General features: G+C 45.2%; 5 protein-coding genes across 7 annotated transcripts; 4 read left to right on the forward strand and 1 right to left on the reverse strand.

Moving 5' to 3' along the window:
- The first annotated feature begins 6,771 nt into the window (after positions 1–6,771).
- On the forward strand, positions 6,772–11,722 carry LOC125943580 (glutamate receptor-like). Its single transcript, XM_049663015.1, has 4 exons — positions 6,772–6,837; positions 7,403–7,503; positions 10,655–10,745; positions 11,366–11,722. The coding sequence occupies exons 1-4, from the start codon at positions 6,772–6,774 to the stop codon at positions 11,720–11,722; spliced, it is 615 nt and encodes a 204-aa protein (XP_049518972.1).
- Positions 11,723–12,569: 847 nt separating this feature from the next.
- LOC125943682 (uncharacterized) lies at positions 12,570–22,686 on the forward strand. Its single transcript, XM_049663139.1, has 4 exons — positions 12,570–12,899; positions 17,004–17,118; positions 18,750–18,927; positions 22,336–22,686. The coding sequence occupies exons 1-4, from the start codon at positions 12,705–12,707 to the stop codon at positions 22,673–22,675; spliced, it is 828 nt and encodes a 275-aa protein (XP_049519096.1). The 5' UTR covers positions 12,570–12,704; the 3' UTR covers positions 22,676–22,686.
- Positions 22,687–33,740: 11,054 nt separating this feature from the next.
- Positions 33,741–76,773, forward strand: LOC119442570 (cytochrome P450 1A1-like). Of its 3 annotated transcripts, none has more exons than XM_049662238.1 (10): positions 33,741–34,060; positions 36,631–36,845; positions 38,256–38,432; positions 39,363–39,456; positions 40,053–40,208; positions 48,073–48,281; positions 49,800–49,925; positions 50,560–50,664; positions 51,091–51,222; positions 75,839–76,773. In XM_049662238.1, exons 2-10 carry the CDS (start codon positions 36,680–36,682, stop codon positions 76,189–76,191), a joined length of 1,518 nt encoding a protein of 505 aa, XP_049518195.1. In that variant the 5' UTR covers positions 33,741–34,060; positions 36,631–36,679; the 3' UTR covers positions 76,192–76,773. The 3 variants fall into 3 exon arrangements, with proteins under 3 accessions (XP_049518195.1, XP_037563420.1, XP_037563419.1); XM_037707492.2 differs by lacking the exon at positions 75,839–76,773 and adding an exon at positions 52,342–52,716 and having other exon boundaries at positions 33,772–34,060; XM_037707491.2 differs by lacking the exons at positions 33,741–34,060; positions 36,631–36,845; positions 38,256–38,432; ... (4 more) ...; positions 50,560–50,664; positions 51,091–51,222 and adding exons at positions 58,795–58,982; positions 61,755–61,968; positions 63,359–63,535; ... (4 more) ...; positions 73,812–73,916; positions 74,337–74,468 and having other exon boundaries at positions 75,839–76,205.
- A 3,699-nt stretch (positions 76,774–80,472) lies between these two features.
- On the forward strand, positions 80,473–99,139 carry LOC119442568 (cytochrome P450 1A1-like). The gene is given in 11 exon segments (XM_037707490.2): positions 80,473–80,857; positions 84,907–85,120; positions 87,419–87,595; positions 90,489–90,582; positions 91,020–91,175; positions 92,882–93,090; positions 93,900–94,025; positions 95,614–95,718; positions 96,133–96,264; positions 98,763–98,910; positions 98,912–99,139. Coding segments are annotated over 10 exon segments (1,518 nt in total). The 5' UTR covers positions 80,473–80,857; positions 84,907–84,954; the 3' UTR covers positions 99,117–99,139.
- An 8,827-nt stretch (positions 99,140–107,966) lies between these two features.
- LOC119441216 (gonadotropin-releasing hormone receptor) lies at positions 107,967–118,305 on the reverse strand. Its single transcript, XM_037705865.2, has 2 exons — positions 117,353–118,305; positions 107,967–108,736 (listed from the first exon to the last, which is right to left on the reverse strand). Exons 1-2 carry the CDS (start codon positions 118,145–118,147, stop codon positions 108,356–108,358), a joined length of 1,176 nt encoding a protein of 391 aa, XP_037561793.1. The 5' UTR covers positions 118,148–118,305; the 3' UTR covers positions 107,967–108,355.
- Positions 118,306–144,179: the final 25,874 nt, after the last annotated feature.

Genomic DNA, 144,179 nt, shown 5'->3' on the forward strand with positions numbered 1-144,179 from the left:
TTTCTAGTCCCACTTTTAGTACAAGCACCATATACGCTGCTCGCGCCGTTTGGACAAGGCGTAATGAGCTCTGAAAGCACTTGCATGTCCTCTAAAGCTGTGGTCAAAGCTTCGTGTCGTGCACAAAGCCACCGTCTACGATATTCGTCGAAACGGAGGTTTGCTGCGCCGCACCGGCGCCACGCGCTTGCATTGTAAACGCGGAGGCAACGGAGGCAGCTGAGGCAAGCAATGGATGCGTCACCACATGATAAAACACGGCAGCGCCCACGGGAGCGCCACGAAAAGGGCAAATAGCGCAAAATTTTGCTCAAATGTTGCTTTAAGCCAGTAAGGTAGGCTAGGATCATTGTGGTACTGTTCTTAGGTGCCATCTTTTCCTTAGGTGGCACAGTCTCCTGATTATAAAGTTTATAATCAGGAAACTGCGTCACGGAAACTCCAAGGTTCTGATTCATGTATTTTTTAATTGCAATACACTGCATCTACAGCGCAGCTTCTATGTGTTTTTGTATTATTCTTCAGACTCGGCAGCAACATCACCGGTAGGTTGGAATGAGATCTCATGATCATGTCTCCCGTTACCACGTAGCCACCGTTTCCCCAGATTGCTTGAATTTGGGCGCCGAATGAATTATCACCTACACTGCACTCACACTTGGCAACGTTTCCATCTCCGTTACTCGCATTCCGGCGGCAAGTAATGAAAACGAGGGTCCTCTTCAGAGTTGCTTCGGGAATACCAGTTCAAACCTTTCGCGAGCAGCTCGCCTCCGCCCACGAGGCGCCACAGAGATGTGATTGATTAAGGCTTCCCCGTGGAACTTCTGTATAGTCGGTCATGGAAAAAGGCCCCGTACCTGCTTTGCGAGCCCTCATGGTGATGAAGTTGGTCTCTCATAATGCCGAGTGTTTTCAATCATCCTCCCCGTCCGCGTACTGCTTGATTCGAGTAAAGAAGCCCATGAACAATACTGTTGCCCTGTAGTTCTCGCCATGTCCATTAGTACTGACAGGTTCTCTAAGAAAACAGCACGTCTTTTGGCGCTGATGACTAGAGCGCTAAACAGAAAAGAGCAAAATATAACCCGAGAAAAGAAACCAAGGGAAGATCTGCGCATCTCTCAGCAACTACACATAATAAACGGCGGACAGCCAGTCATGATCGACTTACCTCTTTCAGCTTTTATTTATTAGTGATGTTGATAAGCACTTGTTTCCTGCACTGTGGCGCCTCGCGGCGAAGGGCTCGGGCCGCGTTACACTTTTTTACTTTCATTAGAGAAGGCAAATGGTTTCGAGCGGTGGTCAAAAAGTTAGAAGGATCGGCGCCTATAGAAGAGAGCTTTTCCCAGTAACAATGAGAGCGTATGTAACGTGGGAAAGTTCCAATAATCATAGAATTCTCTGTCCCACATCGCTGCACCTAAACATATTGCTACACGCGTGTGGTATTTGATTGTTTGAACGATGGCGCGCGGGTGCCATCACTCGAGAAAAGAGGAGGAAGAACGAGCTGGGCACGCGCTGTGAATCTAACCGGTCAGCGCTGCAACCGCTGTCGTAAATACAACCTGTAAATAGTTGCTCGTCTTACTGACTCGTCCTTCGCGTAAAATTGTGGTGGAGGTGCTGGGTACCTTCAACCAATCGACATTCCCGCGGAGCCATTCTTTCGGGTTGGTTTAGATTTACTTGGTCCTTTTCCTCTTTCTACCTCTGGGAACAGGTGGATCGCTGTGGCCACAGATTACGCCACGCGCTACGCCATCACCCGAGCGCTGCCTACAAGCTGCGCCACAGATGTTGCCGATTTTTTTCTACGCGACGTGATTTTATTATATGGAGCTCCGCGACAACTTCCATCACTCGAGAAAAGAGTAAGAACGAGCTGGGCTCGCGCTGTGAATCTAACCGGTCAGCGCTGCAGCTGCTGTTGTAAATACAACCTGTAAATAGTTGCTCATCTTACTGACTTGTTCTTCGCGTAACAATATTGAACTCACTTGCAGATATTTCCAAAGCTCTTTTTGTGCACAAGCATCATCTACATTTGTCGCAGTGCTAAATTTGCTTCGTCACTTTGCGGCGTAATTCTGCTTAACCTTACGCATTCCATGTGGGATATTTTAAACGCCATTACCCTGAAATGTGTAGCCTAAACATTATTTTGTATTCGTAACTGTGGCACAAAATATGTACCGCCGAGAAAGACGACGCGTTCAAAGCGTCGCATTGCTATACCAAGACCGTTGCTAGAAGATAAAACAAAGCGCGCAACAGACGCCTGCAAATTTACAGTGGCCCATTGCCGTGTGCAGCTTGCGCTGCCAACACATGCAACGGTGTAAGAACCAGGGTAAAAAACACCGGAAACGAAATTAGCGCCCAGAGCGCCATCTGGCGCTGAAGCACGTAACATTATCGTTTGTACGCACACGGGTCGGCGCAAAGTTGCACTGTGGAACGAGCCATGGCTTCTTATACCATAGCGGTAATTCGTCCTTACCCGCTGCGCTTGCGGGCGTACGTGGGCACGCGCCAAATGCGGACGTAAGCACCGTCCATTTAGGCGGGTGCTTAGGGACGTGGATATACACATGCCTAACAAATGCGTCCACTCTAGACACAGCAGCAAATGGACGTCGCCGCGCGAGTGACAGGAACGCGTTGCCCAAGCCGTTCAGGAAAGCTTTCATCAAGGGCCGTCTCAGTCACAGTATGCCTTTTTTTCAGTGGCTTATGCAATTCTCACTTGGCGCCACTCTCGCCCTTTCCATCGTATGACCGGACAAATTTTACGCACATGACTGCGCACAGGCGCTGATCATGGCTGTATTGCTCCAAGCTAGCCGAGGTGCGGATGCATGCATTAGTCTGAGTTTGTTCGCTTGTTTAAGCGCGTGCGTGTGAGTGTGTGTGTGGTTGTGTGTGCGTGCGTACATGCATGCGTTTGTGCAGCATATTTATTTGTCCACTGACAACTAATGAGAACTGAAGATGTTGGCCCCGGCATTCCATCTGTTTAGTGACAAGTTATTTCTTGCAGATGTTTTCTGTTCGGGTTCATTTGGTCATTTATCGCCTATGTTTCCGACTGCTCTGTGCAAAAAAAAAAAAAAAAAAATGTGCTGGGAATTGCTCTTAGCGTATCGTCGTGCATTACGACCAACTAATGGTCCTCTTTTAACTCTTGCGCCTATTGAAAAGCTGCCAAGATCTCTTTGTCTTCATGCCACTGAGACAGGAGAGAGGAGGAAAACGAAGTGGGTAACATTCACTTTTCTTGCTGGTAGGGGGAATCAATATTTCCCTAAGAAATAGAAACTTGACATTATATAACAATTTTTTTGCGAAAGGGAGAACGGTTGATTATATATGCACGGAGTGTTTCTTTTATTATGTCATAATTTTTAAAGATCAACTGTACCATGTAGCACCATTCTGCTTCTTGAGTTGGATTACTCTCAGACGGCTGACAATATTTCCACGAGAAATTAAAATGCAAATTTGACTAATTACCTACAAACTAATTTTGGGCCCGTATTGCAATTTGTGATTCGTATCTGGTGACTTCAAAAGTCATATCCACCGAGAGCGAATTCTAAGGATGAATCTAGATTCGAGATCATCATACGAGATCTATACGTCAAAGTGAAAGTAATGCCATCCTTTTAAAAAGATCCAGATTGATAAGCAGATTTGTGCTATATGCCACAGGTGACTTCAAAAAATTATGTTCTTTTATAAAACAATAAAGAATGCAGTTTCGGGGTGTGGAGAGAGGGAGCATACTTGCGAAGCTGTGATTCGTCGGCTCATGCAGTACTTTATGCGCAGTAAGTATCGTACATATTGCTGCATATTGTCAATCTAAGGTTTTACCACTCGGCCAATTCGCTGATGCTACATCGGAGAAAAATACTGTGCCTGAAAAGCGCGGTGGCGTGGCCAGCGGCTATGACTGGCTGGCGCGTTATGAATGGTTGACGCCACTCACTGCTGCATACGCATCAATGCGGTTGTTTTACTCGGACTCCGAGGACACACAGGGCACACAAAGAAAAACTACTCTTACAGCGTAAGCTGTTATGGGCTCATTTCAATAGTCGTTTCGGTTCGCGATGGTACTTGGACGCGAACTAAGAGACGAAAGGACGACATATGAACACGACACAATTAGAACAGTTAGCACTTGCGCAATTTAAAGAAAACGACATAAATGATATGCAGTGCCATGAACCAAACATTACGTTGTGTTATGAATTTATTGCGTATGAATTTATTATGTTGTGGTGCAATATTGAATTGCACTGCACAGTCCTGAGATGTATTCCCATTATTTCGAACCCCCCCAAAAAATATCAAGGGGTTTGCTTACTGTCTAGTGCATTAGATAATGCACTAACTTATAAGTACAAACTTAAGGTCGGGAACCGTTTTTCGATATGATCATAAATATAACCCTCCTTGATATAGTATCACAGGAGGGACTTGGCAAGGTAAAAGCCCCATAGCGCAGCGTCATTCACCTTCCCAAGGGGCAGTGGAGTCAATAAATTGAGCGTTTAAATGAGTACAAAGTTCATACACGTGGCATCAAAGACAGTTCAGAAAGATAAGAAAGCAGTAAAGTTTCGAAACGGGAATTGACACTCTGACCTCAAAACAGCGTAGTTGTCGACTATTTCAAAATTCGTTTCGAAAAGCATCTGCCAAGTCTAATGGTTCAATCTCGCAGATACCGCTACGGATGCGCTGACCCGGAGATCGATTTCAGTAAACTGAAGTAGTGATACTTATGGTCGCATTAAAACGAATAGTGCGTGAAGTCAGCGTGTATCTGCTGTGCTTGCTAAAGTTACCTTGATTTATTGCCCTTCACGTCTAATTTTGCACCACGATCCCTCATTCGAACTCTGGCTGAAGTGAGCGTGTCCAACCTTTCTCCTTTACGAAAATTATTGCCTTATAAACCTGAGGAAATAATCTCACCAGTCTTGCCCTCCGTCCTGAACTATCGTATTTAGTTGCTTCAGGAGTCGCGGTTGTTCCCATCTTTGTCCACCTTCTGTACCTGCACAGAAACAAATAATTAAGATTTGAGTGTGTGCTCAATTGCTGGTCTTGAAGAGGGAGATTACGTTTGGGATTAACACACTGACTGGCGCGCAAAATTCGGAGATATGCCCATTACGAAAAAGGGCAGCCTTTCGGAAATCTGTCAGGTTTCAAGAAATGGAGTTCATTGCTACTCGCACGTAACTTAATGTGCAGAATTTCTATTTAGACTTGCACCTTTTCTTTTAAAAGAAAGCTGGCGAAAACACGAAATCGCAAGCCCCAGGAAAGGATGTAGAAAAACACCAAGAAAGCTTTTTTTGTATACCAAATAGTTATTCCCCTGTTAATGTTTCTGGCTGGAAAACTTAAAGCAGATCGATATCCAATACTATCGCTAAGTGCAATGAATCCCTGTAGCAATTGACACTGAGCCTTCATTTTCATAAAAACAGAATAAGAAAGAAAAAAAAAACAAAAATCGAGAAAAAAGTTACGTTATAATAGTGGGCAATAGGACACCCATGCGACATTCCTCTATTATGCATGCATTTCTCACCTTTCTATAACGGAAATGAAGAAAACAAGAACAAAATAACATATAAACATTTGACGCAGTTCTTGTGATACCATGCAAGAAAAATCAAAGGCGTCATTACCGATGAACAAACGCACTCAAGCACACCCATGTACGCTTGTATTGACACAAAGAAGAAGACTCCGCGATTTGCAATAACCATGAACGCCGGAATATAAAGAAATACTTCAGGAAGAAAAATAAACAGCTAAAAGCTCCAGCTCCTGAGACACAGCAGCGGGTTAACGCACTTAAAGCGGAGCATTACTTTTTTTCCCACTAACAGCATCAATCTAATTTAGAGTTGTAGTGAATGATAATTCTTCATCCTTGAACCGAACTGAACAGTGATGCAAGAAAGATGGCCCACTTAACAGACGTCGCACCAATCACTGGCGCAGCCCATGCGCTGCTTCACATGCTGTCGTGTTCGTCAGCAATCCAAATTTACATCCTAATAGTTCTGTTTTCCAGCAAAACGTTTTCATGCAGTCGCTATAATAATGACTTCGTAGAACGTTCAGAGCTTGGTTTTCGCGCTCAGAGACCAGTAGCCACAAACACTACATCGTAAGTGTTTGCGTTCTGGCGTTCTTCTCCTTCGATACTATTGTTCCCCGACCATGAACTGAAGCACAGAATATTTATTTCACTATCAAATAGGGCTATCCTGCTGGTATTATTTCTTCATTATTATATGCTATTTAGAACCGCGAGCAGATTTTCGATGTTATCGCGAGTAGCACTTTCGGTGCGCCCAACTCTCGTAAAAATGGAGCGAGGGCAGCCAGTTTACGGCGCATGAAGACAATTTGTCTGTTGTTTTCGACGCACCATGGTCTGTAACAAATTTCAGTATGGACATATCTTTCTGTCGGCTTCACAGTTACGAAAGAAAACGAGAAAGTCCTTTTCAGTTTAGCTTACGGATAGCTGCTATAACTCACGGCGTATTGAACACCTTTGCGCAAATCTGGGCACACATGTCCATAAAGCTTTCTGTCTGCTATTATTCATTTAGTGCGGAGGATGGCTGGAAGCAAACAGAAAAACTACAGCCTAGACACTGATATAAAAACGTCGCCGTTGCCTTTCAGGAGAAAAACGCGTGAGCCAGGCTCGAATGTTAAGGCATGGCCGTGGCTGAGAACACCCGAGAGATGGTCATGACACGAGATGTGCGTGTTGCATATGTCAAGGTAAGTAAGTGCACGGCATTCTTTGCCTGGCCCATATTTTTCGACATCTTTTGGGTAACCTGTCGAACACAGCACTTTACAAAAATTTAGCCTGCTAGTGAACATAAAGCCACTTAGTTTGCAAAGTCAAGTTTCACGGTGAACAGAAATAATGCTTAAAACCCGATATTATTAGCAAGTGGTAAGATCCAGACTTCGTATGTTACTTATAACATTAAGTTTATTATTATTATTATTATTATTATTATTATTATTATTATTATTATTATTATTATTATTATTATTATTATTATTATTATTATTATTATTATTATTATTATTATTATTATTATTATTATTATTATTATTATTATTATTATTCATCCTATTCATTGAGCTGTCGGAATGTTTTCACCCAGATTCAGCTTTGTCTATGAGACCTCGCGCAAGTGCATAATTGATTCCCATTGCCTGTTTCATGCACTTCGATTGAACAGGTGTATTTTTTTTTACTTCATCACTCGCTGAACTGCCCATGTCAAACATTGGCACTACTATGACCTGTGTTTTGCCGCTTACTTCGCAGTTCTTGCCATATTTGGACGTCGAAAAGCATGAAGGCGAAACGGTTCTCACTGGCATTATTGGCGGTTTGACAATGCTTATCATCGAAGCACTCAATCTCAAGTATGACAGCCGTTTTATCTTCGCACTGACGATCCTACACATGCATTTAGCAGAGAGCTGGACGCGTAGCCCGCCTGCCTCATTACCACTTTCGAAGCAGATTTCCTGCTTCTAAATATGAGAAACACTGCCAGAACACATGGAAACGATAACCAATTTGGGAGGAGAAAAGCATCTCGGTGGAAATGAGAACAAGTCTGACCAGCTTCACATCATTTGGGTGATTTTGGAAACGTAAAACTTTACATTTGTACGACTTAAGACCACGTCATATTATAGCATGCACTGTGTTTTTGGCAGTACCTCTCGAGGTTTATTCTGAAACTAGTTTTACCAGACTGGAGATCGAAGTCACCCCTTGTACACGCTTGAATCACTCTGGAATCTGTTAGAATGCAAGTCCGGGCTGTCAGAAAACACGGGTGCAAATTACGCACATTTTTTTCTTGCCATCTGTGACATCACTTTTACTATCTGTGACACCTTTCTATCGCACCTGGTTCACAACTTTGCCGTATACAAGTGCGGCCTATGTGTGGTTTTGTTGTTTATCTTCTTTACTTCATATGAGTATATTCATGCCCCATCAGGCTGCCATTACAAATGGGAATAGCTGCTCAACCTCATAATTCCAAAGTCAGGTCCTCTGTTGTGCTATCTAGTTTTTAAATTTTTATTTCTTTTACCAATGTTCTTGTTGATGCTTTTCTGAAAATGAGCTTTTGCGTTTTGCTGCCAACAATTTCTTTTACTTTTATAGGTAACTTGACATAAGAGTTTCCTATTTGCGCCTTTATTGATCGTCGTCTTTTTTGAAATAGAGAAACACAACACCAGGTGTACACTGCACAAGATGCAAGAAGCGCCTGATAGAATGCGACTAGAAGCTTATGAAGCAGCATTGAAAAAAAAAAAAAAAAGCAGCGGAAGACGTTCAGTCTCTTCGGACGCCATAAAGAAGTAAAACACGTTTTGCAAAGACATTTGTTGGAGTCATAGACCCCGTCTGAACCAAATTTAGCTGCCAGAGACTTGAAACTATTTGAGGAGACGACAACGCATGGTTCATTTAATAACTTTCGATAGAGGGATACTTTAGGCTGCAGACACCTAACCCACCTGACCGACCTGACCGACCTGCAACCAGTGACCTGGTTACCTCGCTCCACCCGTACGTAGCCTTCGCAAGTTGCGATGGCTCCTTATAGACCCTGTACGACTTGTCGACTACTTCAACGAAGCTGACGTGAGCAAACGCGCTCGTCAAAATAGCCTTCCACCTTAACAAATGCACGATGTTGTGTTATGGTTGATGAAGTCGAGAGTGTGATGAATTCTCGTCTGGTCAGGAAGAGGTGGAATAAACTTCAAAAACAACAACAGCTGGAGTGGTCTTTTTCTATCTTCCATCAATCGTGAAGAAAACAAAACAGATACCAATGATGCGAATAAATACATTGCTAAAAAAATTCATATAGAAGTTCACCGGGAGCGATCTATCGTGTGGAGGCAGCAACGTTAAGTTTTTAATACTTTCTTCAACTTGGTCGGATTTTGTCTTGTTTTCTTATTTCGCTATGGCTACTTCGAGTTAGACAGTGTACTGGCAGCATTTAAATCAGCTCGCTTAAACAGATGCTCTCGATTACCTTCTAACATCAACGAAAGGCTTATTTCATGCTTGATAGTTTCTCAGTTCGACTACACTTTGATCTATTAACAACAGCAGAGCATATATTTCGAAACACGCAGTGAAGCGTCAACAAAGTGTAAGTTATGTATTACATAGTTTCGGCATACGATAACCACGACTATTTCACGATGGACCATGGAGGAAGGAAACCCCAGGAGAGGCCCTGGCCAGCACAAACGTATTGGAGAAGGTGTGGCGGAAGTCACGTGCTGCTTCTCGCAAAGGAGCACTGGGACGGGTAGCCCAAATGTCAACATTGCCATGGAAACCACGCTCCTGAAGCTTTCGCTGCTGCTCGCGGTCTCTGAAAAGTGAGATACGATTTTTCCGCCGGTGTCTTTCCCGCGGGACCTTTTGTTCACGAGAAAAGCTGACTTTGGAGTGTGGTGTGTAAGCTTGAAAGTTGTGTTTTGGGTCTGTGAGTGTGAGTGTCGGCCAGCAACAGATACACTCAAGCAATCACGGCGCGAATCTTCGTTGTCTTCTTCAATGTGCCACGGAAAAACACAGGAGCGCGTCATCATCATCATCATCATCAGCCTATATTTTTTTTTATGTCCACTGCAGGACGAAGGCCTCTCCCTGCGATCTCCAATTACCCCTGTCTTGCGCTAGCGTATTCCAACTTGCGCCTGCAAATTTCCTAACTTCATCATCCCATCTGGTTTTCTGCCGACCTCGACTGCGCTTCCCTTCTCTTGGTATCCATTCTGTAACCCTAATGGTCCACCAGTTATCTATCCTACGCATTACATGGCCTGCCCAGCTCCATTTCTTCTGCTTAATGTCAACTAGAATATCGGCTATCCCTGTTTGTTCTCTGATCCACACAGCTCTCTTCCTGTCTCTTAACGTTAGTTCTAAGATTTTTCGTTCCATCGCTCTTTGTGCGGTCCTTAACTTGTTCTCGAGCTTCTTTGTTAACCTCCAAGTTTCTGCCCCATATGTTAGCACCGGTAGAATGCAATGATTGTACACTTTTCTTTTCAACGACAGTGGTAAGCTCCCAGTCAGGATTTGGTAATCAGGAGCGCGTATTCTTCACTAAACCTGCTACAGAAGTTCTGTAGGCTTTGTTTTGACGCGCGTCAGGAGCACACACTTCCGGCGGCTCGTAACAATACAAGTTCAAAGTTCGCGCCCATCTGCTCCGGCGAGCTGCAGAACCCCTGATTGGAGGCGCAAAGAGAGATGGCACACCAACATGGCTGCACTTCCGGCTTCAAAAAAGTGACGCCAGGGCCTCTCCTGTTTTGTTTCCTTCCTCCATGCGATGAACCAATGAAATCCAACTCTGCTGCCACTTTAGTAAGATTGACCCGCTTGGAATCTGATAACATCCTTACCACCACACTGAACAATATGAAAAACCAAGGAACACCGCGGCAATGATAAGTCGCGAATATACATTCCGACTGGTTTTACCATTACTCTTCCCATCTTGTTTCCTCCGCTAAGTGCAACTTTTGTAGAGCCAGTGGACGGCGTGTTCGGGGTTGAGCTGCCCAACGGAAGCTGGTCCGGAAAAATGGGAATGCTCGTTAGGAACGTGAGTATGCTTCCTTTCTACGCTGCAAAATCATTTCATTATCTTTTATTTCTAAGTTTATAAAGAAGGAATTGTCAATGTTTGCCTTCTCCCGCATAACAAGAAGTCAATTTAGTGAATGAGTAACCTTAGGCGCTACGTTAATATAGGCTCAAAATATTGTACCACAGTATGCTTTAACGAAAAACTGGTTTGTTCACGTTCTTCAAAAATTAACTTGTCAGATTATTAGATTAGGAAAATAAAAAATAAACATTAGCATGCATGAAGGAACGAATCATGGCCAGCAACCAATTAATTTGGGGAAAATTTTCTGCTGCTCTAGTAGACGCTCATAGCAATCTGGTGAAAGGCGGTGCACTCTGTGTCTCCGAGTACACTTATAACTATCCGCATATATTAGTCAAAGCAGCTTATTAATACCCTAACGGAGCAAAGCTCCGCGCTTTTGCGTTTTGCAGGTACCATGTGTGTTTCTGAAATCGAGATCACCACCAGAATATAAAAAAATACTTCAGGAAGATAAAGAAACACCTAAACACAGCAGTGTTTGTGTGTGTGTGTGTTCCAACACCCTGCATTGCTCGTGTCATCTTAATGTTCAAGTACAATTGATGTAGGAGGCCGACTTCACGGGAGGGCCACTCATGCTCACCACGTCCCGTACGGAAGCTGCCCAACCGTCCTTCCCGATATCCTACATCGATGTGGTCATCTTCGCCGGTCGTCCCTTCTACTTCACCGAGGAAGTCTTCGCTTTTCTCCGTGCCTTTACCGGTACCGTCTGGCTCGGCACGGCGCTCGCCTTCTTGGCCATCTGGGCCGTGTACGTAGGCATATCCACGGTTTCGGCTGCACCGCGATGTGCGCAACCAGGAGGCAACGGCCTTTTGCACATCATGAAACATGGCAGCATTCTGGAATCATTTGATATGCTTGCAAGCACCCTTCTGTCACAAGGTAAGCCGGCAAATTAAGACCGCAAGTAGGAGTCTGTGCTAGGAAGACAGAAGTACGTATTATTTGGGGCTTGCGTAGATTTTCACATTCATTCAAGCAAAAAAGGCACAAATCTTTAGCAGTTGGTTTTTGTTGTGTGAGTCCCAACCGACAGAAATCTTATGACCAAATAAAAAAAGTAATTCTGGGGTTTTACGTGCCGAAAACACGATCTGATTATGAGGCACGTCGTAGTGCGGAAGACTCCGGATTAATTTTGAACACCTGGGGCTCTTCAACGTGCACCCAATGCATGTACACTGGTGTTTTTGCCTTCTGCCCCCATCGAAATGCGGCCGCCATGGCCGGGATTTGATCTCGTGACCTCGTGCTTAGGAGGACGACGCCAAAGTTTTATGGCCAATCATGAACCATAAATTAAAGTGCTGGAACCCGCCAGTAAATTTTCTATTTCATGTCTGCATTCTCAATTTCTTATCAGGAATAAGGCACGCCAAGACTGGGTAAGTAAGCGCTTTATAGCAATGCTATATATCTGCTGCCGTCTGCTTGCACGTAGTGGCTGTCCTATCTGAGTCCACGGGAATGCAAGTGTTTGACATGAAAACATGTGCTGAAGATATTTTCTGCCCATGTTTCAAGTCTCCCTTATAAGTCCAACACAGGTAATTTCTACGCTGTTTCACGTTGTTTGAACTCGCATTGGTGTTCAGGACTGCTGTTTTTCTGGGCTGTATTGTACCGGAATGCGACATTTTATTATTGTCCAAACACGTGACACCCTAAAACTTGTTTACGTTGTTCTCGTGTGCTGTTTTACTCTTTAGCTATCATGTCACAAAAGTCAGTTATGCTGAACTGCGGCGAACTTTCTGTTCTTTATGCCGCATATCATCTATACAACACCTTCGGGTACCAGGATTCACGAAACAATAAAATTACATAGGTAGAGTAATATTGCCTCAATACTTCGCAGCCTCATCTCATGTGCCCACTAGGATGTCGCAGAGAACCTTGGTGGCTGTGTGGCTTCTCTGCCTCATCGTGCTACGCACGAGTTTCATCGGCCAGACGAAGGCCTCGCTGGTTGTGCGCGCCGACGTTCGGACCATCGAGGGCATGGAGGACCTCGCCAGGGATCCTAAAATCACGCCTATAGTTGTGCCGGGCTCTGGATTCCTGTGGCTGCTTGAGGTAAGTATGGCGACCTAGAGCGCTATGACGTAGAGCTATTCCAAACTTTTATATTCCATTTCTGCAATCAGCCTTCCACGATTGGTCAAAAATGTTTCGGGCCACCCCCACTTCGCTTGTCTGTTACACGACGTCAGGGAAAATGCGAAACCTCTTCATCTGATATTGCGTATACACACTGGTTATGCTTGATTAAACCGAACAAAAGAAAAATAATTATTTCCGATTCTAGGCCTTTTTCACCATCAGCCCTCCGCTGTTGTTCAAATGAAGTTTTCGGGCTGCGCCTACTTCGCCTGTCTGTCAACCGACGTCACAAAACCGCGTAAACTCAGCACGTCAAAATGGCGTGTACACATAAAAATTGTCGTTAATGTGCCGAACAAAACTGATTTTTTTTCGGAGTATCCGGAGGCTGCCCCCGTTCCGAAATGAATAGATGATGGCTTCCCGCCGATCGCTGTGGCACTGGCTATTCGGAGCTGCCGGGGAGAACGGATTTATTTCCGTATAGCAAACTTTTTTCGTGGCAGATAACGTTGTCGAGTCCTTTTGGCACGTACACGACATAATTCTACCGACTTTTCTTCTCTGAGGATCTCTTTTAGTGCCATTTTTACCCCTGCGTTGCAAGCAGCTGCGATTTTTTACCAGACATCGTAAGCTAAGCAAGGGGAAGCGAGCCAATCGCCAATGCCAACACTGCCCTCCTTAACCGGTTATATACTTTCTCAGCGATAGCTCGACCCCACCAAAACCCTCTCCCATTCTCCGTGCTCCTCGCTTCCGTTCAGCGGATGAAATAGGAAATACAAGTCAAGGTAGGCAATGCTATTCGCTTTGAAAGCAAACAAAAGTGACCTCCTATAACCGTGGGGAGCGTTTGATTGGGTTATTCTAACAATGCTGTGGGTTACCACCAGATGCTTGCGGCAGCAGCTACGTAAAGGTGACGTCAGTAGATTGATATAAACACAGATTGGAATAGTTTTATGTTATAGGGCTCCTGGGTACTTTGAAGAGACGAATAGTTTACGTTAGTAACTTCTGCATGCTAATAATCACATGGCCCAGCAGTTCGCAGCTGTCACCTCGAGTTGACAAGCAAGTGATGTCAAGGGCATAACCATAAGCTTCTCATCATCATCAGCATCAGCAGCAGCAGCAGCAGTAGCAGGCTATTTTCTGTCCACTGCAGGACGAAGGCCTCTCCCTGAGATCTCCAATTGCCGCTGTCTTACGCTAGCTGATTCCAATTCCCACCTGCAAATTTCCTAATTTCATCACCCCACCTAGTTTGCTGCCATCAGCGACTGCGCATAAATTCTCCTGGCACCCAACTCCGTAACTGTGATGGTCCACCGGTTATCTACCCTACGCATTACATGGCCTGCCCAGCTCCATTTTTTAAAATGTCAACTAGACCATCCGCTATGCATGTTAACGTTACACCTAACATTTTTCCTTCCATCGCTCTTTATGTGGTTCTTAACTTGTTCTCGAACTTTTTTGTTAAACTCGCAGTTTCTGCCCCGTATGTTAGCACCGGTAGAATGTAATGATTGTACACTTTTCTTTTCCACGACAGTGGTAAGCTCCCAGTCAGGATTTGGCAATGCCTGCAGTATGCACTCCAACCCAATCTTATTCTTCTGTAAATTTCATTCGCATCATCAGGGTCCCCTGTGAGTAATTGACCTAGATGAACGTACTGATGTACAGACTGTAGAGGACTAGAGGCTGACTGGCGATCCCTGAATTCTTGTTCTTTTGCCGGCTGTTGAACACTACCTTTGTCTTCTGCATATTAATCTTCAACCCCCCCTCTTACACTTTCTCGATTAAGGTCCGCAATCATTTGTTGTAATGCGTCCTACATTGTTGCAGAACAGGACAATGTCATCTGCAAACTTAAGGCTACTGAGATATTCGCCGTTGATCGTCCCTTCTAAGCCTTCGCAGTCTAATGGCTTGAATGCAGTGAATAGCATTGGAGAGATTGTCTCCTTGCCTGACTGTTTTCTTGATAGATAACTTTCTACTTTGCTTGTGGAGAATCAAGGTAGCTGTAGAATCTTTGTAGATATTTGCCAAGGTATTCACATATGCTTCCTGTACTCCTTGATTACGCAATGTCTGTATGACTGCTGGTATGTCTACTGAATCAAATACTTTTTTTCATAATCTATGAAAGCCATGTAGAGAGGTTGATTGTACTCCGCAGATTTCTCGATTACCTGATTGATGACATCCAGCCTGTTCTCTTGGTTGACTGAAGCGTTGCCTTGATTCTATTTTAAATTATCTTGGTGAATATTTTATACAATACTGAAAGCAAGCTAGTGAGTCTATAATTCTTCAATTCTTTAAGGTCTCCCTTCTTATGGATTAGTATAATGCTTGCATTCGTCCAGTTCTCTGGTACATTTGAAGTCATGAAGCATTGCGTATAAAGTGCGGCAAGCTTTTCAAGCATGACGTCTCCTCTATCTTTGATTAAATCGACTGTTATTCCATCTTCTACTGCCACTTTTCCGTGGGTCTTGTCTTGCAAGGCCCTTCTAACTTCATCGCTAGTTATAGGATGAGCCTCTGTATCCTGTTCATCACTACTTCGAATGAAGGTCGCATGACTGACCTGGGTACTGTACAGGTCAATATAGAATTGTTTCGCTGCTTTTACTATATCATCGAAATTGCTGATGATAATACCTTGCTTATCTTTCAGTGCCTTGCTTGCTTGCTTGCTTATCTTGCCTTGTCCTATGCCAAGTTTTCTTCTCACTGATTTCATGCTGCGCCCATTTTTTAAATGCTTCCTCAATCTTTCTCGGATTATAATTTCGTATATCCCTAACTTTCTTCTCTTTGGGTGGATCTTTTGATCCACCACAAGAGAAACTTGTACGTCGTTTCTTATTAGGTCATGTCATTAGGTAATTGGAAACATGTTTGTCGTTTCTTCATTAGGTCTTTTGTTACTTTGGATAAGCTTGAAGAGAAGCATAAGCTTCTACTTCAATGTATTTCCTACTTCAATGTCTGTGCTCTTGAACCTTAAATTTTCGAGAGCCGCGCGTTAAAAAATAAAATAAGAGACAATGAGCATTCTTGTAATTAGAATAGTAATCTGGTTCTGATGTGTGATAACTTTAGAATGATCCTGACTCAAGTAACCCAAGTTGAGCATTTGGGCGTTACATTTTTCTCGTTGGTGTCAATGTCTCTAAATAAATGCAATATGTGCTAGAAATTCGACGATGAGAGAGAGAAATAGTGAGAGAACTTATTTAGAAAAAGTAGAGAGGTCGGCCGTATATAGGTAAGTTTTCTTGCTTTATGCTGTGCCCAGAGGGAAATTGAAGAGGAGAAAAATGGTTATAAGCAGTGAGGACGAAAGTATATCGTAGGTCTTGACTGTATACACGTTCGTGTCCGAAGGGCACATTGTCCTTCCAAAGCTCCTGCTTCCAGTTTGTTCTCGCAAAAATATCATTTGTATTTAACCTATTTGGGCGATGGCAGAATAACCACTGTGACTCTTCTTGGTGCTGGTGAAGATACTTCAATTTATGTGGATGGTCAAGTTCAACTTATTATCACCAAGTTAAACTAGCCATCGCCAAGTTCAACTAACCATTCAGTCTGTCGCCAGTGGCGAGAGACTGTATGGTTAGTTGAGACATCGGACGTTTATTGAGCTGTTTTACAGATCCTCTGCGACTGGATTTTCTGCGAACTAGTGAAAATGTGTGCTATGCGTATTTCGCATTGAAAAAGAAAGGAGCATGCCCAAATTTGGCGCAGCTACAAATGCTTCATCGCCTGCATACAGCCGTCCATTTTTTTATGTTAATATCCTGTTGCTGGCAACTAAGAACAACCAGCAGCACGAAACTTAATTAAGTACTATTTTTACTTGCGTACCCCCGAAATTCGACCGACCCCTTTGCCTTTCTTCGGATAAACTTTATATCTGCTTTAGTCGCTCAAGTATAATTTTTTTCAGAACACGAACACCTTTTCAAAACACCACTCCACACAGAAACCTAGGAATACACTTTGTTTCATTCATGTTTTTATTTACTGTTTCCTTTGTTGCAGACATCGGAAACGGATGTCTTCAAGAAAGTCCTCGAGAAGATCAGAAGCCGGAAAGCTGTTTTCAAACGGCATGATTTGTTCAGTGTACCAATTCTCAAGCGAATTTTAAAGGCGAGTCTTTAATCCTTTCTCTTGCTATTTATTTAGTGAACATGTAAGAAGATGTATATGCATGTATCCTCCGTCCGACCGAATACCAAATCCTACGTTGGTCTCGTCGCAATCACAAAAGTTGCACGAGGCGCTTTCCATCATGACGGGAGTGTACTAAATTTCTTCAATTAGTTAGCATAATAATCTATATTGAGATTTCATGTGTATGTGCCGTTAACAAATAGCCCCCATTTACGGCTTCATGCCAATCTGATCCACTGACCACTCCACTTGGAGTCCTAATTCATGAGAGCACAATTGTAGCCTAAATTCATCCGAAGAAACACCTATAGCAAAGGGAACAAGGTCACACAAGATTTCTTTCCTTTAAGAAAGTAAGTTTTAAGCATTGCCTGAGCTTGGTTGAACAAGAACGTTGATATATCAGACGCGTAACCTTTGAGATGACTCCAAGCAGCCATAGTTTATTAATACGGCACCAGAACATGCTCGTCTAATGTTAGGTGTGACACCGCATAAATCTCCTCATGCAGTCTCCTTGGGCAATTTGACAACTCAGACAACATTTTATACCGGAGGACTCATCGAGAGTCATAAGTTAGCTACTTATGCTGCCGTCAAAATGACCCCCTCGATTCACCCTTCCAAGGGCACTTGAGGATGTGTCTGGCGAGGGCTATGTTCATGGCGAGGACACATCATCATGATAAACATTTTTGTACATTTATTTTCTCGCTCTTCGCATCTCTCCTAAGGTCCACGGGGGCTACATTGAAAGAGACTGCTAAGCGAACATTCACCCTTACTATTTGTGCTTTCAGTCTGCCAATTAACTGAGCTGACTTATTAGCTATGCCGTACTTTAATCTTTGGTGGGAAACATCGAGCGCCGAGCAATCGTTAAAAAACAAAAAGACGTTTTGGCCCCGCTACGGGAGCCTTGTTCACAATGAAGGGAACTTGAAGTGAAGGTTGTTTATATACGCTTCGTGATGTGACGTAAGCATCGGGTGTATATCGGGGGCAGATTGCCCGAGTTGCGATTAAGCGTGTGTGTTGTCGTTTGGATATAAAGGATACTAAAAGGATATGATACTATAATAGTTATTCCGCCTTCCACTTTTTTTTCTGCCCCATTCCTTGCCCCCGACCGCGCGGTTCAAGTGTCCACCCTCGAACGAGACAGTGGCCGCTGTTCCTCCTCCTCCTCATTTCCTTCTCATTTTTGCTAGCGCATCCTCACAGGCTGCGCGCTTGTCATGCTCACTTGGTTCATTTTCTTCTCCTGTTTTTTCCTTTAGCTCTCTTTTTCCGTCGCTTGGCGTGCCGCAGCTTCTATTGCTCGAAAACTGACATTGTTTATACACGGTGCTTGAAAGAATCTGCCAAACAGCCGCCACTTTCTTGACACATCTACATGTCACGTCAAGCAATGTTAAAGGGCCAAGAAAAAGGACAAGCGAAAGCTTGAGGTAAACTGAACATCTGCAGGTTTTGATGATAACACAGTCCAGTGTCTGTGCGGCTTGGTTTGTCAGTTTTATAGACAGATAGCATCTACAAAACTGTGTACACAGATGTCTGTACGCGGTTAGACTTGTGCAATGCTCCCGACCTCATTCCGGCAGGGAGAGGCAGCCATGATCTTCACTCAACAACCCATCGCGGGAGAGATGAAAGAACGCTGCAGCAAACTGGGGGACATGGACGGCGAGTTCTACTACGCGCCGAAGTTGGTGGCGCAGCTGCCGATGACCTTGTTCATGAGGAAGGAACTGGACAAACAACTTCGCGCCAGCATCGGAGAAATGTATGTTACGCACACACGCACATACATGCCCAAGTACACATCCGTAATTCACAAATTTGACGATTTATGATGTGAAGCTATGTTGAGACAGCGGCCTATACTGTGAGGTTTATGAGGCGAGTTTCTAGGGGGACATGACGAGTGAGTACATGCGGCCAATAAGAAAGGCGGTGAGCGAGAGATTAAAGGACATGAAAACGCATTTTTTAACCCTTTTAGCGACCCAGGGGATGAATTTTTCATTATGATGCCTAACCAGTGTTTCCAAATTACGAAGACAGGCGTCACATGAAGTATGGACAGCTGTAGCCAGAAACGTTCGCCCAAACGTGTTCACATTGTGGCACAGTGATGTGCTAAATGCCAGTTGAATTGTTACCGTTTCAAAAACGGAGCGATAGCTTAACACTCCTTATTTCTCAGCCAGAATGGAGTTCAAGCATGTTTCGTGGCGTTAAGATGTGCACGTGAGAAATAGAGAAATCATAGCGGCGAAAGCATTTCATGCTTGTGGCGGTCGCTGTCTTCAAGACTAAACAACCGACAGACTGCGTGTCGCCGCAGAAGCAACCCTCAGACTGGGGGCTGCCTGTGCCCGATCTTCAGCCAAAGGCAGGCCTGAAGCTATATGCTTGCGTCGAAGTTATGCCACATCGTACAACTCTGCATAAGTTAATGCTCATTGCGAAATAACAAAAAGAAAGAAAAGGTGAGCTGCGTTCATGAAGCAAAAAGATAAAAATAGGTAAAAAAGAGAGAGAAATGTTTAACATAGGAAAGGGGCACCGCAACATTCATTTTCAAGTTATAAATCGAAGTCATGCCGAAACTACTTGACAGCAGGCTACTAAAGTGTCTTGGAATCTAACCACTGCAAGTTCGTTTGATATAACTTGTGCTCCAACGCTATTTAAATTGAGTAACCGACTGTGCGGGACTTTACGTGGACTGGATCAAAAATGTTTAATATAATCCCAATGGCCTTAAAGATATCATCGTCGGGTTGACAGCGTGAACCTTAACGATAATTTATTGCTAAAGCGCACTGAATTGTATCGTCTGCTTTGCAAACTGAAGCTTGAAGGTATAATAACTTGACGCATTTGTTCCATGCCGGATGAAACCACAGCCTGTTCCACCAACGATCAATTTTCTTACTGAGAAAAGCTGATAGTATCTATTATTCCATAAGAGACATGAAGATCACACAGCCTCTTAGAAACATCAGCAAGATGTGAACTGTAGGCGAGTTCACTGCTTAAAATAACACCATTAGGGACCTAATGAGGCCCGCCTACAGAAGGTAAGTACTATGAAAACAGTCGAGTGTGTGCAGAAGTGATGGACAGGCTAAGCCCCTCAAATCGCTATAAAAGCTCATGTGTTTCGGGTATGTTGAAATAAACGAAATTTCTACAAAGCGTGTCATATCTACTGTCCTGAGCATAGGAATTATGTCGTCTTCTTTCTTTGATGAGTCGAGATGACTGGAGAAGACATGCATGACAGCTTGCGCTCCGTCCATCACGGTACGAAACTGCATCTTACGTTAGCCAAATGATGGCCTGATCGCAGCGTCACATTAATTTGTGGCGTGGTAGTGGCGTTCCAGATATTTTATTGCAGCTTGCAGCCTATGACTATGGTAAATACACAAAAGACGCATGTCCACACTTCTCTGTCGTTTTGACGGCAGCAATGTATGTTGCTAATTTTTTGTACTTGTCCAGAGCTGAGTGCCAGCTGAAATTGCATGTACAAACTAAGTATTGGCCAGAATTTTCAGTGCTTGTTGGCGGCAGCCACCCTTTGCTGGGGACTGCAGGAATCGGCGGAACGAATGGCTGTGATAGCGCTCAGCTTGTTCTTATCGCATACTTGCTGCCAGTGTTCGGTCGCCACCAACTGTCACGTCATCAAACCCGCAGTCACTGTGTGGGCCGCGCCAACGGATGTTGACTGGGGTCCAAAGAGAGAAAGGATGCATAGAAAGGATGGGAAGTTAACGAGAGATATTTCCGGTTGGCTACCCTACACGGGGAGAAAGGAGTAGTGGGATAAAACGAGAAAGAGAGTGCAGCTGCAGAGAGAGGGAGAGACAGCTTGACGAGCACGAAGTACTCGCGTACACTACAGAGCGGTATCGGGGGTGATTGGTGTCGAGTTTGAATGAACGATAAAGAGAAACCTAATTTGAAATGTACTAGTGAATTAACATTTTAAAATGCAAGAAAGCCACTATTACCGGTTAACCTCTCTGCCTTTCACCTTTTGTTCCCCCTCCGCCCCTACTCGTACCATGAGAAGAGATTTGGTAAGGCTGAAAAGACGCAAAAACAAAATACTGGTAGCGACTCTACACCTCTTGAAGTTCCCAACCAGTTTGTCTTGACGTCATACATTTTGACGGCGTTTCCTCGAGCCTGGTTAATTTTATTGCGATAGCAATTATATGGACACTCCAAGCGGATTTCTGCCATCGGCGTCGCTGTCGCCGTCACCGTGAGGTTCAGTATGAAGTTCAACGGCGTTGAAATCGTCGCCGCGCGCCGTATGCTGCATGTGCGAGTGAAAGCGCGCGAGGGACACGCGCTTTCACGGGGAGCGAACGCACGGCACGACTTAGAGCAAACGCGACTCCTTCCACCGCGCGAAAGGCCGTAGGAGGACGGGAGGGAGGGAGGGGAGGCGACGTTTAGCTCCGGCACCAAATGAGTATTTATATAAAAACGCTGCGAGGCGAGAAGGTGGTAAAGACTTCCAACACTGCTCGACGAGTGTCCCGTTCTGATCTCGCCGAAAACCTCCGAGCCGCACCCAGAGGCACCGGAAGCAGTCACCAATGCCGCGCGCGTTCGGAGCGAAAGCGGTCAAAACGCCGACGGCGTCGACAACATTTCTGGGCGTTGCTGGTGATGCTGCATGTCCAAGTTTATACAGCTGACAAAACTACTTACTTACTCCGTATAGATAGCTCTCTACTAATTTGATATCGCAATTGATGCTTCGCCATTCGGGTGAAGCTGCGAAATTTTTGATCGCTAAATATGAACTATATTGTATTCTAATAGAATATAAAATAGAATGAACTTGCCAAGCGTTAAAAAAAACGTTTATTGAGCCACAATGAACCGAATACGAAAAACAAAATACCTTGAAACCAGTGACGTTTCACTGACGTACCGGCACTGGGGTTCCAAAAATAACACGTTGAAATTCATATTCTCTTTTACCGCGAAATTAACGCAAATCTTGTTTTGAAAGAAGGCTTTATTAGTCCAAACAGATGTAGTGTTTCTTTTTATTATCCCTTTAAGTGCACTTTCTCTAAAAACGGGTGCGAGATTAAAAAAAAAATGGTCTGCAGGACAGAACTCCCTGCTGACAGTTACGCTCTCCTGACTGCAGGATTGAGCTGTTCATCGAGCGGGGGTTGGTTCACAAGCTGTTTCGCGACAGCGGCCACGAGGAGACGCCGTGCCTCCGCGAGTCGGCGCTCAGCCAGCAGGTCAACACTGACCGAAGCCAGATGGACGGTCTGCGTGGAATATTCTTCACCTGGCTCACGGGACTCGCTCTGGCTGCGCTAGTCCTGGTCGCCGAGCAATCGCACCACCGCTGTCACAAGGCCACTTCCTCCTCACGGCCCAAAGTACTCCGTGACAGACCAGCGCGTCTGCGTCGGCGTGGATTTCGCCCAATCGTGCTGCCGTCTAATGCGTCACTCGTCCCAGTATTTCCTAAGTGACAAGTAACGTGCGAAGTGGATAAAAATTGTTTTCCGTGAAGGTATGAAATAAAAATTCCCTCTGGAGACGTAGCAGTAATAGTGTGTAGGCGCGATCGCACGTGGCGTGACTGAGTTTGTTGGTTTGGTTTACATTCTCTTGTTACGTGTTAACGGTATGAGTTTCTATATCGAATAAACAGAAATAGTCACCTTCACCACGCAAACGTTAAGGCTGCAAAGCACATCGCAGGCGACGTGGGTGTACCTATTAACACATTTTGCTGTCTTCGTGTAGTAGTAGTCACATCAGTAGTAACATCAGGTGTACCGCAGGATAGTGTATTAGGCCCTCTTCTTTTCTTAACATTTATTAATGATTTACCCAGCAACATTTCTTCCTGCATAAGACTTTTGACGGATGACTGCGTAATTTACAGAACCATTGATTGTCATGGTGACCATTTAACTTTACAAAATGACCTTCACTTAGTTAATCAGTGGTGCGACCGTTGTCAAATGTCACTTAACACATCTAAATGCTGCGTACTTTCCTTCACTCGCGCGAAATCAGCTCTTAAGTTCCCGTACAAAATCTGTTCGGCTGAAGTTCCTCGTGGCTCTACTTACAAATATCTTGGTGTTCATTTCTGTACTAATCTTTCCTGGTGTACTCACATCGAGAAGATATGCGCTAAAGCTAACAGAACTTTAGGGTTTTTACGTCGTCATCTGCACCTTTCCCCATCTACCATTCGACAACAGGCCTACCAAACATTGGTACGCCCTCAACTAGAATATGCTTCATCAATCTGGTCTCCTCATCAACAGTGCCTAATAGACAAATTTGAATCCATCCAAAATCGTGCTGCCCGCTTTATAACTTCTAATTACAGTCGCCAATCTAGCATTACCCAAATTAAACGTGATATTTCCCTTCCCGACTTGGATTCCCGCCGCTCTGTTGCCCTTCTATGCCTCTTTCATAAATACTTCTATAACTCGTGGTCCAGCCGTTTGTCACTTGAAATTCCTTCTCGCACATCTAGTCGACTTCATAATCATCTCAGCTTCAGGCGCATTTTTGGCCGCACACAGTCATTCAATAATTCTGCATTGCCACGCGCCATCGCACTATGGAATAACCTTCCAAATGATATTGTTTCAGTAAAAGATTCTGCCAAATTTCGTGAACAATTGCAACTTCATATGTTCTCTTGACTCTGTATTAATATATTTTTTTTATGATTACCAGTGTTGCTATTTCCCTTCCAATGTACAAATTTACTTGTTTTTTCCTACTATGTAGTTATTTTTATGCCGTATTTATTGCCTTTTTTCTGTAACCCCCCCTACGCAATGCTCCACTGGAGCCTGTGGGGTAATATGAATAAATATGAATAAATTTCTAGGGGCGGAATCTCCCCACAGCTTCTTTATAAATATTTCTTGAGACATTAATAAAGCTCGTTACCAGCGTTTCCTTTTAGCCTGCATTTTCAGATTAAAGAAATTGAAGGCCACAAGAGTATAATTTTCTCGTGCACAAACTAGACGATGACGTAACGTAGTTTCTGGGGAAGTTTACGACGAGGCCGACGCCATGACTACATCTAGGAGAGAGCGAAAAAACTACTAAAGAGAGTAAAGGTATAAGATGCCAACGAAGCGAGAGTCCGGTATGCTACCCTACATTGGGAGTTAGGGGAATGAACGATTACAAAAAGTGGGAGAAAGTGAGCCCTGCACGTACACAGTAGGACGCACTGAAGGACTACTATCGGTCATTATGGCCGGCATTACTCAGAAAATTCACAGTCCTGCGTGGCACATGGAGCACAGTCGCAGCGTAAGCTGGAAGAGCGGATCCATAGGAGCTCCAATTTCGGCAACCCACACTAGAGGGTCTTCGTGGCGAAGTCTCTTTGCGTCGTTTTCACGAGAACGAAATGAACTGTCCGGTTTGCGTCGACGGCGAACTGCGGCTTGTACTGCTCTCTGCACAGTGGTCTGCTGAGCCTGACGTTGCCTGGTTGCAGCCGCGCATCTAGCTCTACGATTTGCTTTTTCAGCAGCGGTTCGTACGTTGCGAGGAGGTGTCATGATGTGTACCGACGAGTAAACACAGGCATCGAGACTACGCGGCGCAAATGTCGTCGTCGGTGTTGTTGTTGTTGCCTCAAACATGGCTCGTATTCACGAGGGGCGTTGGCCGCAATAGACTGATTGAAAAGTACACCCAACAAAATAATATAAGGGGTAAAGGCAAGCATTCAAAACGAAGCATAAGGCAACTAAATCCCTTGACATGTAGATGATACGATGCTGTTGATAATGATGGTGATGATGATTTATTGGCATCCCCTTTGAAAGTTGGCGGTGACAAATGCTCACCCAGCCTGCTTGACTTAATCAGGTCCAGCTACATGCAAGTTGTAACTGCTACATGCAGCTGCTACATGTCGGGACACCTGGTGGAATACAACGCAACTGCAATCCAAAGTTTTCACGTATCGACGCTACGCGGCGCACATGTCACATCGCGTGACTAGAGAGACAAAAAGTATACCATACTTGATTAAACGAAGCAGGCTAGGTAACTATTTGTCACCGCCCCATTTCAAAGGAGATACCAAAAATGTCGCAGTTTCGCCCAAAAGGCGAAGCATCAATTGCGATAGCAAATTGGTAGAGAGCTATTCGGAGTAGGGATAGTAGAGTAGTTTTATCGGCCGCATAAACTTGGACACATTCGCTTTCTAACTGAATTGACAAGCGTGGTGTCATCGCGCACAAGCAAACATGAATAGATCACACTGAATGACCGCAGACAACGACTGTCAAAACGCTGGCGCGGCCGCTGCAGCGGGCGAAGAATCGTGCGGTCTATCGCTTCAACCGAAACTGAGCGGCGAATGGACAGCGCATAAAGGTCAGAGCCGTGTGGAGACACGGCCGGGCTCGACTGGCGCGCGCGCTCGCTCGCTTCTTAAGAAGCGAGTGCGCGCGCCAGTCGAGCCCGGCCGTGGTGGAGATAAAGAGACGGTGCGGGCGACGGCACCACAACCAGTGCAAGCGTATTTGTTGGCAGAGTAGAAGATGCACCCCCCGTCCCTCCAGCGCTGCCTCCCCGCTTTTCTTTTTTTTTTTTTTTTTTTGCTTTCGCGTGGGAGATTGCGTTGCCAGTTCTCCTTGCGCCGGGTTGCAAGATAAGCATTTGGTGCCGTAGCACAGCGTCGCCCCGCCTCCCTCCCCCCCTACCCCCACGGCCTTTTGGGCGACAATCGCGTTTGCTTTCCGCCGTGCGTTGGCTCTCCGTGATAGCGCGCGTCCCCCGCGCGCTTTTACTCGTACGGCGCGCGGCGACGATTTTATCGCCCTTGGAATCTATACGGAACCTGACGGCGACGGCGACGACGACGCCGACGGCAAAAATCCCGTTGAAGTGTCCATATAATTGCTATCGCAATAATAAATCATGATAATCAGGACATGTTTTTCATTCTAGCATTTTTCGTGTACATGTCTTCAACTTTCTTTTTCTTTCTCAAGACTTCCCTATCTACCTTGTACCGCTACCTATGCAACATGGCGTGTCACCTGGTGTAATAATATGTAACTGCAATACAAAGTGTGCATGTATCGATGCTAAGCGGCGCGTATCTCACATCGCGTGCCTCCTCGCGCACTATAGGGCGAGTGTATAGGGCATGATCCCGCTGCAAACTAGCAAGCGCTGGTGTCGCTCAGTGGTAGAGTAGCCGACTCCAGCGCAGCGGGTTGGGTTCCATGTCCGGAGGGAAGTGGCTACTTTTTCCATCAATCCTGGTCATAACTGCAACGGACGCCGACGGCAGCGGCGGTGGCGGTGGCGGACGACATCGCCAACCGTAACGGCTGTTGGAATGAGCCCATAACAGCTTATGCTGTAAAACTGTAGTAGCGCAGGAATAACTTCTTGCGCCATCAGCGGCTGTTGCCAGGGTCCACGAGTTTTTGAAGCATAAGCTGTTATGGGCTCGTTCCAGTAGCTGTATAAGTTCGCGATGTTGTCCGCCACCGCCGGTGTCCGTCGCAGCTATCACCAGGAATGATAAAAATTAGTCGGCGCTTCTACTCCGTGAAGATGGTTAACCAGCGAAGCTGAAACCTGCGGCCCCGGTGTTTATCACTGGATTAATCCTGAGAGTTCATTAAAGTATTTCTCAATTATAAGGTTACCCACACGTTCGGCTGCGATGGAGAGAACGACGTCACTGACGGTATGCCCGCAGTCCACCGTTGTCGCTTGCATTCGCTGTCTCGAGTTTGCCCGGTGGCGTGGTCAGAAGCATTCGCCCGCCAATGGCGCTTGCGATTCTTTGAATTCAAGTTGCTTCAAAATTAAATCTGTCCGTTACGTAAGACAATGAATGGCTCATAACCCTTTAAGCAATGGCTCATAACCCCGTAAACGCGGCCTCCCCATTACGACGCCAGAAGAGAAATGTGTTTCTTCGGTGTTCTTCCGAACGAATTGCACTGACTAGTACCACGTCGTGCTCGAACCACAACCGTTCACACGCACTGCAGCTGGCTCCGAAGTTCCGGTTGAGAAACTCGTGTTCAAGCCTGACCATCGTACCAAGGAAGTTGGCGCTAGCGTTGCCGAGGCGTGCACAACCGTTGTCGGGTTCCTGGAGGGCTAGATGACGCTAACGTTTGGCCTTAACATCGCGCTCCCTCAATTCGGGGCCCGCGGCTCTTCGCTGACGTTTTGCCTGGGCTTCGGAAGCCCTCACGCTAGAATCGGCACATTGACGACGAGCCCTTTCTCGAGCGCGTTCATTCTGGATGGATTTTCACGAAATTTCTTCAAAATTAAATCTGTACGTTACGTAAGACAATGACTGGCTGATACACCCTTAAGTAATCGCTCATACACCCGTAAACGCGGCCTCCCCATTACGACGACAGAAGAGAAGTGAAATTATACGCTGGAATGATTAGCGACAACACAGCCAGCTGTGAATGCAGATGACGACGACGAACACGGGAGCAGTGGCACGAGCGCGTGCCGACCACCTGTGCAGCTCCGAGAGCAGCTGTTTTTTTTTTCTTGTTTTTTTTTTAGCTTTACATCGCCGGCGCAGGCTAGCCTACACAAGCTTCGTTTGAAAAATACCCTGTTTCCACCGGGATGGAACCAGGGGCCGCTGCGCGGGAGTCAGCTACTCTACCACTGAGCCACGCCAGCTTTGCTAGCTTGCAAGCGCTGGCAGTGAACTGCCAGTTAACTGCGGTTCCGCCTCGAGCAACCGGCTCAGCTAGTTACCAGGTTAATTCAGCAGTATGCTCATTTTTTCTCAGTCTCATTTTTGCCCTTGTATTCGAGGTCAGGGACAGAGCTGTTTGCCTTCGTCCTGCAGCACGTGGACATAAATATAGGCTGATGATGATGACGATTCGCGGTCGACAAAATAACACTCCAGACGCAAGGCAAAGTGTTCTTATTTGCTGTGCGCGATCATCCGCAGAGCGTTATGAATATATTTAGTTTTATTGTTAATAGGACCAAAGAGGAGAGGGGATGCTTGCTCCCGCTTACAAAGGGGGAGCAAACACCAATTCAGGAAGGTGGTCTGAAACCTCATAAAATTGTTTCAGCGCTAAGAAAGAGGTCACAACATGGGGCACTGGACACTGCACGAGGCGCTTGGTGTGTACTGTGCCCCCTTTGTGTGCGAGTCTGTCGGTGCTATAACAAAAAAGGCGAAAGCTTGCACTCGGCCGCGGAAGGCTTAAGACACAGCGAAGCTGGCCGATTTGATGGCGTTTTCTTGGCTGTAGCAAGTGCAAGCGTTTGCCTTTCTCCCTGGCCGCGTATTTTTTTCCCCGGCTGCGTATTCTGGATCTGCTCGTCGCTGCCGTTGCCGCTCTCGCACAGCGGCAAGCCTCGTTTCTCGAATCTCGACTTCTTCGGGAGTACGTTCTATCTTTGTACGTCCCATGGCCAAGGCATATGCCATGGCTGCATCTGATCGAGCGCCGCCGCGCATCGGCTTTCATAGCCGTTGCTCGTTGTCGGCGCATGCGCAGTACACAGGCGGTAGGTTGCGCCAGGTGTTCTAGCATCTGCGGCGTCGTTGGTTGCCATGGCTCTGGCGCGGCTGGCTTTCTGTGAAACACCATACTTTTTATCGGTAGCTTAAACAGATTCGCTGTTAAAATTGCAAACGTAACCATCCAACGTCATGACATCTGGGAAGCTCCTCGCGGAAAAAAAAATGCAATAAAAATCGAATGTTAAGAAAAAAAAGAAACGTAAGTTATGGTTTCGAATCACGCTGAGAACAAGCAGTAGACCAGCTTATGCTGACAGTGCACTAGTTATTTCCGTTATGCATAGTAAAGTTAATTCACTCTCCGCTAAGTGAGAACTACTGCATAACACCGCGCGCCGTTGCTACGTGCACCTTATGCAAACTCTACCCCCAGCGCTAGTGGGGTTTCCTCTGTCGGGAAGGAACTATTTCGCACCTATAGAAAGTGGAAATTTTTCTCTTTGTCACTCGGTACCGAAAGAAATGCTGGAGCTGGAGTGATCGCAAGTCTCTGCAATACCTTGACTTTCTCAAGCTGTTTCCCCGCGAACACTCGAAAGGTAACTGTCACCGCTTTTTTCATCACATGTCTTCACTTGAGAACTTTATACAAAAGCTATAAAGGACGTATATTTTTAAATCATCTAGTGTTTACAGTAGGGCACAACATCTGCTTTAGTGCGCGATTTCCTTCTAAAAATAAATTCTGGCTGTCAAGCACGGCAAGTTAACCTATCTTCTTCGCGCAGACAACTGAAAGGGCATCAGGTCCAAACTAAGTGGCATACCTGATTTCTCATCCCACTCAAAATATTTAGCTTTGCGAAAATTCCCGCCAGAACAACGGGCATTGACGCTGCCTGCCTTCTCGCGGAGGAAATGGGAATCACAGCTGTCGGAGTGCCTTTTCTCCCTGTTAGATGGCGCAACAATTGTGAGCTTGGCCCACCTGATCCGAACATCGTTGCTATGTTGCGTTTTTTGTTAGTTAGTTTGGACGAAAACATGCTAACTATAGTGCACTAGAATACTGCTAACGCTTCCATTTGCAGGCCAAGCACGCCTATCACTTGTTGAAAATGAGGCCGCACATCCGGGTTTTTTTTTGTTGTTGTTGTTGTTGTTTTGTTTGTTTGTTTACTGCAAGACCGATTTCCGTGCTGAAAATGTTCCCTTCATTATCAATATCAGCCTGAGCCATGCACTTGATCGCACAGCCTTCGTGATTGACTGGCATTACAAATCAAATTAAAGCTCTTGCGAGTGCACATGTGGTGTACTGCATGTGACAGGATCGGCCCACCAAGTCACCCCCTTTGATTGCGTAGTCTCCAGGATCACGGCCGCTGGATAAAAAAAAAGTGCGGCCTGCCGCGTCGGGCGCGTTGCAATGGGAGCGAATGTGACAACCGTAGTTGCATTGTCGACCGCTTGGCTGGGCCGACGGCGCTATCATCGGCGATGGAACCGCCGTCGGCTGGCAGAGACGGCTCCAAGTGCGTTCCTGACCCAGTTTTGCCGACCAGACAACAGCCTGTTCGGGGCACAGGAGACGCGAAACAATTATATGGACTCAAAAGAGATTTCTGCCGTCGGCGTCGCCGTCGCGGTCGCCGTGATTCCGTAGGTAAATGAAGATGAAATCAATGCTAGCACGAGGGGCGCGCGCTTTACGCACGGCGGAGAACAAACGCGCGTTTGCGCCGTGCTCGCTTAAGGGCTGCAGAAGTAGGCGTCTCTTTCCTCCTTTAAGCAAACGCGCCTTCTGCGCGAGAGGCCGTCAGGGGGAGGGAAGGGAGGTGACAGCTGCGGCACCAAGTGCCTAATATCAGAGGCTCCGGCAACAGACCAACGCCGCACGCATGCCGCGGGCAAAACGCCGACGGCGTCACAACAGTTCTGCGTGTTGCCGTGCTGCTGCATGTCCAAGTTTATACACCATCATCTCCGAGATCGACCCAGTTTTACTGTTCGGGGCACAGGAGACGCGAAACCTCGAGGATGTAGGCAATGCTAGCTTTACTTTAAAAGCATTCTGTCCAATTAAGAAGACTGCCATCATTAACAATATTACTCTTTAACTGCTAACCGCGCTTAGTCAGAGGAAAAAATACTTGGACAGTTGTCACAACGAACATTAGTGGTAAAGGCAGCCAGAGCGCTAGCTCGCTTCCTGCGGTTTATGGGCCTGTTGGATAGACTGTTACATATATCGACGTGTGCCGCTTCAGTTTTTTGCGCCAATACCAGTTTACATACTCATCTCTCTCCCTTCTTATCTCTCTAAAGGCTGAAGCACCAGGCCCCATTGCAAATTGCCGTTATAGAAGGGAATTTCGAAAAGGTTGTCTAGGGATCGTTTTACCAAAATAATATTTGAAATCGGTTTATTATTAGAGAAGACGCTAGGAGCCGAACACGACTGCCAATAAAGTTCCTGGATCTTACAAAAGTGGCGCAAACTAGCGGCAGAGCCTCGCGGTTGGCGCCAAGAGAAACCGATTTAAATTGTGCGTGCTTTATGCATAGCGTTATTATAGGCTGCCGGGTGACATTATGTGGTACACCCGCTAGTTCGTCGTTTCTTTCAAAGCCGTTCACTCGTAGCTTTCCCATTTCCCTTTCGTTTTGCGAGAACAAGTGGAGAAGAGCCCGGCAACTATAGAAGAGTTGGTCGCCATACGCCGTTCTATGTATCTTTGCGTTTGTGGCAGGCCCTTAGCCAGGAATTTCTGTCGGGGGGAGGGGGGGCACTTGCTGAAGGCATTGACTATTGGAGGAAAGCACCTATTTTCACTATGTATTTTCGGTAAATATCGCAGTATGTAAATTATGTGACTTTTTAAATACTATTTTACAAATATTTTTGTATTTTTAGTTTTGCGATGAATCTGCCTAATCGTATAATATTTTTATACGGACGATTCGCCTCAATCGATTTCATTAATAACCATAAGACAGCGTTACTCAGGGCCGCAACTACAAAGACGCAGAGTGCACATTGCGGGGGGGGGGGGGGGGGTGAGTCTGGCTACGGGCCTGGTTTGTGGCAGCTAGGTAAAGACGTTTGCTGATTGGTCGCGAACGGAGAACAATTACGTGCGCGGCGCTCGTTGCCTGCTATGTGCTCCAGGCGCACACGAAGGAGCGCGCTGAAGTTATCGTCCAATCGCGCAGCTAGCCAGCGGGATGAAAGCCTTTCACTACTTTTCGAAGATGGAGGGGATTTACCTGCTTTAGCAACACAGACACGCTCTCTCTCTCTCTCTCTCTGCCTCGAGTAGCATCAGCAAGCGACGTTCCTTCTCCGCCTTTTTGCATACCGGAACCGAAGGGCCTCGTCAAGTTCGTGGGACGAGCCCCGTCTGCTTTTTTTTTAATGCGAAAGCATTATATGTCCCATGAGGCAGAAAAGCCGGCGTTGTGCACAACGAGTGGTAGCAAAAATCAATGTGACGTCATCAGCGTTTTGTATGACGTCAGCAGTAATACAGAAGATAGTAATTCGTACAACAAAGTTAATTAGCAGTAATTATGGGTAATTATTGTGAACTGAAGTGAATTAAGGTGAATAAGAATTAAGTAAAGTGAATTAAAGTTCGAACAAGTTAGAGTAAGGCGATTAAGGTGGAGTAAAGTGAATTAAGGTGCAATAAAGGGAATGGAGGCGAAATAAAGGGCAATGGGTGGATTAAAGTGGATTAAGGTGAAATGAATGTGGATGAAGGTGGATTAAGGTTAGTATAAAGTATAAACACATTATAGGATTAAGGTGGATTAAAGTGAATTAAGGTGGATTAACCCTTTAACTGATGTTCTTTTTTTTCCCTTTTTTATGCGAGCTCTTATTTCTTAACTCCGTAAAGGTACATCTCAAGAATACACGTTGACCTTGCCATAGCAAGTGCCAGAGACCAGTTTTGGACCAGACATTTACCTTTCACCACCAGGTGAACAATAATTTTGAGCTGCTGTATCTCGCTTAGTTTTTCGAGAAATCGTTTATTATTTCAATTGGTGTGTATTTGAGCAAAGTAAAGAAGAACTAAAGCAATAAACCATTCTAGGTCAATTATTTCTTATCTGGCCAGTTAAGGGGTTAAGGTTGGTACAAACTAGAGCAAGGTGTGTTAAGATGGAATAAGCTAGGGTTGTAAAGGGCACGTGACAATGTGTGACGTCACTTATCATAGATCGCCACCAATTAACTAGAGAAGCCATAATGCTTTCTCGCCTTCAAATCACCTAAGGACACTAAAGTGACTGTCATTTTTTTCTTCCTCGTTTGGTGCGCGACGCATTCACAGCAGTGGCGTTGCGCGTTCCGCATTGGATGACTTACCGATGTCACGCGTCAGGGTGAGTGACGTTGCTAGTACTGCGTTTTAAGTCAAAGCGTTTTTGAGTGTCGTCCTGATTCTAGCTGGTAGCCAGCTTTCTCGACAAGGAAGGCGCGCGGCATTTGGTTTTAATTTCGGCTGTTTTCGCGGTTGCGCGCACAGTGCTTTAATACTTTGCAGACACGATCGTTAGCACGTGAAGTATGCGCTGCGCTTGTGTTTAAAATGGCCAAACCGGGGAAGGGGCACTTTAGACCTCATTTTCCTTTCCCCAGAGCAGGGTAGTAAACCAGGCGTTTTCTCGTTACACATCCCTGCCTTACTTGCTTCTCCATCTCTATCTAGATACTCTAACCAAGCTCTAGAAAAAGCATTGGTCTTGGTATGGAAGTTAGTGCATCCAAATGTTTTAGAACAATGCTGCTTTGAGAAGATTTGATAACGATTATTTGCTCTCATTGTTTTTTGAGCCCTTCGCACTCGCGCTATCTCGTCGCGACAGTTGCTTATCTTGGCCATACGTGGACCGCTGTCCGCTTCGGTAACAAGCGCACAATTGGGGCAGCGTTTGTGGCCCTTAGCACTGAAGAGCTCTTTGATATCGACAATTGCGAAAACACACGTGCCGTTTCTCTCGCCTGTACGGTCAGCACCGTCAGTGGCGGCGAGAACGGGCCGTGAGTCAAGAGTGAAAGAGTACGGCACTGAACGAGAAGGTTGAGGAGAGGAACGGAGTTGAGAAAAAGGATGAGTCGCGTTGTCAGCGCGGGGCTCAAGGACGTGCGCGCATGCGACGCAACTGTCGAGTGAGTGGCAGCGTGCTGCGTGTTCTCACTTACGACGACGTCCGTTTCAGGTCTGTCGCCACCTGATGCGCAACTGATACTTAAGACTTGCCGTAAGACCATCCCTCTACACTATACGTCGGACTATACGTCGGACCCTAACCGTGACTTCTTTTTCATTGGAGTAACCTTACTGTGGTGAGTACCAGATAGGCTGGTCACGTCAGCGTAGCAGAAGCGACGCTGAGCATAATTCCCCCCCCCCCCCCTTTTTTTTTTTCGGAGTTCTTTTGAAGTGTGTGAATTCACGCATCGCTGATGTTCTCGCCTTGCAGCAATTCGGTATTATCCGTTGCGAAGCGCGATTTCAATTTGAAGCTGTATTGATGCAATAGCTGCTGTTTGCTTATTGAGTCGCTTAATGGTGTGGCATAAAGAAATGAATATCTCGCCTCGGAATGACAGAATGAGTGCTTTGAAAACGTCCGAATGGTGGGCTGTGTACTTCCTATGGAATTATGCCCATAAAAGCACTAGGACGGCATGCAAGGTACGCGTACACTCTTAGTCTTTTGTGTGTCTGCCTTGCTTGTCATCTTTGCTGATGTACTGTGCGAAACGCCATTCCCTCAACTAAAAGTGAACGAAAACTAAATTAAATTATGGGGTGTTACGTGCCAAAACCAGATCTGATAATGAGGCACGCCGTAGTGGGGGACTCCGGAAAATTTGGACCACCTGGGGTTCTTTAACGTGCACCTAAATCTATGTACACGGGTGTTTTCGCATTTCGCCCCCATCGAAATGCGGCCGCCGTGGCCGAGATTCGATCCCGCGACCTCAGGCTTACAGAGAGTGAAAGAAGTGTTATAATGTTTCCTTACTTTTGACGAACTATAGATTGTTAGCTGTTTTGAATGAACTGAGCCATTTCCTAAAGAGCGTTCCATATGCATTAAAGGGCAACTCCCGCGATTTTTAGATGTCCATTGATCTCAATAAAATTTTTAACATATGTTCTCTTTGGCACTCTAGTTATCTGTGCCAAACGATACGGCTTCGAGTCACTTAGCTTGCATCTTATGAATTCGCGATCAGTGTTACTATTAAATCATTGTTCCTTGGTTTGGATCTTCACCACACTCTCCTTGCGGCAACTTAAATAGAGGTTAACAAAGTGCCCTACATTTCTACAGGCAGTACTATTAATGTATAACTTAATAGTTGAACATTTGCAGTTAAGTATACTTGGCCGCGATTTTGTAGCGGTGCCTTCCGCTCGATTATATGCCACTCTTATCATCCACCGTTCACGGCCGGTTGATCGCTTTGATAACGCGGGTGGGACGTCGCTCTGACCACTGACAAAGCGTGAGAAGTGCGAAAAGGATTATCATCGGAGAAGGAATCGCTACAAAATCGCGGCCCTGCTGGCATTTCAGAACAGAAGCAGCCTTTAGAACAAAGTGACCTTCGTCATGATGCAGCCTTCGCTATGCAAACATAGGCTCACGGTGTCGACTACCGTTATAGCAGTGGGTATACATTCTGATACTGGCATAGTGAAGAAGGGCTCCTGCGTAGTGACGTTCAGGTTGTCGTAATTATCTTGAATATTTCGTTAGTGTTCTTCTGCCTGAGAACTTCAGAGGTGACGTAGTGTCATGGCGTGGCGCTGCTAAGACCGAGTGCGCGAGATTAGGTCCCGGCCGCGATGGCCGCATTTCGATAGGGGCGAAATGCAAGGACGCCCTTGTACCGCATGGGTGCACGTTAGAAGAACCCCAGGTGGTTGAAATTAATCCGAAGTACGCCGCTACGGCGCGCTCTGAATAATCATATTGTGGTGTTGCCATATAAAATCCGAGAATTATTTTTTTACCAGCGCCATTTTTCTTAGACGTCAGTGATCAAGAAATGAAAGCGCGCGTCCTGTCAGGCGCTACCAGTATCACTGTGTATAGTACTAACTCGCAATCTTCTGTAGCCATCATTACTCGTCCTGTATCTGCGCTATATGTTATGCGCAGATGTTGTCACTATCTAAAGAACGAAGTTGAAGTGCAACAACTTCTGAGTGGGATCACGCATCATGCCTGCCTATACTAAACCGAGCACTGCGACACAGCGCCATGTCGTAAGCCCGCCTTGCAACAGACGCGCCCGACGGACTCGCGAAGGCCACGCCAAATAGCGGCGGATGCTGGCGTCCTCGAAGCAATAAATAAGCGAAATGAAACCAGAAACAGTAGCACGTGTATGCGTATGTGGCAACCAGTGATCGCTCACTTTCTACATGCGCATGGATAGGGTGCGGGGTGGCGTGAGGGGATCCGGTGAGGCGACCGAAAGAGCATGCGAACGGGGAGCCTACATACGCGCGCGAAGAGACGGAGTCGCGCGCCGTAGCAAGGCTGCCTACCCGCGCATTCAGATGCTGCTAGCATAGCTACTCCTGGCGCTTGCTCGCGAAAATGCAAACGGTCCGATGCCCTGTGGAGAAGCGCCACCACTCTAGAGGACGGAAACATATTACAACGCCCCCCAATTCGTCCCTTGAAGGAATAACGATCCGTCGCACGCACTTCTTAAAACACCTTAAAAGCGAAACTTACTTTTCTGGCCAAGTCATGCTAGAGAATTTGCCACCGTAGGCAGTCACGACATTGGAGGACGGAGTCGCGCCACTTGTGCGTATTAAGCGCGTAGTAGCAGTGCCCGAAATGCCATGACGTCTTTCGCAAGGGCTTCTCTCTCTTATTGCTCAGCTGCAGATTCGCCCACGACTCGACTCGATAGAGGTGGAGATAGCCAGCCATGAGCGCTCTTCTCGAGGGATTCGCCCTTTCATCCCTCTGGGACTGGCGGTGGATCACCACTGCGCTGGTCTTTACAGTATCCTACTTTGTCGGACGTTTCTACCATCGGGTGTCCAAGTATCCCAGGGGACCGTTTCCTTTGCCGCTGGTCGGAAACCTTCTCAGTAAGTGATACACAATGCTGTTTTATAAAAGTTGTGGGAGTTAGGATCAGAACAAGCTCTGCCAGTTCTTACATCTGCCACCATACCACACTTTCTTCGGTCGCACGGTTCCTGCATTACCAATGCTCCATGACCAACTTGACCTATGTTTCAGTCTTTCTGAACATATGCTTCGTAATATATGCTCACAGTTTTTCAAAGCATTTACTGTTGTTCTTTTCTTAGTTTTATTATGAAAGGATATCATTGCTACATGTGCTCATGCCTTATATTAGTGCCTACCATTAGTTTAACTTCCAATGTTTTCAGAGGGAATATTTTTACTCTACTTTGTAATAGTTCAGGTATATTGTTTCAGTCTAACGTAATGGCAGTAAGTTGCTACATTTCTATAAGTGTGGCAGTATAATGTAGTAGATTTTACTCGTTCATTGTATGCGGGAAAAACGACTGTGAACTTGTTAGTCTTGGTATTCTATCGTTAACTCCGCCTTAAGGTGCCTCTTCTTTCTTCACACTCACGCTCTCGAGTGTTAGGTGAGGGTTCACTGTTACTCTATTATATTTAAAATGCAACAGTAACTCCAGTCTCCATATTCTACGACGTTAAGCCAATATCTGGATTATGTTGTCCTTCGGTAGTAAAATGGGAGAGTCAGTAGAATGACAGAGCTAAATGAGTCTGAACATATTCTGTTGTATATTCGCGAGCGCCTTCAATTCTTTTTTTAGCATGCGCTTCGCCAGCGATTAGATGCTGATTCTAACTTGAGCCTAATGATAGTCACGTATGCTATAACCTTGGTTGCTATCAACCTGTCCATTAATTTATGTCAGTGTCCTGTGATAGAGTAACTCCTCTGCCTCTGCAGGCTAAAGTTCAGGTATCAGCCACTATAGCTAGGCAGCTATTGTGCAGCCGGCAGTAATTTGCTTCCTTGCTATTGCACGCATTGGCTTAAAAACAAGCCTACCATATACAGAAATGCAAATTCCATGCTAAGGTGATTAGTTATTGTGGCCGTTAAACATTTGTAATCTTTGATTTCAATAAGTGGCGACCAAGAAATTCCTACTGCTAACACCATCAAGTTTCATTTTTCTGATTATTTTCATACACACAATTTTATCATCGGTAGTAGTCAGCAGTTTGTCTAACATCTTCCTCGTAGTTCTTCTAAAGTAGTTTCTGACGTCACTAAATACGCAATTTCACTTTTCCGTTTGCAGGCCTGTGGGATTGTTTCGTATTCTTGGTCACATTTTTTTAGTCATGGACGAACCGAAGATGCGCATCATTCACTCTTGCGTTCTCATGACACTGTAAAACATCAGCCAGAGTTAATTTTACAGACGTGCTGTTAACTCACACGATCAGGAAGGTGCACATTGTATCCATAATCTTTGCAGGTCTTCGCAATGTCAACTTGCCGATCAAGACGATCGAATGGTCCAAGGTGTACGGAGACGTCTTCACACTGTGGATGTCCCACAGGCCCATGGTTTTTCTTAACAGCTATGATACCATACGCGAGGCATCAGTCGACCGCCGGCATGAGTTTGCTGGGCGCTTTTCAACTAAGATGGGTGAGCTTTCAGGCGAATGAGATCGCTTGCAGCGTTTTGTTTTGCGTCTAGTCCTACAGCAATACATGCTTCTCTGGTCGTCATTATCTCTTCGCTGGTGGCCTTCATCTTTATCTTAGTTTATTTGTACATGCTTATATTTTAATCGTAGACGCGGTACGCCATGATATTTAAGATTCGCACTTCTGCTCGCGATATTTATTGTTCACCTAATAATATTAATCGGCGATACACTAAGAACACCACCGTCAGCAGCGCCGGTGATTATGTTTAAGGACAACTCTTTGATAATCTGACCCTGAATCTATAAGCAACCGCAAATTTCAAGGTTACTTACCATAGCATGTTGCACTGGAAGTGAATATTTTCTTTGATATGTCAGAAAGAAGCCCGTAAAAACATTCGAAAGGTGCTGCGCGACAAGTTGCTCGGCACTTTTTACTCTTTTGCGGGCTTCCTTTAACGCTTGGGAGAACCTTTTATATAGCACGTATTGTGAAGCAGAAAGATGCATCGGGAGTTTTTATTGCGATAGCCACTCAAGTGTGTCTTATACTACTACCAACTTTGTCGCAAATAAATGCGATTCTTCTGCGTTTGTCCGCGATCAGCATTGAAGAGGTTATAACCAGAAACTTGTAACTGTGCATTTGCATTCATAGAAGTCAGTTTCCTAAAAAGGGAGACGAATATTTTTATTTCGATTTTCCTCCTGTGCCTGGCGCAAACGACTTACGACTGAGAAACGACTGACAATCGGAATATATGAAGCACTATTATACGAGAAAGACGAATGTTCTAGTATGTGTTATCGCGACATCCAAATAATTATGTCCCGCATAATAGGCGAACTGGCACTACGTGCCTTGGAGAATGCTTAGTCTCGACATGTAAAAGCAATGTTTTTTAATGTCTTGTTTTCGATTCCAGGTGCCCTACAAACCCAGGGAAATCACGATATCATCTTCGAGGATTACAACCCACGTTGGAAAGCACTTCGAAAGGTGGCCCTCCTTGCTGTAAGGTTGGTAGTCATCATCCACCACGGGCGCTTCTGTGACAGCTACACCACATGTGTGATATTCATACTATTACAAAAGGGACAACAATGTCGATGTTTTCATATTGTCATGGTGTTCTCTCGCCTTACATATTAAACTTCATCAACGTGCGATCAACTCTCGAATACAATAAATTCCCGTAAAACTTTGTGGCGATGGAACTGCTTATGTGCTGCAATTGCGTGCTTCGCGTTCAGATTTTATACGCGCTGTCCGAAAGCGTTGAAGCATAAGTAAAACATGCGTTGCTAAATTCGATGTGCTGCGCATACAAGCAACGTGTCACCAGGCGTTTGGTATGAGCGCTCTTTTCTTTGAACCGGACACTCTCGTAGAAAGTTAACCGAATATTGCGGAGCCGGCACAAGCCTCCAGCCCTCCTGAATTCTTTTCTTACCTTTTCTTATTCCTGTCAGAGCAGCGCGCTCTTACTCTGCGAGCGTCGATAATGTGTGGCTCTAGTAAAGTATTACATTCCCCGTGATGGTCGCAAAGTTGAAATTGTGCTTTCCCACGAGCACAACTGTTTTCCGTTTACTTGTTGTTTATTCAATTCCAGGAAGTACGCCGTCAGTGAGTCCCTCGAGAAGCTGTGCACGGAGGTCGTCGACGACTACGTGGACTCCCTGAAAGAGGGCCCGCAGCTTGTCGAATCAAGGGAGCCGTTTCTACATATCCTGTTCACCCTCATCGGAGTTTCTGTCTACGGCACAACGTACGGAGGATTCTTTGCTATTGCGTTTTCTTTATCACTTGAAACGTCCTCGCTTCTTTTCGGGCTCCCGGAACAGTTCTGCGCCAGCCGCAAGCACCAGGCAACAAATCAATATTTAATCAATGAACTTTTAAATTATGTGGACTTCAAAGAACGTTAGGATTAGCGTTCCAACAGAAGCGACTAGTCACAAACACGCTTGCTGCGCTGGCCCGCCACAATCTCCTCGCTTATCGCTGCCGTCGCTACAATATGAATGAGTCGCCGCGTATGCGTCATGGTTACTCGCACTCTTGAATGCGGGATCGATCATGCTCGCATGCCACACTCATACTGTCGAAGCCGTCGGCACTTACCGTTCATCGCATGCTGGAGTGCCATCGTCGATCCCGACAAACTATTTAGCAAGCTGCGATTTCGCAACGTCGCGATTGTCCGCTACTAGATTTAAATTTGACGCCCAAATGAGCAGAGACTGAATTTTGATATCATTGGTGGTTTACTAATTACAACACCGCCATTTCCCTTCTGGAGAGCGAGACGTAAAACGTGGAGTTTGCAGTGAGGCTGAGTACCCTCACGGAATCATGTGGTTGCATCATTCCGGGGGTACAAGAAGTAATGTAGCCCTCTGCAACTTATTATGTTTTGTGACCTTCAATAAAAGACCAAGCTTCATGCTCTCTCAGCTGAAGAGGGAGAGACAGAAACAGAGGAACTACTGGGACTTTAGCAAGAAAAAGAAACGGTTAGCTACCGTGCATGGGGAGAAAGGAAAAAATAATTTAAGGACATAGGAATGGAGAAAGATGAGTAGCTGGACGGAAATCGGTGCACGATATTCTGCGGCGGCACACGTCACTATCACAGCCTATGTAGCAGGTCCGTACAAAGCAGGAAGCATGTCTATAGCGTTCGGGTTGCCTTCATCGTATGCGCCCATTGTGGCCACTGTCCTAATATTTGTTGTTGTTGTTGTTACATTCACTAGCTGTCAAGTATATTTTATGTGATACAAAGTGCCCTCCTCATGGTATATATATATATATATATATATATATATATATATTTATATACATGTGGCCAGACGCCCAGACAATGTGCGATTGTTCATCACAGCAGCAAGTGTCACAGGGACGGCCTACATACGTATACAGTAAACTAGTTCGAGTTAGTAAACCGGACAAGCCACATCCAGCACAACAGTTTATTTGGAACTTGCTAGCCCAGGGGATAGAAAGATCTTTAAGTCATCAGGAGCCAGCGAATGCAGGTGGCTGCTCATGAAGCTCATTGAGTCTTACGAATCCAATATATTCGTATAATCACGTGCCATAGAGAGGTGTAGCTGCTGCGTCTGTTCCTGCGAGCGGATATTTGCCGTTATTTTGCACCGAATGGCTGCATTGGTGTGCGTGACTATTGCCACATACACTAAATTGTGCCGGCAGCAACTGATAAAGTATATCCCATTCAAGAGACACAGTCCGATAAGGGGAGGCAGCAAAGGCCATAGCAATACGGGCACTCGAAGCACATTCGCGCCTTCGGAGGCGTCGTTGTTGCCGCCGCCGTTGGGATATCATGGTATCGATAGCACATGCGAATCCCACGCGTGAAGGTTTACACGGTCTCCTGAGAAGCGCAGTGGGCTTGGTCGCAAATTGACGAAGCCATGTCAGTTCCGCTTTATCAGTTCTGCATCGAAGCCAGTGCAGCATTCTGCCTTCCGCTGTTGACATAAGAATTGCGCGCGCATGCATACCATTCCCGCTGAGCAGCTGTGTTCAGAACAGACAACGGTGCATGCATCGTATTAGCAGAACGGACAGTAAATGTGAAGCTAAATCTATCTGTTCCTTTCACTGGGCACTGATAAACGCCGACGGCTTTCCAACGTTATCATCTCGCGCTACATTAAGGTGCGACGTGCTCTGACGCCATTGCGGGCGTTCCTAATTGCTCTAGCTGTTCTGAGATGCCTGGTATTCGCCAAAGGAACTGTTTCTGCTACTCAGCAGCCGCTACTCGCCTGCTGCATGGCGCCAATATGAAGCCTCCGCGTATTGTTATATGTTATATATAGAGCACCATACAGGGAGCTCAAGCGCATTGCTATACCTTGCTATCGCTTTCAATATTTAACTTGGTGAAACGGCTAATTTTCTTGCGCATTGCAATCGTTGTCCGCTTCTCGTAAGTGGTCAGCGAAATTCATCCGAGACTCACCAAATTGTCTGACAAAATTGCCAATATGCTATATCGCTTTCTTGTTATGCAGATATAATATTTGCCTTAGTTGACGCTTTACGAGTAGGAGTCGTAATATTTATTTGTAGCTCGGATGGCGTAGGCCAATCAAGCGGGATGATATTTACTTATTGAGTTGGTTTTCATGCGTACATGTGGAGGATGCGGGGAAAAAAGCCGGCGAATGGCTTGTCGAAAGTCAAGGAAAGAAGCAAGTGACAAAATTCTAAGTTGGTTACAAACGAAAATATAGATAAAATTTTGCTAAGGATATACTAAAGCTTCAAATTCACTTTTACTTTTAATCTTTTCTATTGCTAATTTTTAAATGGACCATCCACTGGTAAAGCACTGAGACGTGTGTTGCGAATAACTGGCTTCCTACGAAACACAGAAGCAGTTATTTGATGTCTCAAAGGATAATGTCTTGAACGGATAATTCAAAAGTCTAGTAGTTGTTTTGATCCCGACATTTTGTATCCGTGTATACAGTTATATATACATGTATACATGTATCCATGTATCCATGTATACATGTATCCGTGTATACATGTATCCGTGTATACATGTATCCGTGTATACATGTATCCGTGTATACATGTATCTGTGTATACATGTATCCGTGTATACATGTATCCGTGTATACATGTATCCGTGTATACAGTTGTATACAGTTATTAAGCTTTGTAAGGCTTAGGGAAACTACATAAATTGTGCAGACGTCAACTGTGTACATTTCTGCTGAGAAACTGGGCATAGCGGTGGCAGCTGATTAGGGATCAATGCAAAAAAAAAAAAAAGAAATGCCTGTTTGTAAGAGACCAACTAGCTATATTACCGCGAAGTGCTCCCTGGTTTTAAGCCCTATACAAAGCCCTGTGAGTCCAGAGAGGCTACAGTACATTGGCTTACACTGATTATAACGATGAGGTGCTGTCATCCCGCTAGCGCCAAGGGACAATAAGGGTGTCCAGTAGTCTATACAGCGAAAATGAAAAAAAAATGAGAGCATCAAGACAGTTGCAAGACATATATGCAATTACAAATTTAGTGAACCACAGTTCTCTATTAATAAAAAAATAAGCAGTCGTGATTGCACTCCCAGATGAAGCATCTAGCAGGCTACAAGTTTTCAGCTTATTTAAAACAAAGCAGCAGTGCAATTTTCAGATCAGCTGCCGATTGCATTTGACATTGCATGAAACAAGCAAGCATCCCAGTAATCTTTTTTTTTTTCTTTTTTATTTTTGCTATAAAGTGGGAACACTACAAGCTGTATAGCCACAAAACGCGCACGCGAAGCTGTAATCCATGCAAGAACAAAAGGACACAAAACAGGGCGAGTTCAGTGTGGTTCACGCTTACGACCAGCGCGTCCTCTTTGAATGCAGTCCCTTCGGTTGTTTCCTGCTAAGTTAACCATAAAGACTACAAACAAGCAGAACCCTCGCATAGAAATAAAGATGACGGAAACCAGCAGGGCAGAAGAGCCCAACCATCAATAATTGTCGCGGTTAAGACCTAAAAAAAGTTCGAACATTGTTGAAAAACTAAGCGCAAAGTATTTCACTTACCGAAAAATTGCTATCCGAACGTGCGGCGCATGAAGGCGCACCAAGAACGAAGGCGGCGAACGTAGATCCCGCCATTGTGGTAGTGAGCCGTCGGCGAAAGGACCCAATACAGCCGATGTCACAATTAAAGCACTATTGCAAATAAAGTTCATTGCCTGCCTGCCTGCAAAACACATGAGAAACAGCGTCAGCACAGCTAAATGACTCCGTTTGGTATCCAATAAATCTACAGAACTACTTAGAACGGCACAGAACCAGCATGACTGCGATGAACGTTAAGTCAGGGGGGTGAATCTTCCTATAACTCCCATTGGTTCTCCTATAGCAGACGCTCAGTCGACGCTAGCGCCAAGGCGCACTTCAGTTAGGCCCTAGTGGATGGATGACGGTACTACGGTGGCGAAAAAAAAAGAAGAAAAAAAGAAAAGCGGCGCGATTTTTTTACCCTCCCTCTTTCGTATAGCACTTTTTTCTTCCTTTTTTATGATAACGTTGTTCCGCTCTTTTCTCCTTTCTCTCGTGACTTTCCTTTCCCTCTCGCATGCCTCGCCTCCCCTCCCCACATGCCTCGCGCAATGCCCTTATTTTAGATGCAGAGCATCTTATGGCGGCGGCCTGTCCCGCGGCGTCGTTGGCGTCGGCGTCCGTCCGCACCTCTCCTCATTCTCTCCACGCCAGCTGTGCGATAACGCCTCTCTCCTCCTCTCCCCTCTCCACGCAATCTGTTCGATAACGCGCTTATCCCTCCTTGTCTTCATCCGCCACCTGTGCGATAGCGCGCGCATGCGCGCCTCTCTACTCCTCCTCTCCGCGCCAGCTGCTTATATAAACCCGGTGCATGCGCCGCTGCCTCAGTAGCTGCTCCGGTTTAGTCACGCTGTGCCGTCCGATGCGCTGAATGGACGCCAACGAATCTGTCATCGAACTGCCTGGCACATCTTCAAACAGCAGCAGCCAGTTCATTAACAGAACCGCGAGCACCTCTGAAGACAAGGCTGCGCAGAGAAGAGCTCGCGACGCAGAACGTAAACGTCGGCGACGCGCAGCGGATGCAGATTCAGTTCGCCAACGCGAAGCCGCTTCGAAACGTCAGCGTCGAGCAGCGGATCCTGAGCTTCGAGAACGGGAAGCCGCGTTGGTTCGTGAACGTCGAGCAGCAGAACCTGAGGTTCGGGACCGTACGTGAAGTTCAACGTAAACGTAGGAAGCGAGCGGCGGAACCCGACCTTCGAGAACGGGAAGCCGCGTTGGTTCGTGAACGTCGAGCAGCGGATCCTGAGCTTCGGCAACGTGAAGCAGCGTCAGTTCGAGTACGTCGAGCAGCAGAACCTGAGGTTCGGGACCGTGAAGTTCAACGTAAACGTACGAAGCAAGCGGCGGAACCCGAAGTTTGAGAACGGGAAGCCGCGTGTAAACGTCAACAACGAGAGGCTGCTCCCGATGCTGCACGCGACCGCGAGCGTACCATCACATCGCGTGAACGCCGTTATAACGACCGCGATGCTCCGCATCAGCCCATGGTTCCCCTCGGGTAGATGGTGTAATTTTTTTTGTCTTTAGCTGTCCGCGGCGCGCTCAGTTTATTGTATTTTTTTTTTTTTTTGTCGCAGCCGTTATCAGACACACCGCCGGACCGAAGCGCGCGCTCCTCTCCTGTCCAGGCGTGCCATTCGTGCATTCGTGCTGCGTGTCTGTGCGCAGTGGATTCTTTTTGCGTTTTCATGCAGGCAGTCCCGTTCGTTATTAAATATCAAGCAAGCATGTGCCCAAATTGTATTAAAAAATAATTCCACTTACAACACAACAGTCCTTTGGACTCACTTTATTGTGTTCGTTTGCGAAAACCAGAATTAGAGCAGACAGTGCAACACACTATAGAATGCAACAAAACGCGGATGGTGTTTCATGTACGCACATGTAAAAAAAAAGTTATTGTAATTGCTCTAATGCCCAATGCTCAGAATAGCTTCTCACGGCCTGCTTCTCGCTCGGTCCATAATATCCACCTCCGTGAAGTGCGCCAAGCATACCGTGTCGCTGGGCAAACCCATTAGGTCCATCCTTCCAGCGTAGTTTAAAAGCCCTTCCATCCTGAAGATCATAAATTATAATATAGCAGTTGGAACATTCAAAACTGAGCTCGTTTCGCATCGCGGCATAGTACGAGTTGTGATATGTCAACCTTAATTCTCAGAAACGCATTTTTAAACGATGGCGACCAATTAGCTAGAAATAAGTGCAAAGCGCACACCTACACACGTGTTCCTTGCGATACGCACATGTGGTGCTATATTTATAAGGAGCTTTATGTTCGCTGCTTGTTGTCGTAACGATTTACTGCATCGTTGTGGTGCTTTCAAATCAGCTGGCTGCTGCCTCACCACCGGACAGCCATCTACGACTGCGCACAATTACTATCACAAATAAACACCGGGAAGTAAACTGCAAAGTGCTCACCTGTTGTCTTTAGGAATGCGGTAGAATTTCACGTCGCGTGGCTCACTTCGTCTTGATGTGTTCGCACACCATTGAACCACACACGAACAGCGACAGCTGCGAGACATTGCGGGGAAAAGCTGACAAACGTGCAACGGTAGGGTACCACACGAACCATGCACACTGCTAGCGCGGAAGGTGAAAACCGCAAAACTGCTAATAAGGCGAGAAAAAGAAATTGCTGCCGTTTTGGCCGTTATCAGCACGGCCGACAACGAGCGCGGGCCGCGCCAGCCACGCCGCCGATAGTTGAAGGCGAGAGAGAAACGAGAAAGTTGAGAGAGGGGTGACAAGAAAAAGAAAAAAGGAAAAACGATTTTGGTTTCGCATCCATCTCATGGATGGCGCTGCAATTCGCGTGGACAAAAAACCAGCGGAGTTTCTGAGGCCTGGTTAAGTGACAAAAGGGGCGTCCGGCTTAAGAAAAAAAATTTCACCGAAAAAGCGGCAGCCACGTGCGAATGCGATACGGGACCGGAGGCAGCATTTGACGCTGCGCAGGCATTCTTTCTTTTCTTTTCGGACCAATGAAGAAACACTATGGAGGGGGAGAAGGTAACAGTGTGATGAACGACGGAGATAAAAACCATGATCGCAATCACCGACAGCCTGTTCAATCGACCTCTGGGCCGGTATTTTGTAGCGATGCGTTATGCTTTATTCTATGCTAGTCTTGTCATCCACTGCTCACGACCGGCTGATCCCGCTGATAACGTGAGCGGACCGTTGCTCTGACCACTGACCAAGCGCGAAAAGCACGATGCCTTAGCATCGGAAAGGCATCGCTACAAAATACCGGCCCTGTGCGCGAAGCAGCCTTGGCTAATTCGTTCAACTTATATTTGAGGGCACTAAAAGCGCGACGCGTTAGCCGGCAGGCACGTGGTATTTTTTTTTTTTTTTTTTGATTTTGCAACTTGATTCGTGAATTACTGTTAATTATTCAATACTGCATTTCAATTTCTTGTGGATGTAATGTCCGCCTCTTCGAGTAGACCAGCTAATGAACTAGAATTGTGCTATCTGCCACAGGCAACCTTTAAGAATTTTTGAAAGTGTTCGCTGAAACACCCTGTATATATGATTTAAATGTGGTTTAAATCATTCATGCCGGACTTCAACGACAATGGTACGACGTAACGATAATTGCATTTCTCTCGCATTTACTGATCAATCGCCAGTGAAATTGTTTACAGATTGTCTCCTTTTCTCTTTAGCATTCAGTTTTCTCGATTAGTTCGGTGATAGCCACACTGCCTAAAGACCTACATAGTACTCTGAATAATTATTGTGCTTGGCGCAGTGTAAGACTGAACTGGACTAAACGTCTCTGCATGCTTTTGTATGTTAGTTAAAAGGGTAGTCAAGTTGGGTATCATGTAATTTAGGCGCTTTGGTGCTCTGCAATTGGTTAGTCTGAAAACTGTGACCCTTGGCTGTTGCGTGGCTTCATCAAATAGTAGGCTACATTTAATCCGCAGTTCATAACAATCATCAAGTGTCGCGTAATAGTAACGCATGACGGAGCTGGCTTCTCTGCGCAGGGTGGAGGAAGCAAAAAAGGATATCAAGCTTATGGAAGAGCTCAACCGCAAGTTCTATGAGATCGCCCCTAACGGTCTGCCAAGCGACATCGCACCCTGGCTGGGAATATTGTACCGGCGCAGAGAAAAGGCGATAGAAGATCTCTTTCGGGATTTCACTGAAACCTTTGAGAAGTTGTTCAGCGCGGCTGAAGCCACTTACGCACCGGGTACGTAGAAGCATGCGCGTTAACTTCCGAGACACTTTTATGCTATCTTTAGACACGACTTTACGGGTTTATTAACGTTATTTGACTTCACACTTGCGTTGACGACAACGTCTCCTTCGGTTTGTCAGGATGATGCTGGTGCCCCCTCCCCGTTGGTCGATAAGACTGTGCATGTCGCATAACAAACAAATCAAACGTAGCAATTTTCTTGTGCCTATACGGAGTGCTCTCTTTGTGACGCTATAGGCTTGCCCTTCTTTATAGACTGGCGGAGTAAAAATTTTTAGAGTTTTCACTTGACGTGTGGCACTTAAGGCTCGCGCACCTGAGGGCTTAGAGAGCATACAAAATTCTTTTAAAGGGCACAAATTCAACAAATACGAATAACTCGGAACGATGCAGGAAATTTTCAAGGCTTAAGCCTCATAGTCGAGTCGATCCAGTATCAACAGTGCTCAGTTTCCCAGCTCTTGTATTTGTTAAAGCTCACGGCTGCTCGAGCCCTGCTGGCTGCCATGCGAGCACCAACACTGACTACTAAAGCAGTTACACTGCTAACGTTCCCACCTAGGCCAGCATAAAGCCAATGCTTTCTCAAAGCATTAACATGGCCGAACACCCATGACTGTTCATTCTTGTCTTCCAGTGCTGTGTAGCAGCTCTGTCGGAATAGCCCCTTGATGAGCGGAATTGTGTCGTTGAAGACAATAGCCATGATGTCATATTTTCTTCTTTCAGTAGCCCGAAGCAATAACAAAGAAAACTGGTATGGGTTCCTCACGAAGAAAAGATGACAGTTGACGAAAGCTCTGTCCTAGCCCAAGGATCGAATGCACATCACCGCAGAAGTTAGAAGGCCGAAACGAGATTGTGCTTGACTGGTGAAGTACCTCAAGCGTTCCGCGTGGTGCACCACATCCTACTCAACGTGTTTAAAAGGATAAGCGAGTACATAACCCAAACAGATCTGCTCTGCTGACGAGGGGTGATGCGAAGCCCATATAGTATAGCGTTTGAATGGTGTGATCTATCAGGAGGTATCAAGATGCAGCAAATTGCACAAGGCAGATTGCCGCGCGTAACTAAACGAAGAATAATCCATGCAAGAAGGAAAGAAGTTTAGCAACGGCTGCAAAACAACTTTAGCAGTGACTCCATAAATATGTATTATTAACGGGCCTGTATCGAAGTAATATCTTGAACAGGCATTACATTTCAAAAAAACAATACTATTTGTTTCATCTGTGTTATACTTAGCGTATTCAGTATAAAATTACTTTACTTTATCAATTTCTATATTATTCTTTCGATTCATTGATGGACGCAGAATGCTTGTTTGAAAAGTACTGTTTTTTCCGGCTTTTCTTTCATAAATAAAGTTTATTACTATATTTACTGCAAACTTTCCCTTTATAAAAAAATGCAGAAGTACATCTCTAGGTGTTTGTTGGTTATGTTATTTTTTGTGTCAAAACTGCCCATCATTACAGCGTGATCTAAGGTCCCGTTTTCTTTCAGGGAAGACGGAGAACTTCACTCATGCCATGTTGTCTGCTCGCGAAGATGCTATACGTGAAGAAAAGGGTGACGCCGAATATCTGACCAAAGGCAACATGGTCCAGGTCGTTTTCGACATATTTGGAGGTTCGTACGTCGCGTAATGTCCATCTCCTTGCCTCCTCCCTTAGAACACTTCACACAATAACGGGGTCAGCGTGGACGTTCTTTGTATTACAAGCAATGTCCGAGTAATGTTATCCTCTTCACAAGGGCAATGATAAATGTCCTACTTCTTGTTCAACTGACTGATTCTCTTATTTCGTGGCTTCTGGCCGGTTACTACACTGTAGAAGTCTTATCGAATGTAGCACGACAAAAAATAGCAAAGTTATCTTTATTTTTTCGAAAGGTCCGCCAGAAACACCTGGAAGGTTTCTGACGCAACATTGTTTTCAAGTGCTGCAAGAATGTTTTCGAAAATTTGGAAATTGCGCAGTATATAGACCCACATTTCGTGTTATTATCCATTTAAAAAATAAAAAAAGAACGCGTGTTCTTTTTATTTTCCACAATAAGCTATGCTAAAGGTTAAGAGACAGTTACTCGTATATTGCCGATATATTTTTGAAGAAGCTTAATCGCAGTTTTGTCGTGCTCTTGACGACTCCCTACAAACCCAAAAGCTCCTCAGTGGCCTGCGTGTAGTGCTCTACGTTCGAGACAAATTGTGCTGACCATATTGTGAATATTGTACTCGACAAACAACTTTTTGTTGCAGCCGCTAGCGACACTTCGGCCGGGGAACTTCAATGGCTGTTTTTGATGATGGCGAAAGAGCCGCAGATTCAAGCAAAGATACAAAAGGAAATTGAGGACGCAATTGGTGAGGACCTTTACTAAACACGACGTTTCTGGTACTTTGGCACTGTACAGCACTGTTAGTTGCAATGTCCTTCACATATTTTCAACGCTTTTGCCATGCTACTGCTGTGTTACACCGGGAGATCGTTTACACTGAAAGATGATTGGAACAATTTCAATGGACATTGTATTTCCAGTTTCTATTCAAGAGATTGTCATTAGTTAAATAACAGAGGGAAGGCAGACTACTACGAATGGTTTATTATTGTTATATTTTTTTTAAGTGTAAGGATTTTTTTCGCCACCCTAGCTGAAATTTTCACTTTTATCACGCAACCCTCTTCGAATACTTGCGCCTAATAAATTATTTTCAGTCGTGCTGCATAACGAATATCAAGAAGGGATGTCCTACGCTTACGTGGTCGTGTCACTTTGCCAACTTTCCCAGGAAGCACGCCGCCTGTCTACAAGGACAGGGAAAAGATGCCCTTCACCGTTGCCTGCTTGATGGAGACTCTTCGATGCTTTCCTGTAGCTCCCCTCGGCCTACCGCACAACACCACTACGGACACTAAAGTCGGTGAGGGCATGGTTCGCCATGGTCATGGTAATGCACCGGGTAAAATACTAAATTTAAGTGTTATTGTCACAATCACAAAAAAAAATGTCGCAGTTTCGCCCGAAAGGCGAAGCATCGATTGCGATAGCAAATCAGCAGACAACTATACGAACTAAGGATAGTAGTTTTATCGGCCGCATAAACTTGTAAACATTCGCTAACTAAATAAATTAACAAGCTCGGGGTCACGCATGCACAGGTACACAAGAACACATCTCGCTCGATGACCGCGGAAACTCGCTGTCAAAACGCTGGAGTGAGGAGGCGTGGCAGCAACAGCGAGCGAATTGACATTTGTGCCGTCTCTCGCTTCAACGCGAACTAAACGTCGGAAGCACAACGCATACGAAACTACCGGCACTTGTTACACTTTGTCCACATCGCATATCGCTTTGAAAAGGAGACCCCTGCGAGCGCGCACTCTTTGATACGGCGATACGGCCGCAAGCAGCCGCCGCCGGTGTAGAAAAAAAAAAAAAGCCCCATGTGGTCACACGTAATCCGGAGGACTCCACTACGGCGTCCCCTCATAGACAACTATGCAGCTTCGGAACGTTAAACCCAACACCTTAATTTACCACGAGGATATCTCTATAGCGAATTATAAGATTCCCAAGTCGCCGGTCAGTGATACACAACTCAAGAAACAGAAAAAAAAAAGACTTCTTGAGTGTTGCGCTCGAAGTGAATAGCACGAAGGCATTACAACGCTTCATCGATTGATCATCATGATGCTTATCAAGAATCATAAGCAGCAGACAACACGCTGACGCCGCCACCGCTACTAAATTTTGGTGTGATCAGCCACCCACAAAGTCAAAAATAGTTTAGGCATTATGAAACTACCACGTTCGTGCCTCATCACCTACTAAAAGCTGGTGTCATTCACGCATATTACATGGATAATTACAGTCATGGTTAGGGTTTCGAAGACCGCTTCAGGTTGTTTCATCTTTCGGATTGTCTTAATATGCAGCACGCTCGTTAGACGGCTCTGCAGGCATAATAAACACCTCCTGAAACCAGAAGAAACCGTATCCAGGTTGGAACCTGATTGCAATACGCATTCGATTTATGCAGGAAAGCTCGATGTGCCTAAGGACACGGGCATAGTATACAACGTGTATGCTGTCAACCACGATCCTAAGCTGTGGGACGAGCCGGAAAAGTTCCGTCCGGAGCGCTTCCTGGATCCCGTCACTGGCAAGCTTCGCCGAGATCCCTTGCCACTGGTTACTTTCGGCATGGGACCACGGACGTGTCCTGGGGAGAAGCTGGCGCATGTGGACATGTTCTACATCCTTGTGCGGCTCTTGCAACGGCTAAGCGTTAGTGCAGGCGAAAAGGATCCCAACGTGGACATTAGTGTTCTCGACTCGAACCTCTCTCTGCTTCCTGCCAAACACAATATCGTGTTCACCAGAAGGAATTAAATGCGCCGTTCAACTTGTTTCAGAGACGAAGCTATTGTTTTATACATCTGGATATTTTTGTTGACCATTCCTCGTTGCCATAGCTCCAAATTATTTCGGAGATGGCGCGTTGCACAAGGTGTACCGTCTGCAATGGTGGACTGCTTGTGCGCAATCATGGCTGCAGTCGATTTTCATTCTGTCTCTTGCATCCATTGGCGCCATTTCTTGCATTTTTTGTAAACGTGTGTACAGGAGGTCTCTAATGGTCTCGAAAAGTCTCGAGTTGGGAGCCTGTACACAATCTAGATGTTATGAAGCTGTTTACCAGCGACACTTCGAAAATAATAATATACGCTACCACTTTTTAAATTAGGGGGAGTCGTTTAAGAACTCTACAAAAGGCTAAACATGTCATTTTCACAGTTGGGCACCACGACATCTGCGTTAGTGTACCACTTCATTCCACACCAAACTTTTGGCTGTAAATTTAGGGGAGCTAGCTTGCGTTCTTGGGGCCGACAAATGAAACGACAGCAGGTCCGAAATAAGCGCGATAATGTCAACCGTCATACGTTTTTACCTCACCACTATCATTATTTTTCGGTTTTCGCAAATTGCCGCCAGAATAACGGGCGCCAGCGCTGCCTATCGTCTCATGGAAGAAACAAGGGCTCCTCGTAGTCCTATTTCTTCTTCCTAGAGGGCGCAATATGCAGTATTTAAATTATTGTGCCTCTCTCCATCGGGGTAGAGTGACCTAGAATACTCGGTCACTCTAACCAGGGTGTTAAATTTAGATGTGCCATGTGGAACATTTTAAACGCTACTTCTGAGGCGTGATTAAATGTAATAAAGGTTTCCGGTCGTGTATCACTTTAGTGTTTCTTGAAGCCATAGAAAGATGACATAAATAAAATAGCCAAATAATATCCATTTTCTATTCAATGACATACAACGTTGTCTGTGGCCCGTTAGTGCCACGTGCTGCTGAAGCAAGCGAGTTGATGGTCGACGCGATGTGGTCATGCCCTTCGAGACTGTCACCTCTTTTGTCTGTAGGCAGCAGGAAACGTACCAATGCAAGCAGTTCTAATGGTTCCGCGTAAGCCAATCAACGCAATGGCGTGACCTTTTTCTTTATTTTCTTTTTGTTACTCGCAAGCCTGGCACCGCTGTCGTTCAAAGGAGTATAGCCACCACCATTGTATGTGCCTTAATGTCTTCCTTTTCTTTGCATCCCAGCTGGACTCTGCCGTCGCGAAGCTGCCCTGCTTTCTCGAATATGGCTAGGAATGGCCTTTAAGTCTTTTGCATTCCGAATCGGATGGGCCGACGACGCCTCGTGTGATGACTGTGGTAGCGAGGAGACTCTTCAACATCTTCTCTGTGGCTGTGCTCGCTACGATTTACAGAGGCGATCGCTCACAATCGCGATAGCGCGCTTTGACCAAACACCTCTAAGAGAGGAACTTATTTTCGAATGCCGCCATCACAAGCCATCGCAGCTAAGGGCAACGAGGGCACTGTTGCCGTTTTTAAGGGGAACAGGCTTGGACAAACGGCTGTAGCCCGGACAGAGGTTTTTAGTGCTGCAAGTGCTACTGTGCTGTGCGGCGACGGTTTGCGGTGACAGGGACCGACTGCGATTGTCTGTCTGTGCTCCATTTCTTTCTCTATCTCTATTTTCCTGCCACTTTACCTCCTCCTCCCCTCTCTCCCCCGCGTAGGGTAGCAAACCGTATCTTCCCATCTGGTTAACCTCCCTCTCTTTCCAATTTTCCCTTCAATAAATAAAAAAGCCAATCATAGCTCTCAATTGTGAAAAGAGCTTAAAGAGTCACAAAACATTCGGTTTTTGACGGAAAGACTGATTTCCCTGCCAAAAAATGTTGCGAGATTTCCGGTGTGATAGGAGTGTATTTGAAGACAGAAAAAAACTAAGGGATGTTGTAAACTGTTTGGTTATGGGCATTCACTTTTGTTTATGTCCTCTAATAATAAACATATTTGAAATATTATTTGTGTAAACATATACCTAGACAGTGTTTTAGAAGTTATCCTGTATGGCTACAATTTGCAATGGCGACTGGCGCGTGGCTGTGTAGAGTGATAGGAAGGGAGAGAGATGAGCATGTAAACTGGGATGGGCGCACACAACTGAAGTGACACACGTCCCTATATAACAGTCAATCTCACGGGCCCGTTATTCGAAGGAAGCGAACTAGCGCTCTGGCAGCCTTTATAGCGCACACTTTCGTTGTGACAACTGTCCAACCATTTCTTGCCCTGACGAGGCGTGGTTAACTGTTAAGGGGTGATATTGTTCATGATGTCAGTCTTCTTAATTAAAGGGACAAAAACATTCTGCTTCAAAAGTGACGCTTTCTTCGCCTGCTTCCTCGAGCTTTGGCGTGTCCTGTTCTACTAGGTCGATCCCGGACATGACGCAATCAAAACTTGGTGGATTCTGGAGACTACGTAATCAAAGGGGGAGACTTGGTGGGCCAATCCTGACACATGCAGTACACGATAAGTGCACTCGCAAGAGCTTTACAGTGGTTTGTAATGCTGGCCAATGCCCAAGGTTAATTATGCGATCAGATGCATGGGTCAGGCTGATCTTGATAATGACATTGCATTAAAAAGTTGCTCTGGTGCAGCATGTGCCAGCATGTACTTTTTCAGGGTTTGGCGTCGGTGTTTCCTCCTGCATACGCAGGGGTGAAGAGAAGGTGAGGGGTCTCACCTAGGGGGGCTGAGGGGTGGAAAGGAGAAGCGCAAGAACTGTCTGGGAAGTTACTTTATGAAGTTGAAAAGCACGCACTTGCATATTGGAGCTAAGATTATACGTTAGAAATAGCATTTGTATAATTTAGTGCGGCGCTAGAAGGTGATTTACGTGCGTCTCGATTGTGAGCGTCTCGATTAACCATTGAATGGGAGGCAGCGACGACCATTCCCTTTGTTCAGATTACAGGTTTATTAGAGTTTTTTTTTTCTTGAACTTGAAAATGTCGCATGGGCGTATGTTATTACAGAAGCAGGTCCAAAAGTCACACGGTCTAGGAGACATCCTGTTAGATAGTACGCAAAGAAGGCCAAGATACAAGGTGCCAGAAATAGAGCAGTAAATTAGAAATAGGAAAAAGCAAACAACAATCAAATACGCATTATGCATCACCAACTCATTTTTAATAAATATGGTGGAATAAACAAAAGCAGTCAGGAATAGAAATAAAAACAACATAACGACTGCCAACAATGTTCCTGGATCATACAAAAGTAGCGACAACTACCGGCAGTGCCTCGCGGTTTGCGCCAAGAGAAACAGTGTTAAATTGTGCGTGCCTGATGTACAGCGTTACACTAGGTGGCCGTTTGACGTTATGCGGAAAATCTGCTAGTTCGACGTCTCTTAAAGCTGTTGACTCGTAGCTTCCCAATTTCCCTTTCCTTTAGCGTGAACAAGTGGAGAAGAACTCGGCAACTGAAAGAAGACGAGTCGCCACGCGCCGATCTATGCATCTTTGCGTTTGTGGCAGCTATGTAAGGACGTTTGCTCATTGGTCACGAACGACGAACAATTGCATGAGCGGCACGCGTGGCTTGCTACGTGCTCCTGGCCCACACCAGGGAGCGGGCTGAAGTTATCCTTCGATCGCGTAGCTAGGTAGCGAGATGGAAAGCCTTTCAATACTTTTCGAAGATCCAGGGGCTTTACCTACTTTACCACAGAGACACGATTTCGATCTCTCTCTGCCTTTAATTACGTCATTCATGAAGTGACATGCCTTTTCCACCTTCTCCCATACCGGAACCGAAGGACCTCGTCCAGATGACCGGACGAGCACCTCCTTTTACAGCGAAAGTGTTAGCCTCTACTTGGTGGAAACTTTTCGTGGCGTGCTCACCCAAAATACGGCAGCTGGAAAAGGGCTTTGGGGTTCAACTTCCGCGTAACATAATTATATTCCAATTATCGTATATTTGATTGGAATCGTATTCCAATTAATTGGAATCGTATATTCCAATTAGTACCCGATGCTATAATGTCTGCAAGTTGTGTGTACGTCGTATACTTTACGAATTTTCCGACGCATTTTACTCTGAGAAATTCAATTAGTTCAATAAGGCACTTGCGCTAGGCGGAGGCCCTACAAGAATGAGGATGTATGCGGTGTTAAGGGTGCCGTCACCTAGCAGCATCGGCCACTTAGACAGACCTCAAACGGCAGCTGTAAAAGGGTTTTGTCATTTAGTTTCAGCGTAACAGATTTATGTTTTCTCGTACATACGAATAACAATCCGAAGCTATCATGTCTGCAGCTAGAGTGTAGGTCGTACTTTACGCATTTTCTGACGCAATTTACTTTTAAACATTCATTTAGTTCAATAAGGCACTTGCGCTTGACGGACTTCCTAGAAGAATGAGGATGTATGTTGCACTTCCGAACAAGTGCGTGTGACGTACGTGGCTTGTAGTGGTGGTGCCTATGTAAAGTCGTCTAACGTAAGTTGGCGGCGTGGTGATAATTGCCTATCGTCTGCACCGGCCTCTCTGCAGATCCACTTGCACAAGGTGGACTGTAGGCGGATTTTTTTTTCTTCCCTTTCTTTTGTGCTGCGCGACGCATTCACAGCGGCGTCGATGCGCGTTCCGCATTGGATGATTTACCGGAGCCACGTGCCATGGTGAGTCACGTTGCTAGTACTTCGTTTAACGTCCCAGCGTTTTTGCGTGTTATCCTTACTCTGGCTTCCACAAGCTTCCTCGATGGGAAAGGCGCCCGGCTCTTGGTTTAAAATTTCAGCGGTTGTCGCTGGGGCGCGCGGCAGTGCTTTAATATATAGGGAGCCTGCATGAAACGGCGTTGCATGTAGGCTCCCTACTTTAATACTTTGCAGACACCATCGTCAGCGCGTGATGTAAGCGCTGCGCCTGCTATTTAAAATGACCAAACTGGGGGGAGGGGCCCTCTAGACCTCCTTTTTCTTTCCCCCGAGCAGGCTAGCAAACCAGGCATTTTCTCGGTAACCTCCTTGCCTTTACTCTGCTTCTCTATCTAGCTTTCTGTCAGCAGCATTTGAGGTACATTGGCCCGCGTCGCTTCAAACGCTGCTGAAACGAAGACACCACGTCCTGCTGCCCGTCCCGCTTCTCTCCCCGCTTCGCGCGAGAGGAATCTGCTATACAAACAGCGGACTCCGCCACCTGCAGTGGCGGCCACCGAGACCCACCAGGCGCCAACGACACGAACCCGCCGCCCTAGGGATCGGGTTTCTACGCCACATTTCGAAGCTTTCCTTCTCCCACCTTTACTCCGCACTAAGAGTCCGAGAAGTTAACACGGAGTAGAGACGAGTACGGAGACTCGAAAGAGAAAGACGTGTGGTAAACGGTGCTGAGTTTTTCGTCCTGTACTGCGATATCTTGCTTATCCAAGTTCTCGCATTAAAAACAGTTAACCCCCTGCATTGTGAGTTCTCTCATTTCTAACCCCGCCCTAGAAAAATATAATTGGATTTGGTGAGCAGGTTAGCGCGTCCAAAGGTCTCAGAAGAATGCGCACCAATTTGCATTGAGAAAGTAAATTAAATTATGGGGTTTTACGTGCCGAAACGGCGATCTAGCTGGTTACAAGGAACGCCGTAGTGGGGGACTCCGGAATAATTTGGACCCCCTGGGGTTCTTTAACGTGCACCTAAATAAAAGCACAGGGGCGGTTTCGCAATTTCGCCCCCATCGAAACCGCTTTGTGAAGATATGATAGAGGTTATTTGCTCATCATGGCTTTTTGACCCTTCGCACTCGCACTATCTCGTCGCGACAGTTGCTTTATTTGGCCGATATGTTGCCGCTGCCTGCTTCGGTATAGCTTACAACTGAGGCAGCGTTGGCGGCCCTTAGCACTCAAGAGTTCTTTGATATGAACAAAACAACTGCGAGCCGTTTCTCTCGCCTTTCCGGTCAGCACCGTAAATGGCGGCGAGAATGGGGCCGTGAGTCGAGAGAGAAAGAGTACGGCCCTAAGCGAGAAGGTTGTGGAGAGAGGGACGGAGTGGAGGAAAAGGACAAGTCGCGTTGTCAGCGCAGGGCTCAAGGACACGCGCACACGACGCATCTGTTGAGCGTGTGGCAGCTTGCTGCGTGTTCTCACTTACGACGACGACCGTTTCAGCCCTGTGGTCACCTGATGCGCAACTGACACTTAAGACTTGCCGTAACAGCATCCCTCTACACTATACGTCGGACTATGCGTCGGACCCTACCCGTGACTTATTTTTCATTGGAGTAACCTTACTGCGGTGAGTACCAGGGCTGGTCACATCGGCTGAGTAGAAGTGACGCTGGGTATGACATTCTTTTTTTTTTTCTGAGTTCGTTTGAAGTGTGTGAATTCGCACGTAACTGTTGTTCTCGCCTTGCATCAGTTCGCGCTTATCAGTTGTGAATCGAGATTTAAATTTGAAGTGGTATTGATGCAATACCCGCTGTTTGCTCATTGGGTCGCTTAACGGTGTGGAATAAAGAAATGAATATCTCGCCTCGGAATGATAGAATGAGCGCTTTCAAAATGACCGAATGATGGGCTGTGCACTTGATATGGCATTTTGCCCACAGAAGCGCAAGGAGGGCGTGCAAGGTACACTTCGTTTCTCTGTCTGCATTGCTTGTCGTCTTTGCTGACGTACTGTGGGAAAGGCCATCACCTGACCATTAAATGAACGGGGTGGTATAATGTTTCCTTACTTTTGACGAAATATACACAGTTAGCTGTTTTGAATGAACTGAGCCATTTCCTAAAGCGTGCCAGATGAATTAAGTGCCGAATATCGGGCACGGACAAAGTAATCACACGAAAGAAAGCGAAGTGAATTTTACAGCGAAACATGCCTAATATATGACCACGCTGGGAAAAAAAAAAAGAATGGAAAAAAGAAAAAGAAAGTGGCAGCGTCTATTTGTTTGTTTGTTTTTTCTTTTATTTTTTTGGTTCCGCAGAGGTGGTTATGTGCTTACTGGCCTTTCTTCCCCTGAAATATACCAGTGTTTCGGGGAACATTTCGATTTTTTTTTAATTGTCTGTGGTAGATAGCACAATTCTAGTGCATGAGGTGTTCTGCTTGAAGGGACGACCATTGCTTGCATAATAAAATGAAATGCATAATGGAATTATTAACAATAATTTCCTCATTGAGTTTTTTACTAAAGGCCTTCTGGCACGTATTACAATTTACAAATTTAGCTGGTGAGACTTCAGGGCATATTCATTTGAAAATATTTTCCTAATTTTTTATTATGATACTACAGATCACCCGAAGGCACTGCTGTAGGGACGACGTTACAGAGGAAAAAAAACACAAATAATGGTTGTAAAGTTAATACAAGAAGAAAGATACCAAGAGCAAGCCTCATAGTTAGACAAAACCAAGGTAATGTCGTTTGCCGTCGCTTGGAGATACTTAGATTATTTTTTGCATTCCGCCTAATCACATAATCAATCTTATTTAATCCACTCATTATTAATAATTATTGAACTACTTATTGAACCTGAAAAAAAAAAAAACCCGACACAGCTTCCGGTTGCTCAATACGTGCTACACAAAAGTCTTTCACGCTCGGAAAAATGCTTTTATGTAGCACGTATTGAGCTGCAGAAAGCTGTATCGGAAGTGTTTCATGGGCCGCATTCTGAAACGTTCCACTTCGGCGATATTTCTTTTTCGCTTTCAGGCGCGCGCTGATTGGCTGTTTTAACAGAATTCGATGAGCTGATTGGCTGGTTGAGCCCGACATCATTCAATTTTGCTCAACCAATCAATCAGCGCGCGCCTGAAACCGAAAAAGAAATATCGCCGAAGTCGAACGTCTCAGAATACGGCCCCATGTTCTGCTACAATTTTCTCATTGACACTCTTCGTCTAATTATAATATTCGGAAAGTTCATTAATTAATTAAGATTGATTATGTAATTAGGCAGAATGCAAAACTAATCTGAGTATCTCCAAGTGACGGCAAAAAACATTACCTTGGCTCTGTCCAGCTACGTGGCATTTGCATGTTTTCAAATATTGGTGTATGATAGTTGGGACACGATGGTATATTATGCACAGATGTGACTGTGTTAAGGACAAAGTTGAAGAGCAACAACTTCTGCGCGGGCACACGCATCACGCTTGCTTATACTAAACTGCGCACTACGACACAACGCCAGGTCGTCATTGTATAAGCCCGCCTGGAAAAGACGCGCCTCACGGACTCTCGAAGGTCACGCCAAATAGCGGCGGATACTGGCGACCTCGAAGCAATAAATAAAGAAAATGAAACCATACACAGTGGCACGTGCATACGTATGTGGCAACCACTGATCCCTCGCTTGCTACATGCGTGTGGATAGAGGGCCGGGGGAGGGTGAGGGGATCCGGTGAGAGGCGCCCGAAAGAGCATGCGCACGCGAAGCCTATACATACGCTTGCGAAGAGCCGGATTTGCGCGCCGTAGCACGGTTCCCTACCCACGCATTCAGACGCTGCTAGCACAGCCTGGCGCTAGCTCGCGCAAACCCAAACGGCCCGATGCCCTGCCGAGAGACCACTACATCTATAGGGAGTGGAAATATATATTACAACACCCACCCATTAGTCCATTGAAGATGAAATCAGGATCCGTCGCACACACTTTCTAAAACACCTTTAAAGCGAAACTTACTTTGCTGACCAAGCCGTACTAAACCAATTTGCCGCGGTAGTCAGGAACGAACGGGAGCACCAAGTGGTGCCACTTGTGCATATTAAGCGCGTAGTAGCTGTGCCCGCAATGACGTGGTGTCTTTCGCAAACGTTGCAGGAGCACATGCATTCTCTCTCCTATATTGTTCAGCTGCAGATTTTAGCCCTCATTCTAGTCCTTAAGTCATTTCTTCCCCTCCGCCCCAATCCCTGCAGAGCAGCATGTAGGCAACTATACGCTTGCTAATGACTCTGCTTTTTCAATAAACAGCTTTCTCTCTCTTTTTCCCTCTCCCTTAAGCCCGTAGGAGGGAGCATAGTGGCATGTATTTCGCAATTGCTGTTCAGGAGATTCACCGACTGCTGCAGGATTCGGAAAAACGGAGACAGCCAACCATGAGCGCTCTTCTCGAGAGGCTCGCCCTGTCGTCCCTCTGGGACTGGCGGTGGATCACCACTGCGCTGGTCTTCGCAGTATCCTACTTTGTCGGTCGTTTCTACCACCGGGTGTCCAAGTATCCCAGGGGACCGTTTCCTTTGCCGCTGGTCGGAAACCTTCTCAGTAAGTGACGCACCACGCTGTTTTATAAAAGTGGTTCAAATTAGGATCAGAACAGGCACTGCCAGTTCTTATATTTGCCATCATACCGTACTTACGCCGGTCGCACTGTTCGTGCATTATTAATGCTCCATCGCCAACTTGGCCCATCTTTCAGTCTTTCTGAACGTATTCTTCGTAATGCACTCACACTATTTCCAACCATTTCCTATTTGTTCCTTTTTTGTTTTTATTATGAAAGGAAACATTGCTGAATGTGTTCATGCCTTAGATTAGTGCCTACCATTAGTTTAACTTCCAATGTTTTCAGACGGAATATTTTTATTCTACTTTGTAATGTTCAGGTATATTGTTTCAGTCTAATGTTTATAAGCGTGTGAGTCTAATGTAGTAGATTTCGCTCTTCGGTTGTGCACTGGAAAGATCACTGTGAATGTGTTAGTCTTGATTTTTTAACATTAACTCCATCTTAAGTTGCCTCTTCTTTCTTCACACTCACGCCTTCAAGTGGTAGTGAGAGTTCAGTGTTGCTGAACTATTTAAAAAATGCAACAGTCACTTCAGCTTCCCTATTGTCCGCCGTGATATCAAAATCTGGGTGCTGTTGTCTTTCTGTAGGAAAATGGGGGAGTCTGTACAATAAAAGAGCCAATGAGTCTGACGATCTTCTGTTATATACAGGTATGCGCGAGTGCTTTAAATTCTTTTTTTAAGCGTGCGCTTGCCAAACGATACATGCGTATTCCAGTTTGAGCCTAACAATAGTCAGGTGTGCTATAAGCTTGGTTGCTGTCAACGTGTCCAGTAATTTATGTCGCAGTCCACTGATACAGTAACCTCTCTGCATCTGTAGGCTACCATTAAGGTATCAGCCACTCAAACCAGGCAGCTATGGTGCATCCAGAAGTAATTTTCTTCCTGGATATTGCATGCATAGCTTAAAGACGAGCCTGCTACATGCAGCTGTTAGATAAATTCAATGTACTGCTAAGGGCACTAGTTGTTGTGGCCACTGAACATTTGTAATCTGTGAACTCAGATTCTTTTTCTGATTATTCTAATACAAATATCTTATCAGCGGTAGCACCACGCAGTTTGTCAAAATATTCCATGTAGTTCATCTAAAATAGTTGCTGACGTGAATAAATACGTAATTGGACTTGTTCCAGTTGCAGACCTGAGTGATCGTTTCATTTTCCTGGTCACATTTTTCTTGTCACGGACAAACCGAAGATGCGCGTCAATTACTGTTGCGTTCTCATGACACTGTCGAACATCAGCCAGAGATAAGACTGCTGTTAAGTGCTGCTAACGGTTAACTAATATGATGCTGATATAATGCTGTTAACTAATATGATCAGGGAGGTGTACACTGTTTCCACGACCTTTGCAGGTCTTCGCAATGTCAACTTGCCGACTAAGGCGATCGAATGGTCCAAGGTGTACGGAGACGTCTTCACACTGTGGATTTCCCACAGGCCCATGGTTCTTCTGAACAGCTACAATACCATCCGCGAGGCGTCACTCGACCGACGACATGAGTTTGCCGGGCGCTTTTCAACTAAGATGGGTGAGCTTTCAGGCGAATGAGTTCGCTTGCAACGTTTTATTTTACGTCTATAGTCGTTCATCACTACATGCTCCCCTAGTATTTACTTAAATTTCATCAGCTTCATTTCATCTTAATTTATTTATTCCTGTTTATATTTTAATCGTAGAAGTAGTACGCGGTTATGTTTAAGATTTGCTCTTCTTCTCTCTGTATTCATTGTTCGCCTGATAACATTAATCGGCAATACCCTTACAACAACACCGACAGGAACGCTGGATATTATGTTGAAGGACAACTCCGCAGATATTCTGACCCTGAATCTATAAGCAACCACAACATTCAAGGTTATTTACCATAGCTTGTTGCACTGGAAGGGAATATTTTCTTTGTGATGTCAGAAAGAAGCCGGAAATAGCACTCGAAAGGTGCTGCGCGACAAGTCGCTCCACACTTTTTATTGTTTTGCGGGCTTTCTTTAACGCTTGGAAAAAACTTTTATGTAGCATGCATGGAGCAGTAGAAAGATTTATCTGGAGGTTTTTATAATGGCCTACAATATTCTGATTACCACATTTGCTGTGATCATAATATTTCTGAAGTTAATTATTTATAATACCTCAGTATGTAATGTGATGAAATACATGAAAATAGTTTCGCTTCCTCCAAATGACGCAATAATAATTACCTTGGTTCTGTCCAGCTACGCGGCACCTGCATATTTTCAAATTTAAGCACATACATCGTGGGACACCTTGTATGTATTGTAACACATATACGCATTCAACCACACACACACACACACACGCACACGCACGCGCGCACGCAAACGCGCCTGACAGAAAAAATGGCAAAGCGAACTTACGAAAGGAAATCTTCGTGAATCTGGTCCCAGTTTCCTAAAAACGGGCACCAATATATTTATTGCCGTTTTCCTCCATTACCTGGCACAAAAACGACTTCCAAATTTAGCTGACAAGTGGGATATATGAACCACTGTACGAGAAAGTCGCATGTTACTCTGTGTGCTATCTGTAAATCCAAATAATTATGTCCCGATTAATAGGCGAGCTGCCAATACGTACCTGCGCCTGCGCAGCCTCGACATATAAAAGCCTAACTTCCTTTCTTCTTTTTTTAAAGATGTTCTTTTCAATTCCAGGTACCCTACAAACCCAGGGAAATCACGATATTATGTTCGAGGATTACAACCCACGTTGGAAAGCACTTCGAAAGGTGGCCCTCCTTGCTGTAAGGTTTGTAGTCCTCATCTACAGCAGACACTTCTGTGACAGCTAGTTGGCAAGTGCAGAATTCTATTATTACAAAAGGGAAACTGGTCGATGTTTACAAATGGTCACAGTGTTCACTCGTTTGATATATAAAACTTCATCAATTTGCGATGAACTCTCGAATACAATAAATTATCGTGAAAATCTGTGAAGATGCAAATTCTCATGTGCTAAACAATTGCATATTTCGCGTTCAGGATTTAGATGCTCTGTCCGGAAACGTTGAAGCATAAGTAAAACATACGTTGCTAAATTCAATGTGCTGTGCATAAAAGCAAAGTGTAGGCAGGCGTTTGGGATGAGCGCTCGTTATATTGCGATAGCAGTTATATGGCCACTTCAGGCGCATTTTTGCCGTCGCCGTCGCCGTGATGTTCCGTATAACGTCGAAGCGCGATAGCACCGTCACCGAGCGCCGTATGCGGTATGTGCGAGTGAAAGCGCGCGAGGGGAGCCGAGGTTCGCGGCTCAATCTCGCGCGCGCAAGGGAGGAAAGGTGGGAGGAAGTGCGCCGTCTTCCGTCGCACGCGAGGCAACGGGGGGGAGGGGAGAGAGTGGGTGGCGTTGTACTCTGGCTGCAACAGCGTATTACTGGGTCGCGCGGACGGTGTCTTTAAAGCGACCTGAGTTGGGGGCAGACTCTAGGTGCACCGACGGCTCATACCTTTGTACGTGCTGTGTTCACGCCGCACAGTTTCCGTTGAAGCAACAGACAGCACGAAGATCACTTCGCTCGCTGCGGCCGCGCTTCCTCAAGCCAGCGTTTTGACAGCGAGTGTCCACGATAATCGAGTGTGATTTGTTCATGTTTGCCTGTGCGCGCTGGCACCATGCTTGTTGATTTAGTTAATAAGCGAATGTTTACAAGTTTTTACGAATGATAAAGCTACTACCTTTACTTTGTATAGATGTCTACTAATTTGCTATCGCAATCGATGCTTCGCCTTTTGGGCGAAAGTGAGAATTTATTTTTAACCGCGCACATTCGTAGCAAGTTAAGCGACTATATATGGCGGAGCCAGCACAGGTCTCCAGCTCGAATCCTTTTCTTATTCCTGCGAGAGCAGCGCGCTCTTACTCTGCGACCGGCGTTGATATGCGTCACTATAAAAGTACTGCATCCAACAATTCATGCAACACGCTTCCCCGCGATGGTCGCAAAGTTCGAATTGTGCTTTCCCACGAGCACAACTGTTTTCTGTTTTACTTGTTGTTTATTCAATTGCAGGAAGTACGCCGTCAGCGAGTCCCTCGAGAAGCTGTGCACGGAGGTCGTCGACGACTACGTGGACTCCCTTAAAGAGGGCCCGCAGCTTGTCGAATCAAGGGAACCGTTTCTACATATCCTGTACACCCTCATAGGAGTTTCTGTCTACGGCACAACGTACGGAGGATTCCTTCCTATTGCGTTTTATTTAATACTTGAAGCGTCCTCGCTTCTGTTCGGGTTTCGGGAGCAGTACGGCGCCAGCTGCAAGCACCAGACAAAAAACCAATACTTAAAAAATAAACAGAAATTATATGAACTGAGACGAACGTTCGGAAAAGCGTTCCAATAGAAGCGACTAACCTTTGCCACAGCGCGCCACACGCTTCGCGCACACACGCTTGCTGAGCTGGCCCGCCACAGTCTCCTCGCTTGTCGCTGCCGTCGCTACAATATATATAATTGAACCACCGCGTATGCGTGATGGTGCATGAACTCTTGAATTGGGGGTTCGATCATGCTCGTATGTCACACTCATGCGGCCGAAGCCATCCGCACGTACCGTTCATTGCAGGCTGTAATGTCATCGCGGATCCCGACATAATATTTAGCGTACTGCCATTTCGCAACGTGATGATTATCCGCTACTAAATTGTAATTTGACTCCCAAGTGAGAAAAAGCTGAATTTTGGTATCATTGGTAGTTTCCTAGCGGAAACATTATAACACTACAGCAATTTCCTCTTCGGGAGAGCGAGACGTAACACGCGGATTTTGCATGTTATAGCTGAGCACACTCACAACAATCGGGCGATTGCATCATTCCAGGGGCACAACAAGTAAGGTAGACCTCTGCAACTTATAATGTCTTGCGACCTTCATTGAAACACCAAGCTTCACGCTCTCCCAGTTGAATAGAGAGAGATAGAAACAGAGGAAAGACTGAGAGGGTAGCACGAAAAAGGAATTGAATTCTGGGGTTTTACGTGCCAAAACAACGATTTGATTATGAAGCACGCCTCAGCGGCGGACCCCGGATATATTTTCAAGCGAGAAAAGGAAACGGTCGGCTACCGTGCATGGGTAGAAATGGAAAAATAATTTAAGGACATGGGAAGGGAGAAAGATGAGCAGTCGAGCGGAAATCGGTGCACAAAATTCAGAGGCGGCACACGTCGCTATCACAGCCTATGTCACAAGTTCGTACAGCGCAGGAAGCAATCTAGCGTTCGGGCTGCCTTCAGCGTATGCGTCCATTGTGACCACTGTCCTAATATATCTTTTTTGTTCAGAATGTGACCGGCTGTCCAGTTTCTTTTATGTGACACAACTGTTCCATTGTGTAACACCGCATATATATAATGCGTGCAAACGCACAGACAATGTGCGATTGCTTATCACAGCAGCAAGTGGCGCAGGTACGTCTGTGAGCCTACATAATAAACGAGTTTCACTAATTAAACCGGTCAAGCCACATCCGGCACAACATAGTAAATTGTTTAGCCCAGGTCGTAGACAGGGCTTTAAGTGAAATTAAATGGCGGCTGCTCACGAAGCTCATTGAGTTGTTATGAAACAATATAGTATAATCACGTGCCATAGAAAGAAGTGTAGCTGCTGCGTCTGTTCGTCCGAGAACAATTGAAAGATATTTGCCATTGTCTTGCACCGAATGGGTGCATTCAGTCTGCGTGACTGCTAAACTAAATTGTGCCGGCAGCCACTGATAAAGTATATCCCATTCAAAACACGCAGTTCGATAAGAGGGGGCTACAAAGGCGATAACAGTATATAACGGACACTCGAGGTGCGTTTGCGCTGCCGTGGGCGTCGTTGTTGCCGCCGCCGTTGGGCGATCAAGGTATCGATGGCGCATGCGAATCCCCCCACGCGTGGATGTTTAGAAGGTCTCCAGGGAAGCGCAGTGGGATTGGTTGAAAATTTGACGAAGCCAAGTCACGTTCCGCTCTATCAGTTCTGCGGCGGAGTCAGTGCTGCCTTCTGTCTTCCTAGCTTTGTGCACACATAGCCTTCCCGCTGAGCAGTTGCGTTCATACCACACAACGGTGCATGCACTTGTCTTAGCAGAACGGACTACTAGTAAATGAAATATGAAGCTAAAGCTATTTAATCCTTTCGTTGGGCACCGATAAATGGCGACGGCTTTCCATTGGTCTCATCTCGTGCTCGATCGAGGTGCGACTTGCGTATGGCCACTGCTGGCGTTCCTAACTATGCTAGTTGTTCTAAGACACCTGATATCCGATACCAAGGTGCTGTTTCTGCTACGCAGTAGCAGTTACTCGTGTCACGCAAATGTGAAGCCTCCGCGTATTGCTATATATTATGTAGAGCACCGTACGAGGAGCCCAAGCGAAACGCTAAACGTCTTTATCCGTTCCAATACTTCACCTTGGTGAAACGGCCAATTTTCTTCCGCATGACAAGTGCTGTCCGCTTTTCGTGAGTGGTCAGCGAAATTGATCATACTTCCCCAAATTGTCTGACAGAAATGTCAGTACGCTACTCCACTTTCTCGTTATGCAGATGTAATATTTGCATTAGATTGGGCCTTTCGAATTGGGTCGTAATATTTATTTGTAGCTCGAATGGCATTGGCCAAACCAGTGCGATGACATTTTATTTATTGAGTTGGTTTTCATGCATACATATGAAGGATGCGGGGAAAAAAAGTCGACAAATAGCTTGACGATCCCTTACTCCGCAAAAATCAAGGAAAAAAGCAAGCGACAAAACTCGAAGTCGACTACATATGAAAACATTAGTAAAATTTTGCTAAGGATACACTAAAACTTCAAAATCACTTTTATTCTTAAGCTTTCTTTTGACAATTTTTTAGTGAACCATGCGAGGGTAAACAACTGAGACGGCTGTAGCGAATTATTGGCTTGAATCTAGGGAGCCTTGCGTTTAGATACTGATGCTGTCCGACGCACTGTATTATAACTGAAAAAAAAGAAAAGAAACCCCAAACAGAACGCGCTAAATATTCATGCCTAATGAATGAATTCTGGGGTTTTACGTGCCAAAAACCATTATTGGATTAGAAGCAACGCTTTAGTGGGGGACTCTGGATTAATTTTGACCACCAGGGTACTTTTATTGTGCCCCCAATGCAGGGGACATGGGCCTTTTTGCATTTCGCCCCCATAAATATACGGCCGCCGCGGCCGGTATTTGATTCCGTGACCTCGTGCTTAGCAGCGCAACACCATCGCCGCTAAGGCGAGTAATCGTGCCTAAACAGTGTCAATGCACTGGCATTGCGGGTCCATGCTTGGGTCATGGCCTTCTTGTTGTCCTGCGGGATGAGAGCAGTGGTAAACATGTTTTAATAGCCACCAGGCTAGAACGATACATTCAGTGGGATTCTACACAAAGCGAAGCAGAACTTACTTACAATCTGTCACATAGTATTGGTACCTAAAGTAACAGACTTTGTTGCGTCATTTACCAGAAAGTATTGTAAGCATTCATGAATGATTCGATAATGATTTAATCAGTCATTTCCTTAGTGTAGTAAATACTTCTTATGCATCGCCCTTCTCATTTGGAGTAGCGTACTAGGCATCTGACCACGGAAACGTGGTCAGCCGGTCACCCGGCAAAAGCCGGTCACCCGGCAAAGGGGTATATATATTGTAAAGGAGAGAACAGAGATAACACCCGTTCACAGGGCCGGCTGTTATATTCTCTGCATCATCGTCTTCTCTCTGTCCGCGCCCGTATCCCGAGCCCGCGAGCCCAGGTACGTCTTTCTCTTCATTACACTCGGCCAGGCTGCCGAAGATAGCTCAGGTGGTTGTGAGGGCACGCTAATGATGGGAAACCAGGGGAAGCCGTCCTGTGCGCAACCAGCATCTCTGGGGGTCGCCACTTGTAGTGTTGCGATCGGGTCGCATGTCTCGTCGATGATTTTATCGTCGCAACCAGGCACGTGGGGCAGTAGATCGGGCACAATGAGCAGCCGCTCTGCTTAGCCGTCGCGTTCTTCTTCGCAACGTTGCCGCAAAATGATCGAGGTTCGTCGTTGCGCTCGAATCAGCCATGCTTGACGAAAAACCGCGAGCATTGCGCGACTGGTCTCTTGCGCGTCTCTTTCGGTGTCTTGTGCTTTCGGTGTCTTGCTACATTTAATGCGCAGTTCATGGCAGCATCTAGCCCCTAACGCCACAGTTCTGCGGAGACGAGAGCACACTTATGCCACCTGATCTATGAGCAAGAATCCATGTGAACCCCATCCCACGTCACATGAACCCTCACTTCCACGTGAAACGGCGACAAGCCCGAGCAGCCATCCTGCGCAAAAGGCTGGAGGATGCAGACACATACTTTACTAACGCGGGCTTATACCCCCGAGGTGAGACAGCGACTCCTACTTATGCGGCTGTAGCATCGCGGCTGTAGCACCGACCGTAGCAGCGTCCGTACGCGCGACTTCAAGCGCTACGGCGGAATCCACGGCCATAGCCCTAGCCATCCGAGACGCTGAGGCCAAGAGCCAGTCGGCTTATGTACTCACAGACTCACAAGACGCCTGCTGGCTCTTCCTTTGGGGAGTTCCACCGGCCGGGGTCCTTCGCATACTAGGACCAAGCCTCCAATTGGACCACGGGATAACCTGGTGTCCTGCACACAACGGAGTGGAAGGAAACGATCGGGCGGATCGTCTGGCTCGAGGTATAACACGCCGAGCCGCGATACATACCACTCCAACGGACGCCTCTCCGACACCCGGCAGCACACCGAGAGACATACTTCAGGCACAACGACTAGGAAGACGAACCAAAGCTCCACCTCACCCAAAGCTCAACAGGCGACAGGCGAGGGACTGGCGCCGAATACAAACACCTACCCACACTTACATAGACTCCACAATATGTTTCCCAACAAACAAAGCGACAGATCCTCATGGCGCGACTCCACCCCGACACTAGAACACGTCACTTACCTATGCACGCAGCATCCGGCAGACGTCGTCTCGCCGCTACTTAACGACATACTTAGCAATTGGTCGTGGGAGGCGCGACTCTCTGAACTGGACTTGGGAAGCCAATTGGCGACCCTCGACCAGGCCCGGCGCGCCGCAGTTGCCAGTGGGGCCCTGGAAGAGGGGCTCCAACCATAGTAACCAAGCACGATCTTTATTTCAAGTTGTTTCTCTCTCTCTCTCTCTCATCTACCATCGCGTAATAGTAAAACATGACGGAGCTGGCTTCTCTGCGCAGGGTGGAGGAAGCAAAGGAGGATATCGAGCTTATGAAAGAGCTCGACCGCAAGTTCTATAAGATCGCCCCTAACGGCCTGCCAAGCGACATCGCGCCCTGGCTGGGAATATTGTACCGGCGCAGAGAAAAGGCGGTAGAACATCTCTTTCGGGATTTCATTGGAACTTTTGACAAGTTGTTCAGCGCGGCTGAAGCCACTTACGCACCGGGTACGTAGAAGCATGCGCATTTACCTATCTTTAAACACGACTTTAGAGGATTATTAACGTTATTTGACTTCATACCTGCGTTGACGACAACGTCTCCTTCGGTTTGCCGAAGGCTGGTGTGCCCGCGTTGGTCGATAAGAGTGCGCATGCCGCATAACAAAAAAATCAAACACAACACTTCTGTAGTCCCTATACAGAGTGCTCTCTTTGTGGCGCTATAGGCTTGTCCATGTTTATAGATCGAATGAGTAAAAATTATTGGAGCTTTCATTTGATGTGGGACAGTTAAGCCTCGCCCACCTAAGGGCTTTCAAAGCATACAAAATTCTTTCGAAGGGCTCACATTCAACAAATACGAGTGACTCGGAACGATGCAGGAATTTTTCAAGTCCTAAGCCTAAAAAGTCGGGTGGATAGAGTAGCAACAGCGCTCACTTTCACAGCCCATGTATTTTCCAAAGCTCACGGCTGCTCGAAAGCTCACGCCTGATCTTGAAGCGCTTCGCATGGCCAAACGACAATCTGCGCGTCGGCGGCGATCCCATTCGGAATACTGCGCCTAGCAGCACTTATCTCGATTCCTAGCAAAACTTAGTCAAGCCTTGTCAAACCTGGAAAAAGCTAGGTCGATCAGCAGCTCCGCTGTTTACTCCAGCCCTGCACAACTAGTGCAAGCCGCACACGTTTTTTTTTTTTTTTTTTTTACTTCCAGAAACATCGACACGATTTTTTTCAAGGTTGTTTGAACGTCATTTGAATGGCATATAAGGCTTTCGCCTTAAAAGGATAAGCCAGTACATAACCCAAACAGATCCGTTCTGCAGACGAGGGCTGTGACGGGGCACATAGTAGCGTTTGAATTGTGTCATCTATCAAGAGGTCAATGATTAAACAATGAGATGAAGATGCCGCAAATAGCACAAGGCAGATTACCGCGCGTAACCCAAACAATGACTAACCCATGCAAGAACGAAAGAAGTTTAGCAACGGCTGCAGAACAACCTTAGCAGTGACTCTACAAATATATAATATTACCGGGCCTGTATCGAAGTATTATTTTGAACAGGCATTGCTTTTCAAAAAAGCAATTATAGTTATTTGATCTGTGTTATGCTTAGCGTATTCAGTATAAGATTATAAGATTACTTTACTTTATCAATTTCTATATTATTCTCTCGATTCATTGATGGAAGCAGAATATTTATTTGACAATTTCTGTTTTTCTTCCGGATTTTGTTTCATAAATAAAGTTTATTACTACATCTACTGCCAACTTGTGCTTTACAAAAAAAAAAAAAGAAAGTGCCGAGGTACATCTCGAGGTGTTGGTTACGTAATTTTTCGAATCCCAGCCACGGCGGCCGCATTTCGATGGGGGCGAAATGCGAGAACAAACACCCGTGTACTTAGATTTAGGTGCACGTTAAAGAACCTCAGGGGCCAGTTGGTCCAAATTATTCCGGAGTCCCCCACTACGGCGTGCCTCATTGTCAGATCGCGGTTTTGGCACGTAAAACCCCCTTACTTTTAATGTTATTTTTTATGTCACAACTGCCTATCATTACAGCATGATCTAAGGTTCCGTTTTCTTTCAGGCAAGACGGAGAACTTCACTCACGCCATGTTGTCCGCGCGGGAAGATGCTATACGTGAAGAAAAAGGGGACGCCGAATATCTGACCAAAGGCAACATGGTCCAGGTTGTTTTAAACATATTTGGAGGTTCGTACGTTGCGTAATGTTCTTCGGCTTACGACCTCTCTTAGATCACCTCGGACAATAAGACTCAGCGTGGTCCTTTTGTGCATTACAAGACATGTCCGAGTTATCTTAACATCATTCGCAAGGGCAATTATGAATGGGCTACTTCTTGTTCAACTGACTGGTTTTCTTATTTCTTGGGTTCATGCCGATTACAACAGTATAGTAGTGTTATCGAATGTAAGACAAGAACTAGCAATGTTATCTTTCTTTCTTCGAAAAGTCAGCCAGAAACACCTGGGAGGTTTCAGACGTAAACAGTTGTTCTCATGTGCTGCAAAAACTTTTTTTGAAAATGCGCAGCATATACAAGCGAATTTCGTGTTATTATCCAACTTAAAGAATCAAAGAGCGCGTTTCTCTTTCGTCTTTTATACAATTAATGATGATAAAGGTAAAGGGACCGTTATATTGCAAATATATTCTTCAGGGAGCATAATCGCAGTTTTGTTGTGTTGTTGCGTGACCGCCACAAACCCAAAAACCCCTCCTGCATGTACTGCTCTACGTTCGATCCAAGTTACGCTAACCCCAGTGTAATTATTATGTGTATTCGAAAAACGACTCTTTGTTGATGCAGCCGCTACGGACACTTCAGCTGGAGAACTTCAATGTCTTTTTCTGATGATGGCTAAAGAGCCGTGGATTCAAGCAAAGATTCAAAAAGAAATTGAGGACACAATTGGTGAGGACTTTTACTAGTCACGACGTTTCTCGTGCTTTGGCACTGTACAGCAATGTTAGTTGCAATGTCCTTCACATATTTTCAACGTTATAGCTGTTTACTATAACACCGGGAGATCGCTTACACTGAAAGATGATTTGAACAATTTCAATGAACATTATGAACATTGTTTTTCCAGTTTCTATTGAACAGATTGTCCTTAGTTAATTAGCAGAGGGAAGGCAGATAACTGCAAATTGTTTATTATTGTCTTTGTAAGAGTAAGGATATCGTTCGCCACCCTAGATGAAATTTTCACACTTATCACGCAACACTCTTTGAATTTTTCAGCCTATCAAATTATTTCCAGTCGTGCTGCATAACGAATATCAAAAAGGAATGCCGTACGCTTACGGAGGTGTGTCACTTTGACTTTCCCAGGAACCACGCCGCCTGTCTACAAGGACAGGGAAAAGATGCCTTTCACCGTTGCCTGCTTGATGGAGACTCTTCGATGCTTCCCTGTAGCTCCCCTAGGCCTACCGCACAACACCACTACGGACACTAAAGTCGGTGAGGGCATGCAGTAGGTTTGTCATGGTCACGGTAATGCCCCCGGTAAAATACTGAATTTAAATCTCATTGTCACAATGACAGTGATTTTTCTCGTACTTTGGGGCGCACAGCTGTCGTGGCGAAAATCAATTGATCTCGTTGGTCATTGGTCCTGTCGACATCGGAGTCACTTCCATCTCAGCCACACCAGTTTCTGTCGTATGCCGGAGGAATTTTGTTAAAACAGTTTTAGAAAGCCGTTGTCACTACACAACAGTACAGTTCTTGTTACATGGAGAAACATAATGGCTTATGGAATAGATTGTATTTTCGCAAATTCCCTATGTCCTCCTTTAACTGGGATGTTTAAGAGGGATCAGCGACGGGAACGTGTGCGCGTCAGACCGCATGGATCAATCGCCAAGCATTGATTCAATATTTTGTAAACTCACCCCGTATGTGCAGACCAGGCCCCAAGTTATAGTTATATCTGAGAGCATTCTTATACTAATTAAGACAAGGATGATTTTAGTGAATTAGACCAGCAACGACAAACCCTCGTTATAAATAAAACCTTGTGAATTAAGTCCATGGGCCTAAAAATCGATATCGGACGTGGTGTATTCCTAATAATGACCGCAGAAAAATCGCCCCGATGCTATACCTTCATGGCTATGATATCGTGCTGCTAAACATGAGGACGTGGGTTTGATTCCCGGCCATGGCAGCCGCATTCGAACGAGGCGGAGTTCAAATGCGCTCGTGCACCTTACTTTGGGCGCACGTTACAACCCCATGTGGTAAAACGTTATCTGAAACACTCCACTACGGCGTCCCTCATAGACAATCCTGCAGCTTGGTAACGTTAAACCAGAGAATTTATTTACCACGAGTATATCTCCATAGCGAATTATAAGGTGCCCAAGGCGCCGACCAGTGATCCAAAACGCAAGAAAAAAAAAAGCTTCTTGAGTGTGGCGCTCGAAGTACAATATCACCGGGGCATTACAACGCTTGATCGATTGATCATGATGATGATGATAAAGAATCATAAGCAGCAGGCAACATGCTGCCTTCGCCGCCGCTACTACATTTTGGTGGTATCAGCCACCCACAAAGTCAAAAATAGTTTAGGCATTTTGAAACTACCACGTATATGTATACGCCTCATCACCTACTAAACCCTGGGGTCATTCACACATATTACAAGGAGAATTACAGTTATGGTTAGGGTATCGAAGACCGCTTCACGTTGTTTCATCTTTCGTATTGTCTTCATGTGCATCACGTTCGTTAGGCGGCTCAATAGGCATTATAAGCACTTTCAAAACCTGCAGTAAACACGTGCAGGTGGGAAACTGAGTGCAAAACGCATTCGTTTTATGCAGGAAAGTTCGAGATACCCAAGGACACGGGCATATTCTACAACGTGTATGCTGTCAACATCGATCCTAAGCTGTGGGACGAGCCGGAAAAATTCCGTCCAGAGCGCTTCCTGGACCCCGTCACCGGCAAGCTCCGCCGAGATCCCTTCCCGCTGGTTAGCTTCGGCATGGGGCCGCGGACGTGTCCCGGGGAGAAGCTGGCACACGTCGACATGTTCTACATCCTTGTGCGGCTCTTGCAGCGGCTGAGTGTCCGTGCAGACGAAAAGCCACCCAAGTTGGACATTAGTGGCCTTGGTTCGAACATCTTTCTGGTTCCTGCTGAACAGAACATCGTCTTCACTAGAAGGAATTAAGTCGTCCAAATTGTCGGAAAGAGGGCGCTATTGTTATATACGTGCGGACATTTTCCACCATTCACAAGTAGTCCACTATTCCGTCTTGAATGATCGACTACTTGTGTGCAATCACGGCTGAAGTCTAGTTTTATTCTGGCTCTCGCATCTATTCGGGCCATTTCTTCCACACTAGTGTAAACGTTCAAACAGAAGGTCTTCAATGGTCTCGAAAGTTCTCAAGATGGAAGACTGTACAAAATCTAGATGTTATGAAGCTGTTCGGCCGCGACTCTTTGAAAGGTAATAGTATCCGTTATCACGTTTTAAATTATGTGGAATCACATAAGAACTCTACAAAAGGCTAAGGCACCTGTTTTATAAACGTGCACTTTTCACAGTTTGGCACCATGTTCTTCTTCTTGGTGGGGTTTTAGGTGCCAAAAAAATTCTGATTATGTGGCACACCGTAGTGGAGGGCTCCGGATTAATTTTGACCACCTGGGGTTCTTTAACGTGCACTACAACGCAAGCGCACGGGCGTTTTAACACGAAAGTGTTTTATGCCGGGGTCCACCAAGACTTCACTGACGTATTTACGTCATAGAGCATAATACAAAGAAAGAAACCAGAAGAAAAAGTTCCACAAACATGCAAAATTTGGAAATCGAACCCACGACCTCTCGGTCCGCGACGATAGATCGCCGAGCGTTTAACCCATTGCGCCACAAACGCATTTGCAGAGAGCTACACAGACGCGCCTTATATATCTAACACTCCTCCGTGTACCCGCGCTCTTGCTCGGGGCGGTGCCGCCGCCTACGAGCAGAAAAGAGAAGTACTGCATTATGACACTAACGCGCACCGACAGTGAACGCTTCGGTGGTCTCAGCACTACGACGCCTCGATGCCAGCATTCGAAGGGACGCTGGCATCAAGAAGCACTACCAACGGTGAACGCCTAGGTGGCGTTCACCGTACTCAGCACAGCGGAGCGTGGCCTCCGCAATTAGCTCTGAAAATGTTTCTGAAGTTGATCGCGGAGGCTGCAATTACGACGCGCTGTACGCGCTGACTTTGACTCGGTGACGATTCAGTTACGTGCTTTGTCTTGCGCGTTGTATTAGTGTGTCAGTTACGTGCTTCGTCTTTCGCGTTGTGCTAGCGTGTGCAGCGTAGTGCAGCTTCCATATGCACGACGGTTGCTCATGGTCATCGACGTTGGTAGTCGTGATGGAGGAGACGTGCCACCAGGCGTCAGCGTGGGTGCATCAACGCCTAAGGGCGCTTTAGCCACAAAACACCAATAGACATTATATATCAATGTGCAATAAACATTACACTACTTCTGTGAAGACACGTTTCACTTTCGTGTTCTATACCGATTCCTATATAAGAGGGATCAACCACATTTTTTTTGCATTTAGCCTCCATCGTAATGCGGCCGCCGGGGCCGGGATTCGATCCCGCGACCTCGTGCTCAGCAGCGCAACGCCTTAGCTGACTGAACCACCCCGGCGGATAGTTTGGCACCATGACATCTGCATTAGTGTTCCACTTCTTTCCACATCAAAATTTCTTTCTTTAATGATAGGTGAGGTAGCTTGCGTTCTTTGGGCACACGAATCAAACGACAGCAGGTCCGAAATTAGCGGGATAATGTCAATAGTCGTACGTTGTTCGCTCATCATGATCGATATTTCTCGGTTTTTGAAAACTGCCGCCGGAATAACGGGCGCCGACGCAGCCTATCGCCTCGCGGAAGAAACAGAGGCTCACGCAGTCCTATTTCCTCTTCCTAGAGGGCGCGATAAACAAGGTTTCAATAAAGCCCCTATAAGTTTCAAGGTATTCTGCCGGCCCAGGCAAGTCAAATTATTGCGCCACTGTGGAACAAAATTTAGAGGTAACATGTGGAAAATTATCAACGCTACTTTGTGAGGCATAATTAACTATATTAAAGGTTTCCGGTCGTGTATAAGCCTCTTGTTTCGTGAAGTCATAGAAACACGGAATAAATAAAATTTCTACATAGTATTTATTTTCTATCCAACGGGATCCAACGTTGTCTGTGTGGCCCGCTGGTGCAACGTGCTGCTGAAGCAAGCGGGCTGATGGTCGACGCGGTGTGGCCATGCCCTTCGAAAAGTGCCGCTTCTTTCGTCTGTGGGTAGCAGGAAACTTTCCTATGCACAGCAGTCCTAATGGTCAAACTCTTTCGTGACTTTTTTTAACATTTTATTTTGTGTTAGTCTCTAGCCTGGTTACACTCTCCGTTTTAAGGAGTATAGCCGTCATAATTGTATAGGTCTGAATGTCTTTCTTTTATTTTCACAACAAAAAAATTAAAATTCTGAAAAGAGCTGAGTCACCGCACATTCGGTTTCTGACGGAAAGGCAGAATTCCCTGCCAAAAAATTTCGTTGTGAGATCTCCAGTGCGATAGGAGCGTATATGAAGACAGAATAACCTATAGCTGCTGTGAAACTAATTTTAAAAACAATGCAACGGAATTTTCCATACATCAGTTTCCTCGATGACAGTGTTAACAGATTAAATAAGAATATGGATGTATCCACCAAAAGAATATAAAGATAGATATATAGAATAAATAGAACTGAATAGCTAAATAGAACTGAAGATAGCTATAATGCATGTATAGCTAAGTTTGTTACTGCACTTAAACATAACCATAGCAAGTGCATAACGCCTGTCCTACGGCTCCTAATAAAGCTTCCTATAATTGTTTTGCTAGCGCACAAGACTTAACGTAACGCGTACTTAGAAAATAGTGTGTTCTGCTACATCGCCCACATGCGGGACCACGCGAGCCGATGCCAAGAAACAAATGGAGTACAAATAACTCTACATGAAAACAGAATCTGATCGACTGGAGTGTGGCCCTTAAGAAAGACACCGCTATCTCTTCATCCAAGGTTTAATCTTCCCGCAAAGCCAGGTTAGCTCTGACCACTGGGCAATCCTATTGCGCGCAAGAGAGCTCGGATCATGCATCGAGCCACGGCCAGTCGTTCTCCCAGCAGCTGGCGAGAAGCATCGCATACTTCTCGTTCATCGCGACGAGTCGACGCTCCAGGCTTCAGATGGATAAGCATCTGCGGAAGAAACCATGGGGCGCTAAATACATGCTTACATATTAACCTGGGAAATTTAACAGAATCAATTTTCGTGCAGATGGTGATCGAGACATACAATTATCAGGAAGGTAATTAAGCTTTCTGTTCCAGAATCTTTACTGGATCCGCTTCTTCCGCTATCTCGCAATCACACACTCTGTAAGATAAGGGATAAATTTTCTCGGTTATGGTATATGGTCGGTCCTACTTAGGGGCTAGTGACGACGCGGCGAATTGCCTCGAAGCGTCGCTGACGGGGTGCGTGTGGCGAAGAACGAAATTGCCGACCTGAGATTCCAAAGGGGGGGTGTTTTATCAGTGGCGACCTAGTGGACATGCCTATCTCGTCTGCTGCTCAAGTGCCGATTGGCTAGGGGCGCCTGCCCCCTTATGAGGTGTAACACAGCCCAGCCGATGAGAACTTCAACAGCAGGCGAAATGGGAAGGTCCACTGTGTGAATACTTGCAGGTGACACCCTAGACGCGGCGACAGAGATTGTACTGCTCAGCCTGTTCCATCAGTTCAAGTGCTCGCCTTAAGTGAGGTAGTTACGGCATCCACCTGTCATGGGATTAGGTAACATATTCCGTTCCTTGTCGCTCATGAACACAGCGCTTGCTGTAGCGGAAATGTAATTAATTGTGCATGACACAAAGGGAACAGTTTGTGGCGGATATAGAGCAGGTTGGGAAGGCATAGCTTACTTGACACTTATAATTACAAAGGAAATACATGACGACTAAGTGGTAAAGGCTAAATTGAACCCCTTCCGACATTGCTGGAGGAGCAATAACGGCCGAAGTTCATGAAGTCCTTGAAGTTCTGAGGCTCTAAGCAGGCCCAGAGAACGCTTTCTTCGGAAGGCTGTTACCATAGCCGAGATCACTATTTTCTAGCTTAGCGGCACCTTCGTAAACAAAGGCTTTCGTCTTAGCGTGGCAGGGAGTCCGAAAGTTTTACAACGATGCCTCCCGAGCTGTTTCGAGAAGATACGATAAAGATTATTTGCTCATCATTGTCTTTTGACCCTTCGCACTAGCGCTATCTCGTCGAGATAGCTGCGCTACTTATCGTTTATTTTCTCCGTTGTCTGCTCGAGTACCAAGCTCACTACTTTGGCAGCGCTGGTCTTTAGCACTCAAGAGCTCGTTGATGTCAGCCACTGCGACAATACACGCGCCGTTTGGCTTGCTTTTCCGGTCAGCACCGTAAATGGCGGCTAGAATGGGGACGCGAGTCGAGAGAGAAATGCTACGTCACGAAACGAGAAGGTTGTGGAGAGAGAGAGAGAGATGGCGTGAAGAAAGAGGAAGCGTTGCAGCTGTCACCGAGTGGCTCAAGGACGCGAGCGCACGACGCACTGTGACTGCAGAGTGTGTAGCAGCGTGGCTTCGTGTTTTGACTTGCGGCACGGCGTGCGTTTCAGGCCTGTCGCTGCCTGATGCGCAACTGACACTTGAGACTCGCCGTAGCAGCATCCCTCTACACTATACGTCGGATCCTACAAGTGACTCTTTTTTTTTATTATTATTGGAGAAACCTTATTGAGGTGAGTACCAGATGAGCTCACCAAATTGGCTAAACGCAGGCGGAACTGGACGTGTTTCTTTCTCCGAGTTAACGCCTTTGGAGTCTGTGAAGTCGCACATCAGAGTCAGTTGAAGGAGATAGCCGAAGGAGATGTTCAATTGAACAATAAATTGCATGTTTCGAGTGCATTCATCTTATTTACTAGCTTAGCTGTGCGGATTCAACAAATGTGTATCTAATTGCGCCAGAAAAAGAAGTTTGAGGGTGAGACGAAGTGGTATAAAAATGACAGGCTGATTCTGAACATGCTAGTATTGCAATTATTTATCATTAATATTTATTAATATGTTTTTACTGTCATTGCAACTGCAGATATTATGGTGGCTATAATTCCACGTACTCATTGTGCGTGCATTATTTACGATATATTGGTTGGTGTTTTATCAAGGCTCAAACACGGTGGCAGCTGTGCTTGAAAAAAAAAGTACGCGAGCATTTTAGCACAGTTTGAATATGTGCACGATATGCCAGTTTATTGTTCCGTTTGCTGGGCCCAATACATTTTAACTTGCGCAGTGTAAAAGCGGGACGATCATAGTTAGGCGCAGAATATTGTGAACTGCTTTAATGAAACTTACTCTTTTGCTGGTTAAAGAAAAAATCAGCGCCGATGTTAAAAACTAACAACTAGTCATATTTGACCGGTACGTCAGTTATTAAGGTCGTGCAAGAGAGATTCAGAGCCAAACTACGAGAACAAGTAAGTCTTGATAAGTTAATAGGGCTTCGATGTCGCCGTTTAAACTCCTCTGTATACACTAGCAAAAAACTTAATTTTAAAGTGCTGCTGGAACTCTTTGAAACCACCAGTCAAACATCCCATCGATGTTAATTAAGCTTGGACAACTGAACACATTACGTGAAACAACTTTTGAAAGGACGGAGAAATTCACTGGTGGTAACCAGATCGATTAACTAGCACAATAAACCACTACGAGCCCCTTAAGCGGCGCCTGTAAATCATTACGAAGCTTTTGTTAAAGGGTCGCATCATGGAAGTGAGACCCTCAAGATCATAGAATAACTGCAAAACGACTGTCAGATATTCGCTGCTTTTCAAACATGGGTATTCCGAATGAACAGCCGGTGCAAGAGCTAAATGTTAAACGCCACAGTAACCAGTTACCATGTGAGCCCCTGATCATCGTGAATATAAAAGGGAGATTTACCACTTGCGCTGCTATCAAATGTATGGCAACGAACAAATCGTGTTGCCCGGCATATCCGCTCTACCGAGCTTCATTAAAGGGACTGACAACCAATTTTCATAGTACGCATTTTTGTTTGAGCGCAATGGAAAGCTTACCGGACATGGTGCCTCATGATGAAGTGGCAACGCGGAAACACCTGTGTAACATTTTTTTATCAGAAGCTTTCGATCTGTAGTGAGGATGTAGTCGTTCAGTGGAAGCATGCTGACAGCTGCGATTAGGTGTCAAGGTATACAAGTGTTAAATTAGTTATACACTAATAACTACGTATGTTCGTGATTTCCTGCCCACCCTTCTTTGTTCATTAACCAGTCAAGAGTGCATCTCAGCCAAGTTCTCGAAAGCGAAATGACTCTTTTGCAGTTCAGCGTGCTTCCGTATAGCCCCGCGTGTGCTCATATTAATATCGTTATTAATAGCTAATAGCTAATTTACGGCACAACTAGTTGATGGCATTTTGTATCTTACAGGGATACCACACAACTTACTCGCAAACTTGCGCGCATAAAATAGCACGTGCACCACCATGCATTACCGTACAGTAATCTGTACGTACGTCAGCTGTAGGTATGCACGTTCATGTATGACTTACATTTAAACCTAGATAGCAACATCCCGACTGATACAATATTTTTAGATTTCGAAAAGAGACGTTGTGTCTAATTATAGCATAACTAACATGCAGATTGTACTGACTGATTCTTTAAAATATCTTGGTGTGTACAGTATATCTCGCGTGACTTAACTTGGACCTGTCATGTTAACCATATTGTAAAGGCGTTTATTAGGCACCAGCCTTTTGGACTGAGCGTTAGTTCAGGGCCCGAGCTCTCAGCACGAGCGCCGTTTCTCGAGGATAACGCCGGAGGGATCGAACCACTAGAAAGGGCTGGAGAGCATGACCCACTATGGCGTTCGTATCCTTCGCTACAATATAATTAATTATGCTAATCGTACTCTACGTTATACACGCCGTAGCCCTTCCCTCGCCCCTCCCTTTCTTAAACAACTTGCTTTCCGAACCTTTGTGGGACCCAAGCTGGAGTATGCCAATGCCATTTCTGACCCCCGCCACGATAACCTTACTAACGTCCTCGAGTCGGCTTAGAACCGCGGGACACGATTTATTCTGTCTAATTATTCGTAGAAGTCAATCATCTCAACAGTACAAGCCCAAATAAACTTTCACGCGCTCTAGCCTCACGCCGTAGAAAAGCACGTCTTGACCTTTTTCATAAAATGTTCAATTGTTTGCCTTTTGATAACCTGTACATCAAAAGAGTCCACCGAATTGCCAATGCCAGTCACTCTAACACCTCATATCCCCCACATGCCCATACCGTGCGTTTTCAGCAGTCATTTTACCTGCGCACAGCACGAGACTGGAATGTCCTGCCCACCAAAGTTGCCACTGTCATCGACCCACTAGCATGCAAGCGGCTCATCGAAAACATGCCAATTAGACTTTTATTATCTTTGTGTGCCATTACACACGCACTCCCCCATGTAATGTCGGAACAAGAGACCTTTTGGGGAAATATATAAACAATAACCAATAAACAATCTCATGTACCACATCTGGAGTACCAAGATTTCACCACCAGGCCGCGCCACTTACTGGTTCTTGAGACTTTCGTTGGAAATTTAAAATTATAATTCCTACTTAAATCGCTAACAGCGGCCTGAAATCTGTCACTGTGCAAGCTTCGTGCATGAAAAACAAAGTTGAAATCTACTGGGGTTAGGCAAACACCACACGCATTCAACTTGAAGTGGAGGGGACGCGTGTACTATAGCCTGAAAAACACTGCGTATACATTTACTCTCGACAACAGCGAGTCTCCTGCATTACTTAATTAGCGAACTCTCATCGTGTTGCGTGTTTCCACATATTCTGAATAACGTTCACAGTTATGTAAATTCAGTCGCCGTAGTTCGTGTGTTGCGTACATTAACCAGTAGTGGTCTCTTTGTGACACATGTCTGCAGTGGGTGTTTGAATTTTCGTCGCTAGACTCAGTTCATGTCTCAACTGGACCGCGAGACCCACAACAACTACCGTTTTCGTTTTAGTGTTTTAGTAGCACCGACTATGTAGTGCGGTTTCTACCGTCTGAATCGTCCTATTGTCAAATACCGGGTGTTTAAGCGAACACTTTCAAAAATTTTTAAAGGTTGACCGGGGCAGACAGCAGAATTCTAGCTCATGAGCTGGTCTACTCGAAGAGGCGGACATTACTTGCACAAAAAATTGAAATGCATAATCGACAAATGAAAAACATTTCCTAAGTAAATTTTAACCAATTACCATATGGCCAATATTGCAATTTACAAATTCTAGCTGCGGAGTTTGATGGAGGCGGATACACTTGGAACGAATTCTCAGGATGACACGAGTTTGGAGATATTAATTCCCGAACTTAGTGGAGAAATGCATTGGCATTCCAGTTACTTTTGTGCGTGCATGCGTGTGTGTGTGCGCGCGCGCGTGTGTGTTTGTGTTAACAAGGTTACCCAGCTTCATCGCCTAGGACGGTTACTCTGCTGCCGATAAAATCACAGAACTGCTATATTTTCTTTTTTCTCACTCTCATGCTCTTTTTTTTTCCCTCATTCAAGTCCTTTAGTCCTTTCTTCCCCTCCGCCCCAATCCCTGAAGAGCAGCATGTGGGTGAATATACGCTTGCTAATGACTCTGCTTTTTTCAATAAACAGCTTTCTCTGTCTCTCTCTCTCTCTCCCTTAAGCGCATAGCAGGGAGCATAATGACATCATGTATTTCGCAATTGCTGTTCAGGAGATTCACCGACTGCTGCTGGACTCGGGACAGCGGAGACAGCCAGCCATGAGCGCTCTTCTCGAGAGGCTCGCCCTGTCATACTTCTGGGACTGGCGCTGGATCACGACTGCGCTGGTCTTCGCAGTATCCTACTTCGTCGGTCGTTTCTACCACCGGGTGTCCAAGTATCCGAGGGGGCCGTTTCCTTTGCCACTGGTCGGAAACCTTCTCAGTAAGTGATTCAACATGCTGTTTCTGAACGGGGTAGCACTTACGATAAAGAAAAGCAGTAGGAGTAATTCATTAACAATTTGTACAACCTTTTCGTCCTCTGAGGTTTATTTGGGGAAATTATTGTTTTATTATTTGTGAGTGACTCAAAACGAAATGATTTTCTGGGGTATATTTGTTACCTCAAGCTGGCCTATCCTACTTATTAATTTCACGTGTTTCTATGACAGACTTACTTTAGCTGAAGGTTCAACTTGGGGTAACTGTCCGCCATAGCAGACATATTACCATCGATTAAAATGGTGAACAATTGATAAGTCTATCTTCAACCTTACAGTTGTCGCGTCGTGTGCAGAGAAATGATGGTTGCATCCTCAGCCTTTCGGATTATGATGTGAACTCTCTTTCTCACACTCTACAATTTCAAATATTTGGGAGTGCCGTGGACAGTTGCACGATAGTGTTTATTTATTTATATATTTATTTATTTATTTACTTACTTTCACACTCGCAATCAGCCGAAGGCTCTACATAGATTAGGGGCAATAACAGATATGAGTTTTAGCAGATGTCTTGAATTTCTTGTCGTTAAGAGGTGGCAGTGATGGAGGCAGGGAGGTGCTCCAGTCTTCTTGGTGCAAATGAGTCTGAGTAAACTTCTGTGGCAACAAAAGGTTATACTAACTTTTTGCGAATGATCAATGTGACACGAGATGTACTAGGCTGATGGAGAAACTATTTATGAAGTATCTGATTATTATAAAACATTTTATGAATTAGGCACAGTCGCGAACACTTTCGGCGCATAGCGAGTCCTTGTAAGGCAAGTATTCGTTTCATTCAGGAAACACTAGAATAACAAATTTATAGTTAGAAAGAATAAACTGGGTTCTGTGATACTGCACGGATTCAAAAAAAGATTAGTTAGTTTTACGTGACCACGTTCCCAAATTGAGCAAGCATATTCAAGTTGGTGCCTGACCAATATTTTGTAAAGCTACAGGGTAGCGGTGCCGCGTGAGATGTTTCGACACACAAAGCCTAGCGTCCGATTTGCATTGTTGATAATATAATTTACATGCAGAGTCTAGGATAGATATTGCGTTATAATGACCTCGATATATTTGTAAGAAGCCATGACTGTTAGGGGTGTGTTCGGCAGGTTTAGTAGAGTGATCGAACAGCTTTGATAAAGCGTTCAGCAATAGCTATCGTGAAGCTCACTGTAGCTGAGTGCTCTTTTCAGTTTACGTAGGCAGAGCGTTGCCAGTACTTTCTTCATCATAGCCAGACGGTAATGTTCCCGATTTTGTATAGTTTTTTATAGGTTATGCTTTTCTTCTATTTTTTTCTTTTAGAAGAATGTACTCAATATCGTAAATCACTAAGAAGATGCATTTCGACTTAAATAATCTCCCTCTAAAGCCAGAGTAGGTGATTCGATAATATTCTTACAAGCCATTCCCGTACATTGGAGAAGGCGCCAGAAAGGGCATGAAGACGACGATCGAAGAAGCGCTCGTGTAGTTGTTGTTCCGCCATCTCGGCTTACCGTCGTTCTTATTGTTACCGTCGTTCTTATAGGTCCCTAAAGAATAGATGAAATTGCAAGTGTAACAGATAGTTCGTGATTACAGAATTGAACATGTTGGGGGCGGAAAGGGCAGTGTAAACAATTGCGCGCCCGACACCTTCTATTCTGACGATTAACAACTCGCCGAACGCCACGTCATCTCGTCGTTACATTCAATCTAGGAAAGTTGATATGTCCACGTAGAGCAATGGAGGGAGTATTAGGCGATGCAATATTCTGCACGTGTTAATCGATGTGATAATTTATTACGTTGACGCTTGCTTATAATTTCATTCTGCGCTTTCTGTAGAAGAATCTTTCACGCAAGCCTATCGTTTAGCTTATTTAATTCTGTTTTATATTTAAAGTATTGATGGTCCTGGATGGACGTTAGTAGGAGGGGCGTGAATAACTTACCACAGAAAAATAAGTCGACGGAAGCCCATGCGCACCTACTACACAATACGAGAGCAGCACGGCACCGATATATAAAAACAGCAAAAGCAGCAGAAGCAATCGAGCAAGAAATAATAAAACGAACCGCTAAATAACTTAGTGCAGCTACGTTCATGTACACACAACACACCTACGATTCAATACAGAAGTAGCGGTATGCCAGCAAAATAAAACACAAATAACAGGGGAGAAAAAAAATAAAAGGCATTGCTCAGGAACCCTCTAATAATTACAAACATAACACCCCCCTTCCTTACCCTTGTTTCACAGGTCTCCGCAAAGTGAACTTGGCAACCAAGGCAAGCGAATGGTCCAAGGTGTACGGAGACGTCTTCACCCTGTGGATGTCCCACAGGCCCATGGTTTTTCTCAACAGCTACGATGTCATTCGAGAGGCCTTCCTCGACCGCCGGCATGAGTTCGCAGGGCGCTTTCCAACTAAGATGAGTGAGCCTTCAGTCCACTGAGTTGACGGGCAACCTTTCCTCTAACACCTCATCGCTGTAACTCTAGACACCTATCAGTACCGTTTTACTTAAACGCTTCTTTCTTTTATTTTATTGATTTACGCTTATACCTTAATCTTACTACGTGTCCAAATAGACGCTCTCTTCTGCACGCTGATCTCATATGAGCTCCTACTTTCGTCGGCAGTACACCAAGATCACCAAGCATTTCGTTTCAAAGACAACTGCGAGGACACTCGGCCAGTAACCAGTAATTAAATGACACTTTGAAAAAGTTCATTGCAACCGCATGTCACACTGAAAATGAGTGTTTTCTGAGAGGAATCAAACACGAAGTTGTTTAGGTCATTTGGAATGCGAAGAATTTTTTTTTCTTATACCAGCACCCTTGCGGTAGGTTTTAGTCTAGACTAGTTTCATGCCTCTTCTGTACAAAAGAAAATAAAAGAAAAAAAAACTGTATTGGATTGTGGAATCCGACCCAGGGTCTCCCAATGCAAAAGCCTGATGCGCTACCAAATATGTCACCAAATGCAATTATACTTCTTTCCTTCCAACTAGCGCGCTTTGAGACAAAATTTGCTTAGAAAATCGAGAGCACTAGTGCCTGCTCCACTTTCCATTAGGCCACAGGTGCAGGGATCGAACGCGTGAATAATTGTCAATCTTACTCCTGTCGTTCAGGTTCGTCGCGTAGCGTTGCAATACGTTTCTTATAAAAGCGAAAGCGTGGAGCTTACCCTGATCAGTCTACTGTTACAGCTATCGCTTGCAGAGGCTTTGTGACCTCATAACGCTTACGACATCGGCCCATGTCGTAAAGCAACAGGTTCTAACGTTTCTCCCGCCCATCCTCCGGGCGGAGTGTATACAATAAATCAGTCGTAATGCCATTGCCTTCACCGTCGTTGCATGCCATCGTCGCTCTGTCAAGCCACTGTCATCTTCGGGCCGTTGTTGTCCCATACAGGCCTGTGTCGCGCGCTCTACATCGCCATCTTGCGCTATCTAGTAACACTATGCGGAGCGCCAAACGATGCTAGGACATAGTCAAAGGTTTCGCACAACATTTGGTTTCCACAGCACGTGGAATCTGCATAATTTTCTTCAGAAGGCCACCAGCTGCGTCGATATAATTTTATCGTCCAGCTCAGGTTCACAATCCCAGTAAAATGGAATGTATTGAGTATAATGGGCGGATCAAGTTTCGCATAGATTTTCGACACGTTCGCCAGATCTAATAAATAAGACAAATAACTGAATTTGCAATATTAGTTAATCCGATAGCTATGTGATTCTCACTCGCCAAAAAAAAAAAAAAACTACTTTGTTGTTTTAAAAAACGCTCTCCTTTATATGCGCTGCCCTATCAGTTGAATAATTTTTCCAGAGCAGTTGGCGTAAACCCGCCCCGGTGGCTAATTAGATATGGCGCTGCGGTGGTGAACACGAGATCGCTGGTTCGACGCCCGATGTCATTTACCAAGCTTTTGGCGCGTTAGCTTGCCATGCTTTGGCCACTTCTAAAGAACGCCAGGTGCTCAAAATCAACCAGGAATCCTTCATTGCGACATTTTCATAACTCACTGTGTAGATTCAAGAAGTCGTTAAAGGTGTATAATTAGTTTTATTCGTTTAATATAAAAGTTGACGTTCTTTGTTCAATGTTCAGCAGTTTCGTGTGAGCGCATGCGCGATGTACTGAGTACTGTACTTATCTATATTTAGACGGGCCTTGCACTGCGTATACGGAGTAGTTTGTGACCCTTTAATCTATATTTAATGGACGTCCGCTTCTTGCGCGGTACTCTTTCGTTTTGTCACGATCCTGAAGTAGCTGAACTAATAATTCATTCTATTTCTGTTCCACGTCGTATGTACTTTACCATACCCTTCGCGTAGACTTTAAATTTGTGCCTATACGGGGGGATAATTTTTAAGAAGTTTTATGGATTGTTTAAAGGTCGTCTGTGGCCGATCGCATAATTCTCGTCGTTAAGCTGGATTCATTGGTTGAGCTGGGACAAACTGGCGTCATTCTGGAAATTCATTCCAAGTGGATACGCCTTGAAAACTCACCGGCTACACTTCGTGAATTGGAAAGTTGTGTCGTAAAGTAGTTAATTAAGAAGTTAATTGGTTCATTTTTGTTAATTAGTTTAGCTTGTGTTTCCATTTCTCGTGCTAGTAACGTCCACCTCATCGAATAATCGAGCTCAAGGACAAGAATTATGCTATCTGCAACACGAAATATTTTTAAAATTCCATAAAACTCAAAAATGATCACCATGTATAGCGCAAAACTCGAGAGCTCTGTTCAGAGACTGCGCTACACGTTTGCTATTGGACGCGAGCGCCAAACTGTCCGATAACTTCCCGCTGCCAGACTTGCTCCGGCCACTGGTATTCATTCTTTTAACAATTAGCAGTAACGTGTATATACTGGATGTATCGTGCCATCTGAGTACGAAACGCAAGACTGGTAATAATATATCTGACTCCCACCTCTTGCTGCACGGCAGGAGATATATTGCAAGAGAAAAGAACATACCTGTGCTTCTAGCTTGCTTCAGCTAATGGCATTGATCAAATTGATCAGTAACCCAAAGAACGTTTATTATTACATTCATAGAAGCCCGTTAATTGAGGGAGGGAAGCAAAATTTTCATTTTGACTTCCTTTCGATGCCTGGCGCATTAACACGATAAATGTTTGCTGACAAGCATTACATTTTAAGCAGTATTATACATTATGGCGAAATCCGAATTATCTACTGATTCAAAGGTCCGCTGCCAATGCAGGCCTTAGAGCTTGCTATGTCTGAACATATAAAAGGCTAGCTTTCTTTTTTAGTATCTTATTTTCAATTTCAGGTGCCCTGCAAAACCAAGGAAACCACGATATCATGTTCGAGGATTACAACCCGCGTTGGAAAGCACTTCGAAAGGTGGCCCTTCTTGCTGTAAGGTGCTGACTCTTCCGTAACATTTATGGACTACCACAGCTACACGACATTCTTGCCACATGTGCGGGGCATAATTAAACTATCTGCGAGCCACGACATATCAAAATCTTCTAAATGTTATCCAATAGTGCGTCTGTTTCATTAATGATTTTATTTTACTTCACGAATTAACCATCGGGAAGGATAGATTCCCGTTACACGCGTAGCCTCTTCCAAGTTATTTTGTGCTGAACTAATCAATCAAACTAATTTTGCATTCCGGATCCTGACACAATGAACGAAAGCAAAACATACGTTACTCGGCTCTATGTGCTGCTTCAAATGAACAAAGTAATCCACGAAACACGCTTCCCCACGACCGTCGCACAGTGCGAATTGTGCCTTTCCTCGAGCACATATATTTTGTGCTTTACTTCTTTTTTCGTTTGATTATTGGCAGGAAGTACGCCGTCAGCGAGTCCCTCGAGAAGCTGAGCACGGAGGTCGTCGACGACTACGTGGACTCCTTGAAAGAGGGCCCGCAGGTTGTCGAATCAAGGGAGCCGTTTCTACACATCCTTTTCACCCTCATTGGAGTTTCTGTCTACGGCACAACGTACGGAACATTCTTTGTCATTGCGTTTTGTTTAACACTTTCTAGAGCGATAACATTCGACAAACTTCGGCTTCGGAAAGGCGCGTCTTGTGCTGAGCGATAACTTTCAAAGTTTGTTAGCCGGTGAAATGTGGTCACCGGATAAAGATAAACAAGTACGCGTGTCAGTATTACGCTTATTTTGTTGAGTTAATTCGTGCATACGTGATGACGAGGTAGGGAAGAAAACATGTGGAACAACATTACGGGGGCCTCTGTGCCGCCTAAATTTTGATTACATATTGAAGGAGGCATTAAGGATTCCTAAGAATATCTTAGAGTTCGGTGTTATTTCTGGGGGGGGGGGGGGGGGGGGGGGGAGCGGCTTTTCCTTTAATAGTTGCGGGATGTGTTCTACTACCAACTGGCGTTTGCTCAGCTTCTAAAGGCTGTTACTTGCAAAAACAATCTTTGATAAGTTCTAAAAGAAAACCACAACATGCCTACATAAACGTGCGTAAAATTCCAGTTTATTACCACACTGGTGTCACTGCAACTCACATTGCGGGCCTGTGCTTGAATCTAATTTTAAGCCTATTGCGAGAGAGGAACAGTATAACATACTTCACGCCACACCGCTTATTCAGTGGGATTCTGTACAATTCGACTCCAAACTCACTTGACAGCTTGCATTTTGCAAAAATTCAAGAAATATTTTTGTTACTTGAAGTGACGGGCGGTGGCGTCATTCAGCACAAAGTGTTATTTATACTGGAGTAGCATACTGGGTGAATGTCCTGAAAAATGTCCCAACATCCAATAAATAAATCCTCACTTTCTGGTTTAGAATTTAATTTTATTGATCTACTTGGTAATAGCCACGTTGACTATAGGCCTAAACCTTTCCAGAAATAGTTGTCCGGCACTTTAGAGAGTTGGATATAAGGGAAGGTAAGTGTTTATTAAGCTGAGCACTGTGGTACTGTAGCAATCACCCAATCTTGAAATTTAGAACGTTTACATTTACGCGCGCTCACGAACTAGTAGAGTAGATTTTATGTGATGATATGTGATGATGATTTAATGGCATCCCCTTTGAAACGGGGTGGTGACAGGTAGTGACCTAGCCTGCTTGATTTAATCAGGTAAGTTATACATAAGTTTTTCTAGCATTTTTGTAAACATCTCTTTAATCTCTTTTTTTTCCTTTAAAATCTACCTTGTACTGCTACCTATGACTGCAAGACATTCGGTCGTATCAATCTTTTCCCGGCTTTTTTTCCACCAATACTCTAAACGTCTCTTGCTTACCTGGACTGCTGATCGGTTGATGCTTCCGTCCACTTTAAAACCAAGCGCTTCTGGAAGGTGTACGTTACCTACAGGTCTCACTGGGTGAATTCCTTCGCGTTGCATTAGGATATGCTGAGTGGTCTCCGGATTTTCGCTGCAGCATAAACATGCCTCATCTAGTTCTGAATATTTGCTCCGGTATATTTTTTTGTCCTTAGGCAACCGGCTCGAGCCTCAAATAACAAGGCAATGCCCTTTTGTGTCATCGCACAGATTTTCCCTTCTAATTTCCTTCTTCTCATTCTTGTAAATCTCCATGGTCATTTTTATTTTCATTCTCTGCATCCATAATTTGCATCCTGTATGCAAATTATGGCAGTGACGTCTAGCGTTGCGAATCGGTAATGCATGAAGAAGCTCGAATGTCTGCGCAGGGTGGAGGAAGCAAAAAAGGATGTCAAGCATTTGGAAGAGATCAACCGCAGGTTCTTTGAGATCGCCCCTGATGGACTGCCAAGCGACGTCGCGCCCTGGCTGGGAATCTTGTACCGGCGTAGAGAAAAAGCGATCGAACGTATCTTTCACGAGTCCTTCGAGTTCTCAAACAGGTTATTCAGCGCGGCCGAAGCCACTTATGCACCAGGTACGTAAAAGCTTCCGAAACACTTTTACGCTACCTTTAGACAAGAATGCACGCAATTATCAAGGGTCTCTCACGTGATACGTGCGCTTAAGACAAAGCCAGCTCGTTTAGTCGGTATTGCGCTGATGTATTTATATTAGTATTCTTCATGTGCATACACATAGTACACTTATCGTGATGCTATAGACTTCTCATGGATTGTAAATCCGCGGAGCAAGAAATTGCTAAAGGATTTGCACTTGAAGCGCGTAGGATGGCTTACCTCGAGACTACTTGCGAGTATCGTAAGTGCTTTGGCAGGGTTCTCATCATACAAATGGGAATGACTCGGAAGGAGGGAAAAAAACCAAGGCTTTTGCCTAGAAAGACAAGCGGGGCCAATAAGAATAGCTTTTAGTTTCCCAGCTCTATTACTTCTGTAACTCGCACGGCGGCTCGATCAGTGCTGGTTACCATGCAAGCACCAGCACAGACAGTACGGATGAAGGCATAGTACTAACGTACACAACTAAAAATCTAACAAAATGAAATAACGTGGCTCTGGAACACTTTTTGGCATTCCAGTCTTTTATGACGTTTCTCGTAAACACCTACGCCATGATAAGCGCAGTTCTGACGCCGAACACAATAGCCGTTACTATCGTATCTTACGTTCAGGGCGAGAGAAAAAGAAAAGACACGTTCACACGTTAAAAAAAAAGAAATTGTGTCCACCGAAACGTAGCATGGAGCTACAAGGAAATTTCATGTGTCTCATAGAAGGGAAGCTTCGCAGTTGAACTAAAACCCTCCATGTTTTTTTCTTGCAGGCAAAACAGAAAACTTCACTCACGCCATGTTGTCCGCTCGCGAAGATGCCATACGTGAAGAGAAGGGTGACGCCGAATATCTTACCAAAGGCAACATGGTCCAGGTTGTTGTAAACATATTTGGAGGTTCGTATACTTCGTGTTTTGTTCATCCGTTTGCTTTCTTTGTTAGAAGCTAAATGACAAATTTTTTTTTTTTTTTTTTTTTTTTTTTGGGGGGGGGGGGGGGGGGCGTAATAAGCCTAGCTCTATGATAACATAAGTGTAGAGAATCCTCCGTGAAAACATTCACATTTGAAATACGACTGGAAGCGTCACGAAGCGCTCGCGAAGATAGCCGTTTATGATAGGAGACCCGAAAGGAACGCCGCCTCCATACACGCGGCTCCATAGAGTTTCATACAATAATTACTAGATGGAACTCTGGCACTGCGATTGCTCAGTCACCATGGGAATGATGGGTAGTACATGGACTTGTCTGATCTTCGTGCTTAGAGCTTAAGACGTTCTTGTGGCTTCGTTTATTGCGCTTTATCTGGGCCTAAATTAGCCTAAATTTCAAAGCAATTTATAATTTTTTATTGAGGTAACAAGACTCTGCAAGTACGCATAATCGCTGCTAATCTCAGCGGTTCTGCTTGTCCATGCGTCCGTGACGTAATGGTTTCAACATCGGGCTTCTGTGCTAGATGTCCTGTGTTCGAATCCTTCCGTCGGAGAATTTTCCTAATGTCTATTTAATTACATATAATGTAGTAATTTATTAAAAATGATCTCTTTGCAAAGTCACGAAGCCATTTAAAGCCAGTAGGATGAAGTTTAGGGAAATACATGCACTACCCATCATTCCCATGCTCGCTTAACTGCCCTCCTTGCAGCTCCCGTAGACACTAGCACCACTGCTGCCTCTAGTATCAAACTCTATAGGCGGCTCCATGGCATGGCCTCTGAGATTAGTGGGCGCCTACAGCTACCCGTGGCTCGGTGAAAAATCTCGGAGGCGACGTGCTGTAACGTGCGTCATAGCCACCAAACACCCAGTGCACGCTGTACCTGCTTAGGTGCTGTTTAGATGCTTTATTAGGAAAATTTTACAATTACCGGCCATGCGGATTTGCCAAGTTTGTTTCAGTGGTGTATACTACTCATTTATCAATTATAACCTATATCGTCAAAGTGTTTGTTGCAGTGAGCCGTTAAGGCACTTCTCAACCATGGTCAGGTTATCGTAACGCTTGCATAAGCACAGACTTGAATGACCTAGTTCTTGTTCTAGTGTTTCATTGTTTCATTGCATCTTGCAGTTTACTCCGGTGTGTTTGTCGTATGAAATGCAACACAACAAGAATGTCGGATTTTTTTTTCGTCGTAACTTTGATACCAAGTGTTTTGCGCAAATTATTTAAAAGCAGGAGATTGTGCACTATAAGCCGGTAATATTTGAGCGTTTATCCAGTTTAAAGAGTTACAGAAGAACCTTGTCTTCCTGCGCTTTTGCACAATTACCAATGCCAAGGGTCAAGAGACAGACATACAACTGAAATGTTCTTCGGGAAACTTCTTGGCGGTTGCGTTCCGCTATGAATGACTCTCTACAAACCGAAAAACCTCTGTAGGGCCTCTGTGATAAACTGTTCTAGATTTAAGCAAAATTCTGCTGACAAATTTGTAATGATTCTGTATACTAAAAAAACAATTTTTACCTCGGATACAGCTGCCACTGACACTTCGGCCGGAGAACTTCAGTGGCTATTTCTGATGATGGCTAAAGAGCCGTGGATTCAAGAAAAGATTAAAAAAGAAATCGAGGACAACATCGGTAAGAACATTCGCTATAATCTCGACGTCCTTTTTTTTTATTTGGGCGCAGCAATATTAGTCATACACATCCACGTTACAATGATTTCAATGTTTTCGTGAGGTTTTCATGACAGCACGAGCACTGTAAGATGATTTCAAAAGTTTCAAGTGACAGTAGTGCGTTGGATCTGTGGCTTCGTTTGTGAGATTGCTATTGGTTAATGAACAAAAAAATTGTGGCTCATTGCGTGTTTTTAAGTGAGAGTATATTTTTTTACTACCACCGAATTTATAATGGTTACCATGCAGCAAGTCTTCGTAGTCTTTGAATATTCGTTGCTCACTGAATTCTATGCAGTAGCATTGCTTTCAGGAAAGTCACGAAGGAATGTTGGACGTTTACTTGGGTCTTTCGCTTTTGCCACCTTCCCAGGAAGCACGCCACCTGTCTACAAAGACAGGGAGAAGATGCCCTTCACCGTGGCCTGCTTGATGGAGACGCTGCGATGCTTCCCAGTAGCTCCCATCGGCCTACCGCACAACACCACGACGGACACTAAAATTGGTGAGGGCATGCAATATAACTTCTTTACAGCAACGTAAACGCCCTGATGAAAATACAGAACAGACAAAGAATTGTCCTAACGGAATAATTTTTAAAAGTACTTTGGGGCACACTACCGTGGTCAGGACAGACATTTCTGCAGTGCTGTTTGCCGTGCTTTCGTCAGTTCCATTGTAGTGGCAGAGGTGTCTTATGTCTTGTTTCTTTTTTTTTTTAGCGATAGCCGTTGGGCTCGTTGTTCTAGTTGTTTTGACGTCCGCCAGTGGTCGTCGCAGCAGTGCCAACGTACTTTGCGCAAAGCTACAAAGTACCGCGAGGGTTTCAACTACGGGCCAACAAATTTGCAGTCGAATGTTTTACGTCGCTGCCACTTCGCTTGTCTTTAATTCTTCATTTCTTCTAACTTATACGTAGCATGGATGACTATGGGCTCACAATAACCGTGACACCTCCACTCACCTTGACTTCAAAGACACACAATAAGGATATATGGAAATTTAAAGCTTTCTCAAACCGCCAAGTTCATTTAATACCACAAGTTAGTGTGGTGGTTCCGGATTTCCTTTGTAGGCCTCACGGATACATGAAAAGCTTTCTGTTTTTCTTTCTTTATTATTTGTATTGATGCGTGTTACATCGACATATAAAAAGAACAATTACAGTGATAAAGACAAACTCTAGACAAGTTCGAACTCTCACAAGTCTTCCAGATTCTTTTTTTTTTTATCTGTGAAAATCAAAGGTACCTGAATGGCTGCAATGAGTCAAAAACCTATCAGCGACTGTCCTTTTTTTTCTTTAATACAGTGAAGGTTGAAATGTAAAATGCAGAAGCAGAAATTAGAAGAAAAAAAACTAATTCCGAGCACAACGTGCCTAACGCATGTAATCAACATCACCATTAAATCTGGTGGCTTATACTCTTGAGCAGCATGGACAGTTCGTGCATTGGCTACAGACTCTATAGAACCACTGATGTAAAAAATGTCAAGCTTTCAGTCCATATATTACACATCTTGTTCCACCAGATGATATGCAAAAGAAAACGTATAATCAAACGAGGGAGTGACCTATAATCAAATGCAATTAGATGAGCCTTTATAAAGTAATGTTTTTTTTTCTCCTTGAAAGGAGATTATTGTGCGCATCTGCCAATATTTACTCTAACCAATACCACACGAATGTGCGGAAGACCCATGGAATAATATTGTGCCAGCTAACGCGTCATGGCCGAGCATTATGGGCGAAACTAATATTTTTTTTTACAATTGTTGTTATAGCAACTGTCTTTAAGCAACAGTCCATTTGTTGATACAAGAACAAGAGAAATGTCCTACGGAAGAAATTGCCGCATTTTGGGTTATTCCCCTGATCTTCTTCAGCTCGGATATCCATAAATCATCAGCGATGGAAGTGCGCATTAAATATGCGAGGAGCAATGAACAAGCGCTGCATCAATATTTGGCAAAGTGGTCCCGTTTACCCGCAGCAGAGTTCTAGCTTTAGATATTGCTAGGAACAGACATGGATTAATAGGCATAATGAAGACTTTAGCAAATTTGTTCGGGCTTATGACAAATTATTCTTACGAAGAAAAATATTTGTGTATTTGACTCATGGGTTCAGAAGACCGTTAGCGTACATGGTCACCCTGTAAGAAAAGCCACAGGAAATTACCTGTGGCTCATGATAACTAAACCGAGGTGCCGGTCAGGGACTCGCAACACGAAGAAGCTTCATACAATCGGCCCTCGGTGTACATTGACATAGAGACATCGCAAGGTTTTGGCTTTCACCGCACCAGCATGCCGCCGTCTAATTTTGACACGACGAGCCACAAAGCCAGTTATTGGCCTACGAATTACGTAACTAGCAGGTGCCTGATCTACCACGAAAGTCACAACCGATGCAAGCATGTTACACGGAGAAATTAAAATAAATGATCGCCAATTACATTACAAGGGAAGCCTCAGCCTGGACCCCGGAGAAAGACTAATTCGTAGCCTGGACCCAACGTTTCTACCAAAAGAGTTATCTTCATCAGCGCCCTGGTGACGAGAAGCCCCTTTGTGTGAAACATCTCCTGTTCGGACATTCCCCTGACCAATGTAATTCACCTTTGGGTGATGTTTAACGTTGTGTTAGGCTTTCAAAGTCTGCTTCAACTTATTCGGACATTATGACTGGTTTTACATTCAGCGTTCTCGACTGATCTGTCCCTAGGCCTACTTAGATCTTAATGCAGGCCATCCTGTTAAGTTACTTATCTTTTCCCTCTGTCCTCCTCATCATTAGTCTTGTTCCTCTTTCTTTTCCTCTTCCCCTCTCATCAACGCAGAGTAGATGGCCCTAGTAATCTATTGCTCATGCCGGCCTCAGTGCCCTTCTTATTGTATATATTTTATTTCTCTTCTTAGCAGGCGCAACAAACCCTTCGGAAAGCAGCAACAACCCTATCCGGCTATAAACCTTATTTCCACGTGCATTCGTTTATGCAGGAGAGCTGGAGCTACCAAAGGACACGGGCATAATATTCAATGCGTACGGCGTGAACCACGATCCTAATCTCTGGGACGAGCCGGAAAAGTTCCGGCCGGAACGCTTCCTGGACCCCGTCACCGGCAAGCTTCGCCGAGATCCCTTGCCAGCTGGTTACCTTCGGCATGGGACCGCGGACGTGTCCCGGAGAGAAGCTGGCGCACGTCGACATGTTCTACATCCTTGTGCGGCTCTTGCAACGGCTAACCGTCAGTGCAGGCGAAAAGGCACCAAATGTGGACGCCCGTGGCCTCGGTTCGAACATATTTATGCTGCCTGCCAAACAGACTATCACGCTCACCAGAAGTCATTAAAGACGCCGTGTATGATATCGCAACGAGGCAGCCGTACCTTAATATATACGCGCATATATTGCGGACCATTCTTTGTTGCAAGTGCATTAAACTTCGTCGGAGTTGGCCCATTGTCCGCCACGGGGGCTCAGTGACTATGACGTTTCGCTGCTTAGCAGGAGTCGGCGAGTTTAATTTCCGGTCGCCGCGACAGATTTTCGATTAGGATTAAATGCTAGAAAACTGGTGTACTTAGATTTAGGTCACGTTAAAGAGCCTCGGATGGTCGAAATTAACCCGGACTTCTTCATGACGGCGTGCTTCATAGTTTCACTGTTGCTTTCAGACGTGGAACCCGAAAAACAAATAAATAAAGAACTTTACTAATTGTACAAGGTGAAACAGCTGCTTTGGTAGATTACTTGTAGGCAACCATGACTAATGTCTGCTTTAATTTTGATGCGCTTGTGATCTCGTGGCGCTTTCTTTTTTTTTCAGTCAGGGAAAGCTGCCTATGGCTACTATAAATCTATTGACCCACTTTCTTGTGCATTCTTGGCAAACGTGTGGACATGTATGTGTGAACATGCGAGGTTCCGAATGATTGGGACGCAGGAAAAAGCAATGTATACTACTAGGTTGCATTAAAAAGATTTCGACCGAATTCATGGTATGCTACTTGTTTTCTTTTGCATAGCTTGATGTGCTATACGCGCCAGACAGTAGAGTGTGTCTGATATATGCCGCCTGTTTACTCAGTAATGTGCTTCCGGAAAGTGACTCGCTTGGCTGCTCCATGCACGCGCCAGATACTCGCACGACCTCGACACGTGCTAGTGTTTGTGAAATTAAACAGTTGTTCTAAGCCAGAAGTATGCCAGTGGCTGGAATAGTGCCCAGTCTCATATCGTTCCCGTAGTGGGAACTGCATTGCCTGCGTTGTCAAACCTTCACTCCCACCTGGCTGGCGCTTGTTGATGCAGACGGCGTATTTTGCGTCGACCTCAATTATGAAAAAAAAAAAAAAAAAGCTGCACGTGGGCTATAAAAGACTGCCGAAGGTCTGACAGGAACTTCATCGAAATTTAACTGGATGCGTTCTGTGATGTTTGCCAGCTTTTTCGGCTGCGATACATTCGTTATTTGTACATGCGCCTAACATTATTTCACGGTATTTTGATAGAATGTGTATTTTTCAAGCATTAGTGAAGCTCGCAGATGATTATACACTTGACAATGACATACAAAGCGAGATTAGTATTGCAGTGCATCTGTCATTCGACAAACTTTCTGGTCAATAGAATTGCTTTTGTCCTAACAAGTTCTAGCATTGCTTGTAAAAACAGAAAAAAAAGTTGCGCAAGCCTACAAGGCATTGCTACAGCTTGGACTGTAGCAATGCCTTGTAGGACTTGCTACAGTAGGACTTGGACTACAAAGCAGACAAGGGTTGCCTTGTCTGCGTTGTAGTCCAAGCTGTAGCAATGCAGACAAGAGCTATTTCAGCGATGTAGTATGATGTTTTAGTATGGACAGATACAGGATACGGCGCATTCAAACCCTAAAATTATGAAAGGGTGTGTCCATATACACGGCGCACCACCTCTAACTACTTAATGATTCTTATTGGGGTATAAGTGATCACTCTCTGCTACGATATGAACATGTTACAAGCGCCGCGATGCTGCCATGAGTAGCCCAAGAAAGTTGACGCAGGCAAATAAAGGCTGTGGCAACAACTTTTCAAGAAAGCCTATCAAAGAAAGATGTCGAAAAATGCTGGAGATACAAAATTTCAGGACATAGGCCCAACAGTCAGCGCCACAGCATTGATTATTCTTCGAATTCGTGCTCCTTAGCAGCTAATCTACCCCAAATTTCTTCCAGCCCTTCACGCCATAGATAAACTTACATAATCCAGGAAGATGCAGTATGATTGCAGCCAACTAGTGGAATCGAAGTTAGTGGTATGGATACCAGCAGCTGATCCATGTGGGCACTAGGGCCGCTTTTGTTTCGAATCTTTAAATTTTGCGAATCATAGAGGCGGCCTATCATTGTGAAATTCACCCATTTTAAGACAAAAGACAACATTCTGTCTCATGGACGAAAATTAAGATACCAGCTACGCCATCAGAGAAGACCTCGAGGCTACCACGCCCGCGTCTAGATCTAAACTATTACAGTTCGCCCGAACTCAGAAATGTGCATTCAAACTCAGTTTCGATAAACTTCATATCGGTAATAAGTGTTTTTTTATGACATCGCGTCTTTTAAAGTGGAGGAATGCACACCACCATGGCGGCATGCATACAGGCGAACCAAAAATCCTGTAACTACACCCCTCGAAAAAATGATGCATCAAGAATACTAACTCATAAAGTTCCGCTCCCAAAAGGCTGCCTACGTTTTTGAATTTCAATATAGCATTTACTAACATACGAAGCGTAGTACCAAAACGAGATTAGTCACATAGCTATATTAGCGACACAGCATCTGATATCATCTTGCTAGCAGAAACGTGGCTGATTTCGAACATATATAGACGATAACGAAGTTTTTCCGTCTAACACAAACTTCACATTATACCGTAACAATAGACAAGGCCGAAGGGGTGGATGCATTCTTATAGCTGTTAGGAAGACATTATCATCTTACCTAACATGTCACGATGGTAACCTTGAACTTTCATGGGTATGTGTTTAAAAGAATGCGGTAAAAACCGTTTTTGGCATTTGTTACAGACCACCTGATAAACAGCAAGCTTTCATTGATTTGCTGTCCTAATCCTTATCAAACATAAAACATAAGCGGCCGAAGGCACCGCTTTTTTTTGAGATTTTAATTACCCCCAGATTAACTGGAGTATGCTGTCTGTATCAACAAGAATCTTTTCTACTGAAGCGAAACAATTTCTTGAAGTAACAGAAGATTTCAACCTCCAGCAGGTGATAGCTTGTCCCACTAGAGACGTTAGCATGCTCGACTTACTTCTTACAAGTCACCCGGACGACATTTCCGCCATTACCGCGATACCTGGTTTCAGCGATCACTGTCTCCTGCACGTTGTTTTTCGTCTCCCACTGAGTAAGAAATCATCTACCCAAAAACTAATCTCTGACTACTGGAGAGGTAACTATGAGGCTATAAACAGTGGACTAGAATTATTTTGGCAAAATTTTCAGACCACTTTCTTGTCACGGAAATGACGCATACATCTGGCACAATTACAATTCGAACCGACAGTCGAGGCGCTTGCAGAGACAAGCAAAATGATTACCTGCCTTTACACATAAGCACAACGCTCCACATCTACATGCATGCTCAGTCCCTTCTACACGTACATATACAATGGGTCCCAGGCCATCAAGGATTGCGAGGAAATCTAAAAGAACAACAGCTCTCCCACGCAGAAAATCCGGGACCTCCTATCCTTTGGCCTGTAGAAGACAATTACAACCTCAGAAAAGAGCGACAGATTCAGCGGTCTCACGCTTATGAAAGAATGAAATTCTACCTGCTTGTGATGGCAAAGAATTGATATGCCTTACAACTGCCTATATGCCTTACAAATCCGAGGTTAAGCTGGACTCTCCTTTCTTGATCAGTTTTATTGCGAGACCAATTAAAAAAGACACTGGCTGCGCCTTCTCGCCGTCGCCGTCGACGTTGTCGTGCATCATCTATCGACTGTGCATGCGCGGCCCAGGCGTGGATGGTTAGAAGGTTTTCAAAGACGCGTAAATCAGTTCGAAACAATGCGAAATTCTTCCGAACCACGAAGCGAAGTACACGCACAGTGAACACTGCGCTCAATCGCCTCGCTGGCGAAGCCAGGGCAGCGTTCTGCTTTCCGCTGCTATCACGAACGTTATGCGCAAGCACTTTTTATACGCACACGTAGCATTCCTGCTGAGCTGCTGCGTGTATGCACTGGCCTGAGCGGAACGGGCTGTAAAGGGCAAGCTAACCTTAGTAACTGGTCGCTAACTAACGCCGACGATGTCCCGTCGCTCTCGTTTCGGGCACCATAAAGGCAAGTGCAAAGTCAGCAACACCACTTGGCGGTGTTCTTCATCACGCCATGGTTGCGAGATGTCCCGGTATCTTCCAGTGCGCTGTTTATTTTGCCAAACAGTAGTTGCCTTGCGTGCTGCGTGACGCCAGCATGTCGCACCCGACGTGCGTTTAGAACACCGTCCGAGGAGTTCGAACTGAACGCTACACCTTGCTATCGCTATCAGTGCTTCGACTTTAGAAAGAAACTGCCTGATTTTTAAACAAACATCAAATCTTTCAACAACGATGATTGTAAGGCGATACTGATACATCGTACTTGCTATGACTTATTTATTCTACAGGTGGACAAAATCGCATTTGTTGATTCCACTGCAGCGCAAGTAAAACCGACACAAAGAACACAGGACCAGACACTGCGGGCGCTATACACACTCATAACTGATTATTAGAGTCCCCTAGAAGACTGCAAGAAAGCACACAAAAAATGAGCCTGCACAAATATTCATTACGTGTGTTCTTGTGCTCTTTTTGTCCGTTTTATTTGAGCTACAATGGTTTCGCAGGGTATGAACTGATTGAACCAAGAACAAGTTATTTTGAAAACTGTGCTACATACTGCGCTTGTTAACAACGAATACTCTTAAAGTGTTCGCTAATGTGACACTGTTGTCAAAGAAATGAAAAGAAATCCCGCTTGCGCCTAATAATCCAGAGTGACGATTGTACGCCTTTTCCAGGCAGCAGACCACCCGCCTACAGTGATAGAGAAAAAATTACTTTCACCGTGGCCTGCCTGACAGAGGCGCTTTGGTATTACCGCATTTCCCCCCTTGGGGTGCCGCACAAGACATCGACAGACACTAAAGTCGGTCAGTGCATGCACCGAGTTTGTTATACCCGGATTCGCAAGACGCCGTACGCGAACTAAGCAAGATTGACGCACACCCGCTGGCAAGCGCCGATACACGAAGAAACAGCACTTCTGCGGCACAAGGGAACTGAGCTGCGCATTCATTGGACACCGAGTCATATGGGCGCAGGAGGGAATGAGCGAGCGGACGCGCTCGCGCGGGGAGCAAGTTTACCCACCCCCCATTCTCTTTGCCCCAGCCCGATCGGCAGAAGCTTTCTATGCTGTCGAAGCTCACCTGCAGCTCCGACAGCATAGAAAGCTTGCTCTACAAGCGCTTCTGTCCGAAGGCCATGACCCCCTCCCTCCTGGGCTTCCACGCCGGGAACGCGTGGCACTCCGCCGTCTACGCACCGGCACGGCAGTCACGCCTGCGTTCAAAGCCCAATACATTGACAAGTCGCTTGACCCCACCTGTGGCACTTGCACCACGGGTGCGCCAGCCACAGCACACCACCTGCTATGGACATGTCCTGGCCTAACATCACTGCGAGGAATCTGCCTTGCTGGGCTGCAGAGCTCAGTCGTCACACTCAATGACTGGATCCTTCCTAGAGGGACCCCTCTAAACCGCAAAGCTATATATGACAGCTTGCTCATCTACCTTATAAGAAGCGAAACCATTAACTCAATCTAGGCACCTCACCGGAAAAACCACTGGGGGTGCCTCTTAAGACATGTACATTTTTTATTTAATAAACGTCTCTCTCTCTTGTTACTTGCAAATTTATAGATAATCAGTTGTCGGTGTAGCATCGTGAGAAAGTCTAGGGTTCATGCTGAAATGGTATTTCTTCGCGTGTTTAAATATTACGCACCTTTTCTCGTATATGTTTCTATTGAAAAGTCAGTAATACGCAAGTTGGAACAGATATATAATTTAGAACTGAGACTGAAAGGCATCTCTATCAATTTCATTGCCTGTCATTTCTCTCATTACAGATTATGAAATTCATGGGAAATACGATCAAATTTCGTATCAGTATTATGGAAAACATACAGAATTATCGGAAGGTATACTGAAACATTTATGTTGACAAGTGCAGCAATAATCAAGCAGGGCATGATTATTAAAAAAAGCACTGCTTTTTCATGACTGAACTTCCGAATGATCATATGGTTGCTGTCAGATATTTGCGTGGTTGATTATTGAGTTAAGTTATATTGCATTCTATAAGTGATATCCACTCGAAGACGTGTTAAATGGTTACGTAAATTTCATTCGGGAATATACACGTACGGTTGGTCCCGCAACTGCAGACGGACGTAGAGACGTGGATTTGCAGATCACTTGGAGAAACTGCAAGCTTCAAGAGAGTGGAGGGGGGGGGGGGGGGGGTGGCTCTCTAAATCAACATTCAAAGCGGCAGCTATGGTTTGGCTCGAGGCATTTGCTAAAATGCTCAATATGGAAGCAACCAAAAGCACGTGTGTCCATATGCGGCTTTGACTCTTACAGTTAAAATGAGAATTTTCACCAATAAGTTGTTATGACCATGTTCCAAGCTGTGACGGCAAATTACACATGCACGCTGATAATATTTCTACAACCGTTCATCTTTAGCAGTGTAGTGACATAGACAAGAAGTCATGCCTTCATCGGCGAGCTTGGCAAGGAACTGCCATAGCAAAGTGGGACGATATTGAAGTGTGTGGCATATAGTGGCATATAGCCAAAACAGCGAAAGTCCCTGAACTGATTTCGCCACATGCGTTCTTTTTCTTTTATTAGCCGGCGGCCTCGTCTCTGTACGTTCACTGACTTACTGGTTTTCGACAAGAAATCGTATCTTGGTGAAGGTTGTCTCAAGTTCATGAAAAACCTTAGCTGCCGTTATAAAAAAATCTCGTTCCCAATGTGTCAAACAAACGGGACTTCAGGAATATGCTATGTCGCAACATTGCTCGATTTATCTTCGTATTACCGTCGCCAGCGATCGTGAGAAGAGTACTGCCGTAATTGTTATAGAAATAGGTGGTCAACATACATACCTTGTTCGTCCTGCCCGTAACATTAAAAGATAACAAAGAAGTGTTTGAAAGCCACGCCAATTTCTGGGGGCATTTGGCATTCATTTTATATTTGCAGAGTATTCAATCGTACCATTCTTATCGCTAAAACGGCGTCGCTGCAGACATCCTTTACACTATTCCTTTACGTACGCCGTTACCACTGATAGCATGAGCAGAAAGTGCACGAAATTTTAAAAGGTAAAAGCTCTCTGATTAGCACATAGAATGATTGGCTCCCGTCCCTAAATGAGCTCCTGGGATACGAGAGGTGCCATGGCTCCACATTAATTTTCTTCCATTGTGTGCAGGGCACCTGACAATACCCAAGCATATGGGCGTACTGTACAAGGTCCACAGCGTGCACTAATACCCAAAGCTGTGGGAGGAGCCGGAGAAATTCCCACCTGAGCGCTTCCTTGACCCCTCCACCGGCAAGCTTCGTCGAGATGCTTTTCTTCTAATTACGTTCGGTGTGGGGCCACAAAAATGTCCCGGAGAAGCGCTGGCGCACGTGGAAATGTTTTACATCATCGTGCGGCTCATGCAGCGGCTCACCTGCAGCGCCGCCGATGGGCCGCCCAACGTGGACTTAGACGGGCTCGGGTCTGGCCTCTTTCTTGTAGCTCCCGAAAAGAAGAGCGTGCTTACGAGGAGAAATTAAGAGCGGTCGTCGTAGTGTTTGTTGTTTATTAACTGAAAACAACATGCCGAAACGGGCTATACCAAGGGCCCGCTATGACAACATGGAGAAATAGGTGAAACAGAGAGAGAAGAAGATAGGCAGGGTGTTAACCAAGTAGCAGCGGGTTTGCTACCCTATCCTTGGGCAGTGAAAATCGGGAAGAAAAAGGGAAGGAGAAAGCAAAGGTATTAGTGATGCGGCGCGCACTCATAACAGCGTTTAGCACGCATTTAAAGGTGGGTCCTGAGTGTAGTACTTAAATGAACTATGAAAACGAAAGACATTAAAAAAAAGGAAATCAGGTATGTTGAAGAGCATATAACTTGGTATTTAATCTTTCTTTATGCTACAGCAAGGGTATGTTATATAATGTTTATGAATGTGCTCAACATATCTCGTACATTAATGCCGCCAAAATTTTGCGCGTACGTTATTGAACTGCAGACTTCCACAATAGACAACAGCTGGTCCCCTGCGGGTATTGTTCGAAGCTGCATAAACTAGACGTTTTCCTTGTTAATTACAAGATAATAATTTATATTCAGCGGTAAAGCACTGGTCCTATACTGTAACTAATAGGGAAACGTGCGATAGCAAAGTGCCTCGAAACGTTTGAATAAAGCAGCAATCACAGCCTGTCCCACTTTACCCATGGCAGTGAAAATAATCGGAATATATGAGCTGTCTTATCACCTTTTATAAAACATAGCACAAAGCCCGCGCAATATTTCCACCACAACTCTTCCAGGCAGACATCATGTTTCTCCTCGTGACTAAATTTTTGACACATGGATGTAAATATGAAGTAAGGAAGGCAGTAATGACTGTTGTGTCTGTTGCCAAGCTGAATGCACTGTCTTTTCACTCTGTCAGCAAGTATTCAGCAAGTTTCTGTTGCTGCTGCTACAGCTTTATGCATCGCAACGTTCACTTCAACTTTATTCAACTTCACTTCAAATTTATTCAACTTTATTCTGTGTGATCGCTGGCACACCACATGTAACCTTTGTTGTGTATGTTCAAATTCTAGTTGGTTTCAACGCGCGAGAAGCTTCTTTCTGTGGTCGAACAACACGGAGTATTACAGTAGTGTGTTATAAGCAGCACGATTCCCCCCGACCCGGCTCAGAACATAAGCAACCATGGTCGACCTTTATAACGAAGCAAGACATGAGGCTTCGCGGGCGTTTGTGAACATGAGCAGGTATTTTCTTTTATGCGAAGAGTACTACTGCACATCCTGTATTCACACACAATGCACAATACGTACTGGATAGTCATAGATGACATCTGCGAAGAGCAGGTATTTTCTTTGATGCGAAGAGTACTACTGTCCATTCTGTATTCACACACAATGCACAATACGTACTGGATAGTCATAGATGACATCTGCGAAGAGCAGGTATTTTCTTTGATGCGAAGAGTACTACTGTCCATTCTGTATTCACACACAATGCACAATACGTACTGGATAGTCATAGATGACATCTGCGAAGAGCAGAGGTGAGAAAGGTCCAGGATGACCCTGTATTTTTTTTCTGAGAACAATGAAAAAAATCTTTTCTCTTGTAGACGCTGGCTCGATCCCAAGCACCATTTTCTTCGCACAGTATTAGACAAGAAACAGAATGAGAGCTAAGTCCTCTCGGATGCGAGTTCGCAGTTGGCTGTGGTCATCGTCCGCGAATGGCGACCGGAGTAGGTCACTGTCAGCGTCGCCATCTTGTGGCTGCTCTTACTTCTGGCGCGAGCAAACCAGCGACGGAAGCAGGGTAGACCTTTCAGCTGCGATGCGACTGTGCTGCGACTTCTTCTGCCGCGGGCCTTTTGGAAGTACAAAAAGATGTACGGATTTATGGCGCTGTTCGAGGCCGATATAACACCAGACAGAGCCACTACGTTGGCGTTGAGGACACCTGGATTGCCGAACGCCAAGATCACCTCTTGCACCATGTAGGGCACGTTGGTCACAAGAAAAGCACCGAATACCACGACCGTCATCTTCAGCGTTTTGACCTGCACGGTAGGAAGAATAGGGCATGAGTATTAACTCTAAGAACAGGATCTTGGTAACGCAAATTCAGTAAATTGTAAATGTCTGCATCAGTGTAAGAGCAAAGCTGTTCTGTAGTAAATATGAAACAAATCAGACTTTAAAAGATTCATGCACATGCGTTGTACACTCATTCTAATATGACCCATAAAAGCATGCCGATCTTCCATTATGACATTTCTTGAAATATATGTTGGTTAGGAGATGTTCGCACCTTTAAATGCCGCCGCGGCGACTCATTTTTACATAAAAATGAGAATTATGAAAGTCACCGGTTAGAAACGATAGCAACAAACATTCTCAAACGCAAAATGCACAAGTCAAGCACACATTATCTTAAAGTCAAGCGACGTAAAGAAGTAAAATCTATTCAGTCTTAAAGTCTAGTCACTTAACTACCTTAATGTCCGGGCACCGATTAAAACACAGAATAGGTTCACAGGAACCCCTGATGAAATGAGGCACAGAATATAAAACCGTTGGTCCTAATTAAGGACAAATGGTGAGTTTATAATAGATGATAAATACTTTACTCCATATTAACCTATCATATTGCTCTATTCCAGAAATCTCCGGAATATTTTTAACACTCGCCTATATATATATATATATATATATATATATATATATATATATATATATATATATATATATACTTCAAGGGCAACAGTACGATATGCGTTGGTATTGCGCGGTATCTTACTGATGTTTCGCCGGTGGGTCAGCCTTTGTGAAAGGGTGCACCTAAAATACATCTCAATATACAGAATTCTGATCTAACCGTGTCGTTCTGCAACCCCCGGGCTGACATCTGTCGTAATACATGCCGCAATTGGCCTTGTGTTAAAGAAATTCCTGATGTTGCCTTGTTCATCTGCCCTTTTCCTGCTGCTTTATTGACCGCAACATCACCAGGGCTATTGCAGTGACCAGGTATCTACGAAAACATTATTTTACGATTCTTTTCACTTGCGTCCATGAGCTCCTTCAGAGTTTCGTAAACTAAAGCCGTGTTCTGAGAATTGTTGTTGTCACTATGAAGTGATGATAAAGCTGCCAGAGAATCCCATAGGATGACAACCTTTATCCCTTTTGTACTGAATCTATGAGATTTTATGTGGACAGGTGTCAAGCGCAGCTTTAAAAAAAAAAAGTGTATGAGTTTAGAGGAAACCAAGGAAGTACCAGCCATTCAGCTACTCCCGAGAGCTCAAATCCCGTATCGTTTAGTTCCACTGACTAAACTGTGAAAGCTCACACTGTGATTCCCAACAACTTGTCGACGCAGTATAATAAGAAAACACTATCATCGCTAAAATAGAGTAATCCGCCTTCTTTTTCCATGTTGATTTTTTTCTAAGCCATAACCTATGTATAGCTTCTTTATAACCCCACTATTATTTGACGTCATCTAACGGTAGCGATTTACCGCACGTAGTGCCGTTTAACTTTTTCGTTCCTATATGCATAGGTAATGTGAGTGCTACTGAGGCTGCTGTTTAGTGGCCCGCAATAAAATAAGTACTTATAGATGTTGTAGGAGCCACAGCTTTGCAAATTAACCCTAAATAGCCTAAATAAAATTTCTAATCTGTTCACTTTTTGTGCGAAACAATGACATTTGTTCTCTTTGGCAGCTACACCGCCTGGTGATTGCACTGACGGTGAACTCACACCACTGGCAGAGGCAACTTAATTATTGCAGAAGCCAACGAAAAGCGCGTATTTCAGGACCTAAATAAAGTTTTTCCAGTCCAGTCCAACGAATTAATTCCCGTAACGTTAATTAAAATGTAAAGAAAATGGGGTGTTGAGAAAGCAGCTAGCTGCAAGGGGGCACGTGAAACATCTTGTGCACACTGATGGTGTATGGGCACTATAGTAGAGAAATGACGTAACCAAATACACAAGTGACATTAAATTACTCACGCATTGCAGAACTTAGTTGCTTAACTTATGATTAAGCTAGTGGGAGTCATCCGGTCTATTCTTGCAATTGTGCTCGATCCCTATTCTAAGTGGACCCGTTGAAATTAAAGGTGGTGGGTCCGAATCGGTGACGCTTGGAAAATTGTGGAAGAAATTACACACTTCTAAGCTTTACAACTCCTGATTAGCACCGATTTGAGCTCGATAGATTATACCCAATATGGCAGAATGAGGTCTCTCAAATGCGACAACTCCAGCTCGGATCGACAAATGTACTGCCTAGCTGCGCGTCTGTGAACGGCGCGGGCGAGGTTCAATTTAGCCCCGATCGCGTCATCGGTGGTGTGACAATGGCGATATCTGTGCACGTGGCAGATGAATGATCGAGTAACGGCTTCTTTCCGCTACAGAACGATACCAAAGTAAGACGCATGGCATCTATTCACGCATTAAGAAGCTTACATGCTTAACTTATGATAGAGCAAGTGTGGATGCTACTGTCTATAAACTTGCGACCGTGCTAGCTCCATATTCGTAGTGGGCCCACCGTCGTCAAAGGTGTCGGGCGCCAATTGCAATCCCTCTGTCTTGCTATTCCTCTTTCTTCACGCCATTTCTAGACCCTACGTGTCGAACGCGGAAGTGCCAAACAAGCGCAAAATTTCTGCATAAACCCGTACACCTGCAGGTCCTATAACTACTGACCGAGTTTAATTTTGATGGACTATACCTACCATTGCAGAGCCATCTCTCCTAAGCGCGACCACTCCCTCTTTGAGCGATGAATGTACTTCCGAGCTTTGCCTCTGAACTCCGAGCGAGAGGTTTTATTTGGCTCTGATCGCGTCATGCGTTGTGTGACAACAGCGCCATCTGTGCTAGTGACACATGCGTGATCGATTAATGGCTTTTTTTTTCTTCCTCTCTCTGTACAACAATACCAAACTAACGCGCGTGTGTAGCACGGTTGCAAAGATATAAGCGATAATATTGTAGCATGTTTTCGTTACAAGCGGTTTTAGCAAGCGACCTTCTGTGCAGACCGAACTGAGGCGTCCAGCAGTGGCTTGTCATTACGACGCAAAGGTCTGGTCAAAGTTGATAAAAATATGGCGATCAAAGTGAGGGCTGGTTTACACATTGCAGGTAATAATGTTTTGACATGTCTTCAGAACTAACAAAAACATGTGAGCATGAAAGTAAGTACATCGTGGTTTGGCAAAGTGTTAGGTGCATGTATAATGACGATGGATGAGATGCGCACCTTATCAGCCAGGGAATGAGCATACAATCTTGTCGTACATGGTCAGTTATTATTGCTGTTAAAGTTATTGTGTCATGTCAAGTTATAAAGAAAATGTTAATATTTTAAGAGAAAGCACGACACTAAAGAAGGCATTTTCAACAGAAGCCACACTATAGAATAAGAGCAGATATTTCCTGACATGTTTCTGTAAGTCGTGCTTCCGCCAACGATTGGGTATTACCATCAAAAGAAGCCATCTTTCATTCCACCTCTATGAGCCGTCTGTGCAGTCATCTCCTTATTACCTCGCTATCTGCATAAAGAAAGAGTCCCCCATTTTCTTGAATTTATCGAATGGGACAGACAGTGACCTAAGACCACCAGCAAAACAAGAATATTCAACTAAAGAATTCAGCATCGAATTACCTAGCTACAACCCCTCCATCTGTACTGTAAGATGGGAAATAAAATGAAGAAAAAATTCAGGGTGCGAAGTTGGCTGAGCACAGGACGCTATATACTATCTCATAAGCTTAAATAGTGCTTCTGTATTTACTTTTGCTGCCGTATTTTTTCGTCGTCGTTGTCGTTCATCGTTGTTGCTGTTGTTGTTGTTGCCATGGAGACGGAAACTTCTGTGGGGCCTGAAAGGAGATTCTTCAAGGAGGATGTCTCGGTAAGTATGATAGATTGCAACGGCGAGTACTTGATACCCGAGTACGGATCGTGAAAGGCGCGGACCGTCATCATCAAAGCGACGATGAAAACTATTCGGTCAACATAAATTTCTCGTTACAACTCGATTTATACACGAAATAGTAGGCGCACTGACGAGCAATCGTTATTTAATACGACTGTCAGACTGGAAACGCCCTGCTTACTCTGCAAACATGGTAAGTAACAGTGTGAAACCAGGATTTTATGTTACCAAGTGGCATTCATAGATTGAAACTGAGCAGTGGCAAATCACTTCTAGCCCATGTGAACACTTAGCTCCTTGAGTAGCTTCTCATATTTCAGATCGCAAGATTTTTTTCAAGCCTACTGTGCGCCGAAACTGATTTTGATTGTTTTTTTTTTTTTTTTTTTTTTGTAGCGCCGAATGACTTCAGCATAGGAAATACGGCAGTACAAACGATAAAGAGACGGGCGGATAGAGAAATCTCGAAGAATACGAGAAAGGCCATTGGACTGATCGAAACGTTGGTTAGGTGTGGCTCCTGGCAAAGCTGGCAGAGTGTTCTGCAAGTTGACAAATCATGATCTGAAGCGATTTTTAAGGGGTACTTTCACTTGCCTATTGGGTCGCATGGGAGTGCGAGGAAGTTGTCAAATTTTGCGAAATTGAAGCTAACGCGCTCCAATCGTACACTGTGAACATCTTGGGGTAAAATCGAGCCATAATATTTTTACTATTTTATTGTCTTCGACTTGCCCACTGGACAAATAATAATGCTTTACACTGAGATGTGGCCAAAGTTAAAACAATATCTTTCCTCCAAAGGGCAAGGTATTGACAATTACGAAATCAACGAAAAGGTGGCTTTGCTATCTACCCATCCTTTCTACAAGGTCATAATAATCGGGATCTAAGTATTTCCTCGTGCACCAAATGTTACCTAATTACATGCCTTTGTTAGCCATACTAAACATTTCTCGTGGATACTGAATATTTTATTGTATTACTGCACGTATATATGTGTGACTTGAGTTATTTTTATCTGTGTATCACTGGGATCATGCATGTCAGTTATTTATACTGCCACTTCAAATAAACAAATTAAATTCTGGTGTTCTACGTACAAAAACCACGAGCTGATTAAGAGGCATGCCGTAGTGGTGGACTCCAGATGAATTTTGACCACCTGGGGTTCTTTAATGGGAACCCAATGTACAGTACACGGGTGTTTCTGCATTTCGCCCCGATTGAATTGCGGCCGCCGAGGCCGGGATTCGATCCCGCGACCTCGTGCTCAGCACCGAAACCCCAAAGCCACTCAGCAACCACGGCGGGTCCGCTTCAATGCTGTGCAGTATAAAGGGCTTGAGAGTCAGTGAAGTTCTAAGCTCTGTGGAACTATTTCGAACGGTGTCCCTACTCCCCTGAGTAATGGTCTAGCTTAAAGAAATGAGGCAATACTCTTCTGCGACATAGACGTTCTCCAATATCGCTAATAGAAAAGTTCATTGACGAACACTTGTTCAACAAATTCCCCATTCTCATTTTTCTAAAAGGATGCGTACGTCTCCTTCTGTAACCTATAGCAACAAAGACTAAGCTGCGCTGCCTATTACCGAAGATTGTAAAATTTAATTTAGCCCAAAGAGCTACACTTTGAGAAGTACTATGCTTATGACATTAAAGACTGAGTGTCTTTAACTTTCCGTCCGTGTATACTGTAACACAGCTCGATATATAACCGTACCAGAAGACAGTTTGTGGCGTATCAAAGAGACTTACCAGTAAGCCGCCAGTTATAGTAGAATACTTCACCCCAAATTATCTTATCGGAAATCACCGTGTTTTTCATGCTGTCTATACGCACCGGAATCTGTGAGCATTAATTTGATTCGCGGGTCATCTGTCGCTCCTGCGCACTGCCACGAAATCTCCGGTCTGTCGAAAAGGCCGCCTCTAAATCTCTAGGCTTCCTCTTAATATCTAGCCCACACTTCTTACGTTTATACTTGGCCCTTAATTTCCTTCACGTGATTGCTATTTCCGTTTGACAGCCCACGCTCGCCAAAAAAAGTAATTATACAGGTTTTAGTTTTTGATCACGTAGCTTTTTTGGTGTGCAAGTTCGCCCCCTTTGTTTGGCAGTACGGAGGAAATTTAACGCGGAGGGAAAGATAAATGAAACGAAATGAGCTGACATGTCAGAAGGCACAGTATAAATGCAGATGAAAAGACTGAAGATAAAATATGCACCTATGCAGCCTGACGAGCCCTCAGTCCCTTTGAAATGCACTTTGGCAGCAGCAAAACACAGCAATTATATCAAATACAGCAAGCTAAGCATCAACTATAAAGAGCTTTCAACTTACTGCCCGAACGCTGCTTTCTAAAACATCTCTACAGCACGTACGAGTGCGTTTGCTTTGTGCATGCACTGGTCTTAGCGGAACGAACCGTAAATATCAAGCTAACGTTATCTAAAATTTCACTGGGTGTTAACGACGCCAGTTTTCCGTCGGGATGGTCACGTTCAGCATCGAGCTAACTAGCCTGCAACGTCACTGGCGGCGCTCTTCATTCCACCAGTGTTGTGAGACGCCTGGCAGCTGTCACGGCGCCGTTGAGAAGAAGTCGCCTTGCATACTCCTTCATGTTATTATGTCGCAACCACGTATAATTAGAACATCATATCCGAAGAGTTCAAGCGCAACGCTAAACCTTCGGTAAGAACTGAACTGTTTTGTTATATATGCGCGCGCCTGTGTGTGAGATCACCTCTCATTTTACCACGGACAGCAATTATCATTTCGGAAATGGGATCATCGAGATTTTTTGTTAATACCTTCGTTTTTTTGGTTGTTACATTTTGGTTCAGGCACGGCACGACGTAGCGTGAAAGGGCTACTCGACCATGGTTGCCTGAGAACAAACCAACCTCACCGGTCTTCAAGCCGGCCGTTCTGACGCCTACGTCCTGGCCTGTTTGCAAAAGTGAATAGGCGAAGGGGTCAACTGAGAAAATTAGGCACCACGGCTTGTTATTTAAAACACAGGGTGTTTCATTTTAGCTGTACCTAATTTTTAAAATTTTGGTGCTGAACTTTTTCCCAAATCTTTTTGAGGAAAACGCTGTTTTATGCATTGGAGCACAAAGTTAGCTGGAACGCCCATGCATTTCGTCGGACACTTTGAAATTTAATATCTCGGAAATGGTTCATTCCTGAGAATTTGTTCCAAGTGGATACGCCTTGCGAATTTAGCGGCTATAATTCGTAGATTGAAAGATGTGCCGCAAAATAATGAATTAAAAAGTTAATTAGCGTAATTATGTCAATTATTCAATTAGGCATTTTGATTTCTCGTCGAAGTAATGGCCGCCTCATCGAGTAGTTTAGATCAATGATTATAATTGTGCTATCTGTCACAGGCAATTTTTTAAAATTTGGTGCAGCTAAAGTAGAACACCCTGTATAACAGTTCACAGGGTGTCCTGTAATTCAGACCGGTTTATGTATATTGTTACGTTATGTATATTATGAAAAATAAGTGGCACCGTGGAGACAAACCAGATCACCAAGAAAGATGTCTACCCGCTTCCACGGATCGACGGTGCTCTGGATTGTCTCCACGGTGCCACTTATTTTTCATCAATAAACCTTCGCTCCGGATATTGGCAAATTGCCATGGATGAAATGGACCGTCAGACGACCACATTCATTACACCTGACGGCCTCTATCTGTTTAGGGTAATGCCTTTCGGCTTGTGCAATGCCCCGGCGACCTTTGAATGTACGATGGACATGCACTTGTGTGAATTGAAATGGTCCATCTGCTTGTGCTACTTGAATGACGTCATCGTATTCTCTCCAACTTTTGCGGCCCATCTTGAATGACTTTCATCTGTGCTTTCTGTTTTTCGCGCCGCTGGCCTACAGCTCAACTCGTCCAAGTGCCACTTCGGTCACCGCCAAATAACCATGCTCGGACATCTCGTCGATTCGTCAGGCATTCGCCCCGACCCCTGCTAAAGTTCGTGCAGTGCAGAATTTCCTTGTACCAACCATGGCCTCTTTTTCCTCATTACATACTGTGACAATATTATAAAGATAATATTCTCCATTGCGCGAGCTTTGAAGGAAAAGAAAACACGCAAAGAAATAAAAATTTATTTCAAGGTTTGAGAAGTATCCCAGTTCAATTAAATTTCATTTTTGCTTCTTCAGACAGATATACCGCGAGTATCAGTGGGAATTTTGAACTGTGATTTTCTATAACAGCAATTTCGAACCAGGTGAAAATGGTGATGGTGTTTCAGCACGCAGCAGTGATACACATCCGAATTTGAAGAGACTAGATTCGACTAAGCGACTTGTGGTTTGTCTGATGCAGTAATACTGTGATAGAAGCCTTTGTGAATGCACCTTAAGGCATGTTTATATCATTCGTAACGAGAGCTGGTATACGAAAGTTATTAAATGTATGCGGCCCCGGATGTGCTCAAGCCCTTTTATTATTTTCGCACAGATGACGCTCTCATCTTAAAAGTCCAGTCTTTCTTTTGACGACTACTGCATGCCACTTGATTAGCACACTGGTGCGCTCCAGGTCCGCCGTTTGCCCAAGTGGTGCTTCAACTAGCAGAGCCATATTAGTTATAAATTGGCACCCCAAGTTTAGGGGTACCCTCAGCTATCAAATGAATTGTTCTTTAGTGGTGGTACGTACCTTGGCAAGTGGAATCGATGAGGCCGTTTGCTGGCCCACATTGCCGCTCCTGGAGCTGTGCTTCCAGATGGTCCACAAGATGCCCGTATAGAATGTCACCAAAAGTGCGAGCGGAACCACAAACACCATGAAGAACACGAATCCCATGTACACCTGACGATGGTAGATCGGCGTGCCGCGGTCATAGAAGATGGACGCGCAGAAGCACTTTCCGGGAGCCACCTTGACGGCGTGGAACACGTACACATTCGGCAGGGACGGCAAACACGACGCGAGCCAGGTGAAAGCTGCCAATCTCCAGGGGTCCGGGTTTGGGGCCAACGGTGTGACTATAGCAATGTGTCTGTCCAGCGCGATAACCACCAGCATGTACGTGGACGATACGAGTGCGAAAGTCTGCAGGAACTTGAAGAGGCGACAGAAAGCGTCGCCCGCAATCCACACTCGGCCCATCACCTCCCACACCACTTGTGACGTCATGGTGATGCAAGCCACCAGGAGGTCCGCGATGGCCAGGTTCAGGAAGAGCACGCGAGCTTTGGACATTCGTCGGCGGCGCCTCTTAACAACGAGCTTCCAGCAGACGATGGTATTACCGATGACGGAGGCGATGATCATTACGATGATGATGGCAATGCGGGCTCGCTTGTGATAGCGAGGGCCCAGGAGGTCCTCAGCACTTGAGTAGACGACATCAGTGGTGGCGTTTGCGCTGATAAGGAGTGTGACAGTGCCGTTTTGGAAATCATCTTCCATTCGATTTGTTAGACCGTGGGACGCCGTCATTTTATGCATAGCTGCTGGAATTGAATGATGCACATTGAACTTCTCGTCATCCAGGTATTACATTTGATGGTCACAAATGTATAAAATCATTCAATCTTCTGTAGTATGAAAAGTGTTTTCTATGCCTCGTTCTTCGTTCTCAGGCCTTTGTGGCGGGGGAAATATAAATGTTGCCATAATTTCCGGGTGCTACGTGAATCAGCTCTGAAATATAAATACAGAAAAGCAGGAAATAAGTATGTACTTGTGTATCTCAGTTTAAAAAATTAATCGCAAATTTTCTCCCATTGCTTAAGAACAGCTTGCTGTTAAGTCGATGTCGCGTCACTGAACGCCGGCTGAAACATCATGCGTTTTTTTTTTACATTGTGGCGTTAAGAAAAATGGCGGTCAATTAAAGGAATAAACATTTCTGCAGTATTTCAGACTAGCAGCTATAATGTGCTTCCCTTAATTAAAGAAGCGTTGTTGAAGCTGCTATTAAACTCAATAAATAATGTGATCATTGGGAAGATGTTCTTAGAAGGGGCTTTCTTGGATTTATTTACTCGCATGCTTTCTCTATTATTAGCTCCTAGAGAGTATTACGTATATGGACGTGCTATCACACAGAGAAAGCCAATGCAGGAACAAAAAAAAAAAAAAAAACTAACTTGATCTGCGGCCATTGCTTGAAAATGAGTGTAGGCACCAAGTTCAAGGCTGAGATTATCTATATTATGGGTAATTAAGTTTAAAGCTGAGTTCGCAAAACCAACTCAATGTCATTTATCTTTTATACGGTCTTGCCATTCCCAAAGAAGAGAGCATACGAGTTTTAGGCTTGCATATCGCAGCCAACGGGCACAAAGGCGAAACCATTCCCAAGTTGGAAAACGCGGTAGATCAGACTATCAGGCTGCTAAAACGCATTAAAAACAGACACAGCGGTATGAAAGAAGGCAACACAATTAGGCTCGTGCAAGCCTTCGTCCTCAGTAGAATCACGTACGTTGCCTCTTCCTTGAAGTGGCAGGTCGTCGAGAAAGAGAAATTAGAACGCTTAATCATGAAAGTGTATAAGCAAGCCTTAGGGTTACCAAGGAACACGAGCACGGGGAAATTGTTAGAACTAGGGTTGCACAACACGCTCGACGAATTAATAGAAGAAGCGCACGACATAGCTCAATACGAAAGACTTTCAAGGACGAAAACGGGTAGGTGCATCCTCGAAAAACTAGGCATAATTTATCACACGCAGCACAGAGATAAGGCAGACGTTCCCGCGACGGTGAGAGACAGAATAGTAGTTCCGCCGCTAACCAAAAACATGCACCCGGAACATCTCGCCGGTAGAGGAAACAAGAGGGCGCAGGAGCTGCAGAGGAAATTCGGCAACTGCAAAAAAAAGCGGTCTTAGTGGACGCAGCCCGAAACGCGCACAGGCGCGGCTACGTGGCCGCGGCAGTCGATCGCGAAGGCAAATAAAAGATGAGCGTTACGGTACAAACCCCACACGCCGATACAGCAGAGGAGATGGCCATCACCCTCGCGGTGGCCACCACCGAAGCCGAAATAGTCATCAGCGACTCACAAACGGCGATACGTAACTATGCTAACTGCCGGGTCTCCCGAGAGGCACTGCGAATACTAAGGAATAACGAGGGCAGAATCCTAAACAAAAACGACGCCTTCATCATATGGACGGCCGCACACACACGCACCCCACTGGCCGGCAACGAGGCGGCACACGCAGCGGCTTGAGAGCTCACGAACCGAGCCGTTGCGGAGGCCGCGAAGCCTTGGCCGATGCCACATGCGTGGCGGAGTGGAGTGGGGGGAACGTGTGACTACCTATAATGAAATAACGCACGCAGCACTACAAGCTTGGTAGACGAAAATACCCACCCTCATACAACAAATTAGGTAAGAAGCAGGCAGTTGCGTGGAGACAACTGCAAACACACACGTACCCAAATCCAGTCATCTGTCGTCTGTGTTACCCAGATCTTCATTCGAAGGATAAATGTCGGGCGTGCGGTGCCGCGGCAACTCTGGGACACATGCTATGAGAATGCTCGAGTTTAGACGACGAAAGACACAGAAACCACGAGGAGGCAGTCTCGAACCACAGGGCGCGTTGGGAGGCGGCTCTGCTTAGCTCTGCATTAGAAGACCAACTCTGGGCCGTCCGTCCAGCGAGCCGAGGAAGCCGCCCGAGCCCAAGAGCTCGCGGCTGAATACTAGGCCGGGGCTGAGGCCCGCCCCAAATCAACTTCGCAGGACTCTCCATAAAGTTGTTCAATCAATAAATCTTGTGAGAGCCCCTACATTTTCAATAGGGATACAGGTATTTTGTTTTGGTTCCATGTCCGCCACCACATTTTAATGACAACGAGGTGTCATATCGGGCATTGTACATTCGGCGTCGCGAGAATTTCAATCAGTGTCTTGTGTGCACAAGGTAGTTCGTAGAATATCCCCAAAGGTCATCAGTAGTGACATCACCGCAGCATGGTCTGTGTAACTTAATCAGGATGAACCATTCGGCTCGATCGTTGGTCTGGCATATACCTCTTAACCTCAGTGATTAACGCTTTACTGCTGTGCAAAGTGCGAACTTCTCTCTTCCTTCTCCTCTTTCAATCCCCTTTGCCCCTTCTCCAGTGCAGGGTAGTCTACCGGGCTCAGCTTGATCAACCTGACTACCTTTCCCCTGTGACTTCTCTCCCTGTCTCTCTTGATAATTAGTCCTAAAATATGCCTTATAGAGTTTTGACCGCAAAGTGAGAGCGAGTCTGATAGTACATCCGTGAAGTCAATGAGGCTTAACAGATGTACTATTAACGCACTATTATGTGCGTTAATAACGAATGTAGAGTACGAACTATAACATTTCTTTTATCAATTATTTAGGGTGATTCTGCAGTTAAGTTGGAGGATTTTGGTGTTGTATGCATAGACGGTGTTTTGTTTGACAGTAGTGCTTTTCTTTCGAGGCACGTTTGGTAAGTTGCATTAATTATTATTCGTTTTTCTGAGGATACTTTGGAACAACTTTGAGTTTTAGGAACGTTCTGTTAGGCAGAGGGCAGTGTTGGTCTCTTCTGATCATGGTAGAGGCAGATAAATTTTCGAGCTAATTTGATGTTTGCTTTCAAGAAAACGTGACAGCTGAACGCTCGAGAAAGGATAGCGTCAGTGTTTTTTTTTCGCAGAGATATGTAGATAGTTCGCGTGAACTTCGGTTAAACTAAGACTTTCTTTTCGGATTTCGCGAGTTCTGAAAATAACGCTGTATGAGGTTAGATACTGGTTATTCTACAGTCTACTTCAGCCGATTTTATAAATCGCCGGATGGTTGTTCCCGCACACACGTAGAGAGTACCGCGCCTTAGAAACGGGCTGCGTGGATCAGTTTTAGCAATGGTATACTCTGCAGATTTCTTTTCTCTTCAACGTATTATATATATATATATATATATATATATATATATATATATATATATATATATATTCTGAACCGTGGGCACAAATAAATATACGCAAGACCACACATTGACACGTGCTCATCAAAACACAGGTGCTCCGTAATTCACATTCGTCCACGTTAGAGGGCTCATACGTTTTACATACAGACTCCGTTAAGTTCGACAAAATAGGATTCCAAAGCAAGCCTTGAGGAATGTTACCACTCCTGCGTAGAACGATTGCTACCGAGAAGCGAGCCTCACAACCGCAAGCAGTAACGTGGACTATCGAATGTGCACTCTCGACAGCTCTCACTCTCACTTTTTAGCTCGCACCCGTAAGACACAGCGTGCCCGCCCTGCTCTGTGTAAGTGACTGCAATAGCATGTGAATCCTGCATAAGCGACAGAATATTTTCTTTCACTTATTATTCATTTCACGAATTTCTATATCACTGCGCTTAAATGTAGCACATGGAAGCAGTCAGTCACTCCCTCACACCTATTCACTTGCTACTAATGTTACTCACACGTTCCGTATATATACTTCACTTGGTCTTTCTCACTCTTACTCACTCATCCATTCACTCAATTCTTTAGTTGCTCATGGGTTGCTTAATCACTGTCCTTCCATCGATCGATCGATCACTCACTCACTCACTCACTCACTCACTCACTCACTCACTCACTCACTCACTCACTCACTCACTCACTCACTCACTCACTCACTCACTCACTCACTCACTCACTCACTCACTCACTCACTCACTCACTCACTCGATCATTCGACCAGGCACGTAAAACTCCATCTGACAGTGCGACTTCACCCGCACTCATGTAGACCAAGTATTTTTGACACGAAAGCAGTTGTCTCTTGAGCGAGGGAAGGGGCAGTTTCTGAGGCGGATTTGCGAATTGCGGTCCTTGCGAAGCTATATATTAGCGCATTTCTCTCAAATGGCGCTCAAATTCGCCGCAGGCCAGCTCGCGTGAGGGTCTCGTTCACGTTGCCTTCTTGGTCGCAGGTATTTCAGTCTCTTCCAATTCACTGCCTCTCCCCCCCTTCACACACACACTTAGCGTGCCACTTCGATCACCCTACGGAAAAGCCTTCATTTTCTTTCCGCTTCTGCGCCTGCTTTCTGGCGTGCTCGGCCGTCATCAGCAGCAAAAACCATCCAGCAACAGCTTTCACGTCGCCACAGGCAATGACGTCCTTCATCGATCTTTGGGGCACGCACGTTTGACGAAAAGTCTTATAAACCTCTTAAAGGGGCAGTCTTTTCCCGCCAACGGTAACTCCGTGTTTGAGCGAAACTTTAGAAATACGAGACCTTCTGGAGTGCGGAGGAGAAAAAGAAATTATTGAGCGAATATAACAAGGCACACGGCGAACAGCGCGTCGCGAAACGAGTGTGGGCGTGACATAAACTTATTCAATTTGTGTCTGCGCGTGACATAAAGTTATTCAATTTGTGTTTAACCCTTTATTATTTTTTTTAGATACGAAACAGCTCCTCGCTGAAGAACCGCACCGTGTACACACTGCGCTAAACATGGGGAAGCTTCTGGGGCAATTTTTGATAACTATACTGTAAAAATCGTGTAAATCGCGCTGCACTCTCCGTGGAAAGAAACTAGAGTGAATGAGGTCGGTGGTTGTTTGCGGCAGTGCTTCAGTCAAATGGATGTGATTTGGGACGCCTAGTCGCAGGGGACTTAAGCTCATTATCATACGAAAGTCCGGCCGGCACCCCGTATGCACCCCGCTTACTGATGCTAAGCCATACTAGAAGGAATATAGAACGCAAGTAGTAAAAATAGTTTTTATCTGTGTCAGAAGGCCCACGAAGTCCGGCAAGGGACACATTTCAATCAAATGCCCAGCTTCCACAAACATAGAAATCAATAGATTGCAGATTTACCCAGAATTGCACAATACAAGGTGTGGAACTCCGACAAGACGGAGGAAGCGGTGATCGCCCTCTCCACGCCCACGAGCATGGACGTGGTCGCAGTCTTCACGGCCTCCAAATCCGCAGTACGCAACTACATGACAGGCCGAATCTCGGTTGAAGCTGTCAAGATTCCGAAGAACAGAAGCACTCCGCGCCCCCTTACACCTGCGTCACGTAGGCACCAGGGCTCGAGGGAAACGAAGCGGTTCACGCCGCGGCCCACGGTCACGTCAACCAGGCCTCTCTCGCCGCCTCGCAAGACGCCCGTCCACCCGTCACCGCAGCGGAAGCCGAGACCGTACCGCCCACGTATAACGCCATCCTCCAACACATACCGACTGGGACGCAGGATGTACTCGCCGCCTCACCCCAAGCTGACCAAAGAGGAGAGCACCGAATTCCGATGACTCCAGAGCAACACCTACACACGTGGCATCCTCATGCATTGGATCCAGCCGAGGCTTCACATCTACAACTGCCCGATCGGCGACGTGCCAGACACACTGGCGCATGTGCTACTCGAGTACTACTCGAGTACATCGACTACACAACGACGCCGATACCAAGGCTGCAACGACCGAAGACATCAACTTCCTCGCTGAGACGTGGGAGGCGAAATTCTCCACCCCGGAGCTGGACGACCAACGACGGCTTGTCGCCAGAGGCCGGGAGGCGATCGTGGCCAGAGACTTCCTGGAATGAGGGACTCTCCCACCTAGGGTGACGCCGAGCTCAAACGCACCGGAACACTGTTCCGGAAATACTAGTTTAATTCGTTCATTCATTCCACAATAATCCGCAATTAAATCAATAATTACTATGAACTAGCTAGGTGCGTGCAAAGTGCCATTAGGACGGCTTCGAGGCCTCGGCCAACTGCGGTCACATCTTGGCGTTATGGGCTGGAGCTGCTACGCCAACGTCTTACTTGACCTATTGTATTGATTTTGATGGTATACCTGCTGCCACAAGTATAAGGCAAAAGCTGGCGAGTATTCGCTGAATACAATGAAACGGCCCATCATATATGATTCTCATTGGGCTCTCTTACACTTAGTTAGAGTGGTTTGACCACCACCTTTTGATTTTTACTGCGAGATTTCCCACCCGTTGCGCACAAGAGGTGTAATAGATACTCTCATGACAGCGAACAGCTCACATCTAAATATGATCTGTATTTGACCTCCTGACTCCCATTTAGGGACTGTACCTCGTACGGACTTCATCTGGACAAGAATTTGTTGTCTCCTAAATCTATACTGATCGCTGTATTTCCTCGCGTGTATGTTCAAAATGGTCACCGCTTGCTGGCCCGACAAGAACGACTACAAAATGTACGACATCGGTGCGGGCACGTTCTATCGGATGTTCTTTTAATAATAACGAAGCGATCACGACGCTGCACAAACCATGTCCCTGAGGCCCTCGGTGTGGTTGATCAGACTGGAAGTAAGCTAAATGTTCATTTTGGTTAGCTCATTATGAATTCTCGGCGAGAATGAGGCGCCCAGTAGCGCTGCACATTAATGAACACCTTGAAAATAGGCCGCATTTCGATGCAGGCGAAATGCGAAAACACCCGTGTACTTTGATTTAGGTGGACGTTAAAGAAACCCAGGTGGTCCATTTTGTTCCGGAGTCCCCCAGTACGGCCTGCCTCATAATCAGACCGTGGTTTTGGTAAGTAAAACACCATAATTTAAATAAATGTACGCAACTTGGTCAACAAAATTGGCTCGAGAAAGGAGACTGGGAAATTCCAAACTGTTTAGTCAAGAACACAGCATAAAGAAAGAAACGGCGCTATTGAAATCCACTCAGGTCGACTGATCGGTAATGTCAAATTTGGTCTTTTATGCCATGTGGTTTCTGCAATGTTAGAAAAACTCACAGCAGAGATAGAAGTGTTCAAACACTTGAAACTAGGCCCCCCCGCCAGCCAATCAACCGACTCTTTCTCTCTCACTCACTCACTCACTCACTCACTCACTCACTCACTCACTCACTCACTCACTCACTCACTCACTCACTCACTCACTCACTCACTCACTCACTCACTCACTCACTCACTCACTCACTCACTCACTCACTCACTCACTCACTCGATTGCTGAGGAAGGCGAGCCCCAAGGAAAGCGTGAAACGAAGTTTAAAGCCAAAGGACACGCCGACAATACAATTCAGTTCGCACATTGTCCAAAGAAAAAGAAAAAAAAACGTGCAAGTAAAAAAAATATTTGTTATGGGAAACCCTCTGATCGAGGTCCATCCTGTTCACTTAGTGAAGACAACGAAAAAACTGCTGCCCCTGGTAGAGGGTAATAAATCACGGAATGAATAGATTTGTCTTCGCTCTCTATTTCCTCAGTCGCGATGGTTCACTTTGAACCGAAGCAGCCAAGCGGCGTTTGCACTTATCTTACTTTAGGTGTGGCCAAGCATTTCGTAAGAAGTAGAAACTTTCCTCCCCGTGTGGCCACCTCTTCACTCCGGGAGAAAGCGAATAACGAACTGAGAATATGGGAACTGCTTTCCGCGAGAGATGTATCTCGAGGAGTAGGAAGATGGCGCTATCTGAAAAACTAATTAGGACTGACGCTATAGGTAAGAGCTCTTGGAGTCATTTAAGCGTTAAATTAATGCAGATGTCGTAATTATTTGTCCCCGTATATGCGGATGGTGTAGTTGCCGACTCTTACACATTGCCATCACCTAGACTTTAATATTCATATCAATGTGCACTTCTTTAACGTGGGGTGAAGGCTCTTGTGAAAAAAAGGAGGGCGTATTTCGTTCCGAAATACTAACAGCAGACTCTTCTGGCGGATAAATAAGTGTTAAAGTAATATATATATACAACAAGTGTCGTTCTTGTCAAAAAGGTCGTACTGGTTATTAAATATTAACGAATGAGCCCGAGCAGTACTCCTCTTAAACAGAAATAATTATACCCCAGCCGAAGTATTCAACGAAATTTGCAGTAGCGAGTTCTTATCATCGCTGAAGTAAAGTACTAGTAAGAAGTCATTTAAATGGAGGTATGAAGCCCCGGTGGGCACCAGCCAAGTCAGCGGGAACTATAGGGAAAACAACGCGTTTCGTCGCGATTGCAAATTTTAATCTGCCTAGCTGCTAGTAAGTAATATGATCTTCGCAAAATAAATACGGAGCCGTCTAACCTCATCTAACGTTAAAATATGCAAATGCCACGTAGCTGGACAGAACCAAGGTAATGGTTTTTGCTATCGCTTGGAGGTAGATTATTTTTTACATTCCGCATAATTGGTCTTAACAAATTATTCAACTTCTCAAATATTGTAATTAGATAAAAAGTGTCAATGAAAAATTGTAGAGCAATATGAAAAAATCGCGATACAGCTCTCTGTAGCTCAATACGTGCTACATAAAAGTGTTCCTGCGATCATGAAAGAAGCCCGCGAATACACGCAAAGTGCCTCGAGCGACCAGTCGCGCGGCAATCTTGCGTGTATTCGCGGGCTTCTTTCACGGTCGGAAAAACACTTTTATGTAGCACGTATTGAGCAGCAGAAAGCTGTATCGGGAGTTTTTCTCGATACAGCTCTCGATACAATTTTCTCATTGTCACTTCTGACATAATTATATTATTTCAGAAGTTGAATAATTAAATAAGACCAATTATGTAATTAGGCGGAATACAAAAAAATATACTGAGTATCTCCAAGCGACGGCAAACATCACATGGTTCTGTCCATCTACGTGGCACTTGCATATTTTTAAATCTTCGTATATATACTCACCCCGTTATATACTCGTATATATACTCTCAGCACCCCGTATATATACTCTCAGCCGTTCGGTTCACCATATAGATTGCACGTTAGCCAAATTGAGCTCCGCAATTATCTTTATCTACATCAAGACAAGCTGCTGTCAGATCCGATCTGACAATATAGCAGTGATTGATGCTTGAAAACTATAGCAGTTACATATTTTAGGGTTTTACGTTCCAAAACCATGATTTGATTCGGAGGCACGCCGCAGTGGGGGACTCCAGAATTATTTTCAGCTTTTTCAACGTGCACCTAATTCGAAGTACGCGAGCATTGTTTTGTTTCACCCCCGTGGAAATGCAGCCACCGCCACCGGTACTGAACCCACGACCTTGAGCTCAGCAGTGCAACGCGATAATCACTAAGCAACCGCGGCCGGTAACTGGCAGAAGTGTGCATGGGCGTCACCGACGAGCCGTAAATCGGCAACTGATAGTCGTCCCACTTTGACGATTCTTGTTAGTTTACTCACGCGCGAGTCAACTACAAAACAATCTGCAAATTGTTAAGCTGCAAAGTTAATTAGCGGACACGATCACAGAAACTAAGTTCACGGGCAGTTCCTTACATGCTGGCGAGACCACTCTGAAAACTTAGACGGCGCTAACGATGAGGGCACCACTTCAGGCCTCATGCGTGGGATAATCCTGGTTCTGTTTCGCCATACACTTGTAAATGAGCTCCAGTGTATATTCTTTCTGTGTAATAAACAAGAAGTAGAACATCCTACTAGGTCAAGTATTCAGTTCGGATTATACTAAAGAACTGTGAAAGGTTTAGGTACTCAAGCCGCCATCTACCGTACAACCATTTTTTTAGCATGTGCTCGTTTTTTGAGACAAAGTGGTTCCAGGTGGAGCAGACACGTGACTCGAAGATCATCTGGAAGCGTGAAATGCAGCTTGTGATAGTCGTTAGCTTTAGTGAAGATCGTCGTGGATAAGCAAACTGAAAATATAGTTTACAGGCTGTAGTTTCTCAAGCAATACGGCTAAATTACAGCGCCTGCCTTCAGCGATGCGGGCTCAGAATTAAGCGACAGAGGTTTGGCGATGCGGCTCAGCCGTAGTGTTCCTGAAGGACCCGGAATGAACAGGAGGAACATTCTTCGCTCGTTTATTACATTGCTCCACGAGACATCGAGGTGATGGAGGTTGGTAAAACTCCCGTGTCGACAAAGTAAGATATGCCTAGATAGAACAATCGCCGGCCAAACACGTCATTCTAACCCAGCCTGTTGCGACACCACCACCATCATCGATCACCACAGTCGTAAGCGCCCCTTTCAAGGAACACAGACTGAGACCTCATCATACGCGCATTTTTTTTAATCTCTCTCCCGCTCATTCTCCCCTCTCTATCTCTTTTATTACAGTGATACTGCTGTTGCCATTACTTGTGGTGAAATATGTCCGCTGCAAAACGTCCCCTCCAAATGTTCGCTCTAAACGTTGCCAATGTCAACGAAAATTCACTGGGACAGCCATTTGACTTAGCGCAATGTAATTTATAAGGTTTGTTGCGAACGTCAATGGTGACAGGTCTGTAATGTTAGAAGTGTATTGAGAAATTAGGCGATTCGTGAAAAATTACCAGAGTTCCGTTTACTGCGCTTTAAAGCTCTACGGAGCGTTCAACAATGCGTCGTTTTTAACTATATGGCGTATCAAAACGAAACATGGTAGAAACAAATGCGCCTTAACTTTGGCAATTTACTAGTGGTTAAATTCCAGCAATAGCCCTTCTGTTCATTTATGGGTTTATTTATCTGCTTTGTTGGCTATATTTAACATTGTTAGGCTTCAACGGGTTTTGTTTGTGCTTCTGTATGAAAACATGACGAAGCCATTATCGTGGTTGTGTGTTATGTAGTTTGCAAGAAAATGCGAACAACGCTCGGATCCACTTCATCTCTTTAGCAACTCAAAAAGGCGCTTTTCGTGAACAGCAAGGCAACTTGCCTGCAACCCATCATGCCAAAAACATGTCAGTAAACATATTGTTAACATAGCGTATGTGAATTCTTCTAGTAAAGTTAGCTTTATCCAATGTGTCTGAAGTACATACGTAAACGTCTTAGCATTTTTAACACTCAATTATTGTTTTACGATTGGTTATTACCACTTTCGTTAAGGCATATAGGTTTGTGAGAAGGCCCCATTAACAGTTTAGGAAGGTGTTTACTGCATCAGGAAGACTCATATTTAGCCTTCCGCTGACCTTTGACTTAGCCACATCAAGCACTGCGTTGACTTTGCGAAAAATAACGCAAGCTAGATTATAATACTTCGTCAACTTTTGGTGAATTGTACCGGTGCTACTCCAACAAACGAAGCACACCCCAAGGGTCAGTAAAATCCTGGATCCCCTTGCGAAATAGAGGAAGATCACGTATTCTTATTCCTTCCACCAGCAGAACATTTTGCCTTTCTTTATTTTTTTTTCAGGCATCTACAGGTCTGTAGGAGAAAGGTGAGAAGAGCGACTGACACAACGTCGATTCCATCCTTCTGCAAACAACGAACGACGACGTAATTTAACAGCTATAACCTTGTGCACGTTATTCCTTTTTTCTACCTTTAGAACCCTGCAGGCGAATACACCCGGATGATTTGTCGGGGCCTTTTCATAGAGAACAACTAGGTCAATAAGGACCAGTTCTGGCCGTTCTTTCGAAGTCATCACACATGAACTAACGAGGCAGCGAGCGGAGAGATTTGTTCCTCCGAAAAAACGAAACACTCCGGTGTCTGATGGAACGATAACCAATTATTCCTGCAGTAGCATTACCTCCTTGCCCGTCTATTGAAGGGTCCTTGGGGATGTTGCTATGGCCTACTTACACGCAGGAGAGCAGCCATGGGAGGGGGGAGGGCAGCACATCAAACATTCCCCCCCCCCCCCCCCCAAATTAAATTTCCGTGTACTGCGATTAGTTGGCATAAAATAACATGCACCGACATGAGCCTGCCCCACCTCTCTACCCCAATCCCCCGAGTGCGTTTTCCTTCCGAAAAACATTTCATGCATCGACTGAATTCTGGGCTTTTTTTTGTGTGGGTTTACGTGAAGAACGTAGCTCTTGAGAACGCGCCAAGCTAACCTAGAGAGGCTTTTATTCAAAGCATTTTATTTCCTTTGTTTCTCGCAACGTTTGCTGTCACTTCTCAACTTTCTTGCGTCTTCGTGTCGATGTTTCACACTGTGCATCTGCGTGATATATGTTTGCATTTCGGCATAGCTTGTGAGCGGTGTGGTGCATAAACACGTAAGCATTACATCACATTACGCATTGCATAGGTTGAAAATAAACACAAGCGTATGCATTGCAGTTAGTGTAGTGGTGTTCAATTACCCGCTTCACTAAAGCTTCGCTTTATACAGTTTCCGGCATTTTAGTTGGACCTGTATTATTTTACTACGCAAAACAGTATTGTAACAGCGAACCGGGTTTGAGAATCAGCGCTCACTGCACATCTAAGTTTGTTTATATATGCCGGTTAAGAAAGACACGACACTAAGAAGAGTCAAAGAACCCAAGCAAGAAAGCTTGCAATACATTCTGCAGCCATTAGCGCAGTTGAAATTTTTTCGTAAATAAAGATCTCTATAACTGTATATATATATATATATATATATATATATATATATAGAGAGAGAGAGAGAGAGAGAGAGAGAGTAAAGCTTGACTTGCTCTTTAACTCGTTCTCACAGATACGAGAGCTACGAAAATAACAATTGACACAAAGAGAATCACTAAACTTGAGGTCAGATGTTCGAAGTTTCAAAGTTTGTGCCAATTGACATACTTAGAATGAATGGTCACGAAAACACTAACTTAGATACCTTTGGTCGATTGTAGCACGGTCGTTCACAGATCAACTTTCAGCTGACCGGTCATCCTCAGCGTTCCTCTAACAATGCTAGTTTTATTAGATATGTTTTAGCGAAGTGTTGGTGCCGTCATCACCATCATCAATGTCAGAAATGTCATCACCGTGGCACTGTGGTCGCTGTACTGGTCCCCATCATGATCACGCTGTCATCTCCGTCACCCCACCGGCTTTGTCACTGGCTTTGTTGTGCCGCTGACGTCGTACCACGGGCGTGCCTTTTTTTTTTTTTTTTTGCAGTGTATTCGAGTAGACGCGAAGAGGACCAGCTGTTACGAAATTTTCAACCAATATTTACCGTGTAACACAATGGAAATACTGTGTTCATTTAACCCGAAAGATGGCGGCACCGAGAGGAGGCACAGTGTCGAATGAAGGAGGAAGAGGAGAGAAAGAGAGAAGGCAGGGATGTTAACCAGAAATGTGTCTGGTTGGCTACCCTACTTTAGGAGACGTGAAGGAGGGAATAGAAAGATGAGATAAAGAGTGGAGGGGGGGAGGGGGATGGACATGGTGAGCTAACATACGGGGATGATTCATTTTATCGCAGTGGCGCACCGACAGGGGGGGGGGGGGGGGGGGGGTTCGGGGGTTGTAACCCCCCCCTGAGGCCGACTTAAGCCCCCTCTTTTGTTTAACCCCTTTTCTTTCCTTGCGCATTTGAGTACTGCAACCAAGATGTACGACGCGCAATCGTCTGCACACTCACAAAAAGCGCATTTTTTCACAATTTCCCACGAATAAATTGAAATTAGTGCTATTTAGATGGTATTGGCAAACTGTCAACCCCCCCCCTGGCAGAGATCCTGGGTACGCTACTGTTTTATCGTATCACTTTATTGCGAGCTGGCACAAGACCGAGCTGCAACTTATTCGCAGTCGCTCTATTACACATCATCTGTTATAATCAATAACTTCCATTCCGAATTTACACCTGTCACACTTACTTTCAAAATACCTTTTTGGTCTCACAATGACGACTAATCAATGGTACGTGCTACAAAGGAATCTGATTGCTCACAAGATTGCCAACTACTTTTTTTTTCATATTCGCAACTTTACAACAGCTCGATTTGGTGCAACCGATAGCTAGCTGCCCGCCACCCCCAACCTGCGATCAGCGGTGACTCAGTTGCTATGGGGTTTTGCTGCCGACCAAGAAGTCGCATGTTTGATACCAGGATATGGCTGCTGCATGTTTTGTGGAGTCGTAACACAAAACATTATCGCGTACTTAGATAACTCTGGGTGTTTAAAGATATTTCGGCGCCCTCAACTACGCTGCAAGAAATGAAGGAGTCAGGATGGAGTAAGTGCAGCACCTACTCCACAGGAATCGTGTTTACTCTTTTCGAACTGTTTTGTGACGGTGGGTTAAGAAATCGCAGAGAATTTGCTAGAATACTGTACGGCACGCGCATGCAACTCCATTGTCCTCAGACAGAGTAAACATACTCTGCAGTGAAGCGACCGCTAAATTCGTTGGCTGCTGTCATTGCCTATGGCGTCTCCCATAGCGTATTTTTTGTTTCGGTACATTAAACACCGCACCAACCAAACTAGTGCGTGCCAGTGCTAATCTACAGTATCTTCAATGCCGCATTTTTTGTTGGAGACGATGTAGTGCTGCCAGTAAAATTAAGAATAGATATAAAAGTCACAAGACAATTTTTTTCTTGAAGTTGTAAATTATTTTAAAAAAACAGCATGACGCCCAAGAAAGAAAAGTGAGCAAAGCAAGAGCTTCATTTTACGCGCGTGCAGTGAACTATAAATGACTAAAAAAGCAAATCGTTACTGCGAATAAGATGGTAGTGGAGTGTTCGAAGTGAATTGAGTATACAATTCAATATTCTATATTAATTGTAAGTAAACTTAGTAATGCAAACAATTCGAGCTCTTTCATTGCGCAAACATTCAATATTAAACTATTTGCACCTGCGTTTCAGCAACATTTTTTTGTCGAAATGTCCCGAACTGACGTTGGGTATCCCGGAAAATTAGATTGCCCCGGTTGTCCTGGTTTTCCACAATGTTTCAACGTTACAGTGATTTAACGACGAGCTTGTACTCATTTTCCCATTTATCTGCAGGTAATATTTTAGCCTTGGCAGCCAGCACTGGTTGTTTCCTCTGCCTATATCTGCCGAACGCGTTCGCAGCACATGTGCTGTAGACTGTCTTTCGCTTCTTCACAGTTGAAACAACTACGAAAGTACCACATTTTATTTCACGCGCATCATGTGTCATGCGGCGCATGCGGCGCATGAAATAATGGTTTATGAATGACAATCGTCAGCTTTCAGAACAGCTTGAAAAGTTGACCTTCTCGCAACTACACAGTTTCATTTTCAATCCCGGCACTAACCTACGACACGTCAGACGTTTGCCGCAAATCCATCCGACTTTTGCATCAAGGTACGCAATACTTTGTCTCTTTTGTGTACTGTATTGTTTGCTGCACAAAGTTCCACGATACCAGGGCGTGAATTCATTCCAGCGATCGATGGGCATGGCTACCAAGTACCGCGATGTTGCATACGGTGAGCCCATGCGGGAAACAAAGCCAGCATTTGTTTAGGTTACTTACAAACTTTTCAGCTCCTGTGCGGCGAGCACTATATGCGCTTGACATGTGCGGGCACACGTATGCGGCTCTGAGAACCATTGACAAGCATGCATTTGCCCGCCGTGGTGGCTCAGTAGCTAAGGCGTTGCGCTGCTGAGCACGAGGTCGCGGGATCGAATCCCGGCTGCGATTTCGCAAAAAGGCCCTCCACTACGGCGTGCCTCATAATCAGAACTGGTTCCGGCACGTAAAACCCCAGAAAGAAGAAGAAGCATGCATTTATACACATTTGACCTGCGAGGCTGGAAACAGTAGGGCTTCAGTTAGAGGCTGAGCTTGAAACCTTACATTTTGTAGTAGAAAATTTAGACGGCCTTGCTAAATAAAACTCGCGACGAAGCCTGACATTGAGTAGGTGCGCTCGCCGTGAGTGGAGATTACTACATGGACGTAAAACGAGCACTCAGGATTTTACCTTCCGCCTCTGTAATAGCGGAACTCATGTTCTCCAGCCAACTTAATATCTTAGAGGAGAAAAGGCACGGGTTGAGCGAGCCGCCACTTGATATATTTTTGACAATTTGTTTGAAAGGCACAGATAAAGCGGCATGTGCTTTGTTCGCCAGAACATGACAAAGATTTTGACGCCAACAAAAACAAACTGAACCTATTTTGGTGCTCTATACACTGCCCTAGAACGTGTTTCGATGTTTTGGTGTTTTATGTCCATATTTTGTCCAGATACAGTATTGTTCTTGTCCAAGTTTTTCGTAACTCAACACTATATATGTGCTGTACGTCACTCTATTGTTGCGTCCCATAAACACGTAATATAAGAGCACTTCATTTATTCATGTTTTTATTTAGTGGTACTAGGGGGCACCCAGATATCGTGACAATCACGTCTTAAAGAAAAAGTCATGAAGCCAACCTGTTGCGCGAAGTTTTAAAGAGATCAGATCAAATTGTCGCAAAATTAAATAACATTTTTTCTCACATCGGCTGAGCAGAATCTACTATACAGGAACGGAAGCTCCTACGGCCGAATTTACTTGTGCACTTCGGGAAAAAAGTTACACAAATAGCCAAATATGGCCCTGTAGCGCGGAGGAATTCGACAGCACTTGGCTACCACTAGCGTATAGTCCTTGCCGCGTGCAGGGTTTAATAATCCTATACGCATGCTTATTCAGTGATGAGATGATATTCATAGAAACCGAATTGAGGCTCCAGAAAGAAATGTGAATGTAATGACAAAATATACTTCACTCGTGTCCTAAAACTCGAATATGCGCACCCACCAACCTCTTCTTGTACCTGTCGCAATGAAACCTCCACTGCTGCCTTATTTCCATGCCCCGGATAGTCGAGGCGAAGGCGAGGGTTTGCTAAAGTACTAGTGTACTTCACAAAGATTTCGCAGTCGTGCTGTCATAAAACGCCACGAAGCATATAATTGTATAAGCATTTTCTTAGGTTTTTAAGTCGGGCTCTCGGTCACCTCGACAGTAAAAAAAAAAAAAAAAGATACGGTGTGGATCGTCACCTTGTCCTTCGCCAGCAGCTAGCCATGAAAGTAATTCCAAATCCTTCGGGTATGAAGCCCGCTTTAGTGTTTGTTGTTCCCTGAAATGAAGTGACTCGTAGCACTGAAGAAGATCTCGCCAAATAGCGAGAAATTTGCTTCCATCTCGCCACCACTATGATGAGTGTCATCAACATCATCAACAACAAAGAAGGGTTTCACAGCGGTCGCTAAAAACTTGGGTGTACTGCGTTTGTATTTCGAAGGGGCAGCGACGAAAAGAGACCAATGTATGCTCATATCCTCTCCCCTTAATCTCCTTCATTTTCTTTCATACAGAGTCCACTAAATCCAACTCTTTCAAGCTGAACCTAATCTCTTCCTATACCATCCGGTGCGCCTTAGCACCAAGTGCGGAGTCTAGCTCCCGTGGCGCTGTCTCATGGGAAGCAACGTCGCGTGTTTTGTAAACTCTTGTAACAAAAAAGTGCACTGAGAAAGAAAAGTTTTCCGTGATGTGACTGAGAAGATTAATTCCGCTGGGCTCCAAAGCCTACAGGGATGTTCTTTCACCGCCTCTTTCCGGAAGTACTCACACCACGGAAAAGTTAACTTGGGGTCTGAAAAAGCGCCGAGTAAGCGTAAACCTAGTGCTCAATACTTCAAACTTGAAAGTCCGTTCAGTTAAAGAGAGGGGCTATAAGCAAAATACAACAATACGTTATGGAACTGGCGTCCTGTTGAACCGTATGAAAAGAACGAGCGCTGAGCGAGGTAATCCTCGAGAATCCAAGAACGGTGGTAGAAGAAAAAATACAAAATAAGAAAGAAAGAAAGAAAGAAAGAAACGCGGGAGGAGTTTCAGATCGCGTGGAACACACTAACACCGTTACGCGAACACCCGTTCAGCGTAATGGACACCGTCAGTCTTCGGCGGGCGCTACCCGTGTACTTTCTAATCAGGGCTCATTATGCAAGACAGCGAGTCAGCGAACCCCTAAATGTAGCAACTCAATTACTTTGAACCGCAGTGGGCGTGTGGGAGAGAGATAGGCTGAAATCGACAAGGAAACGTAGCGCGTTTACCAGAGCAAATAGCTATTTGGCTACCCTGTACAAAGGGAAACAGTCAGAAATGTGAGGACAGAGCGAATGAGCCTCTAAAAAAGATTGGCTTATTCAAGTGGCGCTGACAACTACGTAATGCGAAGCATTGCGCGAATGATTGCAGCACGAAATGCCGACGCGCGTCGAGCTGGTGGGGCACTAACGGCCAGAGACACGCTTTGTCATTTCGCGATTGCCTAGTGCTTTAAGAGGTTGAACAAACGAGCGAGCGAACGAACGATTGAACGATCGATTGAACGAACGAACGAACGAACGAACGAACGAACGAACGAACGAACGAACGAACGAACGAACGAACGAACGAACGAACGAACGAACGAACGAACGAACGAACGAACGAACGAACGAACGAACGAACGAACGAACGAGCGAGCGAGCGAACGAAGAACGAGCGAACGAACGAACGAATGTTTTGCTTCCCGAGCGCTCCACTGTTATTCGTACCACGTGCCTAGACTGAGTGGCCGCTAACAGAAGCCTCAGCTAGAGACGCTATCGTCCAAATGGGCGCGTTAAAAGAGGAGACGCTCGCAAAGAACACGTCGCATGTGCGCGATGAGCTTTCACTCAATGCACTGATTCTCCACCGTCGTCCAGCTGGCGGCTGCCAATCGAAGCCTCGGCTACTACCCATTTAAGGGAGGGTACGCTACGTGTACAGAAACGCCGCTACGAAAAGCAGTTGGTACCTTTGTGAAAGACAACTGCCTTGTTGAAATCCGTGTTCCTGATAACGTCTGTCCTGTTCGGATATATTTTAACGAGATAACGTTTAGGGCCCCGTGTCGCAGAAAATCCGGCGTCGGAAACCGGCGTGTGATCGCGGGTGGCGGAGAAAATCATCCAACCACATCGACCGCGCAGGCCCTCCACGTGGTGCAAGGTTGTGGTGAACATTTTAATATGAAACCACTTATATTGCCCCTGGAAAAACGTCTTTTTAGCAGATCGACATATCCTCCTGATATATTTTGAAGACGATGCATCGATCAAAGTTTCGAATGCATCTGCATGCGTGCACGTGGTCCGCCCTATAGCAACTTCGCACACTCGTGCAGTCTATGGCATTAATATGAAATTCTGGGGTTTTTCCGTGCCAGAATTACGATCTCATTATTAGGAATGCCATTAAGGGGGACTCCGGAATAATCTTTTACCGCCAGGGTTTCCTTAACGGCCACCAAATGCACAGTACAGGGGCGTTTTTTCTTTCTTTTTTTTTTTTTTGATTTCGCCCCCATCGAAATGCCGGCGCCGCGACCAAAATTTGATCCCGCGCCTTCGAGCTTAGCAGCGCCACGCGAAAGTCACTAAGCCACAACGGCGGGCGTCTATAGCATTAATACAATGACCCTTTTGTCCTACGCAGCCGCGGCCACACACATAATTGCATCGTGAAAATGATTTCCCTGGCGCATGTAACTTGGGGACAGACGTGCTCCTTGTCATAGTATTTTGTTTTTCTACTGTTCCGGTTGACCTTCCCGCGCAGTATACAGCTATATTTGCGAGGAGCAATAAACAGAAGCTGCACGTCTGCCTGTCTTATATTGCTAGATGCTTTGAGGGCATATAGACCCATAGTAATGATCTGATCAGCCAATTCACGGTGCTGTTCTCTTGCATCTGTCCTTCCCTGTCTGAACTTGGGAAGGAAGGCGTTAACTACACTCATCATCATCGTCATAATCATCATCATCATCTGCCTATATTCATGCTCACTGCAGGACGAAGGCCTCTCCCTGCGATCTCTAATTACCCCTCTCTTGCGCTATAGCTGATTCCAACTTGCACCTGCAAATTTCCTAACTTCATCCCCCACCTAGTTCTGTGCCGTCCTCGACTGCGCTTCCCTTCTCTTGGTATCCATTCTGTAAGTCTATCTGTCCACCGGTTATCCATCCTACGCATTGCATGGCCTGCCCAGCTTCATTTTTTCCTCTTATTGTCAATTAGAATGTCGCAATTCCCGCCTGCTCTCTGATCCACACCGCTCTCTTCCTGTCAACGACACTACTTATTACAAACTGCGCCCATGCATGGCAGATTCGCGCAATTGAGGCGAGCGCAAATTTTGCGTTATCGTTTTAGTTTATTTTTCTTTCACGCAAATTCCGAGCCGAGGCACTTAATTGTGTTTCTCACCGCGCAATAGGCCGCGGCGATTTCTCTTCCTCCTATAAAATAGTCTTTGATATGTACTAGTAAGGATGCACAACTGCAGGGGCAAGTCAGTTTACACCCATTTTGCTTACATCGCACAATGACTGCAACCTATATTTCAATGTCCCAGTCTAAGACCAAAGTTGCTCTCATTCCAGTAGCAATGATGCACTGCTAAGTGGCTGACATCTTCTTTTTCTTTTTTTTTGCGCAATACATACCGACGGAACTGACTTCCTGAAGAAGCGGTACCCCGCAATATTTATCAAGGTAGCAGAAGACTTGAGGCGCGCCGAAGCGTTATACGCAGGAGGACAGCTAGCGAGAGTGACCACGACTGCTTCTCTTTGAAAAGGTGAGGTGGCACTCGCAACGGCTAAGTTACTAAATATTCGCTCGAAACTCGCAAGCGGACAGCGGGAGGAGGCCGAGCGTGAAATCCGGTAATTAAATGCAGCTCACCTGAGCCGTTAACACGCAGCAGAGCAAACTGCTCTACCAACGCCGGTTCTCCGCTGGTCGCGCTGGCATCGCCTTCGCTGGCTCGCGACGCGTCGACGCGCAAAGGATCGAGGGTGACGCTGCGTAACAAAGCTGCAGTGGCAGCACTGCCGACATACAGGACAGCACGCAGAAAAAATAGTGGCCGTCGCGCGCCCGCGAGCCGGCACATTTTTCAAGTTGATTGCACCATTGTTGCGAAGCCTTCACTGAATTATGGCGCGTTTTACCACCGGTAACGCGAGTGGAAGACTCCGTGAGGCGCGCCGAAACTTGGCTCGCGGTCTAGTGCCTCCCTCTGGCACCCTGTCCTCGTACTGTACGCGGCATTTCATTAAATTATCCACAGAGAGTGCGCGCGGAGCGCTCGTGGCGATTCCTCCACCGTTGGAAATAGGTGCTGCCCCACGCCGTCCTCGTAAGGGCTGGCAAGTAAGGGGAAGCCGTGCAACGGGACACTTGAGAAGATGTTAATTCTCGCTCAAGCTTAGCATGAAAACGTGGCCCGGGGCGGAACTATAAGTGCAACTCCTGGCGGATATAGTAAAGAGATAGTAAGAGAAAAAATAAATAAAAATGCAAACCCAACACATACGTACGTGAAGCGAAGCTTTTATGAAGCGGTCAATGAAATGCTGTAAATCTGCCCATTTCGTTCCTGCTCCTTTGGCTTAAAGGAAATTGACGCACGCATGTGCTCTACGCAATGCGACAAGTCTTATATTAACTTGTATTTGTTCATTTCTTATTATTTACTTAAATTGCACCGGCAGCTTCATGGCCGATCGCCCGTTGGGGTTATGTGCCATAGTATGCAAATCGTCGCCATCGTAATTAACGTGTGGATATGCTTATTGACCGATCCCCTTTCGTGCCAGATACCCACAGAAGTGTACGGTGGTCTAGCCAGAAATATTTTTTTTTCGGGGACGAGGGCACGTGTCCGGTGTGCTACCTATTGGCTACGCAACTGTCGTAGCATGGAAATCATCATCATAATCAAAACGTGGCGGCCATCTTAAATATCTATATCTATAGTTGGTGTTGGCACGGGAGAAGTATACGTGAGTTTTTGACCTAATCTGTGCCGCCCCTTAATTATCAGCATGTCAAAAGGCACATCTTCACGTTTCGGTGGCATAAGTAGCGTATGCTATGAGGATTTACATCAATGCCCTTTTTCCATCAAAGTCCATCACGTCCTTTGAAGGCCACAGCTTATAGAAAACTTGCATGTTAGATCGGAATGCAGAACGATGCAATAGTATCTCCGCAGTCACATTTAATTCGAGTGATATCACAGCTAAAATACTTTTATGATCGCAGAGGGTACAACCGGTGTGGTATCCATTGTTGATGAAGTGTAGACTTCTGCCTCCCTTTTAGACAAATGCTTACTGTATTAACTGCTTTGTGCTTGCAGACGAAGCTATGACTGTTGCGGCCGCTATGCATATATAACCTTCGCATGTGCTTTTATATATGTAATAAATATTATGAAAGAAAAAGATAACGAACGTTTCTGGCCTAATGCCTGTAACCGCACTTTTTGTTCCGTGGTCGAGAAATTGACGTCTGTGTCCTTGACCAGAAACAATTGGTCACTGTTTTGTAGACAGTCGAGACACCGTCCTTTCTTGGGGACATGCTACAGAGAACACAAATGAAAAATATACAGGGTGTCCCAGCTGACTTTAATCAAGCTGTTCAACGAAAACGAATGATTAAAAGAAAACGTGGGACAAAATACAATTATCAGACCTACAATGTTTGGTCGGCAGGCCGCTGACGACTGAACACCATAGGCCTTAAAATCGTGCCTTGCACCGCGTTTTTTTTTTTTTTCGTTTTTTTTTGTGTTTAACAGGTTGGCTAGTTAGCTGGGACACCCTACAAACACAACACCAAAAACGAATTGCTGTCTGCTATTTAGGAGTCCCAGTGAACTACCTTACGATATGATTCATCTCCTTGGCTTGCATAGCCTCTGGCGAAGCAGGGTGTGATTGATTGATGATTGATGTATGGGGTTTATGGAAGCAGGATGTGTGATAGGCATGCTAAAAACTCAACATCTACAAGATCCTTTTTGGGAGTCTGCAGTACATGTAAGAAGTGTGTACGCTGCTCAGGAGTAGCCGCAAGATGTGATGGAGATGCTGAATGCGTATACGTGTGCTTGCCTGAATTGTAGGTATTTTGTGTAAGATGTACGTCTATCGTTGCCAACGCCAACAAGCATTTCGAGATGATCGCCACGTTTGTTTATGCTGGCTCTACGTATGGTGGTTTCCCCATGCAATACAGAAACGAAAAAAAGCACTCTAAATGTAATTTAACTAATGTGCGCATGAAACTACTCACAATTCCATGCAATAAAGGGGAAAAAAGCACTCTTGGCATAATGGTTAGAGAAAAGCACTCTTGGCATAATAAGTTAGAGGGCCGAGGCTCGAATCCCGTTGCCGGAAGCGCATTTTTTTTTTTTTTAGATGTTGGGTTGAATCTAGTTAGCGATAACCCTACCAGCAACAAAACTGGAGACCAACTGACCAACGAAAAAGTTCGTTCCGCTTTAAAACGTGAAAAATTTCCTCCGAGGTTTTCTCGGCGACGAACCTAAACCAAACTCATGAGTAGGGTGAGTGTTTGTTTATTCTGGGTTTTCTTTCTTTTAACCCTCCTAGACATTGCTGACCGTAGCTACATGCTGCTAGTGCTTTCTTGCCTAATAGCTTAAACATTAAAAAAAAAAACTTTGATCGCGTGCCCGATGCCCGATAGCGGAATTGTACCTCGGTCCCCCAGCACAGCCCCAGACGCTCTAACCAGTAGGCCGTAATTTTTCTTCTTTTACGACAGGTTTTCACGAGACAAAACAGAGTGCGTTAGCAAAGATAGGATTAATCGTTTTGGCATTAGGCCACAATCGCATATGTAAATCGTGAGGCTTATAGCGCGTGGAAAAGACGAGGACGAAGGAAGAGGTGACACACACCGGCGCTAACTTGCAACAATATGTCACCTCTGCGCCTGTGTGTGTCACCTCTTCCTTCGTCCATGTATTTTTCACGCGCTATAAGCCTCACGATGTCATACCAACAAGCCCAAATCACTGCATTACAGCACATGTACATCTATCGTGGCCAAAGCCAACAAGCACTTTGATATGATCGGCCGCGTATATCACATTGCGTAGCATGGGTGCACGACAGGCCATGCGCGTGCGCCAGTTCCATTTGCGCCAAATACGCAGGAATAAAATTGGCAAATTAATAGCGTTTGATTAACTACTTCACGAAAGCTTCGCTTCACATGGGTTCCAAGATGCGAGTTGGGCCGGCATATCGAAACTTGCGTGGGCTTCTGCAAAATACCAGTCTCAAAGCATACCCTACGCCCTTCTTTAAGTCAAGCCCGAAGTAACGGCATCCTAGAGAAAACTGCAAAAAAAAAGTAATCCAGAAAAGGAATGGAGACGACCTGCTCCCCCGTTTTCTTCCATTCACTAAAGCAGAGGAAAAACTGATAATAGTGTTGCATGTAACCAGGAAAACGAGCAGCAAGCTATAAGTAACAAATGCTTTCCAAATAAAAACACTAAGAAGATTGTGATCATTAACTTCCGTCCTCAACTCTCTTTCTTGAGCTTTAAACGTTGGCTTTGCTGTGTTTCCTAACTTGAGTTTTCGAGGCTTTTTTCCCACTTTCATGTAGGTCCGGTCGTTCAGAATCGCGGCTCCAAAGGGAGACGGAAAACGAATAACGATAACACAGACATGTTCTTCAGAACTAGTACAAACTTTGAGGCCCATATGCTCACGAGGAAGAAAACTGCGAAAAGCGTCTTCCCTTTCAAGAGGAGCCGACAGCATCCCACATGCGGGTGCACACATCCGGGGGCAAACATATCGGCAACTAATAGCGGCATCCTCTAGTCAGGGAGGACGCATCCAAACTGTACACGCCTGAAGAGGGTGCCGGTAAGTGCACGAAATAATAAAGGCAGTCGGTGAGTGTCGCACAGACTCAGGCGATAGCGGGCGCCTCTCTTAAGTAGGTTTCTACTCCAGCGGAAGTCGTCTACCCAGGCATGGTCGGCTATAGCAAACCCAAACCACGTATTGCGGGTCTTGATCGTGAACTCGTTAACCATAAGCGGCTTCCGCTTATGTTTAACGGACCTCCGCTACTTATCACCAGTAAACTAAACCACACAAATAGGAATCGGAAAGGTTACCACTTGGTTTCCGGTTCCCAGGAAGCACGTTATCGTTATTTTTCTCCTATCCTTTCTGTTTTATTTTTTTACCTTCCATGGAAGACAAAGCTACCGGATCTGGTAAATGTGCCCGAGTTGCCTGCGCGTAATGGCATTTGAATATGTACGCAAACAGTGGGGCATGTTTTCTATTCGACGTTAGGACTGCAACGCTCCGCGATACGGTTGGATGGGCACGAGTCAGACGCAAAGAAGACACCGCTCTGAGATGTGTTCTTCTTTTAAGATGAAATGCTTTTAGCTCACGTTTCCGGCGACCTTCAAGAGACCTTGAGGCAAAATCCGGAGCTGTTATCCGGGCACTCAAGACCAGAATGAAACAAGAACATCCGGGCACCGTTGCGAGAGCGTAACGCGATCATTCGGGTCACCAGTCATGACTTTGGAAAATGCGGTCCAACCCCGTTTACAGGACCGCACGACATACGCTAGTTACTGCACAAACAAGCTACAAAAAAACATCGCTTCCGATTTCTTCCTACTGTTTGTTCACAATATCACTCAAGCTTTTAGTACGCTCAAGTTTTATTGGTTATTTCCAATAGCGACGTTCAAAGGGCAGATACAGTGCATCATACAATTGATTGGCATCTTTGGCACTGAGACAGGGTTGCCTGTGCTCTTTTCAGCGCCAGCGGTCCGCGAGTTCCGCGGCGCGTGTTTTGTGCCGCCTCCTTCGAGAGATGACGCCACGCTGCGTGACCAGGCCGGCAGCGTCCGGCGCGCCGGGGATGGTTGGTTGTATGGCCGAGGCGAGATTTG

This window comes from Dermacentor silvarum, chromosome 2 (assembly GCF_013339745.2).
Source record: "Dermacentor silvarum isolate Dsil-2018 chromosome 2, BIME_Dsil_1.4, whole genome shotgun sequence".
Taxonomy (NCBI): domain Eukaryota; kingdom Metazoa; phylum Arthropoda; class Arachnida; order Ixodida; family Ixodidae; genus Dermacentor; species Dermacentor silvarum.

Excerpts from the sequence above, each read along its gene's own strand:
- LOC125943580 (XM_049663015.1), top strand. The coding sequence starts at position 6,772 with ATGGCCGTGGCTGAGAACACCCGAGAGATGGTCATGACACGAGATGTG. Across the intron at positions 6,838-7,402 it reads TGCGTGTTGCATATGTCAAG|TTCTTGCCATATTTGGACGT; the intron begins GTAAGTAAGTGC and ends CTTACTTCGCAG. Across the intron at positions 10,746-11,365 it reads TGGGAATGCTCGTTAGGAAC|GAGGCCGACTTCACGGGAGG; the intron begins GTGAGTATGCTT and ends CAATTGATGTAG.
- LOC125943682 (XM_049663139.1), top strand. The coding sequence starts at position 12,705 with ATGTCGCAGAGAACCTTGGTGGCTGTGTGGCTTCTCTGCCTCATCGTG. Across the intron at positions 12,900-17,003 it reads GATTCCTGTGGCTGCTTGAG|ACATCGGAAACGGATGTCTT; the intron begins GTAAGTATGGCG and ends CCTTTGTTGCAG. Across the intron at positions 17,119-18,749 it reads CAAGCGAATTTTAAAGGCGA|AGGCAGCCATGATCTTCACT; the intron begins GTCTTTAATCCT and ends TCCGGCAGGGAG.
- LOC119442570 (XM_049662238.1), top strand. The coding sequence starts at position 36,680 with ATGAGCGCTCTTCTCGAGGGATTCGCCCTTTCATCCCTCTGGGACTGG. Across the intron at positions 36,846-38,255 it reads GCTGGTCGGAAACCTTCTCA|GTCTTCGCAATGTCAACTTG; the intron begins GTAAGTGATACA and ends TAATCTTTGCAG. Across the intron at positions 48,282-49,799 it reads TGAAGCCACTTACGCACCGG|GGAAGACGGAGAACTTCACT; the intron begins GTACGTAGAAGC and ends GTTTTCTTTCAG.
- LOC119441216 (XM_037705865.2), bottom strand. The coding sequence starts at position 118,147 with ATGCATAAAATGACGGCGTCCCACGGTCTAACAAATCGAATGGAAGAT. Across the intron at positions 108,737-117,352 it reads CATCGATTCCACTTGCCAAG|GTCAAAACGCTGAAGATGAC; the intron begins GTACGTACCACC and ends CCTACCGTGCAG.